At 38.4% G+C, this 144,179-nt stretch overlaps 5 protein-coding genes across 6 annotated transcripts; 4 read left to right on the top strand and 1 right to left on the bottom strand.

Moving 5' to 3' along the window:
- The first annotated feature begins 28,907 nt into the window (after positions 1–28,907).
- LOC131317069 (probable leucine-rich repeat receptor-like protein kinase At1g35710) lies at positions 28,908–29,459 on the top strand. The gene has a single exon (XM_058346650.1). It carries the CDS (start codon positions 28,923–28,925, stop codon positions 29,457–29,459), a length of 537 nt encoding a protein of 178 aa, XP_058202633.1. The 5' UTR covers positions 28,908–28,922.
- A 4,014-nt stretch (positions 29,460–33,473) lies between these two features.
- LOC131317068 (MDIS1-interacting receptor like kinase 2-like) lies at positions 33,474–43,348 on the top strand. Its single transcript, XM_058346649.1, has 7 exons — positions 33,474–34,334; positions 34,870–36,326; positions 40,750–40,930; positions 41,015–41,462; positions 41,585–41,782; positions 42,442–42,512; positions 42,893–43,348. Exons 1-7 carry the CDS (start codon positions 33,474–33,476, stop codon positions 43,346–43,348), a joined length of 3,672 nt encoding a protein of 1,223 aa, XP_058202632.1.
- Positions 43,349–44,921: 1,573 nt separating this feature from the next.
- On the top strand, positions 44,922–45,554 carry LOC131317067 (uncharacterized). The gene has a single exon (XM_058346648.1). The coding sequence runs from the start codon at positions 44,922–44,924 to the stop codon at positions 45,552–45,554; it is 633 nt and encodes a 210-aa protein (XP_058202631.1).
- Positions 45,555–71,198: 25,644 nt separating this feature from the next.
- LOC131318109 (uncharacterized) lies at positions 71,199–78,341 on the top strand. Of its 2 annotated transcripts, none has more exons than XM_058347927.1 (7): positions 71,199–71,875; positions 72,336–72,557; positions 72,687–72,715; positions 74,096–74,159; positions 74,250–74,357; positions 74,466–74,790; positions 77,966–78,341. In XM_058347927.1, exons 1-6 carry the CDS (start codon positions 71,873–71,875, stop codon positions 74,778–74,780), a joined length of 741 nt encoding a protein of 246 aa, XP_058203910.1. In that variant the 5' UTR covers positions 71,199–71,872; the 3' UTR covers positions 74,781–74,790; positions 77,966–78,341. The 2 variants fall into 2 exon arrangements, with proteins under 2 accessions (XP_058203910.1, XP_058203909.1); XM_058347926.1 differs by having other exon boundaries at positions 72,336–72,587.
- On the bottom strand, positions 76,153–115,918 carry LOC131317066 (uncharacterized). Its single transcript, XM_058346646.1, has 6 exons — positions 115,870–115,918; positions 80,719–82,092; positions 77,497–77,549; positions 77,177–77,330; positions 76,802–77,003; positions 76,153–76,243 (listed from the first exon to the last, which is right to left on the bottom strand). The coding sequence occupies exons 2-6, from the start codon at positions 81,830–81,832 to the stop codon at positions 76,153–76,155; spliced, it is 1,614 nt and encodes a 537-aa protein (XP_058202629.1). The 5' UTR covers positions 81,833–82,092; positions 115,870–115,918.
- Between the last annotated feature and the right edge of the window lie 28,261 nt (positions 115,919–144,179).

Here is a 144,179-nt window from a genome sequence, read left to right as displayed (position 1 = left end):
GGACAATTTCTCAACTATGTAAACTCTCTTTAATTTTTTTAATAATCAAATGTTCGGATCAGTTTACGCGCACCTCAATTAATCCTTAACTACATAAACTTACAAGAGTTCAAAGTGATGGAAGTCTTGACCAGTTCTCTAGCAGCCACCTGAAAAGCCACAAAAACGATAGAGATCAAAAGGACTTGCAAAACAACAAAAAGCTTACTTGAAGCCATTTTTCGCTCAGTATAAGGTGTAGTGGTCCGAATATTCTGGTTCGGCCACAGTCGCTATGTTCGGCGGAAGACCACGATGCTACCCTCTGCGGTTCAGCCTAAAGCTAGGCCATGATGCTCCCTCGAGGCTCGGCTTGGCTCGGAGCTGGGCAACTGGGTCCAGCTATGTCTCCCATGACAGCTTACACTGACCGCCTAATCCGCTACGTCACGGGCGACGTCAACCGACGTGTGTCAGACGCATAGACGAACTTGGAGAGCAAACCAAGGACCCTCTATAAATATCAAGGGATAGCAGCCCTAAAAGGTAGATGATCTCCTACTCTTAAAACCCTAGTTCCTTTCGCTTGCTTTCCACTTTTCTCATCCTCACGCCGGAGGGCCATTCTAGGGCTTCTTCGGTGTCTTTCTTTAATCGTGCTTACTTGTGTGCAAGTTAGGCGAAGGCTAAGCGATTCACTCAATCCTAACTAGAGGTTCAGAGGTAGAGGACCAGATTCTTTGGAGCACCACAATTGGTGAATCTGACGTGAAACTTCTTCATGGATCTGTGGTGGCTTCGCCTCCCTCTCTCTTCTCAACTTCCCCTCCCTTTGAATCAAACCATAGCTTTTCAGCCAAAATGGGTGGAAGACAATTAAACACACTCCCTCCTAGAGGACACCACCATCACTCCTCCTCCGATCGGCAACTATATCTATCTCTATGCCCCATATCACGGGGCACTCTCCCGCCTCAAGACGCAATAATAGCTTACGTTCAGTAGCTGGAGAAGCAATTGGACGGACGCGACATGAAGAAGGCCCCCTAAAGGTGGGGTTGGCAAGGTTTAGCGACACGAAGAAGACACTCTGACGGATCTCCTAGTTAGGATACCGTCCAATAAAACAACTATAAAGACCATGAAGTGGTTGATACACAACCGAGTCACATAAAGCTCAAAGTCGGCAGGAGGGGGATGAAGCTATCATTACAAAAAGTCCAAGGACAAAGTCCAATCGACTGTTCGGCGGTTGCGCCATCAATAGCCTTCGGCCAACCCTCAACTGTCGGGGCTTTTTAAAGTCCAATCGACTGTTCAGCGCTTGCGCCATTAACGGCCTTCGGCCAACCCTCAACCGTCGGGGCTTTTTAGAGTCCAATCGACAGTTCGGCTTACGCCATCAACAGCCTTTGACCAACCCTCAACCTTTGGGGCTTTTTAGAGTCCAATCGACTATTTGGCGCTTGCGCCATCAACGGCCTTCGGCCAACCTCAACCGTCGGGGCTTTTTAGAGTCCAATCGACTATTCAGCGCTTGCACCATCAACGACTTTTGGCCAAACCTCAACTGTCGGGCCTTTTTAGTGGCTTATGCCATCAACGACCTTCATATCAAGTCGGCCAACTCTAAAAACTGTTGGGGCTTTTTAGAGTCCACACGACGTTCGGCGCGCCATTAAAGACCTTCATATTGGTCGACCAACTTTTTCATGCCGGGGGGCTTTCTAGAATCCGCATGACATTCGGCCCTTTCACCATCAAAGGCTCTCGTTACAGTTCGGCCATTGATATTCGGCCAGACTCATTGTCAACTTCTCTTGTGTTCTATTTGTACCAGAAGAAGTTAAGGGACTATTGTAGTGGTCCGAATATTCTGGTTCGGCTATAGTCGCTACATTCGGCAGAAGGCCATGATGCTACCCTCTGAGGGCTCGGCCCGAAGCTAGGCCACGATGCTCCCTCGAGGCTCGACTCGGCCCAGAGCTAGGCAACTAGGCTCGACCATGTCTCCCATGATAGCTCACACTAACTGCCTTATCCGCTACGTCACAGGTGACGTCAGCCAACGCATGTCAGATGCATATACAAACTTGGAGAGCAAGCCAAGGACCCTCTATAAATACTAAGGGATAGCACCCCTAAAAGGTAGATGATCTCTTACGCTAAAAACCCTAGTTCCTTTCGCTTGCTTTGCACTTTTCTCATCCTCTCGCTAAAGGGACATTCCAGGGCTTCTCCGGTGTGGTTCTTTAGTCGTCCTTACTTGTGTGCAGGCTAGGCAAAGGCTAGGCGATTTACTCAATCCTAGCCAGAGGTTCAGAGGCAGAGGACCAGGTTCTTTGGAGCCCCACATAAGGAAAGGGCGTTATGGTTCACCCTTTTATAGCCACAAAATTGGGAAAGGATTGGCATTCATTTTCTACTTCTAATTTAATGTCTTCGGCCCCAACAAGACTTGGACTTTTGGGTCAACGCCAGAGTTTAACAAGGGACATGACTCTTGAGGGATATAACATTATTATTTTAAAAGGATTCTCTCATGTCCTTAATTTGAAATGAAGGGTAGTTCATTCATGCCGCGTGGAGCTCATCCCGATCATATTTCGAAAATCTAATGCTAGAAATTGAAACTTAAGGTGTGTAAAGATCAATGTTATTAGATCACAGACGTACGATTTTCAAGTCAATCTAATTAGGTTTTCAAAGTGTATCTATAGTGGGTTTACGGGATTATTTTTTTTATTCGTATATCTCAGTGTCTAGACAAATTAATTATGCGCTTCTCGATCGACTAATCATTAAACGAACAATTAAACTACCTATTTGCAGGGTCTATTTGAAACTAGAATAAAGCTCCGTTTTAACTGGTCTCATACGAATTGATAACACCTAGAAGGTTTCGAATCAAAAACTCTAAGAGGGACTAACCCCTAGGGCTACTGCGTTCACAAGATGAACAATTCTCCGATTTAAAATAAGAGAAGTGGAAACCAAATTAAAAGAGAGGTCCAAGCAGAGGGTCATTACCTGCAACAAGTGGCAGTTCTAGAATGGATTTGGATCGATTTGACTCATGAGTATGCAAAGTATGGCCCTGTTTTTTTGTCATTTTCTATTTTCCGATACTGATTCCGCTAAGGGTTTTTGGTGTTTTTTCTTTTTTTGTCATTATTCATTTTTTTTGTTTTTTTGTTTTTTTTTTTGCACCTAAATTTTGTGGATTAATAATTCGTCTTGTCAAGACGAATCGGAAAAGGAAAAAAGCATGACTTTTAGTCAAATATTTTTTAGAAATATCCAATATAAAACCCCCAAAAACCCCAAAGCGGATTTTGTTCGACTTTATCATACCATTTCCTGTCTTTTTTGGGCACCCTATGCATAAGATACACCAAACCAAAGAAAAACGCGTGATTGAAATTTGACACTGGATAAAACGTATGGGGGTTTCAATTCCTTGTGGTTTGAAATCAACTCGATCATCCAAATTGAGTGGTCCAGTGTCTCAATACCTCAACCACCGTACGAGTATATATATATATATGGGGCTAATTGATGAGCTGACCTTGACAACCAATGGCTTTAGAACCTTTCATTTCAGGGTTCGTCTCTCACCGCATGCTATCAATACGTGTGTGTGGTCAGTCTACGCAGGCCTTTGCTCAGTCTACACGGTGTAGAAATTTTATATCCATCTCAAAATCAATTGACAATGAATAGAGAGATCTCAAATGTTATTAAATGGTCACTTATCCCACTCCCAAACAATGTGGAATTCTATTTCCTTAACATCTCCCCTCATGTGCAACCGTGTTTGAGATCTGTCACGTGTGGCTACTTTTGGGTCCTATCATCGTGCAGTCTTTTTGCTGATCTGTCATTTGGGGTGTGGATTGTGAATTTTTAAAATGTGGGGTCCCCTTTCTGATGACATGTAGAAACTTTATATCCATCTCAAAACTAATTGGCAATGAGTGGAGATGTCTCAAATATTATTAAGTGATCACTCATTCCGTTAGGTTTGTTAGAAAAAGTGTTAGTTGGTTATGTCAGTTTACGTAGTGTTTGCTCTTGTATTAGTTTTGCCAGCTCGCATTATAACAAAATGGGATCATCGTGCAATCCCAGAGCACCATATATGCTCAGTTCCCTGTAATTGAGAGATCATGGAAAATAGAATACAAAGAAAGATTTCCCCTTTCCTTCTTTCTCTCTCTCTCTACTTCTTGTTACTTTATACACACGGGCCTTTGCTCGGTTTTAGTTGGAATCCCTGCTAGTGAACTATTTTCAAAATTAGTTGATCTATTAGGTCGGGTTAGAAGTGGCAATTTCAACTCATATTTTTGAACTTGTCTAAATCCGCTCATTTATAACCCAACCCAATCCAACCCTTCTATATTATATATAATGGGTTGAACCTATATCAACTCATATTTACATGGGTTTAGGTGGGTTAAAAATGGGTTCAATTTGAATTAGAATTAAAAGACCCAAACCCATCCCTGCACAAAAATGAACCAAAGCCCGATATACCTGGGGTTCAACTCACTTCAACTTAAAAAACCACTTTGCCTCTGCTACTTAAAATACGACAGAGCTAGTATGTCATATCCAACTATTGATAACACCAACGAAGCAACTCAAATTTTCAGTCAATGTTATTAGACCGAGAGAAACTTATCCGCGCAATCTCACCTGTCCGTTTTGGCAATCAATGATTGAGATACGTTTTTAAACTATTACCAGTAATAACTATTTTTTACCATTAACAATTTATCTTTAATCTGGATCGTCCAAAACACCTGAGTTCTAGACAAACAAGCCAATTGGCTTATTTTTTTTGACTTTGTACAAAAAAATTCGCAATTGTTAGTTTCGTATCAATTTTTTGTGAATTATTGGTTTAACTCGATAAAAGGAATCAAAAAGAAAAAAAATTATGATCTAAACCTAATTTTTTTTAATAAAGACGAAAAAATTGGCTTCTTAACTTATTTTTACTTTTATTCAAAAGAATTAGGTTTCGATTGTAAATTAGCTTAACTAAGTTAGATATCAATGCAAAACTCACATGTCTCAATTTATTGAATGACACTTAGAGGAGGAGTTTCATTTCTTTGTGTGGCATTCTAAAGTTCTCTTGTAACGGGGCCACCATTGAATTACAACATACGGAGTAATTTGTTGTAAAAGTACATCAACAGCTTTTCGCATGCACCAGTTATATATATGTCTAGTACGTTATCACAACCTTCGAGTCTCCTTATTGAATTACAACATAATTTGTTGTAAGAGCTCTGTATTTTTAAACATTGAGCATTTAGGCAATGAGTTTGTGATAGGGGTGAGCATGGACCGGATTGGTTCGGTTTCATAGTAAACCAAGAATTAAATCACTATCTACAGATTATAAATTTGGAAAACCAAACCAACCCACAAAAAGTATATGACCAAACCAGTCCAAACCATTAGACTACGGTTTGGTTTCGGTTTCAAACCACGGTTATTAGGAATTGAGATATCATCTTCGTAAACTATTTAAAGTACTCAATTGTGGAGATATCTAAGAATTGGTTTTCATTTATAAAAATTTAGGAAAATTTAGGAATTAATTGAACCATAAAATCACTATTCACTGAATGAAGCATTATATATTATATACCATGTGCTTTTGGTGTAGCACAATTATAGGAATTAGTTGTGATATATAGAAGTTTATACTAAATAATTTTGGCAATAAATGAATATTGAATAGGATAGTGGATTGAATAAATTACTAATTTAGGAAATTAGTTTACTATATATAACTCTCATATATACTTGGTGTATCCAAATTAAATGAGTTATATAAATATACGGTTTGTATTGGTTTGGAACCGAAACCGTTAACATAAATTCACAGACCAAACCATTTAACGCAATTTCTAATTTTTTTAAAATCGAAACCAAATTACACTACTAAAAAACCAAACCAAATCATTCGATTTGAATTGGTTTGGATTGGATTCGCGGTGTGATGACCACAGCCACGCCGGTGCCCATAGTTTACCGTTTCTGTTTTGTAGGTCGTTGGTTGAGCACACCGACCTTAAGCCGCTTCATCCGCTAGAGGACTAGATGGATGGTTGAGGAACCCCTCCTCCGGAGGTGACCAAAAACTGCTTCATCACTGAGCTTCCAAAATTGATCTTCTGCTAGCATGCCGTCACTACTACAATAAACCATAAAGATCACAGCTATTGGCCATGATTGTAAGTTTTTTTATCACGCTCCTGCTACCGTGATAGATCTAGGTGTGATTGTAAGTCACTCTCTTTTATCACGGTTATAAACCGTGATCGTTTCTCTTTTATCATGATTATAAGTTGTGATTGTTTCTCTTGGGCGTGATTGTTTCTCTTTTTTGAAAGTGATTGTATGTCACTTTAGATCACGGTCTGTAACCGTGATTGAAAGTTCAAAATAATCACACCATAAACTGAGATGAAAAATTATTGCGCGTGATCTTTTCTTTGAATCTATTAGACCATCTTTTCTTGTCATTGCAAAGTTTCAAACGCACGCACTCTTGGTTGATTTCTCAAGTCCTTACCACTAAGCTAGCCAAGAACTTCTGTTACATTAGGAAAACAAAAATATTTATATTTACTTCCTAAAGTGAAAAAACTTTTTTTCTTTAAAATTTGCTGAATTTTTTGAAATGCAATTAACATGATATTAAAGTATATATAAAAATACATACGCTGAAACTTCCCATTTGGTCTAATCCAACGGTTTACGTACGCCATCAATATAGTCATGTGCTTAGCACTGAATTGATTTCCAATTAGAGAAAGTGAGTGATTTGGAAATGCCTCTGACATAACCTTGCATGCCTATCTATTACGTACACATAAAGACGGAACCAGGATTTTATCCTAGCAGTGGCGAAATGTATACTAAAAAAATATAAAAAAATACATTACAATATTAATAGTCATCGGCTCCGGAAAAAATTAAAGTAACATAACAAAAACTAAACTAAATGATGTTTGTCATTTACACATGGAGTACAAATGCTTGACCGATTTTCTAGTCCTAAAATATTGGGTTGCCCCAAGCGTAGGGCGGAGACCGACGCAGCATAATATACGGTAAGACCGGAGTCGAATCCACAAAGACGGTGATGTGTGCTGACTAAAAACTTGGGTTGTTATAATTTAAACGGGCTCTTAGGTAGCCACCCTTTGACGATTGATTGAGATTAACTAAAACCTAAAAATTGATTGAACTTTTCAGATAATTAAAAGAAGGTATAGTTGTAGGGTTCATAGCACTTGTAACTAGTTCGGATTAACCTGCTCTGTTTGGAGTTCTTAAAAACGTTTAATTTTAGATTGAAAAAGATACCTCGCAAGATGCGAGACCTTAGGGTCGCCGTTTATCCATGCGCAGCGAAGAATGAGTTTTGGACCCCCATTCTCCCATTCACATGGGCTCCGACAATGCCCGGGTTCGTCCACGGGAAGTATTTTTCAATCTAAAATCGTTTTCTTTATTATTTGAAATTAAGAGCAGTGTCCGAACTGGTCACGGTGTGCTAATCACCCCGCGACCCTACCTAAATGACTACTCACTAATCATCATGCATAAAATAAAAGAAACCCTAACTTGATACTTACTTCTATTATGCGAGATAAAAAATAAACAAAAGATCTAAGTTAAACAAGAACCAACGAACAACTTTTATAAAAAACATAAATTAAAATGAGATACCAAAGTGCGAATAATTAAGCAAAACATAAAATAACTTAAAGAAGAGAAAATACTCTAAATGAACGATCTTAATCTGAAACTGTAAAGTAATTATTCCCACAAACTTCTTTCGTCGCCCATTCCTCTTGATCTCGGCAACAGCAGCCTTCGGTTCTTCTTTCTGAAGTCAGTACACCATGACTTTTATAGGGGTAGGGTTTTAATTCCCTAATAACATAAAAGGCCCTTGGACTTCACGTTATAACACATTAGCCATTTAACTTCGAAGGATTTTGCATTTTGATCCAAAACTTCTATAATTCTTCTTTTTACCCAAATTATTGAAAACCGAGCTCGAGTAACCTGTAAACATAAAAACGCAAAATAAATACCAATTAACAAATATAAAAGACTAGTAAATATAGATTGGACGGCCAAAATATGTATATTTTGGCACTTATCAATAAACGAAGACTAATTTCAATTTTGGGCATCGATAATGGCATAATAATTAAATTCCATTAATTTTTTGGGAAAATTTCACGCAGGCACCTGAACTTTCACACAAATCACACATAAACACCTGACCTTTCTTAAATTTCATATAAACACCCGAGCTTTCTAAAAACTCATCAATTCAACACCTGACCTTTCTTAAATTTCATATAAACACCTGAACTTTCTAAAAACTCATCAATTCAACACCTGCCGTCACTCCTCCGTTTAAAACAAAACGGAAAAAAAGTTAAGTACTCCAATTTTTTATTTGTTTGAACCAGTGGTAAGATCTTATTTTTCTAATAATTTTATCCTAAAGAATCATAATTAATTTTTGACTCTAAAGCTCTCGTTAGTCAGCCCTAAGAAAATCGTAGAATCAAATATCTCTTAGGGCTAACTAACGAGAGCCTTAGAGTCAAAAATTAATTATGATTCTTTAGGATAAAGTTATCAAAAAAATAAAATCTTCGCACTGATTTAAACGGATTGAAAATTGGAGTAATTAATTTTTCAACTATGCATAGACAGTTTATATATTAAAAAATATGGTTAAAAAATGAGGTGCTCCAATTTTCAATCCATTTAAACCGTTGCGAAGATCTTATTTCTCTGATCATTTTGTCCTAAAAAATCATAATTAATTTTTGATTCTAAAGCTCTCGTTAGTCAAACCTAAGAAAATCGTAGAATCAAACATCTCTTAGGGCTAACTAACGAAAGCCTTAGAATCAAAAATTTATTATTACCCTTTAGAATAAAATCTTCACATCGATTCAAACGAATTGAAAATTGGAGCAATTAATTTTTCAACAATGCATAGATCGTTTATATATTAAAAAATAAGGTTAAAAAATTAAGTGCTCTAATTTTCAATCCGTTTAAACCGGTATGAAGATCTTATTTCTCTAATCATTTTATCCTAAAGAATCATAATTAATTTTTGAATCTAAGGCTCTCATTAATTAGCCCTAAGAGATATTTGATTCTACGATTTTCTTAGGGCTGACTAACGAGAACTTTAGAGTCAAAAATTAATTATGATTCTTTAGGATAAAATGATCAGAAAAATAAGATCTTCGCACAGGTTCAAACAAATAAAAAATTGGAGAGCTTAACTTTTTTTCCGCTTGGTTTTAGACGAAGGGGTGACGTCAGGTGTTGAATTGATGAGTTTTTAGAAAGCTCAGGTGTTTATATGAAATTTAAAAAAGGTCAGGTGTTGAATTGATGAGTTTTTAGAAAACTCAGGTGTTTATATGAAATTTAAGAAAGGTAAGATGTTTATGTGTGATTTGTGTGAAAGGTTGGGTGCCTAAGTGAAATTTTCCCTAATTTTTTTAGGTTAGGTTGTTTTAGTGTTAGAGTGTGGAATATTTTTTTTCTTAATTACACATCATCATTGATAGGCGCGTAAATGTTCACATTAGCGCCTCCTAATTTATCTTTGTTACGTCTCATTTATATTATTATTTAGAATTTAATGCTTAATTTGTGTATTGTAGGTATTTGGAGGATTTAATGCAAGAAGTGAGAAATTAAAATATTATATGGTGATTGAAGATGGTCCGTTTGAAGGTCAATATATACAGGGTCAAGAATTTTGCTATGAACTTAAGTTGTCCATGGGCATGACTACATAGGATAATAATGGCTTTTGGATCAATTGGGAATTAGGTCGGTCAGTAGAAGTGTGGCCCCGACTGGGAATTAGAATTAAAAAAAGAGAGAAGGGTTTTTGGCTTAATATATATAAACACATGCCCACAGATGAAACGGGAGGATTTGGAGGCTGCCGAAATCAAAGAACAAGGCGGCGGAAAAGAATGAAGAACGGGACTGCCGAGTGCCATTTTCTTTGGTTAGGATTTTATTTTGGCAGCCTTTAGATGTTCGTTTTTCTTTTCAGAAATTTTCTTTTGAAGTTTTCTTCATTTGTTTAAATACTCGTGCTTCGGTAACTCGTATTAATTTTCGTCATTCATTAAAGTTGTTTGTTGGAACTTATATAATCTATATATTTTGTTTATTTCGTATTCGGAAGCATGTTTCAATCTAGGGTTTCTTTCATTTTTTATTTGATGTTGAGTGAGTAGTCGTAAAGAGGTAGGGTCGCGGGGTGATTAGCACGCCGTGATCAGTTCGGACACTGCTCCTTTTATCAAACTATTAAATTAAACGATTTTCGATTGAAAATACTTCCTGCGGACGAATCCGGGCATCGTCGGAGCCCATGTGAACGGGGGTATGGGGGTCCAAAACCCATTCTTCGCTGCGCATGGGTATACGGCGACCCTAAGGTTTCGCATCTTGCGGGGTATCTTTTCAATCCAAAATTAAATGTTTTTAAGAACACCAAATGGAGCAGGTTGATTTGGACTGGTTACGAGTGCTACGAACCCTACGACCAAACCTTCTTTTAATTATCTGAAAAGTTCAATTATTTCGTAAGTTTAGTTAATCTCAATCAAAACGACAAAGGGTGGCTACCTAAGAGCCCATTTAAATTATAACAACCCGAGTTTTTGTTCAGCACATATCACCGTCTTTGTGGATTCGACTCCGGTCTTACCGGATATTGTGCTACATCAGTCTCAGCCCTACGCTTGGGGCAACTCATTATTTTAGGTCTAGGAATCGGTCAAGCAATCATTTATATTATTTCACTTTGGCCCATTAAATTTAGTTTTGGAATACTTTTTTGGGTCTTCTTTCATGAAAAAAAATAGAATATTTATGACTAGTATATAATAAAAAATAAGGAAAAAAACCTAGCAGTAATAAGACTATATAAGTTTGGGATAAAAAAAATTGTCACATATAATAATTGCATTTTCTAAAATTCTTGTCGTGGTAGTTGCCGCCATTAGACCCCCTTTGTTCCATCCTTGGTTAGCATGTCAGCTAGCGCAAGTCATTATAGGTCATACATTATAATGATACAATATTATAATGTGGATCCAATGCTCATTCATTCTGCAATATTATATTGTATGACCATTTATTATAAATTCTCTCACCAAAAGTGCAATCAGAAACTCTTAACCAAAACTCTCACTTAAATCAAGTCTTGCAAAATACTAATTTCCACTACAACAAAAAAATAACATTTACTGGCTTCTCCAATCCAAATGGACGAATCTTCAATCAAACAAATAAACAAACAAACAAATTAATGAAGTGCGGAGTCTTCCAATATTGGATTTGAGCAAAAAAATTCCACACACAATCCTTCTCAAATACAAGAATGACCGTGTGTGGGGATAAGCTCATTCAATGTGCAATTGAGACATTTCGTTTGTTTATTTTAGCAAACTTTCAGTGAAGACTTTTGCAGTCAGCTTCAATAACAACGTATGAGGCCCTTGTTTGCCACTAGCTGATAAAGTGGGGACCTATTAATTCAATGGGAAATGAATTTCATTCAGTCCTTTTGATTCCCTCGTTCAACAATAAGTTGATAATATTCTCTCATTAGACACCAAACCATCATTCTTAATTAAATGAAACCAAAAAGAGAGACTAAGACTATTTGAATAGTCCACATACGTACTTGTCAGCAATAAGTTGATAAGGTGGGGACCTATTAATTCAATGGAAAATGAATTTCATTCCGTCCTTTTGATTCCCTCGTTCAACAATAAGTTGATAATATTCTCTCATTAGACACCAAACCATCATTCTCAATTAAATGAAACCAAAAAGAGAGACCAAGACTATTTGAATAGTACACATACGTACTTGTCAGCAGGATAATTCCCAGGTCAAGAAATCCTCCCATAGTAACTTCTGATCTGGTTCTTAATTCTCGATCTCGTGAATGTTATAGTTGGAATAATTTCGAAAGACAATTTAAGGAATCTATCTCCAACTAATTAATTAAAAGTGGCACGAGACACAGAGATATAAGTGATTATAAAAAGTAAAGAATGCAACTGTCTCCAAATAATGTTTTCTAATGAACCTGGCTATATTTGAATCAGATTGATCACTCTTAATCTTTGTTAGCTCATTAGTTTTGGTTGCATAGTCATAGTTGCAGATTTGATTGGGTTCAAGCAAAAGTAAAATAAATTAAGAATACAAGAATATCCACGTGGTTGTGTTCCCAAAGCACCGGAAAATCTCTGTATATATATATATATATATCCTCGTACTCTTTAATTTCCTTATGCTGGCTTGAAGACTCAATGGGGTATCTTTCTGCATGACTCGATCTCTAACCTAATAGAACGACTAATTTGGAGATAGATCTTATCCACCGCTTATTAGCGGGGATTCAATTAAAGTCAAGATAAAGTTCGTAAAGACTGATCCTCAATACAAAAATGCATTACAATATTAATAGTCATCGGCTCCAGAAAAAATTAAAATAACATAACAAAAACTAAACTAAATGATGTTTGTCATTTACACATGGAGAATGAAAAAGGACTAATTTTAATTTTGGGCATCGATAATGGCATAATAATTAAATTCCCTTAATTTTTTTAGGTTAAGTTGATTTAGGGGTAGAGTGTGAATTTTTTTTTCTTAATTACACATCATCATTTATATTATTTCACTTTGGGCCATTAAATTTAGTTTTGTAATACTTTTTTGGGTCTCCTTTCTTGAAAAAAAATAGAAGATTTATGACTAGAATATAATAAAAAAATAAGAAAAAAAACCTAGCAGTGGCGAGACTATATAAGTTGGAGATAAAAAAAATTGTCACATATAATAATTACATTTTCTAAAATTCTTGACATGGCGGCCGCCGCCACTAAACCCTCTGGTTCCATCCTTGCATACACAGTAACACAGATTGCGGAACTACTTGGCAAATAGTTTCAACTTAACCAATTCATCATTGCTTGATTAAGAGGCAAGAATCCAAGAATACTTCTTTCTCTCTCTGCTAATTAATCCTCTTGTGATTAGTAATGAAACAGAGTAAGACCGGTGGCACATCAAAATAGGCTCCAAAAAAAACTAAACACAAAATCAAGATTAATTTTTATACAAATCCAACCGAAAACAGGGCCAACGAGCTCTTTAGCTGAAAAATACGACAACCTCAGAAACCCATTGACGATGACGATCTCGAGCCAAATAGGCCCCTCAAGAAACTTCAGACCCCAAAATCTCAAAACTCAACTCCATTCTCGACTCACCGCCGTCGAAGAAACAACTGGCATTGGTGAAACCCATTCGTGGAATTTGCCTTCTCTCTCTATATATCTTTTTGGGCGTGAAGATGAAGATGAAACGTAAAGATTTTTTGGGATGAGTGTAATTAGGGCTTATTTTCTTACCTTTAAAAAAAAAAGTCCTTAAACGACATCGTTTTCCTCACATAACTTTTCAAAGCTCGCCTAAATGAGTATCAGTCCGCCCACGTGAAAATTCAAACCGCCCGCCACTACTCCAATAATAGATATGCGTCACACTAAGAAGATTCACAAAGATCACGGTTTTCAGTGAAAGCGTGATAAAAAGTAGTGCTTAAATTTTTTATCTCAGTTTAAGTCCAAAACTGAGATAAAAAGTGAGTTTTAGCACGAAATAAAAGATCTCGCTCTTGTGGCGAGATAAAAGAAATACAACCTCACCCTTGAGGTGTGATAAAAAATTTTAGGGCAGAAAAAAATGAGACAAAAGATCTCGCTCTTGTGGCGAGATAAAAGAGAAAAGATCTCACTCTTGTGGCGTGATAAAAAAGAGAAAAGTCGTTACCCATGTAGCGTGAGAAAAGATTTTAGGGCGGAAAAGAATGAGATAAATGATCACACTCTTGCGGCGAGATAAAAGAGAAATGACCTTACCCTTGTAGCGTGATAAAAAATTTTAGCTCGGAAAAAAGTGAGATAAATGATCACACTCTTACGATGAGATAAAAAGCCTACCTATTTAGGCTCGCAATCTGAATTTTCACGTAGGCGGGCTGATACGCATTTAGGCAGACTTTGAAAAGTTATGTGAGAAAAACGATGTCGTTTAAGAACTTTGAAAATTTTGTTTTTTTTTTTTACAAAAGGTAAGAAGATAAACCCTAATTGCACTCATCCCAAAAAATCTTTACGTTTCATTTTTATTTTCAAGTCCAAAAAGATATAGAGAGAGAAGGCAAATTCCATAACTGGGTTCCACCAGTGCCCAGTTGTTTCTTCGATGACGGGCGAACTGTTCCACTAGTGTCCGATTTTTACGTGGGCGAGCCGTGATCTTTATGATTTATTGTAGTACTGAAATTTAGTTATTTCGGATGTCTTCTAAGTATACGTTTGACACATTAGGTAAAAAAGCAATTATATTATTATGGCTTAGCTTTATTTGAAAATGATTAAAATCCAGTTGAGAAGCCACCATTGAAATTGAAATTCAATATAAACACAAAATCTATGTGAAATGGTTAGTTTATAAAAAAAAAAAAAAATCTAAAGTTTGTCTATAATGTTACAATCTGCAGGTTGTGATAATTTTCATAAAAATACAAAGCTTACACTATAACAAAAAACAATATTGTCTACTAAATTTATTAGCTAAAACTAAAATTTTCGCCCCAAGAAAATCTTTTGATGACCAATAACTAATTTTGATTAGCAAAAGATTTGTTGTCATATTTTTAAAATTTTTTAAATAATATTTATATATGTATTTTTATATATTTTAATATCATGTTAATTGCATTTCAAAATATTCAGCGAATTTTAAGGGGAAAAAAAAGTTTTCTCACTTTAGGAAGTAAGTATAAATATTTTTGTTTTCCTAATGTAACAGAAGTTCTTGGCTAGCTTAGTGGTAAGGGCTTAGAAAATCAACTAAGGATGCGTGGGTTCGAAACTTGGCAATGACAAGAAAAGATGGTCTAGTAGATACAAAGAACAGATCACATGCAATGGTTTTCCATCTCAGTTTATAGTGGTGTGATCATTTTGAACTTTTAATCATGGTTATAGACCGTGATCTAAAGTGACATATAATCACATCCAGAAAGAGAAATAATCTCGCCTAAAAGAAACAATCACGGCTTATAACCGTGATAAAAGAGAAACGATCACGCCTTTTGGCCGTGATTGTTTCTCTTTCAATCACGGTTTATAACTGTGATAAAAGAGAGTGACTTACAATCACACCCAGATCCATCACGGTAGCAAAAGTGTGATAGAAAACTTACAATCACGGCCAATAGCTGTGATCTTTATGGTTTATTGTAGTAGTGCGCCTAAATGGGTAGGCTTTTTATCTAACCGCAAGAGTGAGATTATTTATCTCACTTTTTTCCGCGCTAAGTTTTTTATCACGCTACAAGGGTGAGATCTTTTCTTTTTTACCTCACCACAATAGCAAGATCTTTTATCTCATTCTGTTCCGCCCTAAAATCTTTTATCACGCAATAAGGGTGAGGGTGAGATCTTTTCGCTTTTTTATCACGCCACAAGGGTGAGGTCTTTTGTCTTTTATCTCACTACAAGAACGAGATCTTTTATCTTATTCTTTTTTGCCCTAAAATCTTTTATCACGCCACAAGGGTGAGGTCTTTTCTCTTTTATTTCGCCACAAGAGTGAGATCTTTTATCTCATTTTTTCGCCCTAAAATCTTTAATCACGCAGCAAAAGTGAGATTGTTTTTCTTTTATCTCGCCTCAAAAGCAAGGTCTTTTATTCTGTGTTAAAACCCACTTTTTATCTCAGTTTTGGAGTTAAACTGCGATAAAAAAATTTAAGCATCACTTTTTATCACACTTTCACTGAAAACCGTGATCTTTGTGAATTTCTTTAGTGTGATACATATCTATTATTGTAGTAGTGCGTGATGGTCATTCCCACTCGCAAAAGTCAGCCCGAAACGAGAGAATCATCGTGAGATCATCAAACTGATTATCTATTGTTCAAGTCCGAAAGAAGGAAACCACCTACACAGGAGATGCATGTGGAAAAGCCTATATTCATTATTCTCCAATTTCTCTTTCCCAATTAGATCATCATGACTCATGAGACTCTAAGTAACCTCTCCAAAGGCCCATTATTCATTCTTTTTTCCCCGTCAAGCATATTTCTAGCAGAAGCCGACATGGAAGCAAACCATCCACCGTGGGACAGGGTTTATCGCGGGAGCCGCCACGAAGCCGAGTTTTTCCGCAGAAACTATCATAAAAAATCCATGTTTAGGGAAAAAACGAAAGAGTATAATTGGGGCGAGCACACCACAAGATCAAAGTCTAGCCACAGGAGAAGCAAGCGCCGCGAGAACCATTGCAAAGGCAAATACACCGTGAGAATCATCGCGGAGATAAATGTGCTGCAAGACCATTGCAAAGGTGAATGTGTCGCGAGAACCATCGCGGAGGCGGACTTGCCGCGAGAGTCACACTTAGCTTCAGGAACCACTGAGCCAGACAGATTAGTGTTGCGAGATATGGGGTAAAATTATCTTGGTCTACTTCGAGTATTGCTAACTAACAGGGGGCAGATGCAAAGACGTGTGGATCTTGGACTCAAATAAAAATAAAAAAATAAACAAAGGTTGGATTTACACCTTCATCTGTCCATTATATATGATGGAGATAACTTTAAAGTCACACGTGTTCTCTTCTCGTGGTGATCAAGGGAACCAATTTGTCTTGTCTATGCACTGATAATGTACCACATATGGAAGTTCATCTATTCATATATATTGCCCGCATTTGCTTTGCCGCGCGACGTGGCTGGAGCTAGAGTTTGATATTTTCATGCAAGGCATGCTCATGACGAAAGATGTTTTTTGTCCTCATCTCTTAGCTATACCTCTTCACCTCGAAAGAATACGTTCCTACTACCACCATGTAGCCGTTTTGAGACATCAGCGGGAATGAAAGCACTGTGGTACGTATAGCTACCACGGAGCATGCAAGCATTATTAATGCTTCTTCCGTCCGGATTTAATTGTTCATAGTTCTATTCTAACCGGTTAAAAAACGGGTTATATTTTTGAATCCGTAATGAATTTCATATCGAATAGGAATCTTGTTTGATAAATCTCGATTAGTTCTATAATACAATGTTTTGGAAATCACGTAAAACATTATAAATTATAAGGAGAATAAATTTTACACAGACCCTCCGTGTATAAGGGAGGGTCCGCCCAATCAATTCAAAGAAGACAACTCAGCTTTGCTTGGCAATTTTCTTTTTCATTTAGGATCCTATGGAGCATAAACTTGATTATAAAAAGCCATAGAGATAAAATTTAATTATGACACTTTAGAATAATATGATCAGAATAACAAGATCCTTGCACTGGTTCCAACATATTGAAAATTAGAGCACTTAATTTTTTAACCATATTTTTTAATATATATATAGTCAACAAAAATTAAGTACTTCAATTTTTAATCCGTTTGAATCAGTACGAAAATCTTAGTATCAAGTTTTTGCTCCATAGAGTCCCAAACAAAAGAGCAGATACTTAATTATGAGAGTCTTAGAGATAAAAGTTAATTATGTTCCTTTAGAATAATAAGATCTTTATACCGATTCAAATAGATTAAAAATTGGAGTACTTAATTTTTTTCAACTATTAAAAAATATGGTTGAAAAGTTAAGTGCTTTAATTTCAATCTGTTGGGACCGGTGCAAAGATCTTGTTATTCTGATCATATTATTCTAAAGTGCCATACTTAAATTTTATTTCTATGACTTTTATAATCAAGTTTCTGCTCCATAGGATCCTAAATGAAAAAAAAATAAAAATTGCCGACTGTCTTGGCAAAGCTGAGTAAAAGCTGAGCTATCTTCTTTGAATTGGTTGGGCGGACCCGCCCTTATACACTGAGGGTCCGTGTAAAATTTATTCTCAATTAGAAGATATAATCGATTGAAAAATGGTACAAACTTCAAAAAGGGACTATTAAATCCGGACGAAGGGAGTATTATTTATGAGTCGTGAACAAAAACCATAAGTATTGTGCGAGTCCAATTAGAGGGCGAGTGGTGCGAGACGCACCGAACAGGTGCCAAGAATTAGTGCGAGTCTGAAAACGATCAGTAGCGCGAGATGCGCCGATCGGGTGCCCAGGGTTAGTGCAAGTCCGAAAAAGATCGGTAGCGCGAGATGCACCGAACAGGTGCCCAGAGTTAGCTCAAGTCGGAAAAGGATCGGTAGCGCGAGATGCACCGGACATGTGCCAAGAGTTAGCACGAGTTCGAAAACGATCGGTAGCACAAAATGCGCCGAACAGGTGCCCAGAGTTAGTGCGAGTCCAAAAAAGATCGGTAGCGCAAGATGCACCGAACAAGTGTTGGAGTTAGTGTGAGTCCTATTAAAGGGTGAGTAGCGCGAAATGCATCGAGCAGGTGTTGGAATCAGCATAAGTCCTAATATAAGACGAGCATCACGAGGTCAAACCCATCAAAGAGAGAAAGGTCCAGACGCCTCAATGGCAATACAGAAGGAAGCAGCAGTACGCATCCTTATCAGATTCACTCAGATGCAAAGACATTATGCAAGCGCATGACAGCATGAGTGTCGCACGCACGCGGGGAGCATATGTAGATGCGGTCAAGATTTTGACCGTTGACCCCAGACGAAGTTTGACATACCATTCACATTATGACACGTGGAAAGATCGTGAGATTGACATGTGACAAACAACTGCCCCACGTGACAAACAACTGCCCCACAAAGAGATTTGGTGCCACGAGGCATAAGAAGTAGCCCGCGCGCGTTGACGTGGTGCAAGAGGAGCCCTGTGCAGCTGAACAAACTTGTGAGGTAAAAAAGGCCCGCGAGAGTCATTGTGAGGGCAATCAGGCCAACTAGGGCCCCGCGGGTAGGGTTGCGGTTGTCCCGCGGACGGGCGGGATTCTCAGTAAGATGGGCCCTGTGCAACTGAATAAGCTCGCGGGGCTATTGAGGCCTGCGAGAGCCATCGTGAGCGAGGGCAAATAGGCCTGCCAGGGTCCCGTGGATGGGTAAGGTCTGTGGCAATATGGGTCTAGCGGAGGTTTTGTTCCTGGCCTATAAATACCAGTGCTGGTATTCAGATTTGGGGAGAGGACCTCTCTTGCAGAGACAGACGGAGACACACACAAAGATTTCTAGAGAGAGAGAGTCATCTCTTCTAGAGAGAGCACAGACTTTTAGAGAGAGGGAGAGACCATCTCCCCAAGGGAAAAATGGAACTACGTTTGACCTGATTCCCTGTACACCGGGATACGTAGGCAGCGCTGATGACTCAGGCACGATCGCACATTTTATGTCTGCCCCATCCCTTCGTTTTAAATACTAACCATTCTTTACCTCTCCAGTACATTTTATTTTCATTAAAATTTTGGGCTCTATTTTGAACCCCAAGGAGATCAATCAAGATTTTGACCGCCCATACACACCTTTTGGGTAGAAATCACAATACGTTCTTTATACGAGTCAACATTACTTCTAAATATCAATTAAAAAAAAAAAATTACTTCTAAATAGATAGACTAACACAGTGATGCATTTGAAGTAAAAATTACTTCTAAATATCAGTTCAAACAAAAATTACTTCTAAATTGATAGACTACCACAGTGATGCATTTGAACTAAACAATGTTTTCCCAACAGATTTACAAACAACTTATTTTCATTATTTAACTTTTTTTTTACAATAAAAGAGAAAACAGCGCAGTACAGTAGCAGCTTGCAGTAGCGAGAGAAAACAATACCGTACAGTAGCGGCTTGCAGTAGCGAGATTCTCCCAACAAATTTACAAACAACTTATTTTCATTATTTTACTTTTTTTTACAATAAAAGAGAAAACAGTACAGTACAATAGCGACTTGCAGTAGCAAGATTCGACCGCGAACATCGGAATATCTTGTCCACCATGCCAACCTCTTTGGCCCAAATTAAGCTTTTAATGATTTTGAGACAAAATCATCCATGCCGAGGGTGGTGGCCCCAAGGATCATCCAACTTAACAAGTTCCCTCTCCAGCTTATGATCTGTTTGAACAACACAAATTCTTGTCAGTCATACAATAGGAGTAATATGCTTTGTAATTTAATTAATGGACTGATTAATCATGACGTATCTCTTGGCCTCGTGCCATGAAATTTTGGCAGAGAAGAACATTTTTATTTTTTTTTTTGTAGAAAAAATATACTCTCAATCTCCATATCCATTTTTAAGAGTTCCACTTCGTAAATCTAACTTTTTGTGGAGGCATCATCATTACAAATGCGATAAAGAAATAGGGTAACCTTCATTGAATTCCAAAGGAGATGAAGAAATATAGGAATCGAATTTAATTTTGTTCACTCACCTTAAAAGAGGGTAAACATTTCATATTGTACGGGGAAGCATCTATAAATATACGATTCAAATACAGCAAAAGGATGACTTTTGTTTTTTTGTTTTGAACGTCAAAAGGAAGACTGTTGTGACTCTCTTTCCAATTTGTATCGATGAATAAAATTCAGGTTTGAGTCTCTCTATGTAACCATTAAAAACGAAAATGAACCATAATTTTATTTTGTTGACAGACAAAAAATTAATAAGCTATAAGTGAGCTAGGTAGTATGAAATAAGAACAAGACGAATTAATGTAAAAGAACACAAGATATATCATATATGTGACCCAGCAATATGCCTTTGCGAAAGATCATGAAAATGCAAGACACAGCATTAGACACCTAAACTGTGTAGGCTTCTTCTTCTTCTCTTTTTTTTTTTAATAATGACTTAGGGCATCTAAACTAGCTTGCGAACACCTTGATTAATTTATGAGGTACTAATCCTACTGTTCACTAGCGGAATATGCCTGACTAAAGCTAGGACAAGTTCTTGAGTGGACTAATTAACCCCACGAGAATTGATATCACTGCGGAGGTTTCAAACTAAGAGAGCAAAATTCTAAGTTTTACCACAAGGACAGTTTCTCAACTATGTAAACTCTCTTTAATTTTTTTAATAACCAAACGTCCGGACTAGTTTACGCGCACTTTAACTAATCCTCAACTACATAAAATTACAAGAATTTAAAGTGCTGAAAGTCTTGAGCAGTTCCCTAGCAGCCACCTGAAAAGTCACGAGAATGATAGAGATCAAAAGATAGCCAAAAAATTGGGAAAGGATTGGCATTCATTTTCTACTACTAATTTAATGTCTTTGGCCCCAACAAGACTTGGACTTTTGGGTCTACGCCAGAGTTTAACTAGCGACATGGCTCTTGAGGGATATAATATTATTATTTAAAAATGATTCTCTCAAGTTCTTAATTTGGAATGAAGGGTAGTTCATACGTGCCGTGTGGAGCTCATCCTGATCGTATTTTGAAAATCTGATGCTAGGAATTGAAACTTAAGGTGCGTAAAGATTAATGTTATTAGATCGCGGACGTACAAATTTTAGATCAATCTAATTAGGTTTTTAAAGTGCAACTATATTGGGTTTGCGGGATTGTTTTTTTTTATTATTCGTATATCTCTGTGTCTAGACAAACTAATTATGCACTTCTCGATCGACTAATCATTGAACGAACAATTAAATTACCTATTTGCAGAGTCTATGTGAAACTAGAATAAAACTCCGTTCTAACTGGTCTCATACAATTCTCCGATTTAAAATAAGAGAAGTGGAAACAAAATTAAAAGAGAAGTCCAAGCAGAGGGTCATTACCTGCAACAAGTGGCAGTTCTAAAATGGATGTGGATCGATTTGACTCTTGAGTATGCGTGCAAAGTATGGCCCTGTTTTTGGGGTTTTTCTTGTTTTGTCTTTATTTAATTTTTTTTTCGTGTTTGTTATTTTTGCATCTAAATTTTATGGATTATCAATTCATCTTGTTAAGACAAATTGGAAAATGAAAAAATCATGATTTGTACCAAAACCAAACCAAAGAAAAACGGATTTTCTTCGACTTTATCATACCATTTCCTGTCTTTTTTGGGCACCCTATGCATAAGATACACCAAACCAAAGAAAAACGCGTGATTGAAATTTGACACTGGATAAAACGTATGGGGGTTTCAATTCCTTGTGGTTTGAAATCAACTCGATCATCCAAATTGAGTGGTCCAGTGTCTCAATACCTCAACCACCGTACGAGTATATATATACGGGGCTAATTGATGAGCTGACCTTGACAACCAATGGCTTTAGAACCTTTCATTTCAGGGTTCGTCTCTCACCGCATGCTATCAATACGTGTGTGTGGTCAGTCTACACAGGCCTTTGCTCGGTCTACACGGTGTAGAAACTTTATATCCATCTCAAAATCAATTAACAATGAGTAGAGAGGTCTCAAATGTTATTAAATGGTCACTTATTCCACTCCCAAATAATGTGGAATTCTATTTCCTTAACATCTCCCCTCATGTGCAACCGTGTTTGAGATCTGTCACGTGTGGCCACTTTTGGGTCCTATCATCGTGCAGCATTTTTGCTGATCTGTCATCTGGGGTGTGGATTGTGAATTTTTAAAATCTGGGGTCCCCTTTCTGATGACACGTAGAAACTTTATATCCATCTCAAAACCAATTGGCAATGAGTGGAGATGTTTCAAATATTATTAAGTGATCACCCATTCCGTTAGGTTTGTTAGAAAAAGTGTTAGTTGGTTATGTCAGTTTACGTAGTGTTTGCTCTTGTATTAGTTTTGCCAGCTCGCATTATAACAGAATGGGATCATCGTGCAATCCCAGAGCACCATATATGCTCAGTTCCCTGTAATTGAGGGATCATGGAAAATAGAATACAAAGAAAGATTTCCCCTTTCCTTCTTTCTCTCTCTAGTTCTTGAGTTCTTCTCTCTACTTCTTGTTACTTTCTACGCACGGGCCTTTGCTCGGTTTTAGTTGGAATCCCTGCTAGTGAATCCATTAGGTCGGGTTAGAAATGGCAATTTCAACCCATATTTTTGAACTTGTCTGAATCCGCCCATTTATAATCCAACCCAATCCAATCCGCTTATATTATAATGGGTTGAACCTATATCAACTCATATTTACATGGGCTTAGGTTTGTTGAAAATGGGTTCAATTTGGATTAAAATTAAAAGACCCAAACCCATCCCTGCACAAAAATGAACCAAAGCCCGGTATACCTGGGTTCAACTCACTTCAACTTAAAATACGACTTTGCCTCTACTACTTAAAATACGACAGAGCTAGTACGTCATATCTAACTATTGATAACACCAACGAAGCAACTCAAATTTTCAGTCAATGTTATTAAAATGAGATAAACTTATCCGCGTAATCTCACATGTTCGTTTCGGCAATCAATGATTGAGATACGTTTTTAAACTATTACCGGTAATAATTATTCCATACTGTTAACAGTTTGTCTTTAATCTGGATCGTCCAAAACACCTGATAAAAAAATAGGCTTCTTAGCTTATTTTTGTATTTATTCAAAAGAATTAGGTTTCGATCGTAAATTTTTACTTTTTAGATTCCTCTTGTCGTGATGAAGCAATAATTTTTCAAAAAATTGACGAAAAACTTACAAATGCAAAATAATTTCAAAGAAGGACAAAAAATAAGCCAATTAGCTTATTTAACAAAAAAAGCCCTAAAAAAAGATTATTAGGCTAGGGTCCACACACCCGTAAATTACTTATAGTTCGTTTTTTGATTAACTAGTAAGGATCCACCTGCTTTACGCATGCACCAGTTATATATATGTCTAGTTATCACAACCTTCGAGTCCACATATTGAATTACAACATAATTTGTTGTAAGTGTTCTGTAAAAGGATTACTATCAGCCTCATTACTGGTGGCTGATGTCATGGAAGCGTCATCTGAAGCTTGATTCACCGATTGTAAAAATTGATCCTTCATATAATCCATTGTCTTGATAATATGTCTAGTTATCACAACCTTCGAGTCTACTTATTGAATTACAACATAATTTGTTGTAAGTGTTCTGTAATTTTAAACATTGAGCATTTAGTCAATGAGTTTGTGGACTTCGCTACAGGTAGGACTGAGTTTTTTTTATATATATATATATATATATATCTATATATGGCATTGACATTCTGTCAGTCACCGATCCCAAAACCAATTTTAAAGGAGGACACATTTTCATCCTTCCGATATAAGATATTGTACTTGAAAAATATTTAACTTCACTTTCAAGCAACCAAACAACGGCAGTTAGGTATAACATTATTTGGCAAATGGAGCCTAATCAAATAGAATATTTCGGCAAATTATTTGGTGTTCTTTTCTTCTTATTAATAATGATATGTTTTCTATCATTATTATTACTAGCGTATGCCCGTGCCTGAAGGCACGGCTCGAACAATCAGCACACGAAAATAAATACTGAACTTGCGTGTAATATACAGCTCAAACAATCACCACACACAAATTAATACTAAACTTTCTTGCAATATAAAAACTCGTGTCCAACAAACGCAATATATCCATTGATAAACATCACAATCTTAATGAAAAGGAAATATGGGTAGTTTAAGTGAAGTAGATTTTGGTGGTAGTGAACTTCTCAAGAGAGAGAGAGAGAGAGAGAGAGCTGGGGGGGGCGGGGGGGTTTGGTTTCTGTAAAGAAAGTAAAGAAGAAAAATGTGAAAATAATATGAACGATGTATAGAAAATTCTATTTTCGGTGATTTCCGTGATATACGTTTAACAACTTAGAAATAGAAAAAAGAATGTTGGCTTTGATTTTGGTGATCTCGGAGGTTTTGATTTCGATTTTGTACAAAGGTTATATATGACTTTGATTTTCATTTGAATAATGCCTTAATGGGTGGTTTTAAATACAATGCCTTAATGGAAGCAATTTATGAGAGAAATATATATATATATATATATATATATATATATATATATATATATATATATATATATATATATATATATGTAGGTTAATACATTAGGAAACCTTCATTCATTCCTTAGGTTAATACATTAAAAAACTTTCATTCCTTTAATCGAACGGCTATAACCCTCACTAAATACAATTTGAATGACTGTAGATGCATCTATGTTTATATGCATAGACATTTTCAATGAAAAACCGCTCTGTTTTATAATATAGACTAGTCGATGCCCGTGCCTGAAGGCACGGCGCAACGTATTCTTAACCTAAAAGTGAATAGAATTAGAGAAAATAGAAAAGCAATAGATGACAATAGGTACCCCATTGTGTTAAATTTCAAGTGAGCCCATCTACGTTAGAGCACAATCGAAGTCCAAGAAAAATCAAGCTCAACATAATAATTTATTAACTCCAACACGTTCAATAAGACCACATGCGTGCCCTTGCACGTTTTATAGGCACAACACAAACAATGATGCCAAAAACCCCAAACTACCTTGGCAAAGAGGAGAGGAGAGGAGAGTAACCTATAGAAGCTATATCAACTACAACTTCACGGCAATCATCAATAAAGTAACATATTCATATCATCAGATTGTTGGGGCTAACATATTCATATCTCTTTGCGGCATCGTCGGTATTGAGTACTCTCTGCAACTCCCTGCAAGTGGGCGGTGGAGCCCTAGGATTAGTTGAGGTGCGCGAAAATTGACATAGACATCTGAGTTATCAAAAAGGAAGCACATGAAAGGAAAATAAAAATGTTCTTTTTTTTCTCCCATTAACAAATAACATCTTGGACTACAAAAAAAACTTCAAGTCCTTACCCTTGAATCCTTAAGGATCGACCGAAACCAACAATGGGTCAGAATTATAATCAGAACCTCAACTATATTTGTAACGTCCCAATTCGGGACGTTACAATATTGATCATAATTTTGCGAATCAAAATCTGACCGACAACCAGTCTCACAAATTCCTAATCCCACAATTTTTTTTTTTTGATAATCAAAAGGGTAGGAGGGGGCGACTGGCGTAGCAACCCCCCTTGGGCGTGACCATAGGGGCTCCCGACCCGCTATGGAATGTCCGGTTCGAGCCATAGCTACTGTCCGTGAGGACAGACCGTCACCACAGCACCACCTAGGTGCACAGTTGGCACAGGGCCCTCCACGCGTCCCTCCAACTCATATATATTTTTGCAACTGGAGGGGCTCGAACCCGAGTGCACGTGGAGGGAGAGGCACTTAAGCCCCAACACCCGTGCCAACTGGGCTACTACCCTGATGGTTTAATCCCACAATTAACTCATAATAAGTAGTAAAGCCTTCATTGTGGATAAGCAAGATTTGTATTAACAAAGAATTGGAAGACATGTACAATTACGCAGATCATACACCAAACCATACACATTTAGGAATATATATATATATATCATCGCAAAGCAAACCACTAATTCAATTAACACTAATATTGTCATGACCATAGAAAAGCTTCAAAAATAGTATCGTGGATTTCGTGATTACCCATACCTAAAGGCACGACACAATACGCCGATAAAAAAAAAAGATGCGACACAACATTTTTTATTACAACTTAAAAAAAATTATTCATGGAGAGAAACAGTGTACTACTCCAGACAACATGACACGAAATTGCCTCAAAAAATCTAACCTAGAGAGAGGGAGAGAACGTGTAGAAACATTAGAATAACGGAAAAATAAAAAGATTTGATTACCTCTTGTTTTGACAAAGCAAAGGTAATGACCCTCTCTCTTTCTCCAATCATGGTAGGAAGGAAGTTGATTTTCTTTCTCCTTGGAGAAGCTTACGAATTCGATTATTAAGAAAAACGTAGATTCATTGTTGAAGGAAAACGTATGTACATGCTACTTCGTTTTAAGAAAACATCGTAATTATCAACTTTAAAAAACAAAGAACGTTTCCTTTTAGTGTATGAATCAAAAAAAGTTTGTTCGGTTTTTGAATGTAGAAAAAATCAACCTAAAAGGAAATTATTGAGTTGGATGTAGGAAAATTAAATAGGAAAACTTTTTTAAGGAAACAACGTAAAAGCAATCAATTGAAATTGAAAGGATTTACCGGTCATAAGGTTAGGGGAGTTTATATAAGGAAGTATTCTCTCAATCAGACGCCTACAACTAACATGAAATATTGATCGGACGGTTGTAAATGGTGCTGGGTTTATATGGATAGACAAAAACCGCTCTGTTTTATAATATAGATACTAGAGTTTGTCTGTGCCTAAAGATACGATGCAACGTGAGATCTAATTAGTGGCGCTTGTACAATTAATATTGTTTGAGAAGGAGAGCCGTAGGATTTATGGAGCAAATCAATGGTTAGGATTTATAGAGAGATAAGATTCAAAAACCCTTCTCCCTTATTATGTAGATGTCCTGTGCATTTATAAACTGTACGTGGCTATTCATCACAATGGCGTTTGGAATTTGATCATGATTCATTTGTGCTATATTAGTTCCCTTTTTTTCCAAGCTGGATATCCGCTTTGTATGTTCCCAATTTCAAACATCCACTTAGAATATTCCTTGAACGTTTCTCACAAATATCGGCACGTGGAATAAATGGAAGGGCAACAGGAGCAATTCATCAAACACCTTATGTGCAACGAGTATTCATCAGGCTTTTGTGCATGATATTTAACATAAAAGCAAGAAAAGCTTCAACGTAGATTCATCATGAGAGAGAGAGCAATACACATTTTTTCAGAAACTTACCAGTGTATCCTACCGACGCGAACTTTTTATTTCAAATGGATGACTTAGGTAAATTTTTCCCCATAATTCAGTCTTGACTTTAGAACGAAGGAGAATCTAGAGGCTCATTCAATGGAACTCTTGACTGTCGGAGGGTATTCAGTCTTGAATTTAGAATGGAGGAGAATCGAGAGAGTCTAATTCAAGGAAACTCTTGACTGTCGGAGAGTTGAGAGGGAGAAGGACATTCGAGAGGCTCTTCAAATGGTCTAGAAGAGTTGCGAGGGATGCAACAGTTGTCTTATGCTTGAAGATAACACGGTTCATAGGGGATTGTGGTTTTGGAGAGACACAATAGTTTGGAATGAAATGTTGTGTTTTCCATCGCTGCGAAAAGGCGTGGTATTGTTTCCAATTGGGCTGGGTCTGTTATTTAGGGTTTATTTGACGGGTATTTTTGGAAGTAGAAAGTGTGGGAAACACTTTTGAGTCTTCGCGTTTTTATAAGTAGAGTAGATAAATGTATAACGAAGATGATATGTATGTGGAGATTAGTCAAGATAAAATCCTAGACACATTGGTTAGGAAAAGTATATAAAAAAAGACCCTTAAGTTAATCACATGCAAGAAACGGAGATTATAAAACGATGCTACCCACACAGATTAAGAACATGATTTTAAAACACATAACATAAATGGAAAGAGTCCGAACATAATTGTCTCATAGTTGTATCAACGATGCTATCCACACATATAAATAGATACATATTTTACACAAATTTTTTGTGGGGCCCACATCGAATCCCACACAAAGAATCCAAGCCGTTCATTAAATGTAAAATATTTTTTCAAGAGCCTCCACAAAAAATCAACTCAATCTGATACTTATAAATGCTCGATTGAATCATCCAATTTTTTATTTAGATTTCTAGAAAATGAATAGTTAGATGATTGGATCAAACATCTATAGATATTAGATTGAGGTGATTTTTAGCGGAAATTCTTGAAAAAATATTTTACAATTAATGAATGCCTTGAATTGTTTGTGTAAGATTTGAGGTGGGCCAAAAAAAAATCAAATAAGTCTGCCCCTTTCTTTCCACTTGAAAGAGGAAATAAATAAAGTGCGCCAGAAAAATCAGACCACCGAAACCGAATCAGACCTTTTCACAATGCCGAACATATTCAACTACCTTGCTCTGGCTCTCTCAGCCGTTCTGGTGGTTTTCCCACCTCCTTCCACCGCTCAACCACCACAAAATCGCGAAGCCGAAGCACTTCTCCGGTGGAAACAAAGCCTACACAACCAAACAATCGTCAGCTCGTGGATTTTCAACCAAACAAATGGCAACTCTTCAGCTTCAAGCCCATGCAACTGGCGTGGAATTTCATGCAACGCTGCAGGAATTGTAACCGGGCTGAACCTTGCCTACACGGGACTACAAGGTACTCTTGACCATTTAAACTTCTCATATTTCCCTCTCCTCCTCCGTCTCGACCTCAAATACAATCAACTCACCGGTACCATACCCACCAACATCGGCCTACTCTCGAATCTCGTGTATCTTGATCTCTCCACTAACTCTTTCTCGGGCACAATCCCTCTCTCTGTCGCGAATCTCACCAAGGTTGTCGAGCTGGATTTTGGGCGAAACGCCATAACAGGGCAGCTTGACCCGCTGTTATTTCCTGACCGCTTGTTGGAATGAGTGGCCAAATAGCCCTCCATATTTTACATACCTGATTGTTAATTATGTTTGCCTTATTTATTATTGGCTAACGTTTCTTTTTGGTTGAGCCTGAAATTATTCTGTGTGTTTGCACAAGAGAATACAATAGGTGTGATTGGCCAAGTTGGCTAAGAGTTTGATTTGGTCAAACCACTATTAGGTGTATCCCACTTAATAAGAGATGTGCATGTGGATGGGGGTGATATGGTTATATCATGTGATGTGCTCCCTAAATAAAAGGGGTGGTTAGAGAGATATGGGTGAGTGAGATAACCCCCACTATCTAAATAATAGGGAGCAGTTTTCCCTGTAACGTTACATGGGTATATGCCTATAAAAGAAAACCCAGAAGAGGGGAAATCCTATCACAACCCACGCACAAATTTTGCCCTATCTCTATATTGTTTTCTACTGTGCAAACACTTACATTTACAGATATTAGTTGAGAAGGAAAGCTTGGAGATCCACCAATCTTTGGAATTTACGAAGAGAAGTCCGAGCCTCAATTGTTCAACACTGGTATCAGAGCGACAAGGCGATGAGATTTCCTCTGTTCTGTGCATAGCTTTTCCTTGGCTCAGTTTACTGTTTCTATTTTCAAGAAATCAACATTCAAGGGTTTCTGTCTCTACTCCAATTTTGGCGTTGCTCCAAAATTTGCTTCACCAGATTCTTGCATCTATTTGACCCACCAATTGAAGGCTATTCAACAAAGCTTATAAAAGGGGGAGTTACTGGTGAAGAATCGAGAAGAAGGTTTTCGGCAAAAATCAATATCACAAAAGAATTCGGTACACAGTAATATTTTTTGCGTGGTTTCACTGTCAGCCTTCCTAATTCTCTATTTCCTCTAGTAATTCATATCGTGGCTAGTAGGGCTGTTAGTCAGGAGCTTAGTAAGACCGAAAAATTGAATGGTGTTAATTTCTCAACCTGGAAGCGTCGTATCCGTCACATACTTTAATTTTTCCACGACAAGGTTGAATATGTGATCGATATCGACGATGTACCAACTCCACCACCTGAAAATTCTAATGCTGCCAATAGGAGAATGTATGAAAAATTTCTTGAAGATGATAAGACTGCTAGACACATAATGCTCACTTTCATGGAACCAGACATCGAAATTTTATTTGAAGAACATGCGCATGCTAAGACCATGTTTGATGCTATTAGTAATGCCTATCGTGCTTCATCTGAAACATACATTCAATTGTTAATGGAAAGGTTTACTGGCACTGAGATGAAAGAAGATGAAAATGTCATTGATCATGTCAACAAGTTGTTTGTCATTGCTAAAGAATTGGCCACTTTAGACAACCCTCTTCCTGACCGATTGCAAGTGTCTACCATTTTGCAAAGTTTGCCACCTTCTTGGGATTCTGCTGTTGTTGCTCTTAACTTTTCCTCTACCACTTTAACTGTAAAAAATTTACCTATTTTATTGGGTATAGAGGCTGAAAGAAGAGCTAAAAAGAAAAATACAAAATCATTTTTGACCCTTGCTCCTGCTGCCACTTTTGAGCCACCACAGTTTGAAAACAAAAAATTTCATTCTTCTTCCGGATCGTCAAAGTCCGGACAGCAGCAGAAAAATTATTCTAAGAATTTCAAAGGAAAGGGTAAACAGTTTAAGAATGGTGGAAATTTTAAAAAGAAAGGATCTTGCTTTAATTGTGGAAAATTTGGACATTTTCAAGCCGATTGTCGTGGGCCTAAAAACAATAGGAAACCTAATTTTGGAGGCTCCAAAGATATTGTCTGTGTGGTATCTGAATCTCTTTTGGCTGATACTGATGTTGGAGCATGGTGGGTGGATTCTGCTTCCTCTCGCCATGTGGCAAAGAATAAAGAATCTTTTGTGGAATTGAAAGAGGTTAAAGCCGGTGATCATCGCATATACATGGGAAATAACAGTTATTGTGATGTTGTTGGAATTGGCACTGTGAAGGTTATGATACCTGGCGATAAAAACCTCTACTTGACTGATGTTCTGTATTCACCCACCATGAGGCGCAACCTTATCTCAGTTCCTCGTTTGGATGAGAAGGATTTTGAGGTGCGCTTCCGTTCCGGAAAAGTCTCTATTGGGAAACATGGTAGGATTATGATGTGGGGTAGTAAAGTTGATGGTCTGTACCGTTTGAACATTATTTCTGATGTTAATAATAATGCATTAGCTGGTTGTTCTGCTTATACCATTGATTCTACTCATAGTTATGATTCTCTTTATGTTGATGATCCTTATATTTGGCATTTGAGATTAGGACACATAAACAAAGACAAAATGAAAAGAATGATGAATATGAAACTGATTCCTAAGATTGATATTGATTTTTCTATTCGTGAATCATGTTTGTCCGGAAAAATGTCTAGATTACCATTTCCTAAAGGTCAACGAGCACATGAATTACTAGCTATAATACATTCAGATGTTTGTGGTCCATTAAATATTAAATCTCATAAAGGCATGGAATATTTTGTGACATTCATCGATGACTATTCTAGGTATGGTTATTTGTATTTGATGAGCAAGAAATCTAAAGTATTTGAAAATTTTCAAGAGTTTAAAAAGGTAGTTGAAAAACAACTCGGAAGAGATATTAAGATATTGAGATCCGATAGGGGTGGAGAATATATATCTGATTTGTTTGGTGTTTTCTTCAAAGATAATGGTATTATTCATCAAGTTACAATGAGTTACACACCACAGCAAAATGGTGTTGCTGAATGTCGTAATAGAACATTATTAGACATGGTTAGATCAATGCTTAGTCATTCCTCGCTTGGGTCACAATTTTGGAGTGAGGCTATTGTAACTGCTATGTACCTTCTCAACTTGGTTCCTACTAAAACGATTAATAGAACTCCTCACGAATTATGGACAGGTAGGAAACCTAGCCTAGACCACTTAAAGGTATGGGGTTCTTCTGCTCACATATTAGTTCCGGCTCAACAAAGAGGAAAATTAGATAGCGAAACTATCAAGGGAACATTTGTAGGATATCCTGAAAATTCTAAAGGTTACAGGTTTGTTGTTCATCATAGTAATGGTAGTATTAGTGTCATGGAAAGTAGAGATGCAAGATTTTTGGAAGAAGAAATTGACACTAGAAATCCTAGTCGCCTGGTTGAATTATTTGAGATCTCCAAAGAAAAAGAAAGTTTGAATGAGCCTAGAATTCCTAGTGTAGAAATAATTTCTGAACCTTCTGTTATACCACATGACATTGTTGGAAACATTCAAAGAGAAAGAAATCCATCCTCAAGGTTAAAAGACTATCTTACTTTTATGATAGAAGAAAATATTGATGACCCATCGACTATTCAAGAGGCCTTGTTGTCCCAAGATTCAAAGAAATGGGTAGAAGCAATTCAAGATGAATTAGATTCCATTATTAAAAATGACGTTTGGGAGTTAGTGCATTTACCTAAAGAAAGAAAAGCTATTGGGTGCAAATGGATTCTCAAAAAGAAATACAAGTCTGATGGAACTATCGATAAGTATAAGGCTAGATTAGTTGCCAAAGGCTTTACGCAAAAACCCAGAATAGATTATGAAGAAACATATTCTCCTGTTGCTAAATTCAATTCGATAAGGATTTTAATGGCTATTGTGGCATCGTTAGATTTGGAACTCATCCAAATGGATGTAAAAACTGCGTTTTTGAATGGAGAATTAAAAGAAGACATTTATATGCAACAACCTGAAGGGTATATTGTAGAAGGTCATGAAGATAAAGTTTACAAGCTAAAGAAGTCTTTATATGGGCTTAAACAATCATCTAGACAGTGGTACTATACTTTTGATAAGGCTATAACTTCGTATGGATTTACTGCGAATGAATATGATCCTTGTGTATATCAGTGGAGCAGTGGGAGTAGCTTTATGATTTTATCATTGTATGTAGATGATATTTTGATTGCTGGCAATGATATTGTGTCAATAGAAGAGATTAAAAATTATCTCAAAGCCAATTTGAAATGAAAGATATGGGTGAAGCGTCTTATGTATTGGGCATACAAATAATTAGAGATAGAAAAACAAGGATATTAAAGTTATCTCAAGAACAATATTTTGAGAAAATTCTCAAAAGATTCAACATGGAAGGATCTAATCCATTAGATACACCTATTCATAAACAAACTATTCTATCAAAAAGAATGTGCCCAGCTAATGAAGAAGAAAAGATGAAAATGGAAAACAAGCCTTATGCTCAAGCTGTTGGTAGTCTTATGTATGCAATGTTGTGTACTCGACCTGATATTAGTTACGCTGTCAGTGTAGTAAATAGATATCAAAGTAATCCTGGTGAGCCTCATTGGGCAGCTGTTAAAAGGATACTTAGATACATTCAAGGCACTGAAGACTACAAATTGACCTATCATTGTAATGGTGACAACTTAGAAGTTGTTGGATATTCAGATGCAGATTTTTCTGGCGATGTTGATGATGGTAAGTCTACTTCAGCCTATGTATTCCTTCTTGGTGGAGGTGCAATTTCATGGTCTAGTAAAAAACAGTCATGTGTGGCTAAAAGTACAATGGAAGCTGAATATATATCATATAGCGGCGCAGCTTCTGAAGCTGTTTGGATTAAGAGGTTTCTTGAAGATTTGAAAATAAATGAAATAGCTAACAAGCCAATAGCTATTATGCGTGATAACCAAGCTGCTATACAGACCATTAAAAATGGTGAGATTGGATCAAGGGGAAAACATATAGATCGGCAATATCACTATGTTGTTGATGTGCTACAAAGAAATGAGATTTCTATAGATTATCTCTCTTCTAAAGAGATGCTTGCTGATCCTCTCACAAAGCCTATTGCATCTGTTGATTTTAGAAAACATGTACATCTCTAGGGAGTGAAAAGTGATTAAAAATATCTCGGTCTATTGGCCAAGTGGGAGATGTTGGAATGAGTGGCAAAATAGCCCTCCATATTTTACATACCTGATTGTTAATTATGTTTGCCTTATTTATTATTGGCTAACGTTTCTTTTTGGTTGAGCCTGAAATTATTCTGTGTGTTTGCACAAGAGAATACAATAGGTGTGATTGGCCAAGTTGGCTAAGAGTTTGATTTGGTCAAACCACTATTAGGTGTATCCCACTTAATAAGAGATGTGCATGTGGATGGGGGTGATATGGTTATATCATGTGATGTGCTCCCTAAATAAAAGGGGTGGTTAGAGAGATATGGGTGAGTGAGATAACCCCCACTATCTAAATAATAGGGAGCAGTTTTCCCTATAACGTTACATGGGTATATGCCTATAAAAGAAAACCCAGAAGAGGGGAAATCCTATCACAACCCACGCACAAATTTTGCCCTATCTCTATATTGTTTTCTACTGTGCAAACACTTACATTTACAGATATTAGTTGAGAAGGAAAGCTTGGAGATCCACCAATCTTCGGAATTTACGAAGAGAAGTCCGAGCCTCAATTGTTCAACACCGCTGGTCAAGTCAGGCTAAAACCGGCCTGCTCAGCCTCCAAAGGCTACTCTTCCAGGGTACCTTGCTCAGTGGTCCCCTCCCGGCGGAGATAGGTAATTTGGAAGATTTGACAATCTTGGCTTTAGATAAAAGCAGATTTTCTGGCCCAATTCCTCAGTCTTTGGGTAATTTGAGTAAGATAACTTTCCTACATCTTAACCTAAACGAATTCTCTGGCCAGATTCCTAAGAATTTCGGCACCTTGACCAAGTTAACTGATTTGAGCTTGTTTTCGAACTACTTATCTGGTCCAGTACCGGAAGAAATCGGAAATCTTTCATCATTGGTTGATTTTCATCTAATTTATAACAACTTGAGTGGACAATTACCTCCACAAGTGTGTCGAGGCGGAATGCTAGCGAATTTCACCGCGGGGTACAATAACTTCACCGGTCCAATCCCGGTGAGCCTCAAAAACTGCACATCCTTGTTCAAAGTCCGGCTTGATCATAATCAACTAACAGGAAATCTTGATCAAGATTTCGGAGCGTACCCGAACCTCACGTATATCGACTTGAGCCACAACAATTTACAAGGGAAAATCTCACCCACATGGGGAGAATGCAGTAACTTGACACGGCTGAATCTTGGTGGGAATTCCATTGGAGGTGAAATCCCAATGGAGATCTCCCAATTGAACCAGCTAGTAGTGCTTGACCTTTCTTCCAATAAGATATCCGGGAGAATTCCGGCTCAAGTTGGACGATTGTCGAAACTATTGACGTTAAACTTGAGTGACAACAAAATTTCTGGTCAAATACCATTCGAAATCGGGGGACTGTCCAATTTGGCTTCTCTTGATCTCTCCATGAACATGCTAAGTGGACCGATTCCGGGTCAAATTGGAGACATCTCGAGATTGATGTTTCTAAGCCTGAGTAAAAATCAATTGAATGGGAGCATTCCCTATCAGATTGGTAATCTTGGAACTTTACAAATACTGCTTGATCTTAGTTCCAACTCACTCACCGGAGCGATTTCACCTCAACTAGGGAAGCTGATTATCCTAGTAGCTTTAAACCTCTCCCACAACTCTCTCTCCGGTTCTATACCGGATTCGTTTAGTGGAATGCTCAGCTTGTCAACCATCGATTTGTCGTACAATGAACTGGAGGGTCCTCTGCCTGACTCCAAGGTTTTCAATTCGCCTCCGTCCGAAGCGTTTTCTCATAACAAGAATCTTTGTGGTGATCCAAACCAAGGATTGACACCATGCAACAACTCAGTGTCTGGGGGCGGTAAGGAAAACGAAGGAAACTCGCGGTTGATCATTATCGCAGTTTCTCCCTCGTTAGGCTTGTTGTTTCTCTGGCTTCTGCTTGTTGGGGCTATCGTGCTTCTGTTATATACTTATGACAGGAAGAAAAGAAGCTGAAAATTGAACGTACATATTATTCATAAGACCCAACAACTTAAATAGAAGATTACATGAACTAGCATACCACTAATTTAGGAACCAACTAACAGCTGTACCAGAAAACAAGGAACTGAATCGAAACAGATTATCCCACTACTAAGACTCCTATAAATCTGGTAAAGCAACAACCTCCTAAAGACTAGGACAATCAAAGACTTATTCAAATTACAAAATAAAACCAAAAACTTAACACCCTCCCTTAAACTGAGTGCTCTACTGACATTCAGTTTAGAAAGAGTTCTTCACCTGCCCAGCCCCTCCGGTAGCGTGTCGTCCCTCTCAGCTTGCTTGTTGCCGAGTAACCTTGCAGCTCCCTCCGTCAAATTGGATTCTCCATCGAACAAACACCGAGTAAGCTCCGCAGCTTCATGAACATTCCCAACTTGAGGGGTTTGGTCATAATATCTGCAACTTGATCTTCACTTTTGCAAAAGATTAGATCAATAGTTCCATCCTTGGTGTGGTCTCTTAAGAAGTGAAACTTCATGTCAATATGTTTGCTTCTTCCATGTAGAACTGGATTCTTGGAGAGTTTGATTGCAGAGCTATTGTCACAGAAAATTGTAATAGCACCTTGCCTCTTGAAATAAAGCTCTTTAAGAATTTTCTTCAACCATATTGCTTGACAGACACATGAAGTGGCAGCAACAAATTCAGCCTCAGTGGTTGATAAAGTGACGATTGACTGCTTCTTTGATGACCATGAAACAGCCCCTGAACCTAGCATAAAGACATACCCCGAAGTGGTTCTTCTATCATCTTGATCTCCAGCATAATCACTATCAGTGAAGCCTCTCAAATCTGATCTTTCTCCCTTCTTGTAGAACAACCCAAATTTCCAAGTACCTTGCAAATATCGAAAGATCCTCTTGGCCACTAGAAGATGTAACTCAGTAGGATTCCCATGTATCTACTAATGAGACTCACAGAATACATTATGTCTGGCCTTGTTGCAGTCAAATACATTAAACTTCCAACAATTTGCTTGTAAAGTGTGCTATCAACCTTCTTTCCATCATGATCTTTAGTTAGCTTCACACCAAACTCAGTTGGTGTGCTCACAGAATTGCAATTCTTCATCTGAAACCTGCCTAAAATTTCTTGCACATATTTCTTTTGAGAAATAAAAATTCCAGCAGGAAGCTGCACCACTTCGATACCAAGAAAGTAATGCATTTTATCAAGATCAGACATTTCAAATTCAGCCATCATGGACTCCTTAAATTTCTTAAACATGGCACTATCATTTCCAGTATAAATCAAATCATCGACATATAAGCAAACAATGAGCATTCTCCCTCCATCTTCAATCTTTATGAAAAGTGTATGTTCATAAGGATATTTTTGAAATCCTTCCTTCAAAAAATAAGTTTCTATACGATTATACCAAGCCCGTGGAGCTTGCTTTAATCCATATAGAGCCTTCTTTAATTTACACACTTTATGCTCATTTCCAAGTTTCACATAACCAGGAGGTTGATCGATAAATACCAGTTCTTTCAAATCTCCATGGAGGAATGCCGATTTCACGTCCAACTGGAAGATAGGCCATGAGTTTTGAGCTGCTAATGCGATCACCAATCTGATTGTGTCATGCCTTGCAACCGAAGCAAAGACTTCTTTGTAATCAACACCGAACTCTTGCTTGTAGCCCTTGGCCACCAAGCGTGCCTTGTACTTGTCAACTTCACCATTCTCCTTCAACTTTGTCTTGTAAACCCACCTTACACCAATTGTTTTGTGCCCTTGTGGAAGATTAGATAGCTCCAAAGTATCATTCTTTTCGATGGCTGCAATTTCAGCATCCATAGCCTTCCGCCATTTTGATTCTTTGACAGCATTTTCGAAAACTGTAGGGTCACAATCTGAAAATAGAGCAAAGTGAGTGAGTGGATCATCGGATTGATCAATTCTAGTTACCTCATAATCCGACATCCATGCTGGCCTCTTTCAAACACGATGAGAATGTGATCCAGCTGCTGCTTCAACCTGTTCGTCAACTTCTGGTGTTGCTGGTGTGATTTCAGAGGCTATAGGAGCTTCATTTTGAGGATTCTCTAGATCAGCAGTTGTTGGAACAAACTGCTGCTGGGACTGCTTTGCTTCATTATCATCTTCTCCATCAAAACTTGTTGGAATTTGTTCTTCAACAACATTTGTATTCCATGGCCAGGTTTGATCTTCATCAAAAACAACGTCTCGACTGATAAGGATTTTCTTAGTGCTAGGATTGTAAAGCTTATAAGCTTTTGATTGATCACTAACACCAAGAAAAATGCACTTCTCTCCCTTGTCATCAAGCTTTTTCCTCTTCTGATCTGGAATATGGGCATATGCTATTCACCCAAATATTCTGAAATGATCTACCGCCGGTCTTTGTCTGCTCCATGCTTCCTCTGGTGTTCATGTTTTGAACAGCAAGTGTGGGACTTCTATTCAAAACATGAATGCTCCAATTAACTGCTTCGGGCCAGAAATTCTTCGGAATACCACTTCTTCTCAGAAGGCTTTACACCATGTTCATTATAGTGTGATTCTTCCTCTCGCAAACCCCATTCTGTTGGGGCGTATGAGCTGCTGTAAGCTGTCTCTTGATTCCATGGGTCTCCCAAAAATTTGCAAATTCATGTGAGTTATATTCTCCACCACGATCTGTGCGAAGAATTTTTATTGGGCTGCCAACCTCTTTCTCAACAAGTGCTTTATAGCTTTTAAAGGCTGCAAAGGCTTCAGATTTTCCTTCCAAAAAATAAACCCAGATTTTACGACTATAATCATCAATGAAGGTAATTATGTATCTTTTACCTCCATTAGAGCATGGCGTTATTGGCCCACAGATGTCGGAATGAACAAGCGCCAATGCCTTCTTTGCTCTCCATGATGGTCCTTGTGGAAATTGATTACGGTGTTGTTTGCTAACAACACATTCTTCACAAATTCCAAACGGAGCTGCGATTTGAGGAAGGCCAATCACCATATTTTTCTGTTGTAAAGTCTTCAATCCACCAAAGTGTAGGTGACCATAGCGAAAATGCCATAGCCATGCCGCATCCCGCTCTTTTGCTGAGAAGCATGAATGAGTGGTGTTGTGGAGATGAAGCGGGAACATGCGATTCACCGTCATGTTAACTTGAGCAATTAAGCCCAACTTTGCATCATGAATTTGACAAACTCCACCTTTGATAGAAATCCCCTATCCCTTTTCTTGCAACTGACCCACACTAAGCAAGTTAGACTTTAAATCTGGCACAAAAAGAACATTAGAGATAGTGTGTGTGAGATTTCCTTTGGGCTGGACAGTTACACTTCCTTTTCCCATAACAGCCACCGTGGAATTGTCGCCGAACTTAACAGTGTTGCAGAAAGATTCATCCAAGTCAGAGAACAACTTCTTATCCCCACACATGTGATTGCTGCAACCAGTGTCTAAATACCACATGTTCTGTTGGGTTTCTTCCTTCACGTGACACACCATTAAAAGAGACACTTCTTCTTCTTTTTCTGCAAAGTTAGTTCTTTCGCTACTTTGTCTATTCAAATTAGTACGGCATTCTGACTGATAATGACCATACCTATGACATTTGAAGCATTCAACATTGGACTTGTCTGCTGACTTTGGTCCATAAGAAGTTGAGTGATAACCACCACGTCCTCTTCCTCTTCCTTGAAATTGATTCTCTTGATGCTGATGATGTTGGATTCCACGATCATTGTTGCTTCTGCCTCCTCAACTTCGACCTCTGCCTCTACCACGTCCTCTATCAGCTCTACTTGGTGTAGAATGATTTTCTGATGAGACCTTCAATGCTTGTTCCTCTTTCTCCTGTTGGTTAATTTTTTGCTCATGAACCAACAAAGAACTCTGTAATTCATCAATTGAAAGTTCATCAATATCATTAGCTTCTTCTATGGAACAGACAACAAAATTAAATTTTGTTGCCATGGATCGAAGAATCTTTTCAACAACGGTGACGTCGGTGGTCTTGTCGCCATGGATCCGCATCTTGTTGACGATTGTCATCGTTCTTGAAAAATAATCTGTAACTGACTCTCCTGATACCACTGTTATATACTTATGACAGGAAGAAAAGAAGCTGAAAATTGAACGTACATATTATTCATAAGACCCAACAACTTAAATAGAAGATTACATGAACTAGCATACCACTAATTGAGGAACCAACTAATAGCTGTACCAGAAAACAAGGAACTGAATCGAAACAGATTATCCCACTACTAAGACTCCTATAAATCTGGTAAAGCAACAACCTCCTAAAGACTAGGACAATCAAAGACTTATTCAAATTACAAAATAAAACCAAAAACTTAACAGCTTCACCGAAAAAGTAACCGCAAAAGCCAGAAAGAAGATGTGGTGAAGGGAGAAAACATCTTTTTGATCAAGAATTTCTGTGGAAGAATTGCGTTTGAAGATATCGTCCGCGCTACAGACAATTTTGACGATGCATACTGCATTGGACAGGGAGGATCGGCCAGAGTCTACAAAGTTAACTTACCAAGTGGGCAGGTATTTTTGAAAGTTTCTAATAAATTTTCTCTATCCTTCCTTTAGATTGATAACTATCTTATATTCTGTGTAAATCCTCAACAGGTAGTAGCAGTTAAAAAGCTATTCATGAATGAAGGCTCAGAGATTGGGGAGATCAAGAGTTTTGCGAATGAGGTAGCCACGCTGACAGAAATAAGGCACCGGAACATCGTGAAACTCTACGGCTTTTGTTACCACAAAAAGCACACTTTTTTGGTTTGCGAGTACATGGAGAGAGGAAGTTTGGCAGATGTTTTGAGGAGAGAGAGAGACGCCAAGGAGTTAGACTGGAGTAAGAGAGTGAACATAGTTAAAGGGGTGGTTCACGCTTTATCTTACCTGCATCACAACTGTGTGCCTCCCATAATTCATCGGGACATATCGAGCAAGAACGTTCTGTTAGACTCGGAAATGGAGGCTCATGTCTCCGATTTTGGCACGGCAAGGTTTTTGAAGCCCGATTCTTCAAATTGGACCGCGGTTGCAGGCACGTTCGGATACATTGCTCCAGGTAACTTTAATTAGTGTTCAAAAGGCCATCCTTTATTTGCTTGGCCAGCTAGTTTGATTCGCGAGTGAGAACTAACATGTGACATTGTTGGTGTGTTTTTTTTTCCCCCTTGGCATGGCCAGAATTATCGTACACAATGGCAGTGACAGAGAAATGCGACGTGTACAGCTTTGGTGTTTTGACACTTGAGATTTTGATGGGATCGCTTACGGGAGAACTCAATTCAAACCTATACTCATCCGTTGACAACGAACGCATACAATTGGCAGATGTCTTGGATCCTCGTCTTCCGCCTAAGGGCAACGACCCATTCATAAAAGGTTGTGTGATTATTTTGCTTGTAGGTTGTATTAATTATTATTCGTTTTAATTGTATATTGCACTATTACTTGATTTGAATGCTAGATTGGACCCTAGAGACATGGGGTGGTATGCGAGTAGAATTCACCTAGACGATGCTAGATAATGGATGAATTGGAAAGTTTTATTTTTAGATTGCCTGCATGCGTGATTTTGAGATGTGATGAGATTGTGATGAAATTGAAACTGGCGGGTGTCCAGTGATGAATTGATAGACTGGCGGGAGTCCAGTGATGATTGTGAAGTGACTTGTGAAGCGGTATATAAGATAGGCGAACCCTAGTTGTGATTCAGGCATGATAAGCTTTCCTGTTGTTGTAGTTATTGGGGTGCACACTCGATATATAACTTAGGTGTATCTGCGACAGCAAAGGGAAGTGACCTCATGGGACCGAGCATGGCTAACGGTTGGGGGAGGAAAGATCTCACGGAGGGATCTTAGATTTCACATTAGAATAATGAATAGTAATAAATTGGTGTTTGTAAATCCTTATTCTGCTTTTCGCCTTATTATTATCTTGTTGCTTGTTAACTGTAAAGTAAGGGGGGTAGTTGGGTTGGATTATACTACGGGGTGAACTCTATCACTCAGGTACGGATTGCCTGGCTTCCGTGCCAGATTTTACAGAAAATCAGGAAAAGACAGAGAATCCCGAAAGTGAGCAGTTCTATGTAGAGGAGAATCCAGAGGTGGGAGTCGAGCCAGAATATACTTGGGATCCATACCAAACCTAGAAGACGGCTCGATTATCTTGTTTTGTTTATTACTACAAAGACTAATTTCAGTACTTCTACAATGGTTTGTAATAGATGAATCTTTAGGATGAATTATCCGTTTAGGATTTTGAATTTAATTTAAATAATTTTTAAAAATTAATATTTAATGTCTCCGATTTTATTCCTAAAAATTGGGGCGTTACAACTTGGTATCAGAGCCTTAGGTTCAAACCCTCGGTCTTGGGTAGTTTGGGTAGATCACATCAGATTGAGTATTTCACTACAAGTTTAAAATGGCACTGTTTGAAATATACCGAAACCTAACGATAAATATTTTTTTTTTGCTTTTATAGATGGACCCCACGTTCGCAGACCAACTAGCCGATGAATGGAGCAGATTGCAGGACTTTTTGAAAAACGCCATAGGATCCGACTTCTCTTTCCGAGACCTTTACGTACCTACTGAGTTCCCAATTATGTATGCTCAGTATCAGCAGCTGATGGCGAATCCACCAAACCAGAGGGAAGTATACACGGCTCAGCATCCAAGCCTATGGAGAAGGGCTAATCTCGAGAAGGAAATCCGTGACAATCTAGAAAGCATACCAGGCTTCGATATTAGGAGCGAACCCTATTACTCACATTATAGGGATATGGATAACCAGCCTCCAATTCCCACCCCAGACCGGAACCATAACCATAACCCTCCCAATATTCAAGAGGAGGATGAGATGGCCCAGCTAATTGCAGAAGTAGAAAACCTAAGGGCATTCATGACAGCCACCCCCAGATTTTCCGATGGGAGATGATTATTTAGCAGGAATGTTCCCTACCCTCTATCGGATGAGACAGGCTCACCGAAGGATTTCAGCTCTCGCCGACGCCGTCACCTGCTCCACCGTTGAAGACCACGAGATACGAGGCATACTAACCTACATCCTCGGAGTACAAGTGGGACCGCGAGGGAATCCCGAAAAACCCCCTGAGGAAGAGGGAGATCCCGAGGAACCCCCTGAGCAAGAAGAGGATCCCGAAGAACCCCCCGAGGAGGAAGAAGATCCAGAAGAGCCTCCATTCCAGGATCAGACCATGACTACCGTTTGGGCTCCTGGCAGCTAAAGCAGGAGGAGCCAATAGTACAGAGGAAGGACAAAACCAGGATGAAGAGATGGACAATGCTGAGCCGGAATTAGAAGAAAATGCAGAAAACAGCACTGACAGTGAAAATGGATTTTTGGCAGAACCGGAGATGGATGATTATGGCTGGCTCTTACCCATAGATGCACCAAGAGATATGGATGCCGAGCTGCAGTGGTGGCTGATTAGCCAACGGCTCGAAATGCAGTAACCTCTACCTTTTCCAGTTCCCGTACCAATGGAAGAATCAGACAGTGAGTGTGAAGTCATAGATGCCGACCCTCCACCTCGTCCTAAGATGGCTCGACCCGCAGGAATTCCATGGGTAGGACATTATTTTGACTATGGTCCAAACACTTGGGTCTATATACAGCTGGAACCGCTATACCCTTGCCCATTTAAGATCAAGGCACAATCAGCTTACCTAGGGCCAGTGAAGATCCAAGCCCCATGTTATAATGGATACTATCTCATCGCTGTACCTCAAGGATTTCGGGAACACTACACCGACCGCATCCATTATTCACGAGTCGCAAGGTCCCACCCTGAGCAGGAACATCGTATCATTACAGAGAATGCCGACTTCACCGATCACATCACCTATGTAGAGATACCCATCCGCCTAGAACCTTATAACTACCCAAACCCCAACCAGCAGGAACCACTATGGCGAGTAACATGGCGTTGCTACGGGCTCACAGAGGACACCATCGAAAAGCAGAGTCTTCTAGGAGAGCATTTTCTAATGCTTTTCGATTAATCGATTTCTTTAGCACCTACTAGTTATTTATGCGCGCATTTTTATTTATTTATTTATTTATTTAATTCTATGTTTTGTTTCTTCCTAGGAAAACAATTGTGGTAGTGGGAATTATCTTGACTTTTAGTAGCTACACATCTAAGTAGTATATTTTGACATGATTGATGTGTTTGATTCGTTTTGTTAGTAAAAGAAAAGTTTCTTATGATATTATGTTTCCATGTATTTAATAAATATATACAAATATATATGTTCTCATAATAAATCCCCCTTACTAAATTATAATATAACGATATCTAGATGGAGGAAACGAGAGACAACTAGAATAACGAGCAAAACAATGGACAAAATGGAGCCCCTCAAGTCCTCAACTCAACAACCAAATTGGGACTACCGAACTAGTCCAACTCATGCAAGCATTCATTACCGCTGCGACTGCAAATAACTAGAATCAGCACGAAGCCCCGCACACACCTCGAGGACCAATGACCAGAAGTCAGGCACTGAATGAATTCTGCAAGCGTCGCCCTCCCTACTTTCAAGGAGAACCTAACCCCATAGCTGCGGAAGCCTGGTTGGAAGAAATCAAGAAAATTCTTGAAACCCTAGATATTCAAGAAGCCAACAATCGAATTGTTCTAGCCACCTATCAGATGCAAGGTGAAGCTCAGCATTGGTGGAACCTGATGAAGAACACCCATGATGTGGGAACAATGACTTGGGAAAGGTTCGAGAAAATTTTCCTTGACGAGTACTTTCCAACACCCGTCAAACAAACACTGGCCTTGGAATTCATGAATGTTGAGCAGGGCACAATGACCATGACCCAGTACGCAGCACGATTTGAAGAACTGTCTCGCTATGGCACAACAATCATACCTACTGATGACGACAAGGCAAGAAAATTTGAGTGGGGATTCAATGAGACACGCCGAACAGTGATGGCACAGACACTTCCCACCTACTCACAAGTGGTGCAATGCGCACTTAAGATGGAGAGAGAAAACGTGGATTTCAAGACGAGGCGTGAGCAAAAGATGGCAATATCTGCAGTTGGAGGACCTATCCGCACCAACCCTACCAACCGGGGTACCCTAACCTCTCAACCCTACCACTAAAACTACCCTCGCCCGCAACCTATACAACCCAACCCAGCTTGGAGAAACTCTAATCCAGGGTTCAATCGAAACCCTAACCCTAATCCGAACCAGATCCAAGCACCGAACCGAGGCCTAAACCCTAATCTTGGACCAATCCGCAACCCCCTTCCCCAGAATCAAAATCTAGACAACTGCTGTTATTACTGCCTGGAGGAGGGACATATCAAGAGGAATTGTCCTAGGTTGAATGGCTCTGGAAACTATGGAGGACCGCCGCAAAATCAGGTCAGGACTAAAGGACTTGGAAATCAGAATTAGAATCAAGCTAGGCCGGTTTGGAATGGTAACCAACCCGGAGGACAAAACCAACCTCGTGGTGGGTGGAACCAACCGCCAACTCGCCCTTTTCAAGAACAAGGATCAAACGGGCCAATCCAGCCTAATGCTGGAAGAGTGTTTGCACTGCAAGGAACAGAAGAGGAGATGGACCCTACAGTAATCCAAGGTACCCTCACTCTTTATACTACATGCGTTCAAGCACTATTTGATTCTAGAGCTTCGCACTCATTCATATATGCCGCATGTGTATCTACACTTGGATTAGAAACTGAACCTTTAAAGACAACTATGCATGTGCCCTCACCATTAGGGGGTAAGATTTTAGTACTACTAATTTGTAAAGGGTGCGAACTAGAAGTATCGAACTTGCGGTTAACATGCGACTTACGAGTAATCGAAATGACGGACTTTGACGTCATACTCGGGAGGGATTGGTTGACTGTGCACCGAGCTGTCATAGACTGCTATCGAAAGATGGTGACAGCCTATTCACCAGATGAGACGAGTTTCAAGTTTAAGGGGAATAGACAAGACCCTTTTGCACCCCATGCATACAAAACGAAATGGCATAGGAAGCTTGCTGAATGGTTAGTGAGTCTCACATTGGAGGAAATAGACCGAATTGAGTTGGGCCTCCCTCACGTTGTCTGCGAGTACGAAGACGTATTTCCAGAGGAATTACCAGGATTACTGCCGCCAAGAGAATTGGATTTCACCATCGAGCTATAACCCGGCACGGCCCCAATCTCGATGGCCCCGCATCGAATGGCTCCAGCAGAACTATGAGAGTTGAAAACACAACTGCAGGAACTCTTAGAGAAGGGTTTTATCCGACCTTGTACCTCACCATGGGGAGCTTCAGAGCTATTCGTCAAAAAGAAAGAAGGAACGCTCCGACTTTGTATCGACTACCGCCAACTCAACAAAGTCACCATCAAGAACCGATATCCTCTACCGAGAATAGACGACTTGTTCGACCAACTGAGAGGGTCGACTTGTTTCTCAAAGATTGATCTGAGATCTGGATATCACCAATTGTGAATTCGGGAATGCGACATACTCAAGATGGCGTTCCGCACGCGTTACAGACACTACGAGTTCATAGTCATGCCGCTCGGTCTAACTAATGCTCCTGCTGTTTTCATGTGCCTGATGAACCAAATTTTCACGCCGTACTTGGACAAATTTGTGGTAGTGTTCATCGATGACATCCTTGTACACTCTCCAACGGAGAAAGAACACGAAGACCACTTGAGAATTTTCCTCCAAGTACTTCGAGACAACCATTTGTATGCGAAGGCCAGCAAGTGCGAATTCTGGATGAAAGAAGTCAAATTCCTGGGACATGTAGTGTCAGAGAGAGGAATCTCAGTCAACGACAGCAAAGTAAAAGCAGTCATGGACTGGAAAATACCTTCTATGGTATTCGAGATTAGAAGTTTCTTGGGATTAGCTGGCTACTACAGAAGATTCATTCAGGATTTCTCCATCTTGGGAAAACCATTGACGCGATTGACCCAAAAGGGGGTTAAGTTTGAATGGAACGAAGCATGTGAGAGATTCTTCCAAGAACTTAAGAAGAGGCTGACTAGCGCTCCTATATTGATCATACCTGAACGAGACACAGGGTATACCGTGTACTGCGATGCATCCAGAGATGGATTGAGAGCTGTACTCATGCAAAATGAAAAAGTAGTTGCTTACGGATCCCGACAGTTGAGGCCGCATGAAAGGAACTATCCAACTCACGATTTAGAACTGGCAGCAGTGGTATTCGCCCTAAAGTCTTGGCGACACTATCTATACGGAGAGCAGTTCGAGGTATTTACGGACCACAAAAGTTTGAAATACTTGTTTACCCAGAAAGAGCTAAACATAAGACAAAGGAGATGGGTGGAATACTTGGAGGATTTCAACTTCACCATGTCCTATCATCCTGGAAAGGCAAACGTAGTCGCTGATGCGCTGAGTCGCAAGAACCGAGGACAAGTGGCTAGTTTAGCCATAAGAGAGTGGAAAATGATGGAAGACCTTAACAGCTTCAAACTGCAACCAACCGCAGAAGGCACTGACACGTGTCTCTTCACCATAGTCACAACTCCAGCCTTGCACCGAGAAATTCTTTTAGCTTAAACCTTTGAACAAGAATGCGACTTCATCCGGCATCAACTCTCAATTGGAACAATAGCAGCCGGTGGGAGATCCACGCTGATAAGAGCCTCCGCTTCCAGGGAAGAATCTTTGTACCAAACATCTGTACCCTCCGGGAAGTAGTACTTAAGGATTTCCATCATTTCAATTTCGCCGTCCACCTAGGGAGCACCAAGATGTACCAAGACCTCCGCCGACAGTACTGGTGGGCTGGAATTAAGAAGTACGTGGCCAAATATGTTTCAACATGCCACACCTGCCAACAAGTAAAAGCGGAACACCAGAAGCCTGGTGGAACCCTACAACCCTTGCCTATACCCGGATGGATTTGGGAACATATCGCCATGGATTTTGTGACAGGATTACCTAGGTCTCCGCAATCAAACACCGCCATTTGGGTGATAGTCGACCGTTTAACCAAATCCGCCCACTTTTTACCCATGAAGATGACAGATTCAATGGACTCTCTCAGTAGGCTCTGCATCCGAGAAATCGTGCGATTACACGGTGTACCCGTATCCATTGCAAGTGATCGAGATTCATGATTCACGTCAACCTTTTGGAATAGCCTACAGAAAGCATTGGAAATCTACCTGCGTCTCAGCACCGCATTCCACCCACAGACGGACGGACAATCCGAAAGAATCATCCAAATCTTAGAAGACATGCTCTGTGCCTGTGCTTTGGACTTTAAGGGAAGTTGGGAACGACACCTACCCCTAGTCGAGTTCACCTATAACAACAGCTATCAATCTAGCATAGACATGACACCATATGAAGCTCTGTATGGGCGACCTTGTCGATCGCCAGTTTGTTGGGCTGAATTGGGAGAAGCAAGCTTACTAGGACCAGAGCTAGTCCAGGAGACAACAGAAAAGATCAAAACTATTCGCCAACAGCTCCTAGCCGTGCAGAGCCGACAGAAGAGTTACGCCGACAAAAGGACCAGACCATTGACTTTTCAGGTTAGAGAACATGTGTTCTTAAAGATCAGACCACGAAAAAGAGTTATCCGATTTGAAAAGAAAGGAAAGCTGTCACCACACTACATTGGACCTTTTGAGATCCTCGAGAAAATTGGAGAAGTGGCTTATCGCCTGGCACTTCCGCCGCAACTGGATTGAGTTCACAACGTGTTCCACGTGTTAATGCTCCGAAAGTACTTAACACATCCTTCTCACATCATCAATTGGGAAAAACATCGAACTCAACGAGGACGTCACTCTCGAGGAATAGCCAGTGGAGATCCAAGACTATAGTGAGAAGTGCATTCGAGGAAAAACTATTCAACTCGTCCAAATCCTTTGGCGACATCGAGTGATTGAGGAATCAATCTGGGAACGAGCGGATACTATGCAAGCCAACCATCCGAATCTGTTTCCTCCTAAAGGTATACTCTAATTTCGAGGATGAAATTTTATTAAGGGGGATAGGTTGTAACAACTCGTAATTTTTAACAATAATAATAGTATTTAAAAAAACTTTATTTTTAATAATAAAATTCTCTTTATTATTAAATATATACAATTATAATTAATTTATCCTAATTACCTTATTTTTATTTTATTTCTTTCGTTACAAATTGCATGCATGCATAAATACGAATTCCTTTCACCTTTCCCTCTCCTACTCAGTCACTACTCCCTCCCTGACTTAAATTTGTCCCTATCTCGTTCCTACTCAAAGCCCAAGAGGTAGAGTTTTATTTAAATTCAATTTCGTAACCCTCTTCAAAAAATTCGTCCATAAATACCCCATTACTCCAACCCTAGGGCATACCACATTATTCCCCACGCCCCACCAGTCCAGAAGAGAGAGAAAAATCGGAGAAAATCGAAATCCAATCCATAGAGTTTTAGAGAGAGAAAGAAAGAGAGAAAAAAATGGGTTTTGTACCAAGACCCGACCGAAACCCAATTCGATTGTTCCAAATTCTTCCCACAAATCCTAGCATCACCAAGCATCGTCCAATTCGATCCCAAGGTTCCTCGATCAAAGAAACCGAAGTCATCTTCCCAAAAATTCAAGTTTCGATTTTAAATCAATTCGATCCGATTCAAGGTAATATAATCCATTCCAAACACTCCTTTAAGTATATTAAGTATTTTTATGCTTAACCCAATAGCCCAAATGGACCCATGCATCGAAACCGAGCCAAAATAGCAAAAAAATCGAATCTGGCCTCGAGTTTGCGGCCGCAAGGTGCGGGCCGCGAGAACCAGACGCAAGGTTGCGGCTAGAGGGTCCACCGCAAGGTCAAATGGTCAGACCTTACGATTTGATCTGTTTTTGTTCGAAACGACTTTTCGATATCCTGAACACCATTTTTGACATCCGAACTATTTTTTCTAGACTTTTCACACCTCAAATATCATAACTTGTTAAGATCATATATATTTTTTTATTTAATTATCTATTTATTAAATTATTTATAAGTTATCTATCAAAATTTACAAACGAAAAATCTTTGCCACCTTCCAAACAATGTTTTAACACCGAAACTAATTTTTTGCTAGACTCCTTGCATCTCAAAGATGATATCTTGTTAATTTAATATTTTTTTATTTAAATTACTATTTATTATTATTTTTATAGTGTTTCCAATTAAAATTACCTTACGACCATATAAACCTTATTATTAATGCCCGAGTAATTTTATTTAAACTCTCTACATTCTGAAGATAAAACTTTGTTAACCTCAACATATTTTAATTAGTAAATTATTTATTATCTATTTACTTCACTTTTGGCCACTTAATTTAACGTCTTCATTTAAAATAATCTCGCGACCCTCCGAACCCAAATTTTGATACTCAACTGGTTGCATAGGACCTCTAGGGCTCTTAATCAGATCATGTTAATTATTTTAATATTTTTACCTAATTAATGCATTAAATTAGTTTTTAATTAATCTAATTACTTAGAAATAATTAATGAAAGCCTAGAAAAATATTTTTTTTTAAATTCTTTTAAAAAGCTCTTACTTATTATCATCTTGGCCATACGAGATTAAGGGCAACGGCCCATTCATAAAAGGTTGTGTGATTATTTTGCTTGTAGGTTGTTTTAATTATTATTCGTTTTAATTGTATATTGCACTATTACTTGATTTGAATGCTAGATTGGACCCTAGAGACATGGGGTGGTATGCGAGTAGAATTCACCTAGATGATGCTAGATAATGGATGAATTGAAAAGTTTTATTTTTAGATTGCCTGCAGGCGTGATTTTGAGATGTGATGAGATTGAAACTGGCGGGTGTCCAGTGATGAATTGATAGACTGGCGGGAGTCCAGTGATGATTGTGAAGTGATTTGTGAAGTGGTATATAAGATAGGCGAACCCTAGTTGTGATTTAGGCATGATAAGCTTTCCCCTTATTGTAGTTATTGGGGTGCACACTCGGTATATAACTTAGGTGTATCTGCGACAGCAAAGAGAAGTGACCTCATGGGACCGAGCATGGCTAACGGTTGGGGGGAGGAAAAATCTCGCGGAGGGATCTTAGATTTCACATTAGAATAATGAATAGTAATAAATTGGTGTTTGTAAATCCTTATTCTGCTTTTCGCATTATTATTATCTTGTTGCTTGTTAACGGTAAAGTAAGGGGGGTAGTTGGTTTGGTTTATACTACGGGATGAACTCTATCACTCAGGTACGGATTGCCTGGCTTCCGTGCCAGATTTTGTGGAAAATCAGGAAGAGACACAGAATCCCGAAAGTGAGCAGTTCTATGCAAAGGAGAATTCAGAGGTGGGAGTCGAGCCAGAATATGCTTGGGATCCATATCAATCCTAGAAGACGGCTCTATTATCTTGTTTAGTTTATTACTACAAAGACTAATTTCAATACTTCTACAATGGTTTGTAGTAGATGAATCTTTATGATGAATTATCCGTTTTGGATTTTGAATTTAATTTAAATAATTTTTAAAAATTCATATTTAATGTCTCCGATTTTATTCCCGAAAATCGGGGCGTTACAGGTACACAATCCACTCTTCCCTCTCTCTCCTCCGAGTTCTCTCTTCCCTCTCTCTCCTCAGATATCGAATTGCAACGGCAGATTGGAAGGGTTTCTGTGCATCTTTTATTCTTCCCCTCGGTGTCCGTTCACCGTGTGTGAGGTAACACCTTGCTTCAACTCTCGTTTCTGGTTCATTTTTCACATTGAGTTTTGGTTTTTTGGTGTTCTATTTTATGCAAAGATCCAACTATGCAGTGTATATTTGTATTTTGTGTGTTCCTTCAATTGTACTTTGGAGAAGACTAAACCCTGTCAAGAGAAACCAACTTGTTACAGAGAAGAAGATTGGTATTGTATAATCTAGACTGCCATCTGCTTATGCCTGAAAGGGTACAATAGATTATCTTGCAAATCAAAGTGAAAAAATACCTTATCTTTGGTTGTTTTTCAGAATAAAGGTGCTAACCATATTTAGCAACAGTTGGGTATCTGATCCTCTTCAACCCTCACCACCAATATGTAACAACTCCGATTTTTCATTCACTAAAAATCTCGTTGTTATTCGAAATTTCTTAATTTCTCTTAATTGCTCGATGGTTTCCTTATTTGATTTCTAGTAGTTTGTATTCAAGTAATTGAACGCCTTATCACCGTAATCCTCGTCTAGTAACCCTAATTGCACTTTAGCCCCTCAAGGATCATTTCTTGACTTTTAAGCCCTACTTAGCAAGTCTAGTTAGCTTCTAACCGGCTTGTTGGAGAAACCAAACTAGGAGGTCACCTAGTTACTTTTTCCTAACCGTAGATGGACCATTTTACCCATCTTGAACCTTTTGAACCTTTTCAAACCCTAGACTAGAAATTGTTTAATTAATTCTTTTATTGTTTTGATTTTATTCTTTATCCTTTGGACGATAAAAGTTAGGGGAACTATTATCCATTGGATAATAGAAACCCAATTCTTTATATTAAAAAGGATTTTTAAAAAGATTTGAACAAAGTACTATTTTCTTTTAAGAAATAGACTTTTATAATTTCTTTGGAAGTACTTTTTGATTATTTTACTATAAAAATACCCTAGTAACTATTGTCCATTGGACAATGATTGTTAGGGAAATCTTTACCCATTGGACCAAAGCCATTCCATTATTATATTTGGTTAAGTACATATATATATATATATATATATATACATGTGGATTTACAAAGGACATGTAGTCTTTTTAAAAAGACTTAGTTTATTATTTAAAGTACTCGTACCTTATTATCCCTTGGTTATTAACCGTTAGGGGATTTATTATCCATTGATCAATAGGTTAGTCTTACTAAGCCTATTAAACTAATATTTTGTTAAGATTCCCGAGAGTACAAAGTACATTATTATATTGTTTAAGTACTTGTACCTTTTGTATTAGTTCAATGGGAAATCTTGACCCTTAAGTCATTTTAGATTTCAAAGTAGCAAGGTACCCATTACTTTATTTTGTGTTCTTACATTAGTAGTACATATATATATGTATATAGCTAGTACAAGCGACAGAGAGAGAGAGAGAGAGAGAGAGAGAGAGAGAGAGAGAGGAGAGAGAGGAGAAGAGAGAGAGGCCGAGAGAGAGGAGAAGAGAGAGAGGCCGAGAGAGAGAGAGAGAGGAGCTGAGAGGGAGAGAGAGGGAGAAAGAGAGGAGAAGAAAGGAAAGGGATTTGATGTGTACCTTAACATTGGTCTTCCAATGTACATCAAATCTTGGGTGATTACTCTTCCTAGCCAAATCTTAACTCCATTGTCCTCCTTTGTACATCTTTCAATTGTTTAACACAAGAATCTTGTACCATTGTCTCCAAATCTTCTAACAAATCTTCCAAAATCCCATCCAAGGACTAACCTAGCCATGCAAGCCTACCAATTAGCCTCCAACCTTTCAATCAACCTTGACATGTGAAAGAAAAGTGAGACTTAGAGAGAGAGAGAGGGGGGCCCGCCAAAGGAGAGAGAGAGGGAGAGTTTGCCTATAAATAGAAGCTCACTCCAAGTTTTGAACTCACACCTCCAACCATTGCTCTTCCTTCTCTCTAGAAATTCTAAGTGTTCTTGCTTCCAAAGTTCTAGTTTTCTTGTGTTCTTGAAAGTTCGTGAGCAAAACCACCAAACCACTTTCAAAACCACTTCTAGATCCTTAAAGTAGCTTAGTTAAAGTTAGTAAGTTGTTTCTAGGAAAAGAAAGTACAACTCTTTTCCTTTCGAAGCAACCCGACGCCATTACGCCGCCGAATTCCAAAACCGACAACCAAATCTTCATAGCCGACTACTACCGCCAAGAAGCAAGGTAGGATCTCCTTATCTTCCATCCCAAGTAGTTATGCTCACCTACTATCCCAAGTATAAAGTAGTTTTGTATCCTAACTCTAAATATAAGTTCATTAGGAAGTAACTTTGATCATTTTATTTAAAGTAAATAAGGTTATCTTTTGTTGGAAACGAATGAAATGCATGATGTTCGTTATTGGTGATTCAAGCATGTTAAGTAGTATAGAATTGGATGATCTTGTTGGATTCATTTTGATAAATGCTTGTTTATGTGGAAAGTCCTACACTACGGAGTCTATGCATGATAACGTGACACGAGAACCAAGAAAGTAGAGACATGGCACCTAGGGTGTGTTAACGAAGATGAAAATGTGTTTATCCGAGGGAGGAAATATTTTGAAACTACATAATGACCGATTTTGGGTGGCATTATGTGAGTTGTGTGTGTGTATGCCAATGGGAACCCGGCACGGCGGAACCATTGTGAGGATACTCGGGAGACCGGCGCGGCGGAACCGAGGTTGGGTGTGTGGCTTGGTTATCCGTGGAGAGGAGTCAATGCAATTGTGTGCCAATGGGAACCCGGCGCGGCGGAACCATTGTGAGGATACTCGGGAACCCGGCGCGGCGGAACCGAGGTTGGGTGAGTTAGAAAGGTGTTTGGAAAAAGAAAGGCGGGAATAAACGTCACGGTCAACGATGAGTCGGAAAAGTCAACGTTAGCGTTAGTTTGAGTAGGAAATGTGGATTTGATTAACTGTTGTCATTACGCATGATTTATTACTTGTTATGTTCCTATTGTTCATAAGTTAAGGGTTAGAGGGTTTGGATAGTTCTATTGAGCTTTGTGGCTCACGGTGTTGCTTTTTTGGTGACCCTGGCATATTATATCGGTGGCGACGCTGGTATAATATGTCAGATTTCATAGATGAGCAGGGCGAGCTTTATACTTTGGAGGCCTTCGGAGCCGAGGAGCTAGCTGTGATGGAAGAACAAGCAGAGCAGTAGTTAGGAACCTTAGTTCCCTCCCGTTTGTAATAAAAGTACTTATTTTAAGTTTTGTTGTAATAAAGAGCCTGACTCAGTTTATTTTTCAATAAAATTGTCTTTTTAACGTACCCAAAATTCGGGGCGTTACACAATAGCTGATGTCATGATGGTAATAGCATTTGTTTTCTCTTTATCTACTGTAATTTCAATTTATGAGACTTCAATTTTTTTGCAATTTTGAATAAGAACATAGAGTTTTGCTTTTCTGTTGGATTTTCAAGTGCAGAAGGCCAAGGATCTGATATTTTTCTACAGTTTTAGTTAGTAATTATTCAAATTGAGTTTGAGAACTCTTAAGCCATTATTGTAATGTTCAATATTCACTAAGTTGAATAGTATGTTTAATTCTGTTTCAAAATTACTTCTTCCTTCATTTGATTTTTTTAGGTAGTGGAATAACTGATTAAGTTTTTTGGCTTTGTATGTGTGCCGTGTAAATGAGAACCTCTCAGTTCATATAAAGAAGTTTTATTCGTTTGTCAACATGATTCTATAGTAGATAATTATGTAAATTGGGCTTGATAGAACGTTTAATAATTTTTTTTTTATAAAAAATTATCTTTTGGGGCAGTTGAAAGTGCCTCCACAAAAACTTAACCATGGTTTGACCGTGTATGGTTTCCTCATTTATACGGCACCTTAAAGTGCCTTGAGAATCGTATTTTGAAGCACTTAGAAGTGCCCCATCAAGATAGTTCTTGTGGCTTGCAAAAGTGCCCCATAAAGTTTTATGGGCACCGATACACACGGCGCTTGATGGAAATGACCCGAAAGTTGAATAGCCTCAACAGAGCACCTGTCGGGGCATTTTCGAATGCCTTGAAAATTGGGTTTTGTTGGAGTGTATCCATCATAAATCAGCTATAATTGTACTTGAATGAGAGAGAAAGCGGGGGTAAATTAGGAAATTATGCCCTTGAATTTAAATTCTAATGCGTTATTTGATCGCATGTCCTCTTAGCAAATTAGAAATTGTCAAAAAGGACCAAGAATATGTGACGAGTGGAGCAATAATTGTGAACTCAATAGTGTGACTGAATACATGATACATTTTTCACTTTAATTTTGTGAGATTTCTTTGAAGGATCAGATTTAAAGCTAATTGACAATAGGGTAAAGTGACATCTAAGATTATATTTATCAAATTTGGATGGCTTCGAAAAAAGATGTGCAATGAAGCCTAACAATTTTTTTTTTCCAACCAATAACAGATGATATTATAACTCCAACCAAAGAGTACATCAAGATGAAAACTCGTTCTTAGACAAAGGATCAAGTAAGCACGACGGTGGGAATTCATCCCACAGACTATACCCCAAACTAACTAAATCTTTTCCTGCTGAAACAAGAAACAACCCTACTGAGAGAAACCCAGTTGGGAGAAAAACTCACGGCGAGAAACCAAAGAAAAAACCTTCACAAAAGGGAGATTGAATAAGCAAAGGATCGCAAACCAACAAGAAAATGAAAAAAAACCTTGCCAGCATCCACCAACATAGATCTCTAACTCCGGCAACCCAATCATATACAAAAGCTACACACCCACAATCACACATTTGAACCGCACCACTAAAGACGAGTCATTGGCGAACGGCGTCGAAAACAAATTTAAAGTACCTTAATTTGTTTGTTTTCTTTAATTCTCTATTCCCTATATGATGGCGGTTGTCTTACGCGTTGAAAACAAAAAAGTAGTTACTCCATTTGTCCCATTTTTTACGTTCTTTTTCGGGGTCTCGACTTAATAACGAGACATAATTATTTCATATTTGAATTAAAAAGGTGTTGATTTCAATTTTACCCTTCAATCTTTTTGGGAGTAAAATTGATGCGGAAATATGCATTTTTGACATATCAGTCAATCGGGGGTTGATAAAACAAGACAAATCATCTCGCTCTCAACCCTATATCTCTCTTCCTCTCTCTCAACCCTAGCCGCCACAACTTCTCAATCTTCTCCCTTCCCCTTCTCCCGTGGGTTCCATACCCGTGTGTGGCGGCGGGAGGGGAGGCCATGGTGCTACCGACTCCCTTTCTTTGTTTCTTTTTTTTTTTTTCCTTCTGTCTTTCCAGATCTACGACTTGTCGTCTAATCTGTGAGAGTTTTGTCTCTCGTTCTACGAGAGTTATTAGTTTCGTCTTTGGACGAATTTTGTCTTCAAATCGGATTCTCTCAATCGAGGTTGTTTCACAATAATATCTGTATTTCAGCGTTTTATCCCTACACGATATCTTTGGCGAGGCAATCCGTGGCAGCTTGGCAGATCTGTAGTTCTTGGGAGTTCATTGGTGCGTTCATACTTGAGTGGAGTGCATTTGATCGTCTGGGTATTTGGTGTCTTTTGTCCTTAACTTTGTACTTTTTCTCGTTTGAGACTCCTAATTAGATATTAGACAGTTTAAAAATGTCGCTATTGCGTTAGGCCATGTCTGGGTTTGGATGAAAGACCTCGATTGCCTTGTGATTTACTTGTTTTCTATTTGTTAGACGATTAGTTTGGGTTTGTCCAAATTCTTTGTAATGATCTCCGTTTTGTAAGTGTCGCTGATCGTTTATCAATACAATCTTCTCCCTTTTGTTAGACGATTAGTTTGGCTTTGTATAATCGTTTAAAGCAAGGCAAAAGTTTTGGTACAGCAAAATATGGTATCCGAGACTAGAAAATGGAGACGGAATGAGTTTCCCGTCCCGCTTTATTTTAAACCTTTTTTTTTCAAAAAAAAGATAATTTTAAGCTTAAATATAATGAAAATAAAAAATAAATTTTTTTGTACTGTTTAAAAGATCTCAATAAGATCTATCAAAAAAGATCCATATTAGTAGGAAAATTATTTGTATAAATACATGATTTTTAAGCTTAAAATTACCTTCATTTTCTAAAATTTCCTTTTTTTCAAAACTGGAACAGGCTAATCAAAGTATTGAAATCTTGTACTATGTATAGAAAAAAAAATCTTTTTTTTTTCCTTTCCTTTACTTGGATGTGGGGCATCAATTAGAAACTTCATACTCCTATGATATGAATTCCCTTTGAAATCAACACCTCAAATCATTTGTTTTTCTCCATTTTTTCACAAGTACTCTTGGCTCTTGCCTCCAAATATTTTGAATATTAGTTTTATCAGTCATTTTATTTTCTGTTTTATCAGCCCCTGAGATCATTACACTACAAATTTGAGTAGAAAAATGATTGGGTGAATTAATGTGCATTCAATTATAATTGTGGTCATGTTATGAGTTCATGAGGTCTAATATATATCTGAGTAAACATTTACACTTTTTTTTTTTCTCGGCAAAAGAAAATTTTATTAAACTCGAAATGGATACATCGAGTAAAAGGGAAGGGAGAACCAGAAAGTTCACCACAACCCTAAACAGGGAAGGAAAATAAAAGAAAAGTTACACCCAAAAAAGACACCTAAATAACGAGTCTTCTAACACCGTCAAGGTTTGATTTGATATCTTCCACCGTATACACCTTTATATCAAACTTGGCTTTGATCCACATGGCTGCTCTTGATTTGATTAACTCTTCCAAATGATTGCAATCCACAATTTTATTGTTGAAAATATCGTCATTCCTTGCAATCCAAATAGACCATAGGGTTGCATAGAAACAACACTCCCAAAGATGTTTCTCCAAATTTTTGAAATGAGAAGAGAACCACCAGAAAGATAAATCCGCCAAATTTGAAGGAGCCACCCAAACTATGTTCCACTAATCGGCTATTCTTGACCAGATGACCGTCGAAAAGGGACAAGATAGTAGAACATGCACTGGAGTTTCCAATTCCAACAAACAAAATGGGCAAAACAGAGCTGTTTCATCTACTCCTACCATTATGTTCCTACTACTCAAAATTGATCTAGTTGCAATCTTGCTTTGACATGCCATCCACGAGAAAATCTCCACTTTTGGAGGGCTAAGACTTCTCCACAAAGAACTAAGACCGGAATTCTGGGTAAAAGTTTCAACTTCCCAAAGATCATAGACAGACTTAACAGAAAATAAGTTATTAGAATTCCCAGTCCAGAGCATCACATCCAATCGTGACGGCACCAAAGACACATTTTGTAATCTGCCAATTAATCATTCATTTGTTCACGTTCCCAATCATGCAATCTCCTTTGAAAAAACAAACTCCAATCTCCATTACCTACCGAGTTGAGCACATTACATACCAGTTCATCTCTTTGCGACGATTTCAAATACAATTTTGGAAACTCCTCTTGCAGTATTTGATCCCCCATCCATTTGTGATTCCAAAAAGAAGTGTTATTTCCGGAATACACTTGAATTCTAAACCCATCTTGAATTACGTTCCCCATTGCACTCTCTGTATTCCCAATTGAACATATGTCTCTCCAGATTATAGATGCCCTCCCATACGATGGTAATTGAGGAAGCCAATCTTGATGTGAGAGACCATACTTCCTGCACACTACTCTAGCCCATAGAGAATCCTTTTCTCTACTAATTCTCCACCACCATTTTGCTAACAAAGCATGATTCTGCTCAACCATCCTTTTCACTCCTAAACTGCTTGACCGATTCCTAGACCTAAAATAATGGGTTGCCCCAAGCGTAGGGCGAAGATCGACGCAGCATAATATCCGGTAAGTCCGGAGTCGAATCCAAAAAGACGGTGATGTGTGCTGACTAAAAACTCGGGTTGTTACTAATTAAACTGGCTCTTAGGTAGCCACCCCTTGTCGGTTGTTTGAGATTAACTAAAACCTAGAAAATCGAATGTGCTTTTTAAGAAAATTAAAAGGAGGTAAAATCGTAGGGTTCATAGCACTTGTAACTAGTCCGGATTAACCTGCTCTGTTTGGAGTTTTTAAAAACGTTTAATTTTAGATTGAAATAGATACCCCGCAAGATGCGAGACCCTATGGTCGCCGTATACCCATGCGCAACGAAGAATAAGTTTTGGACCCCATTCTTCCGTTCACATGGGCTCCGACGATGCCCAGATTCGTCCGCGGGAAGTATTTTCCAATCTAAAATTATTATTTTTTCATTGTTTGATAAAAGAAGCAGTGCCCGAATTAGCCACGGTGTGCTAATCACCCCGCGACCCTACCTGTACGATTACTCACTCATTATTAAACAAGAAGCAAGAAGCAAAAGAAACCCTAAATTGAAACATACTTATATTACACGATACAGAAAATAAATAAGAGATCCAAACCAAACAAAAACAGATAAACAACTTTTATTAAGAACATAAATTAAAACGAGTTATCAAAATGCGAGTAATTGAACAAAGCATCAAAAACTTGAAGAAAGAAAATACTTAACAATATGCCGCAACCCCCGTCCGTAACTTGTTTTCTTTTCTACGGACAGAAGAAGCCCCGTCCTTTTTTTCTTTCTTTTCCACGGCTGGTGCCAGAACTCCTTTTTTTCCAAAGCTGCCGACCCCTTTTTTCAGTCAGTAGGCTGACTTTATATATTATATAGGAGTAGGGTTTTAAACCCTAATAACATAAAAGCCCCTTGAGTTTCACATTATAAGACATTAGCCATTCAACTTTGAAGGACTTTACATTTTGATCCAAAACTTCTAGAAATTCTTCTTTTTACCCAAATTATTGGTAACCGAGCTCGAGCAACCTATAAACATAAAAGCACATAATAAAAATCAATTAACAAAAATAAAAGACTAATAAATATAGATTGGAGGGCCAAAATATGAATATTTTGGCACTTATCACACCCCCCAACTTACACTTTGCTAGTCCCGAGCAAAGAAAATAAATAATATAACTAAAGAAAATAAATTAACCGATAGTTCTTTTAAACCCCCAGGCGGCCCCGGTAGGACGAGTGAAGTCTCGTGAGGATTTTCAGCAGTGATCATCCACAAAACACCGCGGATCCCTTTACTTGTAACCCAAAAACCTGCAATGCGACTCATTGATATGCCAATGCCAAGAATATAGCATATGCAAAACTAGTTCTGAAGGCTCACTACAAGAAAAATGAGAATATGTGACGAAATGATGGTGACGAACGTAGTTTTTGTCTCAAAATATACCTATTTAGTGAGGAAAATATTTTTTTGTCACCAATTAAGAGAGCAAAAAAATTTAAGGTGAGAAAATTTTATTTTGTCACCAAAAACAGTTAATCAGTGACGAAAAAATAAATTTTGTCAGCAAAAGAGTGGACAAAAAAAATATAAGGTGACGAAAAAATAAATTTTGTCACCAATCCGTTTCTTTCACATATACTTGCAACCATTTCGTGACAAAATAATTCCTCACAAAAGGAAATGCTTTGGGTGACAAATTCTTTTTGTCTTCCATTTTAAAGGAGGGATTTAAACAATTAAAAAAAAAAAAAAAGAGGCAGAAAAATTTGGCGGGTTCCAGGGGCGGGGAAAAAATTGGGCGTTCATCCCAAAGTCCCCTTTCATCAGCAATTGCCAATTCAGCGTCAGATCACTCCATGTCTCTCAAACCACTCCATCTCTCTCAGACTGCTCCCCAGCCTCCATCTCTGCAACATTGACTCTCTCTCCCTCATTGTATAGTGTTCTGTCTTCTCTCTCTCTCTATCTTCTCCTCTACGGTCCCCTTCATCACTTTCATCCTAATTTCTTAACTGCATTCCTTTTTTCTTGCAGCGGTGGCATCATCAATCATCAGTTTCCCGACTCAGGTGAGCGCGCTCTCTCTCTCTTCGTATCTCTCTATTCCCCTTGATTTTTCTTGATTAGGTTGCAAATTTTTCTTTGGAGAAATAGCAAAGCATGACAGAAATTGAGTGTCTAAGATAGGTAGAATACAGTCGTTTGCTTTTGGGTTTCGGGGGACATTGTCCAAGCCAGGTGAAGCGATGAAAAAAGGTTTCTGCATATGCGTAGGAATTGTGGAGCGAAGAAGCCTATTCTATTGGGTGACCCATTGAACTCTAGATCTGTAATCCGATAGATCTGTTAAATCTTTTATAACTATTGGACACCCCCTCTACCCGGCCATAAGCCTCCCTCGGTTTCTTCGTAAACTCAGTGTAACGCATTCTACGTTTTCTATATAGATTTCCCATACGTGATTAGTTTATTCATAATGTGAATTTTTTGATTATTTTGTCAAATTTGTTCCTTTTGTGTGCTGACACAGTGAGATTGTTTAGTATTTCTCTGATACTTGTACCCTTTTAACTTATGCCCTAGTTTTTTAATGGAGCTAACTTTTTTATTCAGTAAAAAAAGATTGTAGTTAATAGAAGAGGGACAAGGGTGGGGCTATGGTTTCTTGGGGGCTGTTTTGGGATTGGTTTTAGTGATTTTTTAGGGTTGTATTCGGAGCTTATTTTGGGCTGGTTTTAGGATTTTTTGTAGGGCTTTTTTAAGGGCAGATGGGGGTTGCTTGGGGTCAGATTTGGGGCTGGTTTTGGTTCTGATTGTACGCTACTTTAGGGATCTTTTAAGGCTGTTTTAGGGGCAGAATTGATTGTAGGCTACTGGTTTTGGTGCTGATGTTAGGAACGGATGCAAGTTATGTGTTCTCTTTAATACCTCTTCCCATCTCCCAATCGTGGGAGGGCTAAGAGGCCGGATATTGTGTCGTTTTCCATCATTTTGATCCTGTGATGATCCCCTATACGCGTCTTTTGCTGTTGCTATCAAAACTTAGCTGCTATGTACTCAATGTGAAATGTGTGGTGCTGATTTGTAGTCCTTGTTTGGAATATAATACTGATGATATCTAATTCAGTCTACTAGCTTTAAAGATCAACATTGATGTCATGCGTTACTGGCAGGGTTTCATATGGAATTGGTCAAGTGTAGCCAAGAATTAGGCCAACTTGGTGCTGATTTATGCCTTGTAGTGGTGTATTGTACACTTATGTGCAGGAAGATTGGTTTGTGATGGCTATGGGCTCATTCAATTTTCCCATTGGATGTAATGTTCTTTTCTTTGTGAGACTGCTATTCTCTGTTTTATTCATGGAGTTTCTCTCCATGGTTTGTCTGTCTTTATGTTGTATTGTTTTCTGGCAAGGTTCTACGGTTACAGTTGGATTGTGTGTCTTCTTTGCGTTGTATCTATGCTGTAGCTTACTAGCTTTGTTAGTGCTGCCTTCTGTTTTTTCTTTGTTTTATTGATGAAGTTCTCTCCCTTAGGGAGGGGATTGGACCTTTTGAAACGAGTCTAAGAATTGAATGCCCAGCTTCATGGTTAAGATGAAAGCCCTGTAGAAGGATGCTTCTGTATCGAAGCCCACACATATTTCTTATGGTTCCCATACTATCCAACTACATCTTAAGTCCTTCGTCCTTCCAGAGGAATTTATGTCTTGTAAAGAGAAAATTCTACGTAACAATCCTTAGCTGTGACTATGAATAATGACATCTGAACTTCATTCCCAAAGACAATGGGTTTATTGTTGGAGAAGTTTCTTTACAACAAGTACTTCCAATCAAGGTCCTCCCAAAATCTCCCTAAGTTTCCTCACCCAGTTTTCAATTCAAAATTCTCATAGAACACTTGGGTTCTGCACAATATCTCTCCTGGACCCTCCAGACAATTGAGAAAATATTAGCATCAGCAGTTGATATCCAAGTTTTTGCATCCGAAATTATTTGACAGCGAATTACTTCCATTTTAGTAGAAGAACTGCATTTTTAGTCACTATGGATCCCACTCCACATTTGCAAAAATTACTTTTACTTTACGAATTTTTTAAGTTGTTGGATTTGTTTTGCACATAGAGATCTTAATACTCTCTTTTCTGACTTAGTGTTTGTCTTTACGTGTTCCCATTTCACATTTTCAAACTAGGGCACCAACTGGTTTGATCCATTACCAAAGCCACCTTAGATAGTGGAACCTCTATGGTTGGTTTTATATGTCTATATGTCGATAGATACAACCATAACGGCATAAAAGCTGACTCTTTATGTAGACTTTCTGTAAAGTCTCTCTCTTTCCTTAGAATCAGTCTGCAGATCATTGATCTCAGCGTTGTATTATATGGATATGATACTCTCTTAAGCTGTGGTGTGGTGGTTTGATGGAATTGAAATCAAGAGTTTGGTGGTCTCCTTTGGTGAAGTTTAACTATAGTCTGCTATTTCATTTGGCACCTCTGACTGGTCCTTCGGGTGTCCATAGAGTATCATGAAAGTTTCCTAGCGTATTTAGAGCATTTTTTTGAATGGGCAGTGGTTAACAGATCCTTTGCATAGCATGTTTGATTGAATACTATTACTATTTGGATAATATATTGGTCTTTTAAGTTATGGAAAGCTCTCTAATTTAACTAGTGTTGTGTTTTACGTCTTGAAGAAAACTTTCATGCAAAACACATGTAAAAACATATATTTATCATTTCCTCCAGCGTGCCATTTCCTACAGTTTTGGACAATCGCTTTGTCATCATATCAGCATCTTTGCTACTTCAGTGTCAGAAATGTAAGGGTTTGCCTAGAGTCAGTTGTGCCGTCGAGTGGGGGAGCACAACCTGCACAACACAGACCGACCCTTCCTTTCTGTTTCCCAGGCCACAAAACCACTGGGATCCTGTGCTGCAAACCAGAGCCATCACCACCCAAACCCTGCATCTATGCTTAGGATTTTTTTGCCATCGGTGCAAGATATTTTGATTAACAGCTGAGATGGGGCAATTTTTGAGTATTGAAAATGTGCTGAATACGCGTTTGTCATAACACTTCCGCATAACATAGTCAGAAATCAGGGGACGTGTGCTGAGAGTGAATATGTGGGACCTGTGCTGAACACTAATGAACTTACTGTTGTTTTACTATTTGTTGTGAAGGTTTCTTGTTTTCTAGATGGAGTTTTACGGTTTTTGCAATCTACAAGTATTCTCTTATTTTTGCTAAATGGATGTTAAGCGTGGTGTATAGATGCAAATCTGATAGCCTTTATTTTCTTTCGTATCACTTTGCAAGCTTTCTGCATTGCATTATTTGCATCTGATCTCGCATACATGCCTGGAAATCAGAATGTGTTTGCCACTATCTTCCGTAGATCTTTCCCATGTCCTTTTTTCGTTGGTTTATAGATCTGTTGTCTACTGCCTTCATTCCCTGGTATATAAAACTTATTGCTCTTCATCACCATAAGTTCATCATATATCTACTACTTTGTGGCTCTCTGAGTTATATAATCTATGTGACTCCCTTAGTGTAGGTTATGTCCTTCCCACAAGTGCAATGTGGTAGGATTATTGGGTGTCTTTTCTTTTTCTTTTTCGATTGATGACAACTATTAGGAAAAAAAACTCAAACATGGAGAAGCAAAACTAATGGAACAAGATAAAGCTATATGCTTAAGGGGATTAGGAGACTGTATAGGAATTGTGTTGGAGTGTATGTTGAAGCATATATCTACTACCACTTGAAAAGACGGAAGACTTCAACGTGGTTTCCAACTTGTCATTCAAAAACTGCTTTTCAATAAAGTTGTCATGTCTTTAGTGTCCTGCTTCAGAATTTTACTCCATTGAAGACTTAGTCACAGTCAAACTATATACTTCCGTTAATCAGGTTACTCTAAAATGATTAGATTGAACTTCGTACTGTGCCTTAGCTTCTTAAGGAGGTCTCCTCTAATATTTTTGTTTGTTCAAATCTATCCAATCCAAAGACCTTATTCATGGTAAGCAACATTAATTACTATGTGATGCATGACATGACATTAATTTGATTACTTAAATCTTACTTGCATTTGCTATCAGACATGGACAAAACTTGGATGAAAATGGGCATGACAGCAGATGGAAGAATTAGTCAGTTGTATTATAATGGTGTACTTCGTTTATTCAATTTGCAAGAGCGGTTATTGATGCACAAGGCTATATTCCGTGTCCGTGTCTAAAGTGTGTAAACTTTTACCGAAAAAGTCCAGAAGTTGTGCGAATTCATTTGATTCAACATGGGATTATGCAAAGTTACACTATCTGGCATGAGCATGGAGAACCCCGTGAATTAGATGATGTTCGGTATCATGAAATCAGAGATGGTGATCTAGGTGGTATTGATGCTTTGGTGGAAGATTGAATAAGAGGGGAACCAATAGATGCGACCCAACATGAGGAAGTGCAGAACTTTGATAAACTTTTGAATGATTCCCAGCGCGAGATATACCCAGGTAGCAAAAATTATACTCTGTTGAAGTTTGTTATTGAGGTATTTAATATGAAGGTAACAAACCATTGGACCAATAAATTGCTTGATATGTTCTTGAAGTTCAAAATTAATCTTTTACCAGAAGGTAATTTAGTTCCCAAGAACACATACGAGGCAAGGAAGTTATTGTCTGGCTTAGGCTTGTCATACGAGCTCATCGATGCCTACATAAATGATTGTATACTCTTTAGGAATGAAAATACAGCATTGGATAGATGTCCAAAGTGCAATGTGTCGAGGTACAAGATCAATTGTGCTAGGGGAAAGAAGATTGCGCGTAAGATTTTGCGTTACTTCCCTGTGACACCAAGATTAAAACGGTTGTTCATGTCTAGAGCGATAGCCGAGGCCATGAGATGGCACATGAATAATCCTACTGATGGTGAGAAATCCGGGCATCCAGCCCACAGTGATGAGTGGAAGGAGTTTGATGTTAAGCATCCTGAGTTCGCTTGTGAGGCTCGCAATGTGAGACTAGGAATAGCAACTGATGGGTTCAACCCTTTCGGTAACATGAGCAACTCTTATAGCATGTGGCCTGTCATTCTTATTCCGTACAACCTGCCACCATGGTTGGTTATGAAAGATTCGTTCTTCATGCTGACATTGCTTATTCCAGGGGATAAACAACCCGGGATCGATATCGATGTTTATTTGAGACCTTTGGTTGATGAGTTGAAGGAGTTGTGGCACACTGGTACATTAACTTATGACGCAGCGAGTTGTGAATGGTTCCAAATGCGTGCAGCTTTTTGGTGGACACTACATGATTGGCCAGCATTGGGTGACATCTCAGGGTGGAGAACAAAGGGCCATTATTCTTGTTATACTTGCAACGATGAACCATATTTTGAGTCATTGAGAAGTAAGACTGCGTACACAAATCATCGAGCCTACTTGCCGGAAGATCATGCAGAACAGAGAAAAAGGCTGGCCTATAATGGTAAGCCCGAGAATCGAAAGAGGTCTTTAGAGTTGCCGGTGGAAAAGATACATGAGCAATTGAACAATGTAAGGGGGGTCATTTTCGGAAAGAATCCAGCAAATAAGAAAAGGAAACGTCACAAACCGAACTGGACAAAGAGAAGTATTTTGTATGAACTAACGTATGTGGAGGATAGGAAACTTCTACACAACATTGATGTCATGCATTGTGAGAAAAATTTTAGTGAAAATATTGTTGGAACAATGTTGGGCATTAATGGAAAGAACAAGGACACGGACAAGGCACGAAAGGATTTGGAAGATAAGGGCATACGAAAAGATCTGTGGTTGACACAACGTCCCGACGGATCATATGTCAAACCTTGTGCGAGCTTTGCGCTAACCCCTAAAGAGAGGGAGGCTTTCTTTGAATTCTTGAAATCGGCCAAGTATCCAAATGGCTATGCAGCAAACATATCAAGGTCCGTGAATTCAACTAATGGTAGACTAACTGGCCTAAAAAGTCATGACTACCATATACTTATACAACAGATTCTTCCAATTGGGATGCGTGGTTTTGTGGATAAGGAAATTAGTACAACATTATTTGAGTTGGGTAGTTTCTTCCAAGACCTCTGTTCTAAGACATTGAGGCGTAGTGAATTGGAGAAATTAGAAGAACGGATAGTGCTCATACTATGCAAGCTTGAAAAGATCTTTCCTCCAGCCTTCTTTGACGTGATGGTCCACTTAGCTGTTCACTTACCACGTGAAGCCATCCTTGGAGGACCAGTACATTATCGGTGGATGTACCCAATAGAAAGGTAATTGTAACAAACATAATTATTGATTGAAAAGGGTCATTGTTTTACATGTGTAATCTTACTCTTAACTGGTCTTGAAGGTTCCTTGGAACTCTGAAACAGTTTGTTTCTAATCGAGCTCGACCAGAAGGTTTGATTGCAGAGGCTTACATTGTCAAGGAGTGCATTGCTTTTTGCTCGATGTATCTTGATGAGGTTGAAACCGTGCATAATCGAACTCAACGAAATGAAGACTTTGGCGAACGTCGTACAGGGTACACAGTATTCACAGAGACAGGTCGTCCTTTTGGGCTAGTCACAAGGAATGGCGAGATGTCACAAGAACTCCGTGACGTAGCCCATTGGTTCATTTTGTTAAATAGCCCTGAGATAGATGAGTATCTAGAGTACGTAGTTGACTTTTTTAAGTGGCTTTGATGACAATGATAGTATTTCGGCTATTAATGACATTCTTTTTTGAATAGGGAACACAAAAAATTGTTGCATGTTCCAAATGGACAAAACATAACCAGTGTGCAACGAAAAGTCTTTCCCAAGTGGTTCAAAGAGAAGGTAAGATACTTGAAATTCTTTTAGAGATGCTAGTCATTAGTATTAAACGAACCATAATTTAGTTAGCATAACTAACTTTTTCATGATTATATATATTACTTTAGGTAAATCGGTTGAGGGCTAACAAGTCAATAGAGGCGACTGATGAACTATGGTCATTAGCAAATGGTCCCAATTTGCTAGTGAAGGAGCACTACGGTTGCATAACTAATGGGTTAAGGTTCCGTACGAGAGAAGTAGATGACCGCCGTAGGAGTCAAAATAGTGGCGTGCTTGCTCATGTAGACCACGAGGGGAAGATGCACAAGTATTATGGTCACTTGATCAAAGTTTGGGAATTTGAGTACATGTGTGAGAATACAGTCCTTTTGTTTCAATGTGAGTGGTACAACACCGGCAACACAGGTCGAAATGGCACTATACGAACTGATAAATACTGCACAAGTATTAATGTCAAGAGTCGGTGGTGTCAATCTGATCCATTCATCTTGCCTAGCCAAGCAAAGCAAGTTTTCTACCTAAATGATACAAAATGGGGCGAACCTTGGCAAGTTGTGCAGTTGGTCAAGCAAAGGGGTGTGTTTGATTTACCAGAGGTGGGAGACGGTGAACCATTGGATTCTCCAGAATGTACCGATGCCTTCCAACAAGAAAGTATGACCTCAGGAGTGCCAATTGACATTGAAGGTAATATTCGGTTCCGTAGGGAAGACGCTGAAGTTGAGGTTATTGCTGGAGTTGGGCCATTACATGAAACAACTGAAAACCTAACAGATGACGAAGTTGATGAAGAGCATGAAATAATAGGAGAGGATATAAATGATGAAGCTGGTGAAGACGATGAAATATCCGATGCTGATATGGATCCTGATATGGATTATGACGCGTAGTTCTTTTTTTTTTGGGTAGATATATGTACTTCTTCTAAGCATTGTATGTGGATCCTTATATGTATTTTACATGTGCTTAGTTTTTGAAGTTATGGGTTTTCATTAGATATTTTGTTTTACACTGCTCTTAATCTGCATTACTTTTAAACTGTGTTGTTTATTTATAGTTCATCGTCACGCAGAAATGTCTAGAGGAGAAAAAGTGTCTACCAAAAAAAAACAAGGAAAAGTAATGCTCCAGCCTAATTTTCTAGCAACTCATTACAAAACACATTATGAGAGGATAAGAGATGAGAAAGTAAAGAGGAACAATGAGGTATTGGAATCTCTTGGGGTTATGAAAATTGCAACATCTATGATGGGATCGGCTCGGCACCAGTGTGCAAATGATAATGGGAAGCGTGGTAGGGCTGATCAGGTGGACGACCCTGACTATATGCTATCAAATGATGAGGATGGTCATGGCTATAACAGTGAGTCTGATGACTCTTTCGAGCAAGAGGTAATAATGTATCTTCTTCTTTTTTTAATCTTTTCTTCTCGTACTTTTTCTATTGTCTTCTCGTATGAATGAAGTGCAATATGTATTAATGCTGGTGCATTTTGTATTCTATTATTATAGGACATAGAGACACCACCAGGTGGTCTACCAGCACAATCGCATACAGAGCCACAATGTGGTGCAACTCTGATCTCTGAGAGGGTCACCCGATCAACACCTCATCCCAGCATGGAAAGCCAAGCCTCACTGCCTCCCATTGCTCAGCCACAAAATGACGTGGTACTTGAGAACAATGGCGGTGAGTAATGTAATGTATGGTTTATTTTTACAATTACGTTATCTTGTTTTATGTAGTCTAAGTAAAACTATGACTGGCGCACTTTTTGTGGAAAAAAAGAACAATTGACTAATAACCTTACGAAAAAGAAGAAGTAATGTGATAGCTGGCTGTGTACCAACGGTTTCATTCTTTGATTGTTTCTATGCATGGCTATGATAGTTGTATCATACTTACCATCATATCACTTGATCATACCTGAGGGGTTTTTGGTTTTCATTGGTGGGCATTTGCAATGTGATGACCCCAAAGGTTTGTGCTCAGGACACTTCTGCACCTGCTATAACTTTAACTTCTAGTCAATTTCATTGTTAGCATATATGTTCTTGTGTGCTATTGGAAAGTGCATGTGCTTGTGTCCCAAGTATATGATACTTGAATGTGCTGGATTTTTCTACTAATACTGTGTATATTAGCTGTTTTGGTAGCTGTTATTGTAACTGGACTCATTGAGCATATTCAGATCCGGTAGTCTTTGCTTGGCTGCTTTGAAAGACTCTAGTTGTACATAGCTCTTTTCTTTTTGCTGCTTTGAATGACTCTTAACTGCTGATGCTTACTGCTATTTGCTGTTTGCTATACATAATTGTTTGCTTCTATATTCTGATGCTTACTACTGCTGTTGTTGTTGTTTGTTGCTCAAATAGTGTTGCTGCTGATGTTCCATCCATTTGCAAATGGATTGTTCGAACTGGTACCAGCTATCAGTTACTACCATTTACTGCCATCTCTTTTGTAAATGCTTAAGAGGACTAGGATACAAATAGTGTCCTTCACTGCCAGTTTGTCATAGTGAAGTCCCTGAGTTTTGGTTACTGTTTTCTATTATGGCTGCTGTTTTTCAAGCCAGGGCAAAATACAGTTTCCTATAGCTGCTGCTGCTCTGTTGTGTGAAGCCTACTGTTGCTGCTGTTCTGTCAGACCAGTAGTAGTGCTGCTGCTGTTCTGTTATCCTATTTTGTTACTTTTACTATGGCATTGTTTTCCTTCCCTCTTACTAGATGGATTGGAAACATCGCATATCATTTAGCCCATGTAGCCATTTGGTGTAAACAATTTTATTTACTCTTGTTTTGTTTTCTTTGTGACAAAAATTAATAGACCTACCTGTGGACCTACGCGAGGCATTCAAGCTCAGGGACTCATTGACAAACAAGGAAAGCTTCCAGTTCCCATTCCACAACTATTTCGTGCACCGGTAGGAAAGCATGCTGCTCAATTGGCCTCAAGGATTGGTGTCGAGGTTCGCACACATGTGATAGATGTTGGCGTCCCTAGGTGGAAGGCAGTAGATGAGAGTGTTAAAGCACCTATAATTCAGCGCATAATGGTAAACTCTGAGTATTTCCAGCAGTTAATCTTTCATTTGCAGCGCACGTAAACGGAAGGTTAGAGTGATGAAAAGTGAGCACCTTTGTCTGAGTCCTCTTGTTTAAAACCAAAACTTGATCTGCTTTGGCTGAAGCCCTGGATCATTACTCAGTTGACGCCGCTAGTTATCATTTGGATGTGGGCATTCCTTAAAGAACCTTAAATTCACATCATCCGAAAATCCCATTATTACACACACACAGAGCTTTAGGAATGATTAGATCAATATCGAACGCAACCAAATAAGCTAAAAACTACAAAATATGAAAGCTGTGGTGAAACAGCATTGCCCAAACAAATTTCAAGAAATCCAAGGCAAAGAATGTATCAGTATCATCAAAGTAGTTCTTAGTTTACAAATAAGATATTAATTCTGTAACTCAGGATCAAGTCATTACTAAAATTATCAAATATTGCAGGATAAGTTTGACTTGCAAGGAGATCCAATCGATGTTGAAAAGGCAGTGGCAACACAATGTGGACGGAGGTTGAGCAATCACAACTTCGTTTTGCACAATAAGTACAAGAAACTTCAAGAAACAAGGGGGGAAGAGTATGCTAGAAACAACCCACCAGCTGGTGTCAATCCAGAGCAGTGGACGAGCTTAGTCACTAAGAAGTGGACTGTTCCAAAATGGCTGGTAATCTTGTTCACCAGAGAAATAGTCATGGTTCTTGTTATAGCATATCCTAATCTTGGATTTTATTGAAAAACCACATCCTAAACTTGAAACCCTTATAGTTTTCTCTATTGGTTTGTGGTCTTGTAGGAGCGATCAGAAAAAAACACCTCAAACAGGTTCGATTTTCTTCCCTTTTCTAATGCTGCTTTTGCTGCTGCCTTTTTGCCTTCATTTCTGCCCTTGTGCCCATGGCACTTGCTAAGTAACATCACCAACAGCATTATGGCTGTTTATGGATTACAACTGTAGGATTTGGCCTTCATCATGGCTTTCATCCATGTATGCTCAAAACTATAGGATTATCAGCTTTTTGGTCTCTAATATTGACTGCCAAGCTGTTATATTGTGAACTGTTGCTGCTTCTTTTGAAGAAAAACCTGCCATGTGGTCTCATAGACTATTATTGGCTTATTGTTGTCAAATTCCTAGATTAATCAGTCTTTAGACATTCAATATGGCTTTGCTACTCTACTGATCTACTTGGGGGAATTCTAGTCATGTTTCCTCTCTAATTCAACTCCAAACTGAGGATAGGTTTACTGATTGAAGTCCAAACCAAGTACTTATCAAAAAAACATAATGTTAGGGATTTGAACTGCATTCATAATGCTAGGAAACACTTCATTCATTCATATAGAATAACATTACTAATAGCTACTTGGCATTTGGACTGGATGTGCCATTTTCAGTACATAGGTGCTTCTCCTGGCAATGCTAGGAATTTGCCATTTCGAACGACATTACAATACTTATAAAACATGGCCATACAAATGACAAGCAAAGACAATACAAGTAGCTGCTGGTGCCATTCTTTTCGAAGAGATAGTGTTGAGAGATTCACCAACTCCACACTTCTCTTGATTGCTTCTTGGTTCTGTGTGGACAATTGTTGCACCTCTCCACTTAGCTTTTCTACAAAGTTCATCAATGAGTCAATTTCCTCCTCATTTTCTACTATATACCTCTTCAATTCTACATTTTCCTCTTCAAATTTTTGCATTTTTTCCTTCAATTCTGCAATGCTACTGCTGTTCCTGTATTGCTATTTGCTGGCTTGTATTTAGTACTTAGAAGTTTGCTATTGCTGTTTGCTAGCTGCTATGTAGCCCTATGGAGTAATCAATATGTTGCTATTCAAGAAATGAGGTTCAGCTTCTGAGAGGACTAAACATGTTGCTATTCGAGATTCTTCATCATCATAGCTAGCTCCATTAGGACTCATGCAAACTTCATATACTTGGCTTCTAATTGTTTTCGTGATTATACTTGGGTTCAATTCCACTGCTAGTTCAATACCTGCCAACTGACAAATTAAGTCTGAAATTTCCATTGGATTCAATCACAACTGGGCTATTTTATGTTTAATCGATATCTTCTGGGCATTTATATTTTATATTCCGATAACAACTGGGCTAATTCAATAGCTTCTTCTCTTCGTAACTCATTTTCTATTTTATCGATATGTTTCTTTTGCCAATACAAAAAATAAAAAACAGGTCTTGGTCTAAGACAAAACATAGATGTGGATCAAAGTCACTCCCAGTTAGGCTTGCCGCTGCGGTGCGTTTTCTATTATATTGGCCTTTACTTTTTTTTTTTACAATATGAACATGCTTTATTTACTCATTTGATGAGAACATAATATATCAGATGCACGATAATGGAGGTGTTGTGCCCGCGGTAACAGAGATGTACAAGGATACCCACTTCAATAAGGACACGCAAAAATGGATCTCTTCAGAATCCGAAGTTCTCTATGTACGTGTGTCAAGTACTTTTGTGGTGTACTAGTGTCTTCTAAATTATTAGAACTTGTCTCTACTAAATTGTCAGAACTTAAATTTGGCATTTACTTTAAAATGACAGGATAAGATGGTACAAATAGAGACTAAACATAATGCGCAGGAAGGTACAATCCCGATTACGCAAGAGGAGCTCTCTGTTAAAGGACTCAAGGCAAAGTCAGGCTATGTGAAGGGACTTGGCATTAGGCCTTCCTCCTCTATTAGGACTGTGAACAGGGAGTATGTAACACACCTCGAGGGAAAGGTGCAAGAGCAAGCTGAAAAAATTCAGGAGCAAGCAGAAGGAATTGAAGCAGCAAACAATAAGATAGAGGAACAGGGGAAGACTTTGGCTAGTGTTATGGCATTTCTTAAACAACAAGGATTCATCGGTTAACAACTTGCTGGTTAGTACATCATGCTTTCCCTATTTTTATATATATTGTGTAAGTTAAGTTTTATAGCCAAAACCACTTACAAAGGCATAGGGGCACTGCATATTTGTGAGACTCCATGACAATCCCCCACTTATGAAGCCTATCTAGAGTGGATAACCTGCCTAATACAGCCAACCATTGAATGATAGACCATCTAGGCACTGCATATTTGAACCATACCACTTTGACCCATCTAACTTGAGGAGCCTGTCTTCTAATAGAAGACCGAGTAGATAATGGGTGAGTTTGTTACTCATTTTCTACTCCATCTTTTTCTTGACAAGTGGAGTTATTAATCAAACTATATGTCCACATACCCTTGAATAGAATGGGGTTGTGGAAAGAAAGCATAGACATTTGATTGAAACCACTATTGCTCTCTTATTACAAGGTCATTTACCTATTGTGTTTTGGCTAGAAGCTCTTACGTACTACTGTTGTTTACCTGGCCAATAGGTTACCTCATTCCTCCTTACAATTTCAGGTTCCCTTTGTTCTTCTTTTTCAAAGCCAACTAAACTATATGATCTTATAACCTTTTGGTGGTTGTTGTTATCCTTGGTTGAAACCATATGCTGTCATAAACTGATTCCTAAATCTAAACCATGCATTTTCCTAGGATATTGTGATCATACTAAAGGGTACAAGTGCTATGACCATGTGCTTAAAAAGATTTACATATCCAGACATGTCAAATTCATAGAAAGTGAATTTCCCTATTCCGTGCTTCATCATTTTCTTTGTCTAACTATGTCTCTGATTCAGTTAAGTTTATTGTCCCTTTAACATCTTTTGAAGATATTGTAATCTCTTTTCCCTCTTCCTCAGTGTCTCTTTGTAATTCTTCTTCTATTCCCTTGTCTGTTCCTGTTTCTCTTTCTTCTCCTATTTCTCAACCTCATTTACATGTCTCATCTCCTGTTTCTTCATTACATTCGGACACTCATGTGATTGCTCAGACTCCTTCTCCTGCAGATTCTATCTCTGCTTCCCCAGTTTTGTCTCCAGACCAAGTTTTAGAAGCCTGTCCTCCTAGCTTACCTTCTTCTTCTTCCATTCCTCTCATTCAACATACCATGGTCACTAGGTCTAAAAATGGCATACACAAACCTAAATACATTGTGAGTTTAACTGCTGTTGTGAGTGAGCTTGTTCCAACTGCTGTCCCAACTGTAGAACCTAGATATTTACTGAAGCTATTAAGCATCCTCAGTGGCAAACAACTATGGCAGAAGAATACCAAGCCTTAGTAAAGCAGGGCACTTGGTCTTTAGTTTATCCACTCTCAAGAGAAAACATTATAGGATGCCAGTGGATTTTTAAAATCAAACATCACTCAGATGAAAGTGCAGCTAAATACAAGGCAAGGCTAGTGGCAAATGGAATTAACAAGAAGGTTTGGATTTCACAAAGACTTTTAGCCCTGTCATTAAGCAACCAACTGTGAGAGTGGTGCTTAGCTTAGCTGTGCATCATAATTGGGACATTAAACAACTAAATGTTTCTAATGCCTTTTTACATGGTATTATAGAAGAAGAAGTGTATATGAAACAACCTCAAGGTTACAGAAATGAGGCCTTAATTTCCTAATCATGTTTGTAGACTCAACAAAGCCTTAATTGTATGGCTTAAGACAAGCTCCTAGGGCTTGGTTCTCTCTCTTTTATGGGTTTCTCATTAAGCAGGGGCTCATCAACAGCAAAGCAGACTCCTCTTTATTTACTCTTAAAATTGATCAAGGTCTTACACTTGTTCTTGTTTATATATGTGGATGATATTCTAACCACAGGTAGTGATACTCAGTATATTACTCAGTTGATTGCTACACTTCATACAAGATTTGTCATGAAAGATTTAGGTTCATTGAGTTATTTTTTGGGTATAGAGGTTCAAAAACTTGCTTCAAGTATACTTCTTTCTCAAACTAAGTATGCTATTGCAAAATTGACTGGCTGCTTGAAGAACACACACGGCAACTTACACTTGGAAATTGACTGGCTGGAATTGCAAAATGATGCACGCAGCTTGTATAGTCTTGTGGAGCCTAGATACAGCAGCCAAAAGGGCTCTGATACAGCAGCAGTTTGCTGCCATTATAGCAACAGCCAGTAGCAACCAGGATGCAGTAGTAGTAGCGAAGCAGAACAGTAGCAGACAGCCAGTACTGGACAGCAGCAGGCAGGCTAGCAATGAGAATGAGCATGATACACCACATGAGCAGTCAAAAACAAGCTAGGAAATCAAAACATAACTAGGGACATGCCCCCTAGAAAGGCTTAAACAACCCAAGGGACAACCCCCCAAGGGTAGGTACAAACAATGGGACAACCCCCAAGCTCACAACTACTTAACATACAGCTTGATACCTTATACAACATAAAAACTGCCATCACAGTCAGCACTTTCAATGAATGATCAGCTAGACCAACAAAGCACCAGTGGTACTCTATGTTAAACCCTTGCTGCACTACACACAGGAGTAGCAGTGAAGCATAGGCAGAAGAGGGTACCTGCTCAACACTTGAAAACCAACACAATTGAGCTATACTGAGCAACTACAATTGAGCTATAGAGACAGCAAACAATCTATCTGAGATGCACGCAAGCCATCTTAAACAAACCCTAGTGGACTGACATGCACCACATTGTTGCCACTACAATGATTACAGCCATTACCTTACATGACACACACAAAAGTTGTAGATTACATCTATTACCCAACAGCTCAACTATAAGAGAAAGAGATAAAGTAACAGAATAAACAAGACAATATCAATTCCCTTTTGCATTTTGGTGCTCATGTTTGTTGTTGCTGCTCTTAATTTTCTGGATTGCTTGGCTGATCTTTGCTGATGGTTTTTGGCTGTTTTTTGTGTTCCAACTCACTTGGCACCCACACAACACACACCAGTAATGAAATCCATGCCTTTAGAGGACACAACACACCTTTAGTGGACGCAACACACACAAATCACACCAACACACACCTTTAGTGGACACAACACACCTTACACATAACCAAAATACTTTGTGTGTGCAAATTGAATACACATAAGGTGTACTGTGCAGATTGTTAAGTTTCCATAATGTTTTGTGTCCTATTAACATCATAACCAAAATACTTTATCCTACTTTTTATGTGCAGATTGAATACATATAAGGTTGGTAGCGGGGAAGATGGTATATATACGCTCTTCTATGAAGACTTTTTGTTTGGATATATGAAGACTCCTTTTTGGGATGAAGGTCCGACTCTTCTTTTTTGGATGTATGCTTCTATGAAGACTCTTTTTTGGGATGAAGGTCCGAGTCTTCTTTTCTAGATATATGCTTCTATGAAGACTCCTTTTTTGGATGAAGTTCCGAGTCTTCTTTTTTCATTTTAATGATGCTACCGAACTATGATGAACATATATGGTATGGTCTACCTTTCATGTTTTTGTCATGGGAATATTGATGCTTTAGATCCTATAGTTGAATGGACATTAATTTGGTATAGAATACATGATTTTTGTGGTTAATGGATATCTAGTTTGGCACATGATTATAATGGTTTACGAAGGTGTATTGGCTATTATGGTGTAATTTATAGTTCATTTATTTGGCAGAGTATTGAATTCCAAAATGAATAGGATGATATTGTCTTGTAAGAAGAGTGTTAGTGACAATTTATTTTGTCACTTTTATTTTCTATACACATATTTAAGGTGACAATTTTTTTTTATCACCAAAGATGTTTCTCTCATCAACTTTTTAATGACTATATCTTTCGTCACCAATTGGAAATTTTAGGTGACAAAATATTTTGTCACAATTATTATTTTTAATTAATTTCTTTGGTGATGAAACTTTTTTTGTCACGTATGTATTTACATTGTTCAATCACCTGCCATAATTAGTGACGAAATTGAAAATGGATGACAAATAATTATTAGAATGGGGACGAAATATTTCGTCATCAAAAAGAATAATAGGTGACAAAAACATTTCGTCACCAAGTGATTTTTTCGTGACGAAATTTTTCGTCGTCAAAAGACACCATAGGTGGTGAAAAATAAATTTCGTCACGAGGTAGGAATCCTCGACAACCTTTAGTCGACAAATTTTTTTTTGTCACGTATACTATTTGTGACGAAAAACATGCAATTTGTGACAATTTTCATTTGTCACCTAATGCAAATTTTCTTGTAGTGGCTATCAAAACATAGAAATAAATCATGGCATCCAAACTTAACGTGTGTGAGCATGGACCTTAACCACAAGTGAACCCCAACTAAGTACTCTCTCCGGACCGAGTCTCGACTTCAATTCTCACCATGTCATGCACTCAACAAAAGAAAACGCTCGAAACAAGGTGCATTTAATAAACTCTCAAAGTGTGCGGACGGAAGTCAATTATGTAATAAAAAATCAAAGTACCCCGCACACTTTAGACACGAAGAGAAATCTTTTTAAGGTAGACACATGATCTCATGAAATGAATGTCAAGCATTAAAGACTATCTATCCATCGAACCACAACCCATTGCCCCTAAGATCAAATAGGACTTTTATTCGGTTATATCGTTAGGTAAGAAAAAGTGCTTCAAAGGTTAGGATAAATCATAAGCAAGTGTCCGAGAATTGTCTAAAACAATATAGGGCAAGTGCAACAATGTGTACCCTCTTATCATTCTTTTCAACTCCACCATATATCTCTCTTATTTTTCACCCTTCACACAATTTCCCAATGAAGCAACTTGTTTCTTTTTTCAAACAAATGCAAGGGTGTCTTCCCCTTTTTCATTCAAGTTCTATTCTTTTCTTTTTTGCTATTTTCTCAATTTTTTTATTTTTAGCTATGGGAAAGAATACACCACATTTCAAGCACAACTCTCTCAAAACACTTTCTCCATTCTCTTCAAAAATTAACCTTCACATGATTAACTTGTCATTCTCAAGACACAATATGGTTGGTGAAGCTTAACAAGAAAAAGACTCATGCAAAAGGCACAATGTGGCTTGCAAGGAAAAGTGTTAAAGAAAAAGAAATGAACCGGCTCAAAGAACAAAAATGGCCTACTATTATCTCCTAGGAGCAATACAACCATGTAACTTTCCATTCCTAAAAGAAGAAATAATAAGCATGCATTAAGTCCCAATACTTGATGACAAAGATAATGAGATCGACAACGATATAGCTTCTTTTTTTACGACAAACAAAGATTTTATGTGACACCACTCCAAAGAAAGGTAAGGCACTTAAGCTCACATGGGCAATAGTCTCCACTAATCCAGCCATTGAAAGCACTCAAGTCACAACTCACAAGCAGTCAAGGTGCAAGAAACGTGCAGTGCAAAGATGCTAAGAGTGTATGCCAGGATAAATTTCTATCGTCAAGCTAGCAAAAAGAACTACCATGCAACATAAATATTCAAGAAATGCCCACAGGTTCTTAGCACAAGTAACCAACAAGTAAACATTGCAATCTCCAAGTCTCAAGTAGAAAGGATCCAACAAGTATTTTTAATTTTCAATTTTTTTTTATTAACAAGATAAAGAACAAAGTGATTCCTCCCCCCAACTTGAACTATTCAATGTCCGCATTGAAAGCATAAAAAAAATAAAGATCGGACAGAAACGAAAAAGAGAGGAGAGATATCACCTCGGAAAGGAGGGCTAAGCAGAGTAAATTAGAGAGTGAGGGAGACCCCCCAACTTGGATCCAACAACCTGCAAAATGTTAGCCTCCAAAACAACAAGAAAAATAACTAAAAGAAATAAACAAGGTAAGAAAGAAAAATAAAATACAAAAAACCATCCACTTTCTTCACACGAAAGACACGGGTACTACTTTTCTCCCTATTTCTCAAGCGAGAAACGGGTGGCTATACCAGACCATCAAAAAAAAAAATGTACGTGTAGCCAAACGTGGGTTCCGAACATTTATCATGCCAACAAGAGCTAAGACAATGAACATAGTACTCCATTCTACACATTTTATCAAGAATTGAACTCGGCCATGCCATAAGATAAGATATTTTGAGTAGCACATTTGCCGAATTCGTTTTAAACATTTAAATACCACCAAGTGTATAGCCCAAACTAGATCAATTTTCAAAGCATTGACAAAGTCCACAAGATATGGATGATAAACTAAATTAAATTTATCAACACCAAAAAAATCAATCAGTTCCACATTCAAAAACTCTTGCGAAAGTGGAGACTCAGTAAAAGGGGTGGCACAATCTAGAGCCGAGAGTACTTGATTATTCAGTGCAACTATTGGCAATAATTCCTCAAAAGGCATATAGCCCTCACTAATGACAAGAGGCTCTATTTCCTCTTCTTCCCTCCCATCAGAATTGGTATCCTCAGGAAGCGGCTCTATTTCCTCTTTTACCCTCACCTCAGAATTGGTATCCTCAGGAAGTGGCTCTTTTTCCTCTTTTTCTCTCCCATCAGAATTGGTATCCTCAGAATTTTTAGTCAACTCACAAAATTGGAGCTTTTGGGTTAATTCATCTAAGAAATCCCAAGCGTCTTCAGGGGTTTTATCCAAGAATTCGTCAGTGGACCTAAAATCCACCTCGCATGGCTTAAGGTTTAAACCACGACAAAAGATAACCAGAAGACTGCCAAGCTCACAATTAAAACTCGACCAAGAGAATACAACAAATTTAAATCGCTCCCAACACAGTGACAAAGACTCATCATCATGTTGAGAGAAATCTGATAGTTCTTGTAAAAGCATATGAGTCTCATATGAGGGATTGAAATGATTGAAAAATTGTATCACAATCTCACCCCATGTCAATCTTGGACTCAATAAATTAAACCAATCTAGAGAACTATCACGCAAAGATGCTGAAAATACATGTAAGAGAGCCACTTCATCTCTATCAAAAGCTTTCTCAAGGTCATGAATATGCGAAAAATGATTTTCTGAGGCCAAACCATAAAATATTGGAAGTGACACTGGACAATCAAATTGGTTTGCATAACCTCCATACCACCTTGCAAAATGGGCCATTTTTCTTTTCAACAATTTAAAAAAAATAAAGAACTAAAAAGAAAACAAATAAAAAATAACTACCCGAATTCTTAACACACATAACCGTCCCCGGCAACGGCGCCAAAAATGCTTGATGGATTTCTAGACCTAAAATAATGGGTTGCCCCAAGCGTAGGGCGAAGATCGACGCAGCATAATATCCGGTAAGTTCGGAGTCGAATCCACAAAGACGGTGATGTGTGCTGACTAAAAACTCGGGTTGTTACTAATTAAACTGGCTCTTAGGTAGCCACCCCTTGTCGGTTGTTTGAGATTAACTAAAACCTAGAAAATCGAATGTGCTTTTTAAGAAAATTAAAAGGAGGTAAAATCGTAGGGTTCATAGCACTTGTAACTAGTCCGGATTAACCTGCTCTGTTTGGAGTTTTTAAAAATGTTTAATTTTAGATTGAAATAGATACCCCGCAAGATGCGAGACCCTATGGTCGCCGTATACCCATGCGCAGCGAAGAATAAGTTTTGGACCCCCATTCTTCCATTCACATGGGCTCTGACGATGCCCAGATTCGTCCGCGGGAATCTTGCTTCTTGTCTAAAATTATTATTTTTTCATTGTTTGATAAAAGAAGCAGTGCCCGAATTAGCCACAGTATGCTAATCACCCCGCGACCCTACCTGTACGATTACTCACTCATTATTAAACAAGAAGCAAGAAGCAAAAGAAACCATAAATTGAAACATACTTATATTACGCGATACAGAAAATAAATAAGAGATCCAAACCAAACAAAAACAGATAAACAACTTTTATTAAGAGCATAAATTAAAATGAGTTATCAGAATGCGAGTAATTGAACAAAGCATCAAAAACTTGAAGAAAGAAAATACTTAACAATATGCCGCAGCCCCCGTCCGTAACTTGTTTTCTTTTCTACGGACAGAAGAAGCCCCTTCCTTTTTTTCTTTCTTTTCCACGGCTGGTGCCAGAACTCCTTTTTTTCCAAAGCTGCCGACCCCTTTTTTCAGTCAGTAGGCTGACTTTATATATTATATAGGAGTAGGGTTTTAAACCCTAATAACATAAAAGCCCCTTGAGTTTCACATTATAAGACATTAGCCATTCAACTTTGAAGGACTTTACATTTTGATCCAAAACTTCTAGAAATTCTTCTTTTTACCCAAATTATTGGTAACCGAGCTCGAGCAACCTATAAACATAAAAGCACATAATAAAAATCAATTAACAAAAATAAAAGACTAATAAATATAGATTGGAGGGCCAAAATATGAATATTTTGGCACTTATCATAAACCTCCATATTTTTTACTCTTTATTATAGTTTCCCAACTAACCAAATGGATCTTCTTCTTATCAATGGAATCACCCCAAAAAAATTGTCTTTGAAGTTTTTCAATCTTCCTTGCAACCGAAATTGGCATCTTAAAGAGGGACATGAAGTAAACAGGTAAACTACTTGTATTTGAATTGAGAAGGGTCAATTTACCTCCAGACGACATAAATCTCCTTTTCCATACTGCCAACTTCTTCTCCAGCCTATCTATCACAGGTCGCAAAGTTTGAACTCTTCTAAGATTAGCTCCAAGTGGGAGTCCGAGATAGTTTATAGGAAGTGAACCAATACGACACCCCATCACCAGAGCTAGAGTAATGACATCCTGATCTTGGCATTTAACCCCACACATCACACTCTTTGAGAAGTTAACATTTACACTTATGGGCGCGCAGGACATGATCTATTTTTGATCTCTCTGTATTCAGCTCAATGAATCGAACCATTCGAAGGACCAACCTCGTTGTTTAATTGCTAGTTTAGGAGCTCAATTAAAATCGGAGTAAAACTTCGTATATTAATATCAGGCAGATTGTCAAACATGGTTATTCACTTTTATAGGGCAGTTGGTCCAAGAATTAGGGATGGCAATTTCGGCCGCCCCGCCCCGCCCCGCCCCGCCCCGTTCCCCGCCCCAAATGGGTAGGGGATTCGGGGATTATTTGGGGATCGGGTAGGGTATGGGGATAATTTTTAAAAAAAAGTGGGGAACGGGTAGGGGGTGGATATGAGTTAGTATCCGCCCCTCCCCGCCCCGCCCCATCCCTGCCCTGGTAGTCTCCAATATATAACAATTATATTATATATTTATATATACATAACTTATTAACTTAGGGTTCCCCGATCCCCACCCCTGACATAACTTAGAGAGTCAAATACATATTTCGTTTTTTTGCCGTATTTTTTATCACTAATCTGTCCTATCCCAATACAGTAAGTTTGGCAATCAGATTTTCAATTTTCCATGTGTGACCATCCACTCTGAACACTGACCATATTTTTGCTTGCACTGTTGAATTGGAAGAATTGCTACTTATTATCAGATAGGACACAACTTATTTTCTAGGAGTGAAGATGTTTTTTCGGCATTCATTCTGCTAGTATATTCAAGCACTGATGCTCTTGTTTCTATTGTCTAGGCACTTTAAGTTTCAAGTTTGGTAACTGCATATGCTGGGAATCGACTGTTTGTGCTTCGTTTTTTAGAGTTCCCAATGCTCTAGCTACTACTCTTGTTTGTTTGAAACTGTTTGTATTTCAATTTGGTTTGTAATGCACTATGGCAGCAGCTGTGACTGTTTTAATTTGGTTTGTAATGGCTGTCATAATGGCACTACGGCAGCAACTGTGGCTGTTTTCCTTGGTTATCTGCTGACTGTTTTTATTTCGATTTGGTTTGTAATGGCACTATGGTTGCAACTGTGGCTGTTTTCCTCGGCATTTGGTTTGTAAATTGTAATGGCAGCCTAGATTTTTTTTTCTTTTCTGGAATTTAGTTTCAAGGTTTGTATTTTCTAACGGTTGGTGACTATTTTCTTAAAAAGTTTTGGAATCTTTGGATCCCCGAATCCCCGTGGGGATCCCCGTTCCCCGTTTGGGGCGGGGATGGAGGGTAGAAATAAATCCCCGGTGGGGATCGGGGCGGGGATGGGGAGGAGTTTGGGTTCGGGGATTGGGGACGGGGATAGTGGTATCCACCCCCGACCCTCTCCTTTGCCATCCCTACCAAGAATGTTACAAGTAATTACAACCACATAAAGCTAGAAACAACAAACGACAAAAGTACAATTGAAGTTATTTATACAAGATTTCACTACAATTTTTTTTGGTAAGTAGGATTTCACTACAATTTCATTAGATAATTCAAATTTTTTCCAATTATTGCTTGAAAAATATAGAAAATAAAAAATAGCAGCCCACAACTATATATAAGATTCAAACCCAAACATTAATACTCCTGATGAGGAGCCTCTTATTCCGGAAGAGATGAAATTAATTTTGTAACAAACCGAATTTATTACAAATTGTCGAACCTTTTATTACAAATTACTGTTCCGTTTATTACAGACGTAATTAAAATATTACGTTACTGAATAAAGTCGAAAAGTGCATTTATTACAAAATTTCAAATATAAAGTGCTTGGCTGACTCGGCTCCGTGTTCAGCTGCTACAAAAATGTCTTCGGAATACTCCATATCCTCGCATGCACCTGGCATTGAATATAACACAGTACCATGAGTTTGTGAAAACCCAGTAGAATAACACAAAACTACCCTCACCCCAATGTATGCATGATATCCATAACCATAGAAGCACACATAATTAGAAATAACAACGGAACAAGTAATTAAACACGTAGAGTCTTATTAACGTGATTGACTCTACGATGTTCCCGTACACCATGCTCCCGTTCACTGTGTTCCCGATCACCATGTTCCCGTACTCTATGCTCCCAACCTGTTTACATCCTAAAATATACTCCCTCCGTCCCATAATGTTTGGCACTTTCACTATTCCAGTCTTATGAAAAAATTAACTATATCTTTTAATTCATAAATTTTTTTATAAGCAATATGGATCTTGTTTAATAGAGTTTAATTTGTTCTATTAAACAAAGTTCAAAAAATTGCCTAAAACATTATGAATTGAAAGATTTATGCAATTTAAAAATGACACGCATTCCTGAAAATGCCAAACATTATGGGACGGAGGGAGTACCACATAATGAGAAAATTACACGTGGCACCAAACAAATGTATTATTCAATTAGGACATGTTTCAATTAGGCATGAGGTGTAGAGGATCAGAAGGTTTAATGACGATGTTATACGGTATCGTTTTGGTTAGAACCATCAAAATATTTGGACGTCGAATAAGGGTAATTAAGATGATAATTGGGCTTAGTCATTGATTAATTCTTAAAACCATCAAACGGTATCATTAACTCCTCGTTTTATGAAGGAAATCAAATGTGGCTACAGTGAATCATCTGGATAGCCAATTTTGTAGCACTAAACCACATTGCGTGAAAACAGGAACCCCATCACCCAGAAAACAACCATGAACAACATCAACAAACGTGGGAGAAGAAGAATTCTGAGGAGACCAATTCAAGTAACCGTTTGAAGGCCCCTCTCAACCGTTTTTTGGAGGGAACAAGGAGCAGTTCGAACCAAGACGTGGGCATCAGTTGGGAACGTGGAGGATCAGGATCAAAGGCAGACTCGTTGTCTATAAATAGAAGAAGCAAGTGAAGAGAGAAGCCCCCGACAAAAAATTCATCATTTGACAACTCATACAAAATTATTGCTCTGAGATCTATCATAGTTTAGGACTTAGATTAGATTAGTTTTTTTTTTTTTTTTTGAAACACAGTCAATTCATTTCATAACAATGCCCGAAGGCAATATAGATTTCATCAAAAAATACAAGAATGAGTCAAAACTATCTAGACTTTGACACAGGCACCCCCTGTAAAGCAAGACCGGCGAACTCGCCAGATGAGAACCAATCAAGGCCTAGATTGTAGAGAATCCAAACGGACCGGACCCCAACTCAAACCCGATAAGCGCATATGAAATCTGGACGGCGAGAGCTGTTCACCGGAACAAAGGTCATAGCAGACCCCTCACCGACAACAGCACCTGGACAAACGACAACACACCAACAACCCCAAACACGGACAATCCTCAAAAGGAGCCGATTATTCGTCCACCACCTCTTCCTCACTAGATTTAGGGAACCCAAACTAGTACCAAACCGGACTGATTTGGGGGAAACCCAAATCAGCCGGTAGAATCAGAGCCAAATGGCCGGAAAAAGAAAGACAAAGAAAGAAAAAAAAAACAAAATAACTAAACCTCAACGCCGCCCCCCACCTTGCCGTTATTCGCAGCCCACCACCGACGCCCACTGAATCGTCAGACCCGCCACCAGATCTTGAGGTCGAGGAGGAGCCCGGACCAAACCAGACTCACAAGCCGCCGGTTGGAGTCAGGAATCGAACTCAACAACTCTCGAACCAAAACCAAAAACGGAGGAAATCTGAAAACAAACCCAGAGAAGGGAGTGGGGGAGAAAAGATGGAGAGGAGGGGAAGGGGGGAGGTGGAGCTCGGGGGGGAGGGGAGAGAGGAGGCGGCGGCCCCCTCCCCCGGAAAGACCAGATCTAGAAAAAAGAGGGGGGTTTCTCGGGGTTTCTCTGGGAAAGGCAGAGAGAGATAATTAGGTAGGACGAGACGATTAGAATAGTTTAGTAATTTGTAAGTTGCATGAAGGCTTATTTGCATGTAAGACTACTTTCGATTAAATTCAAGTTATCTTATTTCTTTTGGTCTTTTTTCTTACAAAAGAGTAGTCGATTATAGATTCACTTTTGATTAAATTCAGTGTGCTTATATTTCTATATTATTCTTGTCGAAATCTTAAAAGTATTTGTGTATAAACTTACCTTTGATTAAATTCAGGTTTGTTTATGTTCAATTATCTTTTTTAATTGAAGAACGTCAATCCATTTTGGTTGGTACCTTAAGGAAAAATCCTCTTAGTTAAGGTAAGCGAACGGATAACACAGTTGCTTGACTTAAATTAGTCGTTTTCAATCAATCTGAAAAGAATAATTTCTTTTCTGAAGTTAGTTCTTTTCTGGTAAGTCTGTACACAATTATTTACCATTAGATTGAGTTAATTTAGTCCAAATACAACCACCACCTTCGGCATGGCTTAAGACATAACACGACTCACGACAAGATTTGGTTCACGACACAGCACGGCTGACGACAAGGCCATCTCACGGCATCAACCCATCCCCGAGTTCTACCCGCTGCGGGTTAATCCATCAAATTACATCTCAACCATATTTCCAGATTTACCGCAGTCCTCATAAGTCCATCTCCATACTTGATCTCAACATTTCTACTCATCTTTTAATATATTCTATTAAGGAATAACAACCACAATAATAGTTTTGCGCCAAACTTTTGTAGATTATTGATTCGTCTCGATGAGAGAAATCGGAAAGTAATTCTTTTTTACTTTTACCCAAGTATTTTGAGAAATAACCATTTTTTAGCAATAAAATGTCATTTTTTTACTAAAAAGTTGTTATTGTTCAAAATACTTGGATAAAAGTAAAAAAGAATTACTTTTTTGATTCCTCTGATCAAAATGAATTAATGACCCACAAAAAATTGGGCAAAACTAACAAATGCAAAAAAAATTCAAATAAAAACAAAACTCTCAAATTTAAGTTAAATTCAAGAGAACGGGGCCTAATATTTAGCTAAGCATGCCCATCCTAAAATTGCCAGGTTTCAAACATCTACGAGTCTAACGAAAAGACATGACAATTCTTATCCAGAACCTATATATAAGCTTTGACAGAGTGATAGCTTAGCTTGCTTAGGAACAACTTTTTATGTTTTAACCCATGCCCGAATCTGACTCTAGACGAGGCAAACATGCTAAAGAAATCAAGAAGTGCAATCTGCCACAGTTCACTAAAACTAATATTCCCAATGATCCCAACGGTTGGAATTGATCCGTTCAAGTGTCCCGACGTAGCTAACTTGTTAACCTATTGTTCTGTCAAATTTAGGAGTGATCTAATGGTCCGATCGTTCTCTACGCGCTTCCATAGTTTCTGCCAGAGTGCAGCGAAAAGGTTTCACAGCTGTTATGTTTAGTTTGAGCAGTTTTGGTATTTCAGCTATAGCTTTTTATGTGAATCATTTATGCAAATCGAAGAGAATTCGAAGACCTACAACTTCGCTGAAGGACGTTTTCCCTAATTCGGCCTCGACGTGGTCCAAACCAAAATACTTTAACAGTGTCAGCCACGAAGGACAGTGAGTTTTTGCTCGCTTTTGGTGCCGAGAGGGGCCTGTGGTTATCGTCATGTGCAGATATTTTCCTTATGGTTCAAAACTTGCCACATAACCTAACTGTGGTTTTAAAAATGTGCAGATAGACCTCTTGCCGTCATATTTTTCATCCATATTAACGGAGGTGTATCTCACACGCCTCTATAATGTAATCTGAGTCGTTCATAATGTATTAAATAAAGAATAGAGTATCTTTGTAAAAAATCTTTTCTATCAGGCATCAATAACCCAGTGATCTAATTTTTAGCAACTTTAAATTTGAAATTTTAATTTCATAACAAAATTGATTCGACCATGAGTTTTTCATTTTTTGATTGATTTGAATTTTGGCATAGATGTAATACTCGTCAAAATTTATAATATCAACAGTTTAGATTCAATTTTTTGTATATAGGATGGTATGGTTAGATTTAAAAAAGAAGAAGAAGCAGGGGACATAATGAAGGTATATCGGTCTTTTAATGTTGTGTCTGTTAATATGGATGAAAAATATGACGGCAGAGGGTCTATCCGCACATCTTCAAAACCACATGTAAGTTATGTGGTTAGTTTTAAAAATGGAATATCTGCACATGACGATATCCACATGAGGTAAAAGTGGACTTTGCCCTTCAATTTATCCTTTTCATGATCAGTCCGTACACTAAACATACAAGATAGAATCACACATACAAGATAGTTAGGCGTGTTTTTCCGAAGTTTAACCTTAGTTCACGCAGATTAAGCGCTAGGATGATTGATCCGAACTGTTGAGTATGACGGGAATTCGTCTGTTGCTCTAAGGTCAGAATTGCGTGAAATGGGTGAAAGCCTTGAGGGTTGATCCTCTTGATCGGAGAGAGCAAGAGAGTGCATGAGAGGGAGAGCAGGAGAGAATTATTTTGTAAGATAGAGAGACGTGAGGGATAAATGAATCTAGTCGGGCATGTATAGAAAGTGAGAGAAAGACAAACGAAACAAAAGAATTGAATAGCTGCTAAAGTGGTTGGCAGAAGTAGCTGGGAGAACTATGACCGACGATTAATTTTTCAGTGCAGGGTTGGTACTATGTCACCCGGCTGACGTGATGTCCAAGAGGGCACATCCGAGCAGTTTAAAAGTATATTGGATGACTCAGATTGATACACTCTTTCTCCTCTTTTTCTCTCATTTTTCTCTCTGTAAATTCGAGCCATCCAAAACCGAAATAGACGACCCAAATGCACCGAGCGGACATCTCTTGATACCGGCTCGGCACCGAAAAATTTCTGATGACCGATGGTGCAAAATCAGTCTTGTTTGGGTCGCGCTATCCGGATTTCATTCTTAGAAAAATACCCAAAATTCACCATATGCTCGAAATAATATATCAACCGCCATGGTGTAAAAATTATTATCAAATGATGTATTTTAAAAGTAAACTAACGCAGATATATTTATGCATGAACAGATTATAATTTTGCGGGTCCTTACAAAATTCATGGGTTATGGCCCCACGGATCATCGCGTCTGTGCAACCTCTCTATCGGTGACGTCTTTGTTGAACAAGACAATAATGGCATTTCTTTAGCAAATAAGTAAAAAAAAAAAACTTTTTCTATATATTGAACCATAAAATTCTTTTTTCAGAAACTACCAAATAAGAAAAAAAGACTAATCAAATTTGACATTGTATTTCGTTTCCTTATCTTCAGTGACGTATATTTTTTTTAATCTTCAAAATATGGTCCATGTTTCGGTTATTATTTCAGTTTCTTTTTGGTAGAGATAAACCGAACAAGTACATAAAAAGCACAAAAAATGTTACATTCCAGAGGGGACAAAAATATCACTATTTTGGCTGAAATTACCGAGAATTGTTCTCAAAATTGCTACAATACAGATCTCTTATTCGGAAGTGTACAGTATGCAATTCTTGAATTGATTGCCTTACATTCATAATTAACCTTTGTATAAAAATACATAACATACGTAGCAAATTCATCATGTTTGTACAAAAGATTCACAACTGTTGTGAATCTTTTGTACAAACATGATGAATTTCCTATGTTCAATAAAATTTTCTTCGCCGTTCAAAAAAAGATTCACAACATCAAGACAAAATCTCATACAAAAATTTATGACGTCAAGGTCATTTTCTCGAATTTATACTCGATCGAATATTATGTTTTTGTAAACAAATAATTAGTTGCAAATTCAAGAATAAGGTTACGAATTTGTATAGAAGTATCATAAAATTCTATCCATTGAAGGGTGAATATCTTATACACTCATATAAACGTATAAAGAGTTGGTATTCTAGCATTTTCGGATCAAGTAAATAAACAGATATAAGAGGGGGAAACTCACGAGGGACAAGGGTTTCCAAAATCTGGAGCAATTCCCTGGCAGTCTCTTGAAAAGCCAAGAGGAGGGTACAGATCAAAAGGACTTTAACCACAAAAAGCATTTTTAAAACCATTTTTCCTCAAGCATAAGGACAGGGGATATATAAGGCTCATGTCTTTTTGTAGCCCCAATAATACTACGAAGACTTGGGCCACAAGAAAACTTCAAAGGCAGGGTCCTCTCCCCTTCTCTCTCTAAAAACTATTCCTCTCCCCTTATCTCTCTAACTTTCGAAATTTAGGGTTTCCTCTGGGCGGGGAGGCACCGCCACCATGCCTCATCCTCCCCTCCCTCTTTCTTCCTTTATCAAAAAACGATCGGCATGGTAACGAGATGGCTGGAGGCGGCGGTGCTGGGGTTATGGCTCTCGACATCTGGGGTTCCTCCGATCGTTTATGGGTGCTGATTTGGTGATAACTTGGCGGTCAATTTTGGGGATATGGGACGGCGACAAGGGTGACGTCGGTAAGGTTTTCTGGTTCCTTTGTCTCTTTTCGTCTCCCTCGTTTTTTTTCCGACCCCCTATCACACTGTACCTTGTTCCTTCTTTCCTCGCCTCCTTCTCCTCCATTCCTCCCCTTATCTCATTCTACCAATTCCTCCTTTTGTTTCCCCCTTCCGGTTTTCTGTTGGGTTTACAGGGCTTTTGCCTAATGGCTTGGAGGTCTACGGTGGTGTTTGGTTGGATGGCATGGCTCCTGCCATGATCGTTGTTGGGCAGTTGCAGTTTTTGCTTAACTGCTAAGGTGAGATTCTGAGACAATGGGTGGTGGCCGTCGTTTTGCTTCCTCCTGAGGGTATGTCTGTGGTGGCGTGGTGGTGCTTGGAGGCTGTGATCAAGATGTTGGTTCTGGCAGTTGCTGTCTGATCCTGGTGGTTGGGGGTGGCCGGCGGGATGGAATTGAAGGTGCTCTATTTCGGGGTGTTTAGGTTTAGAGTTTTTTTGGGGCTTGCCTTTTTGCTGTGCTAGCTCACTTTTGTGGGTTAGATTTCTTTATGTGCGCTTAATTGTAAGATTTGGGCTTGTAGGCCATCTGATGTTTTGGGCTCTATTTGTATTATTTGGGCTTTGTAGGCCTTTAGGTGTTGAGGGCTTTGTTCCTAAGGTGTGTTTGGGCATTATCCTATCAAGATGTATTTTTCAACCATTGCCTTAATAAATGTTACTTTTGCTGATAAAAAAAAAGAAAGAAAGAAAACTTCAAAGAATTTGGTGTCTAGGGCCACCACAAGTGGCCGGTCTTTTTAGGCAAGGGCCATAGTGGAAGTGGTCAAATGGTATAACAAGAGCAGACTGAATGGGAGATGTTAAAGAAGATACATCCCAGGCAGCAAATTAATGTTAAAGAAAACACATCTTGGGCCACAAGAAGAATTTTACGTCCATTCTTACATTGTATCTCACAAGTCATGGTGGGACCATCTAAATAGTTTTGTTGGCACCGCATTCACTTGTGAGAAATGATGTAAGGATAGATATATGTATGATACACTCCAATGTAAGAATAGATGTGCGATATACGAATAGATGTGTAAACTTGGATGTGGACCAACCCCTTGTTCCTGGATGGTTTTCTTTGTTGGACGTGTCCTATATATGCATTGCAAATGCGAAATAACTTCATCGAACTGTTGAAAATCTCGTATAATTTTGGCTTTTCTTTACTTGGTGAAGCATTAATGAGAAGGATTTGGCTTCTTTGCAATTTGAGATTGGACTGAAAAGCATTTTTACCAGGTGAAAGTCTAATCTTGTCACTACGAGTTTATTAATTTTTACCAAATTGTGCGTATATAACAAATTTGAATCCTTGATCGTGAAAATGACAGTCAAGATGCGACTGCTCCCTGCAATCTTGGTTGGACTGCAGCGTGAAGGGAAGTTGGGTCAGAAACTTCATACTCCTATGTTATAGGAATACCTTTGAAATCACCGTACACTTCAAACATGTGTTTCTGTCCATTTCTGACAAAATAGTTTTGATATTTGTGCCTTAAAATAGAGTATTTTTTACAAGGCAATCACGCTAAGTTAAAGGACTATGAATAATAACCACTGCACCAAGTGTTCATGGTTGAAAATTCTATAGATTCATTGCAGAATAAAATGTATTTGTTTTTCAAGGACAAAGAAAAAGTAGTAGATTCGTTAAAGGACTGGAAAGGAAACAGGGTTTGATTAAGTGGGCATGAAAAAAAAAAATTCCAAAAAAACAAGAAGAGAAAGTGTGAGTTTGCCGGGCGATTTCCGTCAGTTCATCGGAGCTTTGGTCGCAGTGAATTTACAGTCTATGTTGACAATCTACCCAACAGCTACGGGACGCCATGGTTCAGGTTGGTCTTTTCTCAATACGGCTTCATTGATGAAACGTACTTACCAAACAGGAGGAGCAAGAGAATGGGGAACAGATTTGGCTTTGTAAGATATAGAAATCGGAGAGACGCTAAGTTGGCGGTAACCATGGCTAACGGGCTGCTGTTCGGTAGCCGAAGTATTATTGTGGAAATGGCAAGATACAATAGTGGCTTCAAGCAGGGCGATACTACGCGATTTGGTTCAGGATCTCAGAACCATGAGATTTCTAGGGTTCCGAATGCTAAAATACCCCATATTCAGGATGATTTCAGAGCACCAAGAGGTAAGCCAAAGTCTATTCCAGTACCTCAATATCATTTTCACACTGAATCAAGCCAGATCCCCAATATGGGGAATCTTAAGGAGCTAGAGAGAAAGGTTACACTTAATTTTCAACCTACTGCTTCTGGTTGGTTGATGACAAGTGCAGTTGCCAAGCTAAAAGAAATTACTACTATGGAAATTGTACAACAAGCTCTTGAAGATCTCGATTTTCAAAATGTTTCAGCCAAATCGTTGGGAGGTATGGATTTAATTATTACTTTCCAATCCAAAGAAGATAGACAAGCTGCATTAAGAAATCCAAAGATCCAGGGATGGTTCAAATCTTTTAAACCATGGAATGGTGAACCAAGTAGGAAATCTAGATTGGTGTGGCTTAAATGTAGGGGTATTCCACTTAACGTTTGGAGCTTGTCCAATTTTAAACGTATTGGGGAGATATGGGGTGATTTTATTACACTTGATCAGGAGACGTTGAAAGAGGAATCTTACAATGTGGGGAGAATGATTATCGCATCTGAGTGTTTAAATCGTATTGACGAATGGATTAATATTACAGTAAGAGGGAGGAATTATAGCGCAAGGATTTGGGAAGAGGATTGTGATGATCCTTTCAACGAAAAACACATTCGCGATTGGATCATTAACCATCTCCATCCCGGTGACAAATCCTAAGTCCAGAGAGGATGTCACCGGTTGGGATGGTGATTTGGCAGAGAAAAGAGCTCTGGACAAACCAAGTCTTGCTGAGTTGGAAGCAAAGTCACCAGACAAAGCATTTACAGAAGGGAACTTGACAGCTACTTTGCTGCTAAAGGATGGAAACTCAAGAATAGTGCATGTTCCTAGGGAGGATGTTATTGTTGCAAATGCAACAGCTCAAGAAGAAGAGTCTATAGTGGGGGAGTCTCTGGCTAATAACAATCAACTAATAGGAAATAAGGAACAACAAGCTGACCTGGAGGAGATCCCAGTGAAACAAACCGAAGTTATGCATAACCAATGTGTTATCTCAAACCCTGATGTCCAAATAGTGTTACAAAATGTCACCAATGAGGCGGCTGCTGGTGACATGGTATCTTCATCTTCGGGGGTTGAGAAATCGGCCATGGGAAGTGGAAAGGTCAGGGGAAGCGTGGGGGAAAGAAATGTAAATAATTTTTTTCAAAATATCAGTTTGGCCCCTCTAACTATTATTGAACTACATAGAAAATATGCAGTTTCCAAGGGCAAAGCTGAGTAATTTGGTAAATGATCAAGTTAGTTGGGTAGCTAACTCTGTCAGTGAAAAGCTAACATCAACTGAAACTTCACAGGAGGAATATGATGAGAATGAACCTCTCCTTGATCATAATGAAGACAATCACATTGAGGAGGAGCCTATTCTTGCTCACATAAAAGCTGCCATAAACGGGGTTAAGGGAAAGAAGAAGAGGAAGACTATTGATGACATCCTTGGCTTCACAAAGGTCAACTCTGCTAACAACAAGGGAAGGAAAAATAAACAAAAGTGTGAGGTTTACAGATCAGCAGTTACAGCACTTGCATTATCTGCTTCTATTTCTTTTGGAGGATTTGTCAACAGAAATAGAATTTTATTGAATGAGGCACAAGCTGTTTGGGCATGCAACAAAATCATAGGCCTGGGATATGATGGAGATGAAGATGAAGTTGTAAGTAAAATTGCTGAGATGGAAGCCCAGGACTTGGACAGAGCTGACGGAACAAAAATCTGTATCTAAGGACTCAATACGGTGGAATGATATCTGTTAATTTTGGAAGTAGATGTTGTTGGAACCACTGGTGGCCTTATCTATATCTGGAAATCAAAACTTTTTTGCTTGGAGGAAACTGTGGGATCAAGATACTGCTTGGCCTTCTCTTGTTGCGGCAGGGGAGCTTGAGTGGATTTGGCTACTTCATTATCATGACTAGGTTTCATTGATGGATTGGATTCAGTACTTGGATGTTGCCTTAATCCCTTGTGCAACAATTTTTGTTATTTTTTTGGAGTAATACATCTTGCTGACTGCTGCTTATTGCTGTTTTTGGTACTGCTGCTCTTGCTTTTTGGATTGCTTCTTGCTGCATAACCTGTTGATGAACTTATGTTGATCTGAATTGGATGCCCAATTTACTGAATGGGGTGGAATATGCTGCTGAAATATCTGCTATTCTCTCTTGGAAGTTATTTTAGACCTTACCTTACAAAAGGTTTCAGCCTGTTGCCTTGTCAAGTGCATGGGATACGGATGAGGATTTAATGCGTATTATTGTGTTACTATCAGGAAAAGACTTTTAGGGTGAAGCATTTGCTTGTAATCTGGGTCTATAAACCTTGAAATTTGGGTGTGTTGTTCGGGTTGATTTCTTGTCAATCCTTGGAGCTAGAATAGCATATGGTTGTTGTGGTGCAGGGTGTCAATTTAGTGGGATGTTACTCTCATGACTTCTTTCATTATTAATATAATTCCTTTTTCGCCGTTCAAAAAAAAGTGGGCATGAAAAAATAATTTAAAGGCTTGCTCTTAAGAAGTCGTGAGTTCGAATCCTACGAAGGTCAAATTAACATTCCAAACAACCAAAGCTTGGATTTCTCTTGTGGTGTCATTTGCCATGTCAAGAGTTCGAGCCGTGGTACACGCACTCACACCACAAAAAAAAAACATTCCAAACATTGGGGTGAAAAATTGCCTAGCTATTAGTTTTAGGGCTCCACAAATAATGGAGCTATGCACAAGCTGGTCTAAATATCCATTATTAGAAAAAATAAAGGACGAAAAATGGAACAATATATGCCTTATCTTTCTCACTCCTCAAATTCACCTAAACTTCATATCTTCTTATAATTCATTGTCATATTTTTGCTTTTGTATATATTCTTGTAATTTATCAAACATTTTTTTCCCCTCTTGTTCAAACAGATATGAAGGATAGGGAGCATGTTGTTGCCCTTGATAATCATTGGGCCCCACAATCAACCATGATCTATATCACACTAAACTAATATTACGATTGATATATTTGAGATCAAGAGCTGGAATGTCCGATTCTTTGACAGTGTACGAGTACGAAGGGGACGCCCTAAACGGGGAGGGGGAGGGGAAGGGATCACTCGATTAATAACTATTGTTTGTAATAAGTATGAGATGAGAAATTGATTACACTAGAGATCATTACACTACAAGTTTGTAGAAAAATGATTGGGTGAATAAATGTGCATTCAGTTATAATTTGCTCAAGTTATGAGTTTATGAGGTCTAGTTTCTGAGTACGTAGCAACATTTACACTTATGGGCGCATGGAACATGATCTATTTTTGATCTCTCTGTATTCGGCTCAATGAATCAAACCATTTGAAGGATTAACCTCATTGTTTGCTAGTATGGGAGCTCAATTAAAATTTGAGCAAAGCTTCGTATGATCTTGCCCAACACGAGTATTAATAGCCCGTAGATTGTCAAATGTGGTTGTTCACTTTTAGAGGGGCAGTTGGTCCAAGAATGTTTTTGTTAACTCATAACACGAAATACAGAGATAATAGGGCCTCAATAGTTTGGATATTTGTGCCTTCAAATATATTTTTTCCTTGGCATATTCACGCTAAGTTATTGGTAGGTAGATGGACTTTGAAAATTCTCTAGGTTAAAGTCAGAATGAAATATATTTGTTTTTCTTGGACAATGAAAGTAGTAGATTCGTTAAAGGACCACAAAGGGAACAATAACGCGAAAGAAACCGGGTTTGGCTAATTCGACATGAAAAAACAAATAAAAGATTTACCCTCAAGCGGTCGCAAGTTTAAATCTCACGAAGGTCAAACATTCCAAACATTGCGGTCAATGGAAGATTGCCCAGCCTTTAGTTTTAGGGCCCCACGAATAGTCGAGCTTCGCACAAACCGGATGTCCCGTTATAAAAAATATATATAAAGGACCAAAAATTTCAAAGTCTTCCATTTCTTAGTTGGAAGTCATTTTGGACAAGTGAGATTATATATAACGCGGTCACGACCATCAAAAACTAAGTCCTATAAAGCAAAGTCTCTAGGAGTGTTCAAGAAAATCGTCCGAACCGTAAAATCGGTTCGATCCTAACCAATCCGTCCTATTTGGTCCGGTTCTGCGGTTCTATGGTTAGGTTATGGTTCCAAAAAAATAAGAACCGTTAATTTTGATTCGGTTACCGGTTCTGTCAACCGTGGTTAGAACCGAACCGGACCGTTTAAAACTAAGATAAATAGAGGAAGACATGTGTGTGTGTAATTAACTAAATATATATTTGAATTTGGTAGGTTAATCTTTTTTTTCTAAACTTAATTTATTTAGAGATGAAATCTCATTTTGTTAGTTGGGAATGCTTTTATTTTTCTTCCTTCATTTCTTATTCCAGCAGATTATCTTCCTATTTCTTTAATTTTATGAGTTCATATTTTGTGAATAAGTGTTTGGATACTTATTGGATAGAACCGGAACCGAACCAAAATCGGACCGGTCTTGCGGTTTGGTTCTGATTAGGTTCCATGCATATTTTGGTTAGGTTCTGGTTCCCAATTTTTTAGAACCGTTTGAAATGGTCTAGTTACTGGTTTTCTAGAGAACCAGACCAACCCGGACCGTGTACACCCCTAAAAGTCTCCATTTGTTCATCTAACGGATATTTTATAGGACTTGGATACTCTTAGTCCCACAAATATTATCCCGTTCAGTTGCACGAAAAAAATGAGAAAATCAACTTTCACATTGAAAAACGTGCACTTTCCTCTGATATAGGTCTTGCCAAATGGAAGGATTTTTAGTTTTCATGCAAGGTTTCTTGTCAAAAGAACCCATGCAACCAAATAAATTTTATTTGTTTTTACTTTAACTCACTACAGCTTTCTTGGGAATTCCTACACAGTATTTCCGCAAATGAACGGAACCTCTGCATGGTTTTGCTCAGCCTATTGTGGATCTTTCTCGAGCTCACTTCGATGATTGAGATTGTACATTTCTTCAATTTAGTTGAGAAAATTAACTACCCTGAAGATAATGTGGACCGGATATTTTTTTTTTTTGAATGGCGAATTTTTTATACTAATCTCTGAACAAGGTATAAAGATTAACAGGATAAGGAGAATAGCACATATGCCAAGTCCGAGACCCAATTCCTTAATTAATTGGCAAGATGCCAACCAAAAAACAACCCAATGGGATAAGCCCAAACTCCTAAAAGGCCTAAAAGCCCAAATAAAATGGGACAAACTCAAACAATTAAGCCCAAATCAAACCCTAACAAACCCCTAGACTGCCGGTAGCCGCCCCATCCGAACATTTACTTCTTTTTATTGATTGAGCCAGGAATCTTAGATTTCCATGAGTAAAGGATGGATCAGATTTCTACTCAATCTGGTAATGTGATTTTTGGCCGGATGTGTCAGCAGGAATTGTAATCCTATTTATGTCTTTTCCAAACATGAGAATTCTGAAAGTATGACATCAAATTCTTGTTATTGTCCTTCCAAACTTTGGAATTATTGAAGTATGACGTCACATTGTCATTCTTCCTCAAAATTTCTGCCATCCAAATTGGGTAGAAATCACAATACGTTATTCTATATGAGTCGCCATTACTTCTAAATATCAGTTCAAACAAAAATTACTTCTAAATAGATTGACACAGTGATGCATTTGCACTAAACAATTATGCTCCCCAACATATTTACAAACAACTTATTTTCATTATTTAATTTTTTTTAAACAATAAAAGAGAAAACAGTACAGTAGCAGCTTGCAGTAGCAAAATTCGAACACGAACATCGGGGAAATCTTGTCCACCATGTCAACCTCCTTGGCCCAAATTAAGCTTTTAATTTGTGTGACAAAATCATCCATGTCGAGGGCTGTGGCCCCAAGGATCATCAGAGTTAACAAGTTCCCTCTCCATCTTATGATCATCTGTTTGAACAACAAAAATACTTGTCAGTCACACAATATTATGGATTGTAATTTAATCAATGGACTGATTAATCATGAAGCGGTTGCCTTCTTTGGATCATGATGCATCATTATGGATTGTAATTTAATCAATGGACTGATTTATCATGAAGCGGTTGCCTTCTTTGGATCATGATGCATCATGAACGTGCCAATACGTGATTGGGGCGAAATTTTCCGGACCTCTTTTTGATACACCTTTTGGGTAGAAATCACAATACCTTATTTATACGAGTCAACATTACTTCTAAATAGTGGTGGCAAATTGAATCTAAACCCATTAAGAAATTCAAACTCATCTATTAAAAAATAGACCCAACCTAACTCATTTATTAATTGGGTTAGAATGGGTCCAAACCCATCTAACCCATTTATTATTGGGTCTTAATTGGATTTCAATTGGGTCAACTTAAATGCCTAATGGGTCAAGAACATTACTCAACAAAAAAATAGAATTACCTCAGAAATGAAAAAAACAAAAGTATACATGTTACGTGAAGCGAACCTTTTTCTTGGTCAAATCGGTAATTGGTAACTCGGTTTGAACAGTTTCATGTTACGAATTCCAATTACAGTACAAGCCGAGTCGAGCCGAGTTCTATAGTGAACTCGTACACTAACCGAACCAAAAATTCGAACTCAAATTTCGTTTGTTTATAAACGAGCCGAGTCTGGTTTGAACCGAGCTTGTACAAAATGAGCCGAGAATTTAGAGTGTTGAACTCAACTCATTCGGTTCAGTAACAATTCACCGAAAAACCGGATGACCTCACCCCGATTAAGCATTAAACAACTGTAATCTACAAAGAGGAAATGAGGTGCGCAGATCAGCAAGTGGAAGGAAAAGTACGAACGTGTTTTTAATTTCTGTCTTAACTTTGAGGGAATCGTGGCAGTTAATTTGGGCTAGAGTACTAGTAGTTACTTCATGTTCTATTAAGGACTGCACAAGTTGTATGGCGTAATTGGGGCTGCAAACGAACCGAGCAACTCGCAGCTCGGCTTGGAAGTTAAATGAACGAGCTCAAGCCAATTTTTTCAGCTCGTTTTGTAAACGAGCTGAGCTCGAGCTATGATAAGCTCGACTCATTCGGTTTCAGTAACAATTCACCGAAAAACCGGAAGACCTCACCCTGATTAAGCATCGAACAACTGTAATCTACAAAGAGGAAATGAGGTGCGCAGATCAGCAAGTGGAAGGAAAAGTATGAACGTGTATTTAATTTCTGTCTCGACTTTGAGGGAATCGTGGCAGTTAATTTGGGCTAGAGTACTAGTAGTTGCTTCATGTTCTATTAAGGACTGCACAAGTTGTATGGCGTAATTGGGGTTGCAAACGAACCAAGCAACTTGCAACTTGGCTTGTTAGTGGTTTGTTCAAACTCGGCTCGAAAGTTAAATGAATGAGCTCAAGCCAATTTTTTCAACTCGTTTTGTAAACGAGCTGAGCTCGAGCTATGATAAGCTCGGCTCGAGTCGGTTCGCGAGCCGGGGTATATATACTTAAGTTAAGGGTTTTATTGTTATTTCATAATTTGTTCTTTCCGTTTTTACTTTCCAGTCAACCAAGGGAGGCAAGAGCACACGCAAACCAGTATACCCCGCTCCATAGGAAAATGAAAGATATATACCTTCACAATCAAAATATTTTTTGTTAATTTGGTCATTTTAGTATATAGGGGTATTATGGTAATTTTAGTGTTCAAGGGTAATTTGGTCATTTTAGTGTATATGGTATTTTAGTCATTTTTAATTTTAATTGGGTTAATGTGCGGGTTGGGTTTGATTTTAAATAAATGGGTTGGGTTGGATATAGTTAATTAGACTCCTAACTAATTGTGTCTAAATGGGTCAATGACCCATTAAAGACCTAACCCATCTATAACTTACCAAATTTGAACCAAACCCGCCCATTTGACACCTCTACTTCTAAATATCAGTTCAAATAAAAATTACTTCTAAATAGATAGATTAACACGGTGATGCATTTGGACGAAACAATGTTTTCCCAACAAATTTACAAACAACTTATTTCATTATTTTAATTTTTTTTTACAACAAAAGAGAAAACAGCATAGTACAGTACAGTAGCGGCTTGCAGTAGTGAGAGAAAACAGTACAGTACAGTACAGTAGCGAGATTCTCCCAACAGATTTACAAACAACTTATTTTCATTATTTTACTCGTTTTTTTACAATAAAAAAGAAAACAGTATAGTACAGTAGCGAGATTCGAACACGAACATCTGGAAATCTTGTCTACCATGCCAACTTCTTTGGCCCAAATTAAGCTTTTAATAATTTTGAGACAAAATCATCCATGGCGGGGAGGGTTGTACGGCCCAGGTTTATCTGGAGCAGATTCACTCTCCATCATATGATCTGTTTGAACAACACAAATGCTTGTCAGTCACACAATATTATGGATTGTAATTTAGTAATTAATGGCCATGATTAATCATGACATTTCTCTTGGTCTCATGCCATGAATTTTTGGCAGAGAAGAACAGGATTTTAGTTTTTTACAAAACAAATATCAATTCAATTGAACATACGAGAACATTACCCACCTCTCTGATTGATTACTTCAGTGCAGTGAAACCAACTTAAAGAAATATACCCACTGAACGTACTAACTAGAGAGTAGGGTAACCTTCACTGATGAATTCCAAAGTAGATGAAGAAATATAGGAATCCATTTCTTTTCATATTTGTATGGAAAAACATTTATAAATTTACGATTCAAATACAACCAATACCACTGAGGAGGTTTCAAACTGTTAACATAATATTAGGAAATATTATGTTGTCATATTTTCTAAGTTTTATTATTCTATTTCTAGTTTAGGCAGATTATTATTTATGTTTCCTAGTTAGTCTAGGTGTCCTTATTATGCGTATTTCCTTGTTATTGACCTTGTAGCCTATACAAAGGCGTGCTAGGTTATGATTTGATGACAATCAATAATATGTCATTTCTCTTTTCTTCACACAAACTATGAGAGAGCAAAATTCTAAGTTTTACTACCAGGACAGTTTCTCAACTACGTAAACTTTCATTAATTTTTTTTAATAATCAGATGTTCAGACCAATTTACGCACACCTCAACTAATCTTCAAATACGTAAACTTACGAGGATTTAGAGCGCTAGAAGCCTCGATGAGTTCTCTAGCAGCCACCTGAAAAGCCAGGAGAATGATAGAGATCAAAATGACTTGCAAAACAACAAAAAGCTTACTTGAAGCCATTTTTCTCTCGGTATAAGGAAAGGGCGTTATGGTTCACCCTTTTTATAGCCAAAAAAGGGAAAGGATTGGCATTCATTTTCTACTACTAATTTAATGTCTTTGGCCCCAACAAGACTTGGACTTTTGGGTCTACGCCAGAGTTTAACTAGGGACATGACTCTTGAGGGATGTAACATTATTATTTTGAAAGGATTCTCTCAGGTCCTTATTTTGGAATGAAGGGTAATTCATTCGTGCCGCGTGGAGCTCATTCCGATCGTATTTCAAAAATCTGATGTTAGGAAATGAAACTTAAGGTGTGTAAAGATCAATGTTATTAGATCGCGGACGTATGATTTTCAAATCAATCTAATTAGGTTTTTAAAGTGTAAGGGTTTACGAGATTATTTTTTTATTCGTATATCTCAATGTCTAGACAAACTAATTATGCGCTTCTCGATCGACTAATCATTGAACGAACAATTAAACAACCTATTTGCAGGGTCGGTTTGAAACTAGAATAAAGCTCCGTTTTAACTGGTCTCATACGAGTTGATTACACCTAAAAGGTTTCGACTAAAAACTCTAAGAGGAACTAGACTCTTAAGTCTCATTTACAACTATACCAACCCCTAGGGCTACTGGGTTCACAAGATGAACAATTCTCCGATTTAAAATAAGAGAAGTGGAAACAAAATTAAAAGACAAGTCCAAGTAAAGGGTCATTACCTGCAACAAGTGGCAGTTCTAAAACGGATGTGGATCGATTTGACTCATGAGTATGCAAAGTACGGCCCTGTTTTTTGTCATTTTCTATTTTTCGAGAATGATTCCACTAAGGGTTGTTTTTGGAATTAACTCGATCGTCCAAATAATTGAGTGGTCCAGTGTCTCAATACCTCAACCACCGTACGGGTCAATTTGATGAGCTCACCTTGACAACCAACGGATTTAGAACCTTTCATATCAGGGTTCGTCTCTCACCGCATGTTATCAATTCGTGACAGTATGCAATGAACTTCTTTTTTCTTTTTCTTTTTTAAATCTAGTAAGGATTCCAATATCCGTCAATTTCTCTAATTTTTAGAAACTAAATAGAAAGTTTCTAAAAAAGTTACAAAAATTTCGTTTATCAATCTTTGTATACTTTATTCAATTACTCTTTTTTTTTTTTGAATTAGAAAATTTCAATTAGGTGTATTCTTTCCTCAATCTTGACCAATTAATAGAAAAAATCACTTTTGTTCAGCATGTTCTATTCGATACATGTAGGAGAAGAACCCGACACTGATCCACCCTTACCCCATCCTAGATCAACTATCTTAAGGTTATCGTACCAGTTTTGATAACATTCTCATGTCACAACCAAGTCAATAATAATATTTCTAGAATTTATGTGTCCAAAACAAATCTGTAATAAATGGGTTTTCATTTAGTTTTTTTTCTGAATTTTTGTCTCTTGAGAGAAGTTTTCGTGAACGGTTGCAACATCTTTTCACGTGAATTGTGAATAGATAAGTATAATACCCATTTATGTGGTATGTGTTTATTTGAAAGTGGTATGGGGTACGTGCCTAAGTCCTGGGGATAACCTCAAGGATAAGCGAGCTAGTTATGAAATTTCAAAAAAAAAGAGAAAAGAAAAGAAAAGTATATTTAGATAGGGATGTTTATCATAAGGACTGATGTCTTAGAATAGTCATGACCCATCCAAACAAAAGTGAACCAAAGCCCGATATACCTGCGTTCAACTTAAAATATGACTTTGTCTCTACTACTTAATTAATATTTGACATCATGCTTGGTAGGTCATAATCCTTTATGCTCTCCTTCAAAAAGTAATTGACACTTCTAAGTGTATTCAACAAACAGACCTCAGTACTAATGGCTTCATGACTGGTGAAATCTTCAGACATGAAGTAGATCCCATGAACTTTTCTCACAAATATTGACAGGTGGAATAAATGGAAGGGCAACAGGAGCAATTCATCAAACACCTTATGTGCAATGAGTATTCATCAAACTTTTGAGCATGATATTTAACATAAAAGCAAGAAAAGCTTTAAAGTAGATTTACCGTGAGAGAGAGAGAGAGAGAGAGAGAGAGAGAGAGAGCAATACACATTTTTTAAAAAACTTACCAGTGTATCCTACCGACACGAACTTTTAATTTCAAATGGATGACTTTGGTAATTTCTTCCCCATAATTCAGTCTTGAATTTAGAACGGACGAGAATCTAGAGGCTAATTCAATGGAACTCTTGACTATCGGAGGGTATTCAGTCTTGAATTTAGAATGGAGGAGAATCGAGAGAGGTTAATTCAAGGGAACTCTTGACTATCGGAGAGTTGGGAGGGAGAAGGACATTCGAGAGGCTCTTCAAATGGTCTAGGAGAGTTGTGAGGGATGTAACAGTTGTCTTATGCTTGAAGAGAACACGGTTCATAGAGGATTGTGGTTTTGGAGAGACACAGCAGTTCGGATTGTGGTATTGTTTCCAATTGGGCTGGGTCTGTTATTTAGGGTTTGTTTGAGGGGTATTTTTGAAAGTGAAAAGTGTGGGAAACACTTTTGAGGTTTCATGTTTTTATAAGTAGAGTAGATAAATGTATAATGGAGATGATATATATGTGGAGATTCGTCAAGAAAAAATCCTAGACACCTTTGTTAGGAAAAGTATATAAAAAAAGGAGATTATATAACGATGTTATCCATACATATAAATAGGTACACACTTTACATAGTTGGAAAATTGTCGAAACTATCATTGTTAAACTTGAGTGACAACAGAATTTCTGGACAAATACCGTTCGAGATCGGGGGACTGTCCAATTTGGCTTCTCTTGATCTCTCCATGAACATGCTAAGCGGACCGACTCTGGGTCAAATCGGAGAAATCTCAAGTTTGCTGTTTCTATGCCTGAGCAAAAACCAACTGAATGAGAGCATTCCATATCAGATTGGTAATCTTGGAACTTTACAAAGCCTGCTGGATCTTAGTGACCACTCACTCACCGGAGAGATTTCGCCTCAGCTCGGGAAGCTGATCGATGAGCCTAGAAGCTTTAAACCTCTCCCACAACTCTCTCTCCGGTTCTATACCGGATTCATTTATCGGAAATGCTCAGCCTGTCAACGATCGATTTGTCGTTCAATGAACTGGAGGGTCCTCTGCCTGACTCCAAGGTTTTTAATTCGTCTCCGCCCGAAGCGTTTTCTCCTAACAAGAATCTATGTGGTGATTCAATCCAAGGTTTGACACCCTGCAACAACTCAGTGTCTGGAGCAGGGACGGAGTCAGGATTTTATAGACGCGGGGACCGAATTATGAACAATAAGGTTTTGAAATTTCAAGATTAAGAAATCTAATAGTTTGTTTGGTTTAGATTTTGAGGGAAATTTTATGGATAATCAATGGAGAGAGATAGAAAGAAAAATAAGATTAATAATTGAAGAAAAAATTTACGAAAGACCATGAGGCAGAGAGAGAAAATTGGGTTTTGAGACTCAAAATGAACACATTCTTAAGCATTTAAATGTCTAAATAATACCCAATACAAAATATAATTCTTAACAAATAAAAAAATAACTAATATTAAATTTTAAATTTTTTTAAAAAAAAACCCCGGAACAACGCGGGGGCCGTGGCCCCTATATGCCCACATGTAGCTACGTCTCTGGTTTGGAGGTGGTGGTAACTGGTAAGGAAAACAAAGGAAACTCACGGTTAATCATTATCGCAGTTTCTACCTGCTCGTTGTTTCTCTTGCTTTTGCTTGTTGGGGCTGTCGCGCTTCACCGAAAAGTAACCGGAGAAGCAAGAAAGAAGATGGTGTAAAGGGAGAAAACATCTTTTTGATCCAGAATTTCTGTGGAAGAATTGTGTATGGAGATATTATCCACGCTACAGAAAATTTCGAAGATGCATACTGCATTGGACAGGGAGGATCGGCCAGAGTCTACAAAGTTGACTTACCAAGTGGGCAGGTACTTTCTAAAGTTTCTCAATAAATTTTCTCCATTTATCCTTTCGATTTCCTATCTTATATTATGTGTGAATCCTCAACAGGTAGTAGCCATGAAACAACAAACAAAATCAATACCAAGAGTTTAGGCCACACACAAACAACCGCAAGCAATAACACTAATTAACTAAGAAACAATGGTACAAAATCAATGACAAATTAACAACTGTAAAGATAATAAAAACGATACTCTTTTTGAAACCCGCATGGAACACAAAAACTCAAAAAGCATAAAATCCCAGTCAAAAAATGTACCAAACATGAGTGAAACTGCCATACACGCACAAATCTAAGACAATGACAACAATACACCTAGATGCTTTCAGAAACGAAAGAACTACAACAAACTGGAAAACCCTAAACACTGAAACTGCGCAAAGTCCCTCTCAAAATAAACACTAATTTTTTTTTTTGAAAACAAAAACAACGAAAACTTCAATATCTAACAATTTCCCCCAAAAGAGTTCTTGGTATTGGTTTAGTACACATCAAAAATTTAATGTTAAGTCTCTGCTTGGTCATGCATGCAAAATAATCATTTAAAAAATGATACTAAGAACCCCAAACACGAAAAATCCAAAATGAAAAATTAAATTTCCAGTCCATACTCTAAGACTGTATTGTTGTTTCACTGGGAACGTTGAAACCCCAAAATTAAAGCATATGAACAATCCAAACAGAGAGAAAAAAATGACAATTGCAACAACCTACCAGCACTGAGCAAACCCAGAGGAAAAATTACTTCTCGACGGGAAGCACAACTCGACGGGAAGCACAAACACAGAGGAACAACACCCCAACAATCAAGGGGCAAATTCGTCAAAATTGGCTAGCGACATTTCCCTCAAACTGATTCTTACTACAAAGGGGAAGGAAAAATATTTTTTTTTCGAGTTAATTACTTGTTGCCCCCTTTATTTATACACAATTTTCACTTTACCCCCTCCTACTATAGATCGTTACAACCTACCCCTTTTATCTTCCAATTCCTAACACATAAAGCCTGCCGTTAATCAGGAATCAAAAAATCGTCAAAGGGGCATGTGCATGTCACATGATCTGTAAAAAAGAAAAAATTAAGTGTTCTAATTTCAATCCATTTGAATCCGGGCAAAGATTTTATTTCTCTGATCATTTTGTTTAAAAGGATCATAATTAATTTTTGGCTCTAGAGCTCTCGTTAGTTAGCCCTAAGAGATATTTAGTTCTACTACTTTCTTAGGACTAATTAACGAGAGTTTTAGAGTCAAAAATTAATTATGACCCTTTAAGATAAAATGATCATAGAAATAAAATCTTCGCACCGGTTCAAATGGATTAAAAATTGGAGTACTTAATTTTTTAACCATATTTTTTTAATATATAAACTACCTATGGAAAATTAAGTACTCCAATTTTCAACTCGTTTGAACTGGTACAAAAATCTTATTTCTAAAATCATTTTATTCTAAAGAGTCTTAATTAATTTTTGACTCTAGAGCTTTCGTTAATTAGTCCTAAGAAAGTAGTAGAACCAAATATCTCTTAGGGCTAATTAACGAGTGCCCTAGAGCCAAAAATTAATTATGATCATTTAGGATAAAATGATCAGAGAAATAAGATTTTCGCACCGATTCAAATGGATTGAAAATTAGAGCACTTAATTTTTTTTTCTTTTTTACAGATCATGTGACATGCATATGCCTCTTTGACGATTTTTTGGATCCCAGACTAACGGCAGGCCTTATGTGCTAGGAATTGGAAGATAAAAGTGGTAGGTTGTAGCGTTCTATAGTACGAGGGGAAAAAGTGAAAAACGTGTATACATAAAGAGGGCAACAAGTAATTAACCCTTTTTTTTCTTCTTGTTCAGACAGATATGAAGGATAGGGAGCTTGTTGTTGCCCTTGATAATCCTTGGGCCCCACAATCAACCATGATCTATATCTCACTAATTACTCAACAAATATTACGGTTGATATATTTGAGATCAAGAGTTGGAATGTCCGATTCTTTGACAGCGGGAATTTCATCGCAGAAGCTGAAATCCAGCTGAAAGAGTACATAGCAACATTTACAGTACTTATGGGCGGGGCATGAATATGTATTATTGATCTTTCTGTATTCGGCTCAATGAATCGAACAATTTGGAGACTCAACCTCTGTCAGTGGCAGCTCCAGGATTTTGTAATAGGGTGTTCAAAAATTACCTTGACTCTAGTAACTTTAGTAACAAATAACACCTTCACCAAATCTCATACTTTAGTACAAATAGTGCGATAAAAAATCATAAGATATACTTGCAATTTTACAATTGTTTTTGACAACTTTTCATATTTTGAGGCAAATAGAAGGCATCGATGCACAAATATCATTTCGAGAGAAATTATGGTGTCATCATGTTGTTGTAGTCTTTCATCGAAATGAAGATTGTGAACTCAAAAAGTTTTCGCTTAGAAAAACTTTGAGTGTCGCTATAAACAAAAGTTTTCGTCAAAAAATTTGTTCATAATTCCATTAACTAAACAAACAAACATCGATAGTGAATGTCCTAAATATTAAATTAGTAGATTTAGATTGGAGGAAATGAGCATGGAGGCGATTGACTTTGAGAGAAAATACAGAGCACGATATTGATATCATTAGATTTTTTTTCTCTTCCAAACAATTATTTTTTTCTTTATGAGCGTAAGCTTTGTTTGGGATAATATATTAGGTGTTCAATTACGAGTCACTTGGACTAATGGGTGTTCAAAATATATAAATTAAGTGTTCAAAGAAACCTAAAATAAAATTACTACTAGTAAAAAAAATAATAGGGTGTTCAACTGCACACCCTTCCATGGGTGTGCAGCAGCCACTAACCTCTGTTTGCTAGTTTGGAAGCTCAATTAAAATCAGAGCACTCAATTAAAATCAGAGCAAAACTTTGTATGAACTTGCCCAACATAAGTATTGATAACACACAGATTGTCAAAACATAAATATTCACTTTTATACAAAATTCACTACAAGTTACAACCACATAAAGCTAGAAAAAACAATTAAACGACAATGTTACAATTGGAGTTCTTTATACAAGATTCACTACAATTTCATTAGATAATTTAATTTTTTTCAATTATTGCCAGAAAGATATAGAAAAGCAAAAATAGCAGCCCACAAATATGAGAATCGAATCCAAACATTATAGTCCTGATCACGAGGAGCCTCTTATTACGAAAGAGATGAAATTAATTTCATAGATTATGGCTACACGGATTATCACGTCTGCGAAACTTCGTCATCGGTGACATCTCTGTTGAACAAGACAACAATGGCATTTCTTTAGCAAATGAAAAATATATATATATACTGAACCATAAAATTCTTTTTTCAGAAACTACCCTATTTAAAAAGTCACTGAAGAAATAAGAAAAAAAAGACTAATCAAATTTGACATTGTTTTTTTTTTTTTTTTTGATAGGCAAATTTGACATTGTTTGTGTTTCATTTTCTTATATTCTCAGTGACGGTTTTTTTTTTTTTTTTTATATCTTCAAAATATGGTCCAACCTGATTTGGTAGGACCCATGGGCTGTTCTGATTCTTGGGTGGGTGATTCTTTGGGTTTAGATTTGCAGAGTAGTACCAATCTCATCCCTGCTCAACTTCAGATTGTGTCAAATATTTCTGAGTCCCCTTCTCGAGATTTAGAATTTCAAGATGAGAATTATGGTTTGAGCTTAATCTTCCCGCAGGAGGTGAAAGACCATGTTCAAATTGAGGGAATTTAGTTGCTTGTGGACCTCAATTCAGGTGATAATGTTAAGGAGAGTTGCTCGAATTCTCTTGCTCATGTGGTTGATAAGCAGAGAAAAGATGGGAGCAGATTTTTGAGAGATCGATCTTCTCTTGATGCTATACATAAAATGGAAAGGTGATTTAGAAGGTCGAGAAAGAAGATTAAAAGAAGAAATCTCTTATGGAGATTGGGGTTAAGGCCGACAAATTGAATAATAAAAATAGGAAGGTCCCAACTTAAATCTTCCTTATCTTCTGATGACATCCGGAATAGAAGCTTCATTCTTTTTAAGGAAGCTCGTAAGATGCTGGATCTTGCTCTCACGTTGGGTATTGAAGTTAGAGGAGGGAGAAATTAGATTTTAAAAAAATTTGTTGAAATGTAAAAGGAAGAATTTAAGGAAAGGATTCATGCTCTAGATGACTTGAACGAAGAGTTTGTTTCAGAGGAAGAAGTTGAATTCGAGGATGGTGCCTCTCTTTCTATGGTTTTTTAATATCTAGGTTTGGCGGTTTCGGGTTGTATTCTTGGTTTCAGTTTGCTCCCTTGAATTTCGGGTTTTTTCATTTGGTCTTAAGTGTTCTGGCTGTTTGGGTTTTTTCAGCGGTTGTTTCGGATTTATTTTTGGGAAAATAATAGCTCGGGACGTATTTTAATAATTAATATCCGCCAAAGATATATATATTGAGAACATTTTTTAATGTTGAAAATATCCTTGGCGGGTATTAATTATCAAAACACGTCCTGGACCGTCTTTTTCCCTTTAATTTTTTGTGGGGGTTTTGGTTGGCTAGCTCATTGCCTTCCTTTGGGTTTGGTTCTCGAGTGGCGTCTTGCCGGTATGCCATTGATCAAATAAATCTTTGTAATCCTTTTCAAAGATTTATTTAAAAAAAAAGTTGCTGATAAAAAAAAAATATGGTCCATGTTTCGTTTATTATTCCGATTTCTTTTTGGTCGAGATAAACCAGACAAGTACATAAAAAGCATCAAAAAATGTTGCATTCCAGAGCGGACAAAAATATCACCAATTTGGCTGAAATTACTGAGAATTGTTCTCGAAATTGCTACAATACAGATCCCTAATTCGGAGGTGTACGGTATGCAATTCTTGATTTGACCGCCTTCAATTCACAGTCAACCTTTGTATAAAAACTCAAAACTGTAGACACCCCATTCTGGACTGTCCAGATAACGTTATTTGTCGATCTTTTATTTTCCTAATGATGATTTTAGTCAAAAACAGTTTAAGGACAAATGTGTGGTTGAGCTTTGAGCATCCTAAACCCCTTTTCAAACCCTTCAAACCAGAGCCAAACAGCCCCAGCAAAACCCAACTGGCATACGCCAGTGTATTGGACGCGGACGCCAGTTATCTGCCACGTGTCAGTCATCGACCAGTGGCCCAGCTTTTACTGGCGCACGCCAGTTAATAGTGGCGCACGCCAGTCAAACCCAGTCAAATCAACTTTATTCAGCCACTTGGGCGGGACTTTTGTGCCACCCTGACGTCGGCCACAGTAGCCCCTGATGATTATATCGGCCAGGCCCGCTCCCCCTCTCTCCTACACCCCCCATCAAGACAAGTCCCATGCATTTAATGCATGGGAGGCTCCAACCTTGCCTTGACCAACCAAACAAGGCCTTGGTCCCAGGCTGATCTCAGTCTCTCTCCCCTATAAATACCCCCCTTGCATTCATTTGCAAGGGGTTAGCATCATCAAGAAGCAAAAGCACCCCTCTCCTCTCTTCTTGCACTTTTTCTCTTCTTCTTCTTCCATTGAAAGAGAAAGGAGAGAAGCCCACTTCCATATACCTCCACTGATATCCAGTCACCATACAACATCCATCTTCAACCTTTAGGCTCTAAACCACCTTCAAACTTCAACACCCAAAAGGTATACCACCTTTGCATCCCTTTCTGTTTTCGGCCCCTGAGGGGAACCAGCAAGGCCCAGGCTAGTAAACAATACTAGTCCTGGCCTTGAACTGGTAAAATACAACAATCGTATGCGATGATACTTGGCGCACGCCAGTTTTTACATGCCGTACGCCAGTCATGGCAGTACGAGCACAACTGGCGTGGGGATCATGGATCGTCATTCCTTTTGTTTTATCTTTCTGTCAATCACCCTTGCATGCTAAATAACCAGTTTACTATTTTCTGTATGTCTAGAACTGTTTAGATAAAGGTTATTGCTTATTCTTTATCTGTTTAGAGGGCCACTGGGATCCTCCTGGTCATGTTCCAGAGCCCAGATGATGCAGAAGCCAAGCACTGGATTAGGGTCAAACGTGCGTACGGCAGTCCATGACTGGCGTACGGCAGTTAAACCTAGGATCCAGTGGCTGGCCCTTGCATCTTAGTTTAGTCTTGGCCTCCTTCCTATCCCCACTCTGTTTAGGGGGTTTTTTTGTCTATTTTCATGGCTTCAAGCCATCTCATCTGTCTGTAAATATATATGTCCTGCTTATTTAACTGCATGGTTTGTCCTGGGTGTGCGCTGGTCCTTTTCCAGAGCCCAGAGGGTTGCAAACAAGGACTGTGAAACTAGATGAGTGGAGTACGCCAGTCTCTCAGTGGCGTGCGCAAGTCAAATCAACATGCAGTGGCTCGGCCAGTGCATGCTAGTAGAACTTGCTCACGCCCCTGCGGGGCAGCGTACTGCAATTTGACCAGTTTGTTCAGTGCTTGTTCTCAATCTATATTTTAGCATTGCAATCAAGTCATCCATAAACATTTTGCCACCTAAAATCACAACTTGTTACAGTCTTAACCCCCATTAACTGTTCCCCCGCCCTAACTGGCTAAAAAATGATCAAATGAGAGAAAAATGCAAGCGCTTTTACAAAATGCCCGAGTAGAGACCGATCTCCGGATTGGGCGAGAGGGGTGCCATAAAATCCTTCCCCTCTCGTAACCTGGCTCCCGAACCTCAGATATCAAAGGTGACGACGGACCAGTCTACAAGCCTTTTTCAAAATCAAACAAACGTGGCCAACGTTTTTCGAGTTCGGTTCCTTGGGTGCTCTCACCGCTAAAACCCGAGTGGCGACTCTGAATCGAGGCGTTTCGCCGCGCTTTTCCAAACACAAAAGGGGCCGCGCCCGATTTTACAAATAGAATTTCCGGGGCGCGTGCCCACAAAAACATATGCAGGAAACTGATCACGTTTGGACAAAAGATTCACAACATCAAGACAAAATCTCGTAAAATAGAAATTTATGAAGTCAAATATAGAGTTGATATTTTGTATATTTGATATATATATTCTAGCATTGATTTTCTATTATTTTGGATCAAGTGAAGTCAAATGTAGAGTTGATATTTCGTATATTTGATATATATATATATATATATATATATATATATATATACACAGTCAGTCTCAAATGATGGAGTTCTTATTTTAGTTAAAATGCGGACCTCCTCATTTCTTCCATTTTCCGATCGAATTTTGATGATCCGAGCCGCTCAATGTGTTCAGAACATGATTTTAGGGTTACTCGCGAGAAATCGGCAAAAAAAATGATCGGGAAGGGCTTCATCCAAGCAGTTTTTGTTTGAACCGTTTGATAAAAAACAAACAAAAACTGCTCGGATGAAGCCCTTCCCGGTCATTTTTTTTGCTGATTTCTCGCGGGTACTCTTAAAATCACGTTCTAGTCCGTCTCCCGTAAGGACCACCTCATTTTAATAAAATGCGGACCTACCTTTCCCGATTGAATTTCGATGATCCGAGCCGCTCAATGTGTTCAGAACGTAATTTTAAGGGTACCCGCGAGAAATCAGCAAAAAAAATGACCGGGAATGGCTTCATCCAAGCAGTTTTTGTTTGTTTTTTTATCGAACGGTTCAAACAAAAATTGCTCGAATGAAGCCCTTCCCAGTCATTTTTTTTGCCAATTTCTCGCGAGTACCCTTAAAATCACGTTCTGAACACATTGAGCGGCTCGGATCATCGAAATTCGATCAAAAAATGGAAGAAATGAGGAGGTCCGCATTTTAACTAAAATAAGGACTCCTTCATTTGACACTGACTGTGTGTGTGTGTGTGTATATATATATATATATATATATTCTAGCATTAATTTTCTATTATTTTGGATCAAGTAAATAAACAGATAAGACAAGAAAACTCACCGGGGACTAGGGAATCCGAAGTCTGGAGCAGTTCCCTAGCAGCCACCTGAAAATTCAAGAGGACGGCACAGAACAAAAGGACTTTCCAAACAACAAAAAGCATTTTTAAATCCATTTTTCCTGGCCGCAAGCATAAGGACAGGGGATATATAGGGCTCATGTCGTTTTATAGCCCCAATAATACTACGAAGACTTGGGCCACAAGAAAACTTCAAAGAAAGGAATACATCAGAAGTGGCCATAGTGGAAGGGGTCAAATGGTATAACAAGAGCAGGCTTCATACATCTCAGGCAGCAAATTATATAATGTGAAAGAAGGAATAATTCTTGGGCCACAAGAAAAATTTTATACATCCATTCTTGAGTAATTATTCAATAGTTCCGGACTACCATGTGGCATGTCCACGTGGTACTCCCAACTAAACACGGAGCGGAAAAATTTACGGATAGCACATAATTATCCTCTCTTGGTGGATAGTTGGGGGACAAGAGTTGACCAACTTAACTAGTGTGGGTAACGATAATTTATTGGTGCTTGACGGATTTTCTAATCCTAAATTAATGGGTTGCCTCAAGCGTAGGGCGGAGACCGACGTAGCACAATATCCAGTAAGTTCGGAGTCGAATCTACAGAGACAGTAATGTGTGCTAACTAAAAATTCGGGTTGTTATAATTTAAACGGGCTCTTAGGTAGCCACCCCTTGTCGTTTGATTGAGATTAACTAAAACTAAAATATAACTATTCTTTTTAAATAATTAAAAAGCAAGGTACGGTCGTAGAGTTCATAGCATTCGCAACCAGTCCGGATTAACCTGCTTCATTCAGTGTCCTTAAAAACGTTCGATTTTAGAGAGAAAAAGATACCCCGAGAGATGCGAACCTTTATGGTCGCCGTTTACCCATGCGCAGCGGAGAATAAGTTTTGGTCCCTCATTCTCCCATTCACATGGGCTTCGACAATGCCTGGGTTCGTCTAACGAATGTTCTTTACTAACCTAAAATTGCCTTTTCTTTACTGTTTAAAAATAGGAGCAGTGCCCGAACTGGTCACAGCGTGCTAATCACCCTGCAACCCTACCTATACGACTACTCACTAATCATTGCACATGAAATTAAAGAAACTCTAGTTTGGAACATACTTCTATTATGCGAGATAAAAAATAAACAAAAGATCTAAGTTAAATAAGAACCAACGAACAACTTTTATAAAGAACATAAATTAAAACGAGATACCGAAATGCAAATAATTAAGCAAAACATAAAATAACTTAAAAAATAAAAAATACTCTGAATGGACGAACTTAATCTGAAACTGTAAAGTAATTATTCCCACAAACTTCTGTCGTCGCCCGTTCCTCTTGATCTCGGCAACAGCAGCCTTCTGTTTCCTTGTGTAAAAGAAACTATGAAAATATGAAAGTCGTACGTGACTCCCAGAAAAAAAAAGATATCCAGCCCCGTCCTTTCGTCGTCCTTTTATAAGTGATGAGAAGAGCAGACCTAAAAACCCTTCTTGTACGTGTAAAACTGTGGGCCATGCTTCCACCCCTGTCAAACAACTCTATTCCAATTCCTTAGTTAACCATTTAATTTGGGCGCACCTCAATTGCACTGCTTCCTACTAATCCAACTTTCAAGACCATGTTGTACTAATGGCCAATATTAAAAGGCCCAATCCAGTACATTGGATATTATGCTACTTGTCTTGATATTCCTTGTGATTTGATCGGTCCGTAATCAATGTCGTCCATTAAAGCGTTATAAACTTGAAATACCTATAATACATAAATTACGCATTAAGCTCTGAGTAATAATATAAATGGACTTAACAAAGATAAATTAATGAACGCTAATGTGAACATTTACGTGCTTATCACACACCCCAACTTACACTTTGCTAGTCCCTAGCAAAGACAAGAAAAACAAATAAAACAACTAACTAAGGGATAGATCTTTTAAACCCCTGGGTGGCTCCAGTAAGACGAGTAAAGTCTCGTGAGGGTTTTCAACAGTGATTACCCACAAAATACTAAGAATCCTTTTACATGAAATTCGAAAACCGTAAGACAGCTCAATGATACCCAAACAAAGAACATGAAGCCATCGCAAAGAGATAACGGGCATAAGGAGTTCTAGATACTATCAAGTCAGAAAAATAAGTCATGGCACCGATACTCAGCGTGTGTGAACAAGGGCTTTGGTTACAAGTGAAAAATAACCAAAAGTTCTCTCTGGACCGAGTCTTGACTTCAAATCTCACCGTGTCATGCATTCAACAAATGAAATCACTCGAAACAATGTGCATATTACTCTCAATATGTGCGGGCAGACGTTATGTAAATGAAAGCAAAATACTCCGCACACAATGACACGAAAAGAAAGCTCTTTATATTGGACACACGATCTCTTGAATGGAATGTCAAGTATTGAAAATTCTCTCTATCCACCAATTTACAGCCCATTGCCCATAGGATCAAATAGGACTTCAATTCGGGTTATAACATCAGGTAAGGAAAAATATTTCAAGACTAGGTGAGAATTCAAGTGTCCGAGAATGACTTAAAACAATAGGGCGAAATAATGTGTGCCCTTTCTTACTTTTTTTTCTTTTTCTCTTTTCAACTTCGCCACATTTCTCTTCCTAACTCTTTAATACAATCCCATACAAGAACTAGTATTTTCCTTTCTACAATGATTTGGTGTCTTCTCTTTTCACTTTTTTTTTTCTTTTTTTTTTAATTTAATTTTTTTTAATGGGAAAGATTGCCTATCAATAAAATACAATTCTCAACTTCATTCATCTCTTTATTTTCTCACTAGTTCACATCATTAACTAGTCATTCTCAAGACACAATATAGATGGTGGAGCTCAACAAGAAAAAGACTAGCATGCAAAAGGCTCAAACGGGCTCATAAGAGATGAATATATGAAAGGAAGAAGTGTACCAGCTCAAAATAGCAAAGATGGCCTATAATCCTTTCCAAGGGCAATACAACCATGTAAATTTCAAACCCAAGGCAATTTTAAAATATTCGCAACACTTGACAACAAAAATAATGAGATCCACAACGAATTTGCTCTCTCGAGACAAGCAAGAGTTTATTTGACATCAATCCAAGAAAAGATAAGGCTCTAAACTCACGTGAGTATAAGTCTCCACTAAACTAGCCATAGAGAATAATCAAGTCACAGCTCACAAGCAACCAAAGCCCAAATAGACGTGAAGTGCAAATATGCTAAAAATAGATGCCATGACAGATTCTTCGCGACAAATTAGTAAAAAGAACTACTATGCCACCACAATATCAAAACAATGACTATCACATCACAAACTCAATCAACTAAGAGCCAATCTCAACAGCCTTCAAGTCTCATGCAAAAAGAATCCTACTATTTTTTAGTTTTTCAATTTTTTTAAACAAAATAACGAACAAAGTGATCTCCCCCCCAACTTGAACTATTCAATGTCCCCATTGAAAGCATAAAAAAAATAAATAAATAAAGATAGGAAAGAAATATAAAAGAGAGGAGAGATATCACCTCGAAAAGGAGGGGCTAAGCAAAGTTAATTATAGATAGAGGGAGATACCTCAACTTGGATTGTACAATCTGCAAAATGTTAGCCTCCAAGACAACAAGAAAAATAACTAAAAGAAATAAATAAGGCAAGAAATAAAAGGAAAGACAAAAAAAATCATCCACTTTCTTCACGCGAAAGACACGGGTACTACTTTTCTCCCTGGCAAAAGACTGTATTTCCCTATTTATTGGAAGGACAGTATGCATAGGATTCAACGATATCTTGAGAAGTGGTACCATCATCTAATAGGCTGTCACTCCCTCTAGGGCTGCTAGATTCCTTACCCACCACTCCGTTTGTGAAGCAATCTCCACAGAGTTTGGACATTAAAGTCAGATGGTTCGGACAGAATTCTCGCTGCTAACTACGCGCCTGCCGTCAGACCCAACCTCCTAAGTACTACATACATAGCTTTGACCAGGTGGCTATACGAGACCATTATGCTAATTTTTTTTTCCTTTTCCAAATTTCTTTTGTTTTTTTTTTAAAGCTTAACAGAAATAAAAGAACAAGTGTACATAAAATTGTGCCAAAACCCAAGTCAATGATGGGTACCCCTATTGCTAGGAGTCGGGTCCACTTCTCAGTGAAGAAAGTGGTACACAAAAGCTACCCGTCGAAACTTAAGACAATGGGGCACCCAACGGCTCAAGAACTGGATCCCAAGTGGTGCCACATGCATCGTATAATGCAGGCATCTCTATCAAACTCCATACCTCTGGAAAATCTAAGAATGACGCCTCCTTGGCAGTTAAAGCCATCTCCAGAGGATCCTTATACAAAATACTATCGACATGCTCCTGCACCAGCGTGTCGACCAAACTCACCTCATACACTTCCTTATCATCTTTGACTCGGCTATCTATGTTGAAAACATTCACCTCCATTTTCAAGTCCCCAAATGACAATTGGACTTGTCCAGTTTTGCAATCTATAACAGCACTGGAGGTGGCTAGAAAAGGACGGCCAAGGATGATAGGAGTCTTCTCGAAGACCTCCGGTATCTGGCACGTATCTAAGACAATGAAGTCAACTGGAAAAAGAAACTCGCCCACCTGAACTAGAACATCCTCCACCACCCCCTTCGGGATTCTTATACTCCGGTCAGCCAACTGTAGCGTGACCGGTGTGGCTCTCAGATCGCCTAGGCCAAGCCTCAAGTATACCGAATATGGGAGCAAGTTGACACTCGCCCCTAAATCCAGTAATGCCTTATCAAATTTCTGGCCTGCGATAGCTATAGGGATAGTGGGACAACTAGGGTCTTTGCACTTGGTTGGGATATCGGCCTGGAAAATGGAGCTCACCCGCTCTGTTAGGAGCATTTTGTCCTGACTCTTAGTCCTTCGTTTTGAAGTGCACAGATCCTTCAAAACCTTCGCAAACTGAGGAATGACGTCAATGGCTTCCATCAAGGAGATAGGAAACTGAACTTTCTTGACTAACTCAAGAATCTGGAAGTTCACATTGGCCTTAGGTTTCGCTACCAAGCGATTTGGATATGGAGCAACATGTGGCGTTTGAGTCATGGGGACTGCAGGTGCAGACACCACCACTTTAGGAGGCTCTGTCTTTCTCTCTTCCTTAGGGACACTTCCCAAGTCTGGGACGACTACTGGTGCAGCTATCGGCACTGTGGGTGGCACCGATTTTTTCTTAAGAGGTAAGTCCTTGTTGATCACCTTCCCACTTCTGAGAGTGGTGATTGCATTAGCCTCTTCCAGCCTGGGGTTCAAATTACTCGGGCCAGAAGAATCCCCCACAAAATGAGTACCGGCGGCATTGACTTGAGGTTGAGAAGGAAACTTTCCCTTCTCCTGCTGGACTTGTCCAACTGCCGCCGTTAACTGGGTCAATTGGGTCCTAATGTCACCAATTGCCTGTTTGGTTTGTTCAGTGAAGCTTAACTGAGACTGCATGAGAGCCTTCATCATCTCATCAGTCTGCTTATCCTGCGGGGGATGGTTAATGTCAGGGGGTGGTCCAAAAGATGAAGGAGCGAACCCCTGCTGCTGCTGAGGTGGGTAGCGGAACTGGGTCATTTGGCCTTGCGGAGGTCGGAATTGTTGAGCTTGTGGCTGAGGTGGTGCCTGGGGTTGCACTGGGGTTTTTTGATCCCTCCAACCCAAAAGTGGGTTTTGGGCCCACCCAGGATTGTAGGTATTTGAATACGGATCCCAATACTGATTAATCGCGTTTACCTCAGTCTGATTGCTATGGTAGGCTTTCTTAACAATGGGAAATGAAGGGCAAGCAGTGATTGGATGTCCCGGACACTCACACAACGCGCACACCTCCTCCACTCTCATCTCATTCACCTGCTGGACTTGCATAAGCTTCAAGTCCTCTAACTGCTTAGACATTTTGTCCAGTTGAGACTGGACATTATGCTCTCTTACACTTAACGGGAAGATGCCAGACCCATTGGTTCCCTGTGCAGCCATAGCCCTATTACCAAGATCGGAAGGTTCCCAACCCTGGTATTTCTCGGCTAAGTCTTCTAGAGAATCCCACGCATCATCTGGGGACTTGTCTAGAAAATTCTCTTCCTTGCAGAGGTATTCAATCTGTTGGGCCGTCGCAACATTCAGGCCCAAATAGAAAAACGACACCAGTTGGTGCCTCACAAACCCATGGTGCGGCAAGGACAACAACAAGTCCTTGTAACGCTCCCAACACCTTAAGAACGACTCGCCCTCCTTCTACTTAAAAGACTGTATTTGGCGAGTAAGGTGCTTTGATTTATTCTCTGAGAAATATCTCTTATAAAAGAGATCTCGGACAGCAGCCCACGTCGTGAGAGACTATGGCTTCTGCATCCGCAGCCATTTATCCGCATATTCCTTGAGCGAGGCTGGGAAAAGCTTAAGGCAAGCATTCTCCCACTGAGTAGTGGTGGTCAGGGTGCGCACCAACCCCTTGAAATGACGGACGTGCTCATACAGTTCCTCATTCTCCTTCCCATAAAACAGGGGAAGGGCATTATGCGTACCAGGCTTTATGGTGAAAACATTACGTGCTTCCACCGTCTCAGTTGGTAGAACTATTGGACCGAGAGGAGTGGTCCTCTCAGGATGCATGTGTGCACGCATTGACATCAGTGGCTCTACTATTGGTGGCTCAATTATTAAATCAACGAAAAGGCCACCGATATCAAAAGAATCACCACTAAAAGACTCTCCCTCCACGATTACTCTTGGCTCTCTCTCTCTCTCTCTCTGGCTACGAGATGCCTGGTATTGTCTCGGTAGTACTTAGGCTTTAGAGGTGATTGCTTTCCTACGATGGAGGATTGCGCACCTCTACCTATGATGGCTCAAACAAAACTAAAAAGAAAAAATAAAAAATAAAATAAAAATAAAACTAACTATCCGAATTCTTTAACACACGTTACCGTTCCCGGCAACGGCGCCAAAATGCTTGACCGATTTCCTAGTCCTAAATTAATGGGTTGCCCCAAGCGTAGGGCGGAGACCGACGTAGCACAATATCCGGTAAGTCCGGAGTCGAATCCACAGAGACAGTAATGTGTGCTAACTAAAAATTCGGGTTGTTATAATTTAAACGGGCTCTTAGGTAGCCACCCCTTGTCGTTTGATTGAGATTAACTAAAACTAAGATATAACTATTCTTTTTAAATAATTAAAAAGCAAGGTACGGTCGTAGGGTTCATAGCATTCGCAACTAGTCCGGATTAACCTGCTTCATTCAGTGTCCTTAAAAATGTTCGATTTTAGAGAGAAAAAGATACCCCGAGAGATGCGAACCTTTATGGTCGCCGTTTACCCATGCGCAGCAGAGAATAAGTTTTGGTCCCTCATTCTCCCGTTCACATGGGCTTCGACAATGCTTGGGTTCGTCTAACGAATGTTCTTTACTAACCTAAAATTGCCTTTTCTTTACTGTTTGAAAATAGGAGCAGTGCCCGAACTAGTCACAGCGTGCTAATCACCCCGCAACCCTACCTATACGACTACTCACTAATCATTGCACATGAAATTAAAGAAACCCTAATTTGGAACATGCTTCTATTATGCGAGATAAAAAATAAACAAAATATCTAAGTTAAACAAGAACCAATGAACAACTTTTATAAAAAACATAAATTAAAACGAGATACCAAAGTGCGAATAATTAAGCAAAACATAAAATAATTTAAAAAAGAAAAAATACTCTGAATGAACGAACTTAATCTGAAACTGTAAAGTTATTATTCCCACAAACTTCTGTCGTCGCCCGTTCCTCTTGATCTCGGCAACAGCAGCCTTCGGTTTCCTTGTGTAAAAGAAAATATGAAAGTTGTACGTGACTCCCCTCAAAAAAAAAGATATCCAGCCCCGTCCTTTCGTCTTCCTTTTATAAGTGATGAGAAGAGCAGACCTAAAAACCCTTCTTGTACGTGTAAAACTGTGGATCATGCTTCCACCCCAGTCAAACAACTCTATTCCAATCCCTTAGTTAACCATTTAATTTGGGCCCACCTCAATTGCACTGCTTCCTACTAATCCAACTTTCAAGACCACGTTGTACTAATGGCCAATATTAAAAGGCCCAATCCAGTACATTGGATATTATGCTACTTGTCTTGATATTCCTTGTGATTTGATCGGTCCGTAATCAATGTCGTCCATTAACGCGTTATAAACTTGAAATACCTACAACACATAAATTACGCATTAAGTTCTGAGCAACAATATAAATGGACTTAACAAAGATAAATTAATGGGCGCTAATGTGAACATTTACGCGCTTATCAATTGGCTGGCACCATATGTAGGACATGCCACGTGATACTCCGGGACTATTGAATAATTTTACCTGCATTCTTACATCGTATCTCACAAGTCATGGCGGGACCCTCTAAATAATTCTGTTGACACTACATGCACTTGTGAGAAATGATGTAAGAATAGATGTGTAAACCTGAATGCGCACCTACCCCTCGTTCCTGGATGGTTTTCTATGTTGGACGTGTCCTATGTATGCATCGCAAATGCGAAATAACTTAATCGAAGCGTTGAAATCTCATATAATTTTGTGTAAGAAATAAGATATTAATTAGAGTGCTTAACAAACTCTACTATTAAACGTTTTCACGGAAAAGCACAGTTTTTTTTGATCGGCAAGAAATTTATTACTCCCTCCGTCCCAAAATGTTTGTCCGGTCCGCAAAACGGAGTATTAAAAATAATACAATTTTTGCAAGAAAAAATCAAAAGTTTTTTAACAACTTACTAGATATCAATGAGTATTTTTAATTTGTGAAAAAAGTTTGAATTTTTTCTTGAAAAAATTGCATTATTTTTATCACTCCGTTTTGCGGACCGGACAATCATTTTGGGACGGAGGAAGTATTATATTATAATCTTGATAAGGTACATCAAGAGAAAAGAAAATTAAGAACCTACACCATGATGATATTGATACATGGATTAGGAAGAAAAAACCTCCAACAAAGCATTGGACTTTTTTGTCCTTTTAGTTTTGTCTTTTTTGTTCGTCTTTTTCAGAATTTTTGTGAGATTCATGTTATATTTATAAGATTGATTATTTGTTTCGACAAGAGAAAAGTCTAAAAAGTAAAGAATTTATAATCAAAATTAAAAAAAAAACACTAAAGACAAAAAATACTTGACAACTGGTATTTTTGTGGAAACTGTCGTTTTACATAAACAAAATTCAACTTTGGTCCATATTTTTCTAATTATTAGACAAATGATTCATTTAAAAGTTATGACAAAAAGTTAAACAAAAAATTATTATTTTTTTAAAATAGGAAAACAAATACTAGACAAAATATAAATTAACATTAGGAAGAATTCCAGCGACCAATGCTATCTATATATATTACATCAATTTCCAAACTTCCATTTTGACGGCAAAGAAGATAAGGATATGTAATTCCCGACCTAAATAGAGTAACATCGCTATCATATCAAACCCAATGGTGCAAATATTAATGGACTAAGCCATACTTAATTTTCGACGATTCATACCAAATTTTTTTTTTTTTACAATCAATATAGTTTCCAGTAATGAGATACAAATTCGAAAATCGGGATCATCTTATAAAGCATGCACGCCAACCTCTACGTCTTGAATGAAGCTAGCAGCTTGTATTAAATCACTGAATTTAAGGGTTGTGGGGCCATGGATAATCCGAATTAACGAGCTCCCTCTCCATCTTGTGATCATCTGTTTGAACAAAAACAATTAACATGTTTAGTTCAAGTACATAAACAAAAGCTCGGTTCCTTTGTCGTCCCTAGCTAGACACACGTAAAATGATCCGAACAATTGTCGTAAAACACTAAAGTAAATAAACATGGTAAACTTATAAGGATTTAAAGGGCTCGGATGTTGGACCAGTTCCCCAGCCGCCACCTGAAAAGTCAAGAGAATGATGGAGATGATCAAAAGGACTAGCATACCAACAAAAAGCTTTCTTAGACCCCCTTTTTTTCTTTTCCTACGGAAAACAGAAGTGCTAGTCTACCAATTTGAATGGTACTACAAGGGGGGTTCACCTTTTATAGGCCAAAAACAGGCTAGGGCTTAATTGGATCCATTTTATAGCAATACTTGGACTTTTGGATGGTAAACGCCCACTGCAGGGTGCAACTGGTGATACGGATATCCAGTCCTAAAATTTGGGGAAATAATTTGGTGATCATCATGGGCCTATTCCCTCCACAGTCATCTCATGTATGGTTACCTTTAGGCTATGTTTGGATGACCGAAATCTTGAATCCTAAGTAGGAATATAAATATGATTACTAAGAATCAAATTTTTAGAATTTTTCTTGAGCAAGAATGAGAATATGATTAGTAAGAATTAAATTAATAAAATAAAATACCAGAAGTAATTTCGTTCCGGTTTTTGGGTTAATTCAATAATTTTACCCAGGAACAAATTACTTTAGATTTTTATCATAGACAACATTTCCTTTTTTGCTTGATTGAGCCAGGAATCTAAGATTCCCATAAAATGGATGGACCAAATTTTCACTCAATCTGGTGATGTGATTCCTGGTCGAATGTATTAGCAAAAATCACAATTGTATTCATGTCTCTTCCAAACGGGGAATCTTGAAAGTATGACATCAAATTTCTGTTGTTGTCCTTCTAAACGTCAGAATTATTGAAGTATGACGTCTTTCAGTAATTGTATTTTTTGTAATTTTTTATTTTGTTTTTTATCTTAATTTTTTATGATTAATCATTCGTCTCAACGAGAAGAATTTGTAAAGTATCAAAATGTATTGATGAAAATTTCTATAAAACGACACTGTAGACAAAAAAAAAAAGAAAAAGAAAGAAGATGACAACTATTTCGTATTTTTTCCGTCTTTAGTGGACTTTTTACTTCTGATCATAATTTTTTTACTTTTTAAACTTTTCTTGTCGAGACGGATGATTAGTCTAAAAAATATACTGCAAATCTAGCAAAAATTCAAAAAAATGAACAAAACACACACAAAAAAAAAGGAAAAAAAAAGTTTAGCCGGTAAAAATAATTTTTGACGAATTTAAAAAATCAATAAATAAAATATATGTTGCTGACTAATTAGTCTGCTCATTTTGTTTTCCTTCTTAATCATAAGATTCTCATAAAATTTTGGCTCGATCGGGCCAAAGGAGCCCCTCGGCACATAAATTCTTAAATGTAAAGAATTTTGTTCTCCGATTATGTGCCTGCCCATATGCAGTTACCTTCATTCTTGGTACAATGTTCAAATTCGTATTACGTCAAAGATAGATGATTTCGATCGTTAAAAAATAGCTCAGGCGGGGCTCGGTTAGTTCATTGTAACACTTAAATGTCTCCAAATGCATTAAATATCTTTCGATAATGTGGTCGCCAATACCAAATGATCTCCGATTTTAGTGACGATGCTATAATAAGTAAGACGTGAAATCCTAACTGTTCAGATTGATCATTATAAAAAATGACTCAACAGTTACTTTAACTATATATATGTTTGATGTATTTGATAGTTAAATTCTTATGTTGTACTTGTTATTATAGTAGCCACAAGATCGCGAGACAATCTTGACGATCAAGATCGTTGATTTTCTTGCACTTGTTGAATTATTCATTCAAGTAAATTTGCGGCTCAATCAGGTTTAGAATATCCTTTTATCGAGACGTGAATTCATTAGAAAAATGGTATTTTTTGTTCGATCAATTGTGTAATGAAAAACAAAAGCGCTACACACACAACGGTTGCGTAAAACACAACACATAACTAATCTCTAGCCATCCATGACTGTAATGAATGGTCAGGATTCACTTAAACTCTTCTTCATAAAAGTTAAACTTATCCATGGAAGAGTTTTTTAAAAATCTAGACCGTCCAAATATATCTGGACGGTCAGAATTACACACATAACCAACACAGCGGTTGTGCAAGTAGCATTTTTGAATGGAAAAAGATCAACTGTAATATTAGTAAAAATGATCTAACTGATAGTATTAGAGAAGATAAATGGGTCTGATCGAGCAAAAAAAATCTCAAGTGGGGCTCGGGTGGTGTGTTATAAGATTTTAATATTTTTGGACGCAGTAAAAGTCATTTCGACTCAAAGAATTATTCTCTACTAAATATTTAGTCGGCCAAGACAAAAAAAAAATCACTGACTACTTAAATTTTGGTCGGGAATGATACAATTTTTTGCGCCAATTTGAATTTTTCGTGGAAAAAAATGATGGGATTTAGGTAATTTCTGACTAACTATTTAGTCGGTAAATCTTTTAAAATATGAAACGGCGCCGTTACACCTTATCGAAACCCATCCAGTTATACCCTTCCCCCATCTCCCTCACGCATCGTCAATCAATCCATCCCCCTCTCAATCGAACCTCTGACCCTTGCTCCAGCCGTGGTCGCTCAACCCTTCTCTCTAGGCGCGGTCTCCACCGTTTAGCATCGCCGCCGCTGCCACACCCTTGATGAAAATACCTCACTCCTCCGACTGTGATCCTCCTTCTCCTCTCAATCAAACCCCCCGACGAAATTCCCTCTCCTCCGACTTTGCATCTCTAGTCGTGATCGAGCCGCTATGTCTCTCTTTCTCTCTCTCGCTCGCTCCTGTTAGGTACTGATTCTCTCTCTCCCTCTCTCTCTCTCTCTCTCTCTCTCTCTCTCTCTCTCTCCCCAACCCTCGTGCTCGAGCGTGCGCTACAATCTGGGTTTTCAGTACTCCAAATGAACAAATCGATTTAGATTTTTAGTGCTCCAAACGAAAAAATCGATTTGGGTTTACTCGGTTTTCCGATTTGGCGGCTGGGACTCAACCGTAGCTTTCATATAGTTGTTGGCGTGAATGAATATTGCAGGAGAATGGGCGCATAATCTGGAGTTTTGTCTCTCTCTCTCTCTCTCTCCAACGCCCAACACAGCTTTCTGTCTCCCCAACGCCATCCTTGTTTTAGCCGTGTTCTCTCCTCGAACGACCACAGAAATTGGAGCCCAGTCTTCTTTTTTCAAGTCTGAGGTTGCTCTGCTTCTCCTCAATAGGTACAATCCAAGCTTAGTCTTTGTTTTGCATGTGTTGAATATATTGATTATCGATTGATTTGGTTGATTTCTCTCATAATTTGGGTTTTGCATGTGACTGTTATATGGTGAAAAATGTACCACATTGAACCCCCAAATTTACTTTCACATTAACTACTGATTTGGTTTATTGCTCTCTTAATTTGGGTTTTCTTCCATTTTCCTTATATACTAGTTGTCTCTGTCTTTATGGAATAGAAGTATATGACTCCTGGAATTGCCTTCTTACCTCTCTCCCAGTGCATTCCATTACATAGATGAACTGATGAAGAATATTATGAACTTAGAGTGCGTTTGGTACCTAATGTGCTATATATCATCAACAAATTTCACCTTTTTGTTATTAGAACTCGGAGGATGACTTATAAGACATATCTCTTCTTGAATTGAATTATGTGATAACAAGTTTTTCTCCTTTTATAGTTGGGATAAGTTTTTTACCTTGCTGTCAGTACGTTCCATTTGTAGTTTATTGAAAAACTAGGCATAAGTTCTTTTATAGAATCAATGCATTGGCCTTTCTGCATTGCCGCATGGAGAAGATTTTGGGACTTGGGGCGTTGAGATGATATTCCAATGCATCACAACCTATGACGCATGGGTACTTCTAAAACCATGCCATACTAGTATCCATAATGTACCAGGTGTTTACGTGCCATACTAGTACCCATAATGTACCAGGTGTTTACGTGAAATACTTACCGAAGTTATTTTCTATTGTTTTTGCCGTACCTCAAACTTTTTTCAATATATACCTAAGTCGTACCACATCCCAAATAGTATTTTGTTTTACGTAAAAATGAAGCTAACTTCACAAGACTTTTTCCTATGCATAGCACGCTCGTAGAATTAAGATTTTGGTCTATTATTTGGTTGGTATAACGACATTTGAATCTTATTTGTACCTTAAGTTTGGCATTGAAAAGCGGGAAATTTTTTTCGGCCGTATCCCAGTCGTACATGTACTCTATCTTTTAGCTTTTACTATATCGACCTACCTGTAGTCCCATACAGTAGATCACAACACATTTCAGCATGCTAACAAATAGTTATGGGAAGATATGTAATGAGCGATGCTTTATTTCCCCCTCACCTCTGGAGGCGAAAATAAAGAATGAAATTATACTGAAGGTCATGTTGAGAAACATTTTGCCGCTGCGTGTTTCTGAACGTGTACATGGATCTCAACTTATAAATGGATCTGCACTTCTGACGTTGTTAGGTTATCATTGTGGTTGAGTAATATTTTCGATTGGCCAGTAAAATATGTTAGGTTGTAAGTTTTTGTTTACTTTGCTGTGTTTGATTAATTTTTGTTCTTGGCTTCTAGTACTTCTAATGACATGGGCATCATATTGATTTTTCTTTATTCTAAGGCACACCTTTATTGACCCCCAACCTTGTAAGGTCCTGGATATTGCTTTAGCCACTATGCCCCAGCTGTTGGCATAATATTTTTTGAAACTTGAGTCCTGGTACATGGCTGTTTTTTTTGGCATTTCAAGTGTCGTACCTTGCTATTTTTTTGTATTCCTTTGGTTTTTTGTTCGGTCAGAGTCAAAATACCATAAATAAGGGTATCAAATAACATATGAAATCTTCAAATTTGGAGATTGCGAAAACTTTCTCGGACTTAGGAGCAGCTCTAACACTGCCATCATGTGCTTAGGTGGATAAAGACAAAGTAACCAATGGAGTGCTAGATCACCCCAACGACCGGCCAATTTGAATGAGAAATCTGTGTTGCCATTTGGAATATGAATTCTGCTGTCTAATTTGGCAGTTCAAAAATTGGTATACCAGATGATAAAGTTCAACATTATTTTGTTTGGCCATTCCGAAGTTAAACCTTGAAGTTATTTGGGGGATTGTTGGAAGTGGGGGTTAAAAGCATGTGATAATATAAGGAATTTGGCACTTCATTTATTGTCTATTTTGCAAAGCTTGTTCTTCATTGTGTTATGCAATGCAGGTTACAATGCTTAACAAAAGCAAATACTTTAAAACTCTATGAAGTCCATTTTGCTGAACGCCAAAAGTTATTTTAGCGTGAGGATTCAATGTTGGTTGTCAAAATCATTCTCATTGGACATCTTTAAGAAATTAATTTGCAAGTCTTTTTTAGCCTTTTAAAATTTGTTAGTTAAGAACTCATGCAAGCATCGCATGTTCCTTATTGGAATGTAGAACCTTATTTAGCCTTACTTAAGAACAGCTCCAAATGAGGACAAGCTGCAAATTCTACCAATTGTTGAGGTAAGACATTTCCCCAAGAGGGGGGTATTTCTGAACCAAAAATCATCCATTCTTGTCATACTCGTCATGGAAAAACCAAAAAACTAGTAATATGCTATTATGCTTGCCTTCTCTTTGTAGGTATTGTTTCTTTTCAATGTACGTTCTAGTTCCTCCCTTCATCTTTCAATTTTACACTACAAGAAAAATTCAATTGTGTGACGAATGAAAATCGTCACAAATTGCATGTTTTTCGTCACAAATAATATAGGTGACGAAAAAAAATTTGTCGACTAAAGGTTGTCGAGGATTCCTACCTGGTGACGAAATCTATTTTTCGTCACCTATAGTGCCTTTTGATGACGACATATTTCGTCACCAAAAAGTGAATAATTGCTGACGAAATTTTTTTCCTCACTTATTGTGCTTTTTGACGACGAAAAAATTCGTCACTGATGGGTCACATTGGTGACGAAATTTTTTGTCACTAATATAAGAAATCGGTGACGGAATTTTTCGTTGCGAAAGATGTTTTCATATGGGAAAAGAAATCCATCTTTCTTGCTCCTACTGGGTTTCGAACCCAAGTCCCTTGAGTTTTTCGCACAAGCTCCAACCAACTGCACTACACACACTTTTCAGTAAATATTTGAAATATCTAATATATAACACATATGTTTAACATGAAAATATATTTCGAATGTAATTTTGGACCTTTAAACATTAAAATTAGCAATTTTGATAAACATGAAAGTTGTAGGCAATTGAGTTATTGTTCAAACCCAATTTGAATTATCTCAATCGGAGATTTTAGTAAAGAGTTATGTCCGAAATACATTTAGTGACAAAGCGCAATTCATAAATTTCGTCACGAAAGGTACCCGTAAGCGTTAAAATGGTGACGAAATTATTTTTCGTCACCAAAGTTAAGCATTTGGTGACGAAATATATTTTTTGTCACCAAATGATTATCTTTGGCGACAAAAAATAATTTTGTCACCTTTTTTAAGCTTTCGGCGACGAAAAATGTATTTTATCGCCAAATGGGTACCTTTAGTGACGAAAATATTTTTTTCGTCGCTAAACAGGCATAATTGGTGACGAAATTATTTCGTCACGAAAGTTATCAAAATAGTGACGAATTTATTTTTTCGTCGCCAAATATACTCATTTAGTGACATAATTAAATTTCGTCGCCACTTTTTCGTCACTAATTTTCATTTTTCTTGTAGTGTTATGAATCATGTTTGTTATTCTTCCAGTATTTTACCAGCTTTCCATGTATTTATTAGTTTGTTGTTATAATTTGTTGTCTTTGGTTGGCCATTTTTATGGACTAGAGCAGGCAAATAAATTGCAATGGACACTTGCATTTGTTCCACTAATTAAAGCTCTGCAACTCACTCTATCATTACTTTATGTTCATACTTTGTGCAATGGGATACACTAATTCATAAATACTAAGGATAGATTGTTCTTTTTTTGGTTTTTTATGGGGACGGCGTTTTAATGGAGTATCGCACAAGATGTTGGTTATTGACTATGAAGATCGAAGTTAGATTTTGGTTGTGGACGTGCTTGGATTTTTTTTGGGTATCCGTTTGTTGAAGTTGAACTATTTAGAATTTTGCGGTCCACGGGGTTTGTTGAAGTTGAACTAAGCTTGGATTTTTTAAAATTTCCAGCCGCGGTGGACGTGTTGTTATTTTGCACTCTACAAATTTGGATACAAGTTGTTTTTTAACTATTTGGTGGCTCTCTATTTATGAAAGTTTGTATTTATTTCTTGGAATTTTTATTTTGTATTAATTGCATTAGGTTGGCAATTTTGTGGATGTAATGATTGTTGAAGAAATTTACAGGGAATAATATTGTGAAAAAATTTGTAGAAAATTCTGAAATGACAAATTGGTATAGAATATTTCCCGACTAAAGTTTAGTCACCATAGGTCACAAATTAGTTGATTTGAAAAGACATTCTCCGACTAAACAATTAGTCGGCCAGTAGGTAACGCCTTCCCCGACTAAACAATTAGTCGACCAATAGGTAACACTTTCCCCGACTAAATAATTAGTCGGCTAATTAGCAAAACATTTCCCGACCAAATAATTAGTCGGCCAATACGAAACACATTCCCCGACTAATCCATTAGTCGGCAAATAGGTTACAAATCCCCGACTAAACAAATAGTCGGCCAATAATAGCACATTCGCCGACTAAAGTGTTAGTCGGCCAATAGTCCAATCTTTACCAACTAAATACAAGTGGCGACTAAGTATTGGCCGGAATATGTTAGTCGGTAAATGTATATACTTTAGCCAACTAAACATTTTTTAGTCGGCAACAACCTTTGCCGACCTTCTTCCACCGACGAATGTGCCGACCAAATTTTTTAGTCGGGAAAGGCTTTTGCCGACTAAAATGCAATTGCCGACTAAACTGTTAGTCGGGAATGATGTTTTTTCTTGTAGTGACAACATTTCCTTTTTTGCTTGATTGAGCTAGGAATCTAAGATTCCCATAAAATGGATGGATCAAATTTCCACTCAATCTGATAATGTGGTTCCTGATCGAATGTGTCAGCAGAAATCACAATTGTATTCATGTCTCTTCCAAACGAGGAATCCTGAAAGTATGACATCATGATCTGTCGTTGTCCTTCTAAACATCAAAATTATTGAAGTATGACGTCACACTGTCATTCTTTGGATCATGATTGTTGTGATTTATTTTACTGTACTTGCAAGTGTACGAATCGTACAAAAGTATAGTTTAGCAAGTGCGAGGTCGAATCCACAGAGACTATTACGGATAGAACGCAGTTGAATAACTCTAAGAATCTCAAATTAAATTTTCTAATCTAGTTCAACAATATTTTGTTTGGGTTGAGAAAAAAAATAAACTTATAAGAATTAAAAGTACTAAAAGTGATGATAAAAATACTAGGGCATTGGAATCCATTACATGCATCATATCTATAATATTATGTTTCTCAATTCTTCAATTTCTCTCCACAATAAGTTGGCGGCAAAGCTCTTTTACTATGGAAAATATACAAGACAACTCTTTTTCTTAGCTTTTACTATTTTAGTTCTTCTTTTGCCAGACAGATATATAAAATCAAAATATTCATTGAATTCATCAAAACACAATTTATATCCGTTCTTCACAAATCATAAATTGAATCCGACAAAACAAAATGAAATTCCAATTTTAATGATTCGATGAAAAATAGGCAAGTGAACAAGAAGAACTCTTAACAATTTAAATCATACTTTTGTTTGGAGAAATTAAGTCACATAAATAAAAATAGATATTTAAGCATGTAATTTCATCGTAGCCTTGGCAACTAATTTAGCTACTCATAATTGAAATGAAAGACAATAACTGAAAATAACTTTATTGAATTGCATTAAGAAGATAGACTTACAAGTAATGAAAATATCCTTGATGCTTGGTTTTCCACAAAGTAAAAAGAACAATTTTAGAAACAAGCAAAATAGTTTTTCCGGAAAACCAGCAAAATAGTTTTTCCGGGAAAATGGTAAGAGAATTGGCTGGGAAAAGTAATGAGGGAGATGGTCGAGTAAATGAAAGGATAGAAGTAAATGGGTGAAGAAATTTGGAAGAGAAAAAGTATGGGAGAGGCAATGGGCTTCAGGATAGGAGAATCACAATACGTTATGATGTGATATACACTAAAATGTGATCGACCTCTTTTGGATGCACCTTTTGGGTAGAAATCACAATACGTTATTTATATGAGTCAACATTACTTCTAAATATGAGTTCAAACAAAAATTACTTCTAAATAGATAGACTAATACAGTGATGCATTTGGACTAAACAATGTTTTTCAAATAGATTTACAAACAACTTATTTTCATTATTTCACTTTTTTTTTTACAATAAAAGTGAAAACAGTACAGTACGGTAGCGACTTGCAGTAGCAAAATTTGAATGTGAACATCAGGAAATCTTGTCCACCGTGCCAACCTCTTTGGCCCAAATTAAGCTTTTAATAATTTTGAGACAAAATCATCCATGCCAAGGGTGGTGGCCCCGAGAATCATTTAAGTTAACAAGTGCCCTCTCCGTCTTATGATCTGTTTGAACGACACAAATGCTTGTCAGTCATACAATAGGAGTATTATGCTTTGTAATTTAATTAATGGACAGATTAATCATGACGTGTCTCTTGGCCTCGTGCCATGAAATTTTGGCAGAGAAGAACAGATTTTTATTTTTTAGAAAAAATATACTCTCGATCTCCATATCCATTTTTAAGAGTTCCACTTCGTAAATCAAACTTTTTGTGGAGGCATCATCATTACAAAAGAGATGAAGAAATATAGGAATCGAATTTAATTTTGTTTACCCACCTTAAAAGAGGGTGAACATTTCATATTGTACGGTGAAGCATCTATAAATTTATGATTCAAATACAGCAAAAGGAAGACTTCTGCTTTTTTTTTTTTTTTTGAACGCCAAAAGGAAGACTGTTGTGACTCTTTCCAATTTGTATCGATGAATAAAATTCAGGTTTGAGTCTCTCTACGTAACCATTAAAAACGAAAATGAACCATAATTTTATTTTGTTGACAGACAAAAAATTAATAAGCTATAAGTGAGCTAGGTAGTAGTATGAAATAAGAACAAGACGAATTAATGTAAAAGAACACACGATATATGTGACCCAGCAATATGCCTTTGTGAAAGATCATGAAAATGCAAGACATAGCATTAGACAACTAAACTGTGTAGGCTTGTTCTTCTTCATCTTCTTTTTTTTTTTTAAGAATGACTTAGGGCGTCTAAACTAGCTTGCGAACACCTTGATTAATTTCTAAGGGACAAATCATACTGTTCACTAGCATAGGGTCATTACCCGCAAGTTCTTGACTTAGGGCGTCTAAACTAGCTTGCGGCATATGCCTGATTAAAGCTCGGATAAGTTCTTTAGTGGACTAACTCCACAAGAATTGATATCATTGCGGAGGTTTCAAACTAAGAGAGCAAAATTCTAAGTTTTACCGCATGGACAATTTCTCAACTATGTAAACTCTCTTTAATTTTTTTAATAATCAAATGTTCGGATCAGTTTACGCGCACCTCAATTAATCCTTAACTACATAAACTTGCAAGAGTTCAAAGTGTTGGAAGTCTTGACCAGTTCTCTAGCAGCCACTTGAAAAGCCACGAAAACAATAGAGATCAAAAGGACTTGCAAAACAACAAAAAGCTTACTTGAAGCCATTTTTCGCTCAGTATAAGGTGTAGTGGTCCGAATATTCTGGTTCGGCCACAGTCGCTACATTCGGCGGAAGGCCACGATGCTACCCTCTGCGGTTCAGCCTAAAGCTAGGCCATGATGCTCCCTTGAGGCTCGGCTTGGCTCGGAGCTGGGCAACTGGGCCCAGCTATGTCTCCCATGACAGCTTACACTGACCGCCTTATCCGCTACGTCACGGGTGAAGTCAACCGACGTGTGTCAGACGCATAGACGAACTTGGAGAGCAAACCAAGGACCCGCTATAAATATCAAGGGATAGCAGCCCTAAAAGGTAGATGATCTCCTACTCTTAAAACCCTAGTTCCTTTCGCTTGCTCTCCACTTTTCTCATCCTCACGGCGGAGGGCCATTCTGGGGCTTCTTCGGTGTCTTTCTTTAATCATGCTTACTTGTGTGCAGGTTAGGCGAAGGCTAAGCGATTCACTCAATCCTAACTAGAAGTTCAGAGGTAGAGGACCAGATTCTTTAAAGCACCACAATTGGTGAATCTGACGTGAAACTTCTTCATGGATTTGTGGTGGCTCCGCCTCCCTCTCTCTTCTCAACTTCCCATCCCTTTGAATCAAACCATAGTTTCTCAGCCAAAATGGGCGGAGGACAATTAAACACACTCCCTCCCAGAGGACACCACCATCACTCCTCCTCCGATCGGCGACCATATCTGTCTTTATGCCCCATATCACGGGGCACCCTCCTGCCTCAAGACGCAATAATGGCTTACGTTCAGTCGCTGGAGAAGCAATTGGACGGACGCGACACGAAGAAGGCCCCCTAAAGGTGGGGTTGGCAAGGTTCAGTGACACGAAGAAGACACTCCAACAGATCTCCTAGTTAGGATACCGTCCAATAAAACGACTATAAAGACCATGAAGTGGTTGATACACAACCAAGCCACATAAAGCTCAAAGTCGGCGGGAGGGGGATAAAGCTATCATTATAAAAAGTCTAAGGACAAAGTCCAATCGACTGTTCGGCAATTGCGCCATCAATAGCCTTCGGCCAACCCTCAACTGTCGAGGCTTTTTAAAGTCCAATCGACTGTTCGGCGCTTGCGCCATTAACGGCCTTCGGCCAACCCTCAACCGTCGGGGCTTTTTAGAGTCCAATCAACAGTTCGGCTTACGCCATCAATAGCCTTTGACCAACCCTCAACCGTTGGGGCTTTTTAGAGTCCAATCGACTATTGGCGCTTGTGCCATCAACGGCCTTCGGCCAACCTCAACCGTCGGGGCTTTTTAGAGTCCAATCGACTGTTCGGCGTTTGCGCCATCAACGACTTTCGGCCAAACCTCAACTGTCGGGCCTTTTTAGTGGCTTATGCCATCAACGACCTTCATATCAAGTCGGCCAACTCTAAAAACCATTGGGCTTTTTAGAGTCCACACGACGTTCGACGCGCCATTGAAGACCTTCATATTGGTCGACCAACTTTTTCATGCCAGGGGGCTTTCTAGAATCCGCATGACATTTGGCCCTTGCACCATCAAAGGCTCTCGTTATAGTTCGGCCACTGATATTCGGCCAGACTCATTGTCAACTTCTCCTGTGTTCTATTTGTACCAGAAGAAGTTAAGGGACTATTGTAGTGGTCCGAATATTCTGGTTCGGCTACAGTCGCTACATTCGGCGGAAGGCCATGATGCTACCATCATGGATCTGTGGTGGCTCCGCCTCCCTCTCTCTTCTCAACTTCCCCTCCCTTTGAATCAAACCATAGTTTCTAAGCCAAAATGGGTGGAGGACAATTAAACACACTCCCTCCTAGAGGACACCATCATCACTCCTCCTCCGATCGGCGACCATATCTGTCTCTATGCCCCCATATCGCGGGGCACTCTCCCGCCTCAAGACGCAATAATAGCTTACGTTCAGTCGCTGGAGAAGCAATTGGACGGGTGCGACACGAAGAAGGCCCCCTAAAGGTGGGGTTGGCAAGGTTCAGCGACACGAAGAAGACACTCCAATAAAACGACTATAAAGACCATGAAGTGGTTGATACACAACCGAGCCACATAGAGCTCAAAGTCGGCAAGAGGGGGATAAAGCTATCATTACAAAAAGTCCAAGGACAAAGTCCAATCGACTTTTCGGCAATTGCGCCATCAATAGCCTTCGGCCAACCCTCAACTGTCGGGGCTTTTTGAAGTCCAATCGACTGTTCGGCGCTTGCGCCATTAACAGCCTTCAGCCAACCCTCAACCATCGGGGCTTTTTAAAGTCCAATCGACAGTTCGGCTTACGCCATCAACATCCTTTGACCAACCCTCAATCGTTGGGGCTTTTTAGAGTCCAATCGACTATTGGCACTTGCGCCATCAACGGCCTTCGGCCAACCTCAACCGTCGGGGCTTTTTAGAGTCCAATCGACTGTTCGGTGCTTGCGCCATCAACGACCTTTGGCCAAACCTCAATTGTCAGGCCTTTTTAGTGGCTTATGCCATCAACGACCTTCATATCAAGTCGGCCGACTCTAAAAACCGTTGGGGCTTTTTAGAGTCCACACGACGTTCGGCGCGCCAATGAAGACCTTCATATTGGTCGACCAACTTTTTCATGCTGGGGGGCTTTCTAGAATCCGCATGACATTCGGCCCTTGCCCCATCAAAGGCTCTCGTTACAGTTCAACCACTGATATTCGGCCAGACTCATTGTCAACTTCTCCTGTGTTCTATTTGTACCAGAACAAGGTAAGGGACTATTGTAGTGGTCCGAATATTCTGGTTCGGCGACAGTCGCTACATTCGGCGGAAGGCCATGAAGCTACCCTCTGCGGTTCGGCCTGAAGCTAGGCCACGATGCTCCCTCGAGGCGAGGCTCGGCTCAGAGCTAGGCAACTAGGCTCGGCCATGTCTCCCATGATAGCTCACACTAACTGCCTTATCCGCTACGTCACAGGTGACGTCAGCCAACGCGTGTCAGATGCATATACAAACTTAGAGAGCAGGCCAAGGACCCTCTATAAATACCAAGGGATAGCACCCCTAAAAGGTAGATGATCTCCTACTCTTAAAACCCTAGTTCCTTTCGCTTGCTTTGCACTTTTCTCATCCTCTCGCTAAAGGGCCATTCCAGGGCTCCTCCGGTGTGGTTCTTTAGTCGTCCTTACTTGTGTGCAGGTTAGGCGAAGGCTAAGTGATTTACTCAATCCTAGCCAGAGGTTCAGAGGTAGAGGACCAGGTTCTTTGGAGCCCCACATAAGGAAAGGGCGTTACGGTTCACCCTTTTATAGCCACAAAATTGGGAAAGGATTGGTGATGAGCAACCAAGATTGTATAATCTTGGTGCTCTAGTTCCCTATTTTGTAACATTTTGATTCCTCTAATTATCTTTTGTATCCCATTTTGCACGTAAGGGTTTGTTTTGGTTGTCTCAGGTAATATGCGGTGCTAAGGCGGTTCTTAACACCAAGGATCGTAGTCGGAAGTATCCAAGGGCTCGGGGCAGTGAAGTAATGTTCCACAAAGCCCCGTCAGGTGATTAATCCAGTGCGAAGAGGCTGTCGGGTCGCTATCGGGCTGTCTGGGCCAAAGCAGAGCAAAATCTAAAGTTCTGCCTCCTATGAACCTGTACTGGGATTTGGCCAGTACCGGTTCATGCTGTCCAGAGTTGAAGTTTTCCAGCTTTTAAAGACCTATGAACCGGTACTGGAATTTGGCCAGTACCGGTTCATACTGCAGATTACAGCCACGATTTTGCTGCTTCTTCTACTTTCTACTTTTGGAATGTTTTCCACTTTTGGACACTTTTGGGATATTTTCTTGGGATATTTTGTGAGAGAGAGACCACCTTGTATAAATAGGGTCTCTCTCTCACTCTTCTTGGATCATCATGTCACTTTCCACTTTAAGTCTTTAGTTTTTCTAGAACTCCATTAATGGCTTTCAAGGTTTTATAGCTAAATTCTTCAAGAACTCCTCAAGGTATTTGTCGTTTAATGTTTTCTCGTTTATTAATGTTGTAGCCACGGACTAGATCCTTTATAAAATCAACTTTATTTTCATTTCTATCGGTTTAAATTCATGTCTTATTTCTATGCTTTGGTTTTTGCTTTAAGTATGCGTGAGTAGTCGTTTGGCCAAGTCTTGGGATAATCTTTCCCGAGGACTTAGGTGATTATTTGGTTTTCAAATATTAGGGCTTAAAAGCATGATTTACGGAATGGAACTTAACTTACATTTTTGATCTAAGCAAAGGGGTGTTAACTACTTGGTGAGGCGTTTGTCAAGCGGTCTTGGCAAGCGGCTCCCCGAGGGCTCGTGGCCTCCTATGTGTTTGATAAATTTGTCAAACAAGTCAGTTCACCTCCGTTTAATCACATCCTTCATTGAACGTAGTCATAAAAGTTAAATTCTCCGGGCGAGAGCACGCGGTCGTGGCTCTCGCCTGAGTCATCTTGAGAACCGGTAACCTCCTTTGTCAAGGGTTAGAAGATCCTTAGACTTGCCTCTTTTAAGTTAACTAAACTTTTTTCTAGTCTTTTGCCCGGGCGATTTTTACCAATTCTAAGCAAAATCAAGTTGGCCGTCTTGAATGCCGCACTCTACCATATAAACCTACAATCCAAACTAGCTATATTGCGAATTCCCTGTGGTACGATCTCGGTCTTGCCGGTTTACTATGCTACCGACGACCTAGCCCTACGCTTGGGGTTTTTCTCAATCTTATTTGAAGGCGAGGTTGGAGGCTAAGCAATTGGCATTCATTTTCTACTTCTAATTTAATGTCTTCGGCCCCAACAAGACTTGGACTTTTGGGTCAACGCCAGAGTTTAACAAGGGACATGACTCTTGAGGGATATAACGTTATTATTTTAAAAGGATTATCTCATGTCCTTAATTTGAAATGAAGGGTATTTCATTCATGCCTCGTGGAGCTCATCCCGATCATATTTCGAAAATCTAATGCTAGAAATTGAAACTTAAGGTGTGTAAAGATCAATGTTATTAGATCGCAGACGTACGATTTTCAAATCAATCTAATTAGGTTTTCAAAGTGTATCTATAGTGGGTTTACGGGATTATTTTTTTTATTTGTATATCTCAGTGTCTAGACAAATTAATTATGCACTTCTCAATCGACTAATCATTGAACGAACAATTAAACTACCTATTTGCAGGGTCTATTTGAAACTAGAATAAAGCTCCGTTTTAACTGGTCTCATACGAATTGATAACACCTAGAAGGTTTCGAATCAAAAACTCTAAGAGGGACTAACCCCTAGGGCTACTGCGTTCACAAGATGAACAATTCTCCGATTTAAAATAAGAGAAGTGGAAACCAAATTAAAAGAGAGGTCCAAGCAGAGGGTCATTACCTGCAACAAGTGGCAGTTCTAGAATGGATTTGGATCGATTTGTCATTTTCTATTTTCCGATACTGATTCCGCTAAGGGTTTTTGGTGTTTTTTCATTTTTTGTCATTATTCAATTTTTTGTCATTATTCAATTTTTTGTTTTTGCGTTTTTATTTTTGCACCTAAATTTTGTGAATTAATAATTCATCTTGTCAAGACGAATCGGAAAAGGAAAAAAGTATGACTTTTAGTCAAATATTTTTTAGAAATATCCAATATAAAACCCCAAAGCGGATTTTGTTCGACTTTATCATACCATTTCCTGTCTTTTTTGGGCACCCTATGCATAAGATACACAAAACCAAAGAAAAACGCGTGATTGAAATTTGACACTGGATAAAACGTATGGGGGTTTCAATTCCTTGTGGTTTGAAATCAACTCGATCATCCAAATTGAGTGGTCCAGTGTCTCAATACCTCAACCACCATACGGGTATATATATACGGGGCTAATTGATGAGCTGACCTTGACAACCAATGGCTTTAGAACCTTTCATTTCAGGGTTCGTCTCTCACCGCATGCTATCAATTCATGTGTGTGGTCAGTCTACACAGGCCTTTGCTCGGTCTACACGGTGTAGAAACTTTATATCCATCTCAAAATCAATTGACAATGAGTAGAGAGATCTCAAATGTTATTAAATGGTTACTTATTCCACTCCCAAACAATGTGGAATTCTATTTCCTTAACATCTCCCCTCATGTGCAACCGTGTTTGAGGTCTGTCACGTGTGACTACTTTTGGGTCTTATCATCGTGCAGCCTTTTTGCTGATCTGTCATCTGGGGTGTAGATTGTGAATTTTTAAAATGTGGGGTCCCCTTTCTGATGACATATAGAAACTTTATATCCATCTCAAAACTAATTGGCAATGAGTGGAGATGTCTCAAATATTATTAAGTGATCACTGCTTGACCGATTCCTAGACCTAAAATAATGGGTTGCCCCAAGCGTAGGGCTGAGACCGATGTAGCACAATACCCGATAAGACCGGAGTCGAATCCACAAAGACAGTGATGTGTGCTGACTAAAAACTCGGGTTGTTACTAATTTAACAGGCTCTTAGGTAGCCACCCTTTGACGATTGATTGAGAGATTAACTAAAACAAGAAAATTGAATGTGCTTTTCTAGAAAATTAAAAGGAGGTAAAATCGTAGGGTTCATAGCACTCGCAACCAGTATGGATTTACCTGCTCCATTCAGTGTTCTTAAAAACGTTCAATTTTACATTGAAAAAGATACCCCGCAAGATGCGAAACCTTAGGGTCGCCGTTTACCCATACGCAGCGGAGAATGAGTTTTGGACCCCCATTCCCCCGTTCACATGGGCTCCGACAATGCCCAGATTCGTCCACGGGAAGTATTTTACCAATCTAAAATTATTTTCCTTACATTTTTTATTTCAAAAGAGGAGCAGAACGCATCCGAACCAGCCACGGTGTGCTAATCACCCTGCGACCCTACGCAGACGACTACTCACTAATCATTATGCAAGAAATAGAAGAAACCCTAATTTGATTCATGCTTCTAGTACTGGAGAAAGAAAATAAACACAGGATCTAAGTTAAATAAGAATCAATGAACAACTTTAATTAAAAACATAAATTAAATAAAGTTACCGAAGTGCAAGTAATTAAACAAAACTTGAAGGAAAAACTTGAAAGAAAAATAAACGATACTCGAAACTGAAAAGAATGGCAGCCTCGTTCTACGTTTCTCGGCAGCCCTTTGCTTTGTATTACCGTACGTGGGAATCCAAGAAGATATCCCAGCGCCCTTTTTATTCCGTCTGCAGAAGACTCGTCCAAAAGCTGCTGATGGCTGCCTCTGTTATGCGTGCGTGCGAGAGCCCTCTCGGCAGCCCCCAATCTCCCTTTTTATAAGCAGCTGCTGATTCCTCCAAAAATCCCTATTTTCTTTTCCTTGTTCCAGCCGTCCTCCATATTACCATTCTTGGCCCAACATTAAGTCAAACCAATTGCTAACTATTGGGCCCACCACAGTCCAAGGGCAACTGTTATTTGTTTGGTTTCAGTGAACATCATCAATTCCCTGGTCAATTGAGTTGTGAATCGTTACTCCGAATTGCAACTCCACTTGATTGATTCCGAACGGCCGAATATCAAACATCGTTTAATATTTCAATTTCGCATATTCTTCTATCAAATCCTCCAAATACCTATAATACAAAAATTAAGCATTAAAATACCAAGTTATAAAATAAATAGACTTAGCAATGATAAATTAGGAGGCGCTTATGTGAACATTTACCCACCTATCAATCACCCATTCCGTTAGGTTTGTTAGAAAAAGTGTTAGTTTTGAAGGAGGGCAAGAGGGTAATTTCCCATACCAACTCACCTAGGCAATTGCTTACTAGAAAGAGGCATAATGGACCCCTTAAACACATACACACAATACCCAAACTCCCGATGTGAGAGTCAGCTCAGCTGACGCAGGCCTAAGAGCTTTGCTCTTGTATTAGTTTTGCCAGCTCGCATTATAACAGAATGGGATCATCGTTCAATCCCAGAGCACCATATATGCTCAGTTCCCTGTAATTGAGAGATCATGGAAAATAGAATACAAAGAAAGATTTCCCCTTTCCTTCTTTCTCTCTCTAGTTCTTGAGTTCTTCTCTTTACTTCTTGTTACTTTCTACACACGGGCCTTTGCTCGGTTTTAGTTGGAATTCCTGCTAGTGAACTATTTTCAAAATTAGTTAATCCATTAGGTCAGGTTAGAAATGGCAATCTCAACTCATACTTTTGAACTTGTCTAAATCCGCCCATTTATAACCTAACCCAATCCAACCCTTCTATATTATATAATGGGTTGAACCTATATCAACTCATATTTACATGGGTTTAGGTGGGTTGAAAATGGGTTCAATTTGAATTAGAATTAAAAGACCCAAACCCATCCCTGCACAAAAATGAACCAAAGCCCGATATACCTGGGGTTC

Source organism: Rhododendron vialii, chromosome 2a (assembly GCF_030253575.1).
Source record: "Rhododendron vialii isolate Sample 1 chromosome 2a, ASM3025357v1".
NCBI lineage: Eukaryota > Viridiplantae > Streptophyta > Magnoliopsida > Ericales > Ericaceae > Rhododendron > Rhododendron vialii.
The sequence above is the reverse complement of the archived record's forward strand: the minus strand, read 5'-3'. Positions and strand labels throughout refer to the sequence as shown.

Coding starts and splice junctions, on each gene's coding strand:
- LOC131317069 (XM_058346650.1), top strand. CDS start 28,923: ATGCCGAACATATTCAACTACCTTGCTCTGGCTCTCTCAGCCGTTCTG.
- LOC131317068 (XM_058346649.1), top strand. CDS start 33,474: ATGGGTGAAGCGTCTTATGTATTGGGCATACAAATAATTAGAGATAGA. Junction 36,327..40,749: donor GTTGGGGCTATCGTGCTTCT/GTTATATACTTA, acceptor TCACCGAAAAAG/TAACCGCAAAAGCCAGAAAG. Junction 41,463..41,584: donor GTTCGGATACATTGCTCCAG/GTAACTTTAATT, acceptor TGGCATGGCCAG/AATTATCGTACACAATGGCA.
- LOC131317067 (XM_058346648.1), top strand. CDS start 44,922: ATGACCAGAAGTCAGGCACTGAATGAATTCTGCAAGCGTCGCCCTCCC.
- LOC131318109 (XM_058347926.1), top strand. Junction 74,160..74,249: donor CAGTTAGGCTTGCCGCTGCG/GTGCGTTTTCTA, acceptor ATAATATATCAG/ATGCACGATAATGGAGGTGT. Junction 74,358..74,465: donor CAGAATCCGAAGTTCTCTAT/GTACGTGTGTCA, acceptor TTAAAATGACAG/GATAAGATGGTACAAATAGA.
- LOC131317066 (XM_058346646.1), bottom strand. CDS start 81,832: ATGGCCCATTTTGCAAGGTGGTATGGAGGTTATGCAAACCAATTTGAT. Junction 77,331..77,496: donor TTTTGTGTGTGTCATGTAAG/GTAATGGCTGTA, acceptor AGTGTTGAGCAG/GTACCCTCTTCTGCCTATGC. Junction 76,244..76,801: donor CAGCCAGTCAATTTCCAAGT/GTAAGTTGCCGT, acceptor GCTTAATGACAG/GGCTAAAAGTCTTTGTGAAA.